This window comes from Larimichthys crocea, chromosome VII, assembly GCF_000972845.2.
Source record: "Larimichthys crocea isolate SSNF chromosome VII, L_crocea_2.0, whole genome shotgun sequence".
NCBI lineage: Eukaryota > Metazoa > Chordata > Actinopteri > Sciaenidae > Larimichthys > Larimichthys crocea.
In genome coordinates this window covers 15,145,956-15,290,134 of record NC_040017.1, presented here as the reverse complement: position 1 = coordinate 15,290,134, position 144,179 = coordinate 15,145,956, and the positions used below count along the sequence as shown (strand labels likewise).

Here is a 144,179-nt window from a genome sequence, read left to right as displayed (position 1 = left end):
ATGTGGATCAGCAAAGTTCTATCTATCTGAATAAATAACCGATCTGGAAAAGGATGATTATGCATATGGATGGCTCATCATGTGTTATTGATGCCGTCTCAGCTTTTTAATACCACTTATTACCACTTCTAGCATTTATTGTGATGGATAAAGTCATATTCTTAGTGTTTTTTTATGTTGCTCTCTTCACATGGAATATACTCGGCCAACTATATTTCAGATATATACATAGATAAATTTTAATAGGGACTGTCACATTATCTGCAGTCTAATATAAACACTGATTCAACACTTTAATCATTTCCAGAGTTAAGCATTAATTTATTTTTGGAAAAATAAATACAAGCCAAAGGTTGAAAAACAAAGCTTCGTCCACAATCTGCGCCATGTTGAAGACATGCCCAGATTCCTAAGACTTTTTTATTCAACTGGGATGAAAAATGTTGTTTCTGCTGGACAATAGAGGGGATTCTTTATTCATCTCCCAGGATGAGACTGTTAATTAAATCAAACCAGGAAAGCAGCCGGAAAGGACAGACCTCCTGATATGGACATCTTAATGTACTCTTTATTATCTATTAAAGTATAAAGTACTGGAAAATAAGTGTTAAATACGTAAATTCACCTGATAAAACTTCTACAAATATCTGGTTAGCAGAGATGCGAGCTGAGTGGAGAGAAAGAGAGAACTATCACTTTCAGGTCACATCTGAACTTTAGTTATATGTTGGACAGCGAAGTCAGAAATGTTTTCAAAACAGTAACAGGTGTGTGAATGTTTTGTTCTGTGACTCAAATAATCAAATCTAACATATAAAATCAATATTTAGCTACATTAAACTGGAAACAAACTTGGTCAGCTTGTGTTAAACTAGCTAAACAGCTAGCTAAGGTTGAATGTGACGTAAAACGTAATGTAACTAGGCTTCCTATGTTAGTTTTGCAAGCTTAGTAAAGTAACGGTAACTCAAACAGATAATAAAAGGGCTTTTACACTCAGTTGGATGCCTGTATTTCCAAGTTTTACAGTCATTTAAATGTTAATATGTCATTTCACAGTTAGCTAAATGTGGACAGAAGAAAGAAAGGAAGAAGGAGGGTTTCTTGTTTTCAAGGCCAACGTTTCAAGGTAACGTTAAACACTGCACCAGTCAGTTAACTAGCAACCAATACTATTCATAATGAGAAAATTACTTCTTGCCATAATCGACTTATTTTTTAACTGTGGCTATAGTGAACCCTTTTCCGGTACAGTTGTTACTGAGAGCTTCGTGTCCAGTGAAAATAAATGTAGATATTTTATATTTAACAATATGATTTTTTTGCATTTCAGAAGATTTTACATCACATAGTAGTGAATAGTCAACAGTGCTGCTGTAAAGTGCAGCTAATTTGAGTTTTTTTTTTCTCAGACTTTGATGTTCATAGCTAAAGATGAGGTAGTGGTCAAACATGACTTTCAAGGTATAATAAATAGTAGTTAGTGGATGTAACTCTAGTGTTGTGAATAGAAATGTGGCCCTCTAACAGCTTCGCTATTAGTCATTCCCCTTTGAGGCTCACCCTCGGCACCTGAGACAGATCTTTGTCCTATCAGGAAGTAGTAATCATGCAGTATAAAATCTCAGTGTGCTCAGTGTTATACCGTCTAATGGACTCTGCAATTGCTTACCACCAGAGGTGATGTACTCCCAGCTGGCGCAAAAACTTATCACAACCATCTGGACCCAACCTCCGACTGGTCAGATGGCCAGGTCTAAATCACCAAATGCTAGTGGCCTCACAACCATAACTATGCTCTCCCAGAAAGGAGATGGCATGATATAAAAAACGTCACCCTCACCCAGAAGGTACATCTACAGATGTAGCACTGAGCACCGAATAATAGGGAGCCTGAGCCTGGGAGTGTTTGCCATCGCTACCTGTAGGTAGAACAGATGGAGCAAGTAGGCCGAACAGGTAATGAGAAGCTTGACAGGACTACTAAGATGGACATTGGTGGGTGACAAGTGTTTCAAGTGCTGCTAATTGGGTATTGAATGCAAACATGTCTCAGATGTTATTAACCAATAGTGCAGTCTACAGAGCCCGTCTGGTGACACAGGTGGAAAAAAAAAATTCCATGGCCACAAATTAATAACGCGTGGGAACGAGATCCTATTCCGTGGCCACGACTTGTTTAATGTATGGGAACGAGAAGTTCAAGTTCCAGATTGATGGGATGGTGTCCAGTTTTGGAGCATACGTCAGTTGTGCAGTAAATGCAGGAGAAAGGGCTGGCTCAATTCGTGGCAGCGGCAGCTAGTAGTGGCACTTACCAGTTTCTGGGGCAGCTGCCGGTGTCTGAGGCAGTTACCACTGACCTGCCACGGCAACTGCTGCTGTTATAGGCATTTTTTTGTTGTTTTTATTTCATGAAACAGTCGACAGAGTTGTATTAGACCTGCTGGCAGTAGCATTTCCATTACGGGATTTCTGCATCATTTGCAAGGTTTTCTTATTTAATCCCTCAACCGCTGCCACTGTGTGGGGCAGCTGCCACTGACATGCCGCGGCAGCTGCCGGTGGCGGCCGTGCCATGCCGGTGTCTGAGGCAGTTACCACTGCCCTGCCACAACAGCTGCCACTGACATGCCGCTGTGTGGGGACCGGAGAAACACAAATCTGGCAACCATTCAAGTATTTATTCTTTGAATTAACAATGTGTTTCACACTTTATTTAGTTGCCTACCTCACCAACACACACACACACACACATACATATGCACAGCGGCATGTCAGTGGCAGCTGCCCCATACATAGTGGCAGCGGTTGAAAGATGAATTAAGAAAACCAAATTGCAAATTGATGCAGAAATCACTTGATGGAAATGCTACTGCCGGTGAGTGCCACTACTAGCTGCCACTGCCACAAATTGAGCCAGGCCTTGCTGGGAAATAATACTTTTATATTCAAGATTATAAACCTATAACTCAACTAGGATCGGGGCTGTACATTAAAACACTGTTGACCTGATCAGGCCAGTGGCTCAGTTATCCTTCACTTTAGATGATAATTGTAGGACATTATTGTATGAATGAAAATGTCTAACCGCAAGTAATTCTTTTTTCCCACACGTCACCAGACAGGCTCTATAGAAGTCTACATTTGCGCCCTGTCTGTCTTACAGAGAGTACGTTGCTGGTATATACCTGCTATTGGTCGACTATTTCAGTTGAAATTTCCTCCCCTTCCACTATCTTCCGTCCTGAGTTTAGCACCACCCAAGATGATTGTGACTGTTTTAAAAAAACATTAAACAAGCCAGCATTTTTTCCCCTTGTACCAAAATGATAATGGGTTCAGCCAGAGTATTTAGTGGTGGCCTGGAGAGCTTAACTCACTGTGAATTAAGAACAACACACATAAACAGACAAAAAAGGAGCAAATTTAAAAAAATATCATCAGCTTGACAACAGATGCACAGCATTTTTACTTCAAATGCGAAAATGACAATGGAATCGTTTCTTGTTGATTCTACGGTTTGTGACTCATGAAGTTTGAAGGATCAGCAACAGGTCGTCTGTCAACGTCGATGAACGGGATAGTTAAGTTTAATATCATTCATAAACACTAAATCTCCTGAGAAATTGTTCAAATGACTTCTACCGTTTGGCTCTGCACGTTCCATGCTGCAGATGAAAACAGATTTTTCTACCTTCATGACTTGCAAAGATCTGTATCTGTGTTTCTGTAGTGTGTTGTGTTGTCTGTAATTGCAGCCTGTTTTCTAAATGCTGTACATGTGTTGTCAAGATGATAAAGATGTTTGCATGTGTTTTATTAATTTGCAGTGCATTGAGCTCTCAGGGACGATGTAAATCAAAATGTGGAGTTCAGTCTGGGTATGCAAGACTACATCCTACACAATGTAGTTGTGATGTTGCATCAGATTACAGTCACATATAAAATTAAGTTAGAAACTTAAATTTTGATTCTGCAAATCTAAAGCAGGAAAAAATGGCAAGTCACAGACTATAAACAAGCACCAGAAACCTGAGAAGAGAAAATTTGGGCCATGGAAAGTTACTCTGACGTTACTCTTTTGACTGAGGAGAAGAAAAGATACAAATGGAACGTTTTGGTGTTATTCTAGATGACTATTTAGAAAATATGAGTCTTGATAGCTATCTTGTTTCATTTTTAGATAATGTAGTATAAAATTTCATGCCTTTAATCAGAAGCCTCAGCGATGGGTGCTTCAAACTTAAGATATATGGTTTGGAGTCATCAAAGGGAGAAGTATGTGGAAATTAATCAATGTTATGTGAATACAAAATGCTGTTAATCAGGTAAAGAGCACTATGGTTTAAGTAAAGTTGATTTTATGTGAGCACACAATACTGTTAATGAAGTAATGAGCAGCATGGTTTTAGTGAGACTTGATTTATCATGTTATAGAACTGATCAGAAGATCAGAATGAGAAATCAAGTAACGATTGTACCAGAAGTATGAATGATTGTAACACAAACTTCTTGTCATGTTATAAAATTTATAAAGTTTTTCTTTTTTAATACAGTAAAAGACATCTATGATATAATGGTGTAAGAAAATAGTAATAAAAGGTTGGCCTACTGTCGGCCAAGACATTTACTACTGTGAGTTTACTGATAAGAAGACACAGGCCCAGCTGCGCAAAGAGGTGTAAGATGGCTGAACAGGAAACACCATTAGACAAGACACCATTAGAGTGGAAAATCCCCAAGTTTGATAGGCATGACCAGACATGTCAAATTTACACCATATGTCATGGATGAATAAAAGTTGTAAGGTGGGAAGGACTTTGTTGTATAGCACTGAAGAGTATAAAAGGAGATCCTTTGGGACAGGAAAATAGTGTTTTCATGGATGGAAATGGGCTTTGTTTGTCTGTTAAGATTATAAAAGCTCTATCTGCTGTCAACTTTGATTAATCCTGCATGTTATTCTTTTTACCTGAAGAAATAATACTATTTGACCTAATTTGTATTTAATAATCTGACAAGTTGGATACAATCTTCTGATCAAGACAACTTTTGACTGAGATCCAACATCATGGCAAGCCTTGACCTTGGACGTTTCCAGGATGGAGTTATTCATGGGCGCGTTCTGGCACTCACAGGCCACCAAATTAAAAGGTAAGCCTTTTTCTAAAAATCTGCAAATTTGAGTGAGATGTCTAGATGATCCACCCAGGTAAGACCCCACCGAACTAATACCTCTCCGAAACCTAGATAAATATAGGAATTGCTAATAAGAACTAAAAAGTAACCAGTTGAGTGTTACATGAGGACAAATCAAGGTTGGAAGTAGAACTATTTTCCTGTCTGTCTGTTTTGTTGCTTTTTCTGTCTGTCTGTTTGACCATGGTGTGAAAGAATGAATGATTTAGAAAATATTTTGTTGCAAGTGTGCATAATTTGTTGGCTGATTGTCTGTCTGGGTTTTGCTTTTGGGCTTATTTGGCTGACCATACAAGCAGAGGGACAGATAGCCTAATCTCAGAGTCAGGTTAAGGGATAACTGTGAAAATTATAGTAGTGAATTTGTCTGTGGTCTGTGTCTCCTTAAGTATTTTAGTTTTTGTTTTGTTAAAGTGAAGAAAAGTTGACTAAGCCAGGCCAGCGCGTGCCAAGTTAGCAGTGTGTGTGTGTGTGTGTGTGTGTGCCTAGGAGGGTGCAGTGACGCCTGTCCTTGTGGGAGTGACGGTGGTTGTGTGTGTGTAGAAAAGTAGCAATTTCACTGAGGAGCAAAGACAGAGAAGAAAAATTGAGAAGGAAATAAGAGTGCAGACCAGAAGAGGGCATTTCATTTTTGGCCTTTGTGCTCTCATAGCCTTTTTGTTGTTCTTCAGTAGAGTAATTTGGAGATTAATTGAAGATATAACCCAAAAAGAAGAATATTAAAACGAAATAGAATGACATAAGGTGTATTGTTTATATATATAGTGCCATTTTTGAACTGGAACCTGGAAGACACACCAACCTGATGATAGGGAAAGTGTTTCAACTGCACAGCTTCAGAGGTGCATGCAGCAGTTCTGCCGGTAAAACAGCATCAGCCTCAAGCAGAATGAATGATGAAGCAGAGAAGGAAGAGGGGCTGAGGAGAGAGAAAAGAGACTATATGAAACTGCTGGAGAAATGAGGGACCAAGAGAGAGAGGATGAGAGGGTGTATCAATTACTGGAGGGTCAACACCAACGGGAAATGGAAAACTGAGAAAGGAGAAAGGATAACAACTCAAGCCGATGTCAGAACTGGGTAGAGAAACTCCCACGCCTGATAAGTGATCAGGCCATGGACCCACAGTATGCACGTAGAAGCTATCAAAGAAAGCTGGACGTACTGAAAATAGGGGTGGAACAGCTTGAAAAGATTGAGGAGGAAATGGCTGAACTCGGGGATAGCATGATAGGACTGTGGCAAGCGTCACAAAGAGAATCCACCCCGGATAGCGGACCGCAAAAACTGAAAATGCGGTTGGAAGGGACTATGGTGAGGAAAAAATGACAAGGGAAGAAACATGGCAAAAGTTGGGCAGCATTCTCGAGGAGTTAGAGCTACAAGAGAAGAGGAGGCAAAGAAAGCCGAACCCCCCACAAGGCATGAAACTCAGGAGTGGGAGGCTACTGGAAAGACGTAAACCTTCCCCTGATACAAAGAGATTACCAACCCAGAAAACAACAGGGAGAGACAATGTGAGTCAATGTGTCCTATAATAGTTAAAGTACGAGACCAACATTATGTACCATGGTCATTCTGCGACATGACTGGGCTAGCAAACAGATTGTCGGAGCTCACAGGGGGAGCTAACAAGTGGATTACTGCTTTGGAAGAAAACATAGCAGGAGTAAAACTGGCATTGGGAGACATCAAGGCTTCAATGGGTTTCAATGCTTGGCGTAATGCAGTCTGGGCCGAGCTGAGAAAGAAATACCCAGAGAAGATGGACCCTTCTAAACTAGAAGGGGGAGGAGAGGATGAGTGCCCAGCTAAGTTCCTCAATGCGTTCCAGAGAAAATGGAGAGAGGAAACAGGAGAAGCTTGGAATGGAAGTCCAGAAATGTCTGGATAATGTGGCTGAGTGGTTGGCCATTGTTATCTGAACATCTCATACATCATGTGGAAAGTGTCAGAAAAGCGAAACAAAGAGAAGAAGAAAACAAACGTCTGGCAAACAAGCTGGCCCAGCTACAGTTAAATGAGCTGCACACCAAGCAAAAGAAAGAAAAAGGCAAAACACAGGCCCCAGTGGTGACTACAGAACAAGTCCAGATGCAGCCAGCATCAGTCACGGCCCCACAGTACCCTGCTGCACCTTACCAAGCACAACCATCAGCTGCCACGACACCTCAGACCCAAGCAGGGCCTTAGCCAGCTCCACCAAAGCCGTGGTGGAGGTCCATACCGCCGAGGAGGGGGGCAGAGGACGTCCATTACAACAATATGGGCGTGCCTAGTCCAACCCCAATAATAAGATCCCACAGGGAGGAGACGGAGTGTGTTGGGGATGCTATCAACGAGGACATTGACACAGAGATTGCCCAACTAACCTACTGGGAAGATGGGAAGATACATCTCAAGCCCATTAAAAGCAAAAATTATGTGCACCCAAGATGGTCTATGGGTCAAATTCCCAGAACATACAACGCACAGAAGGTCCCTACAAAACACCCATTTTTCCAATACAAAAGCCACATTCAGAAGATTACAGATTGGTGCATGATCTAAGAGCAATAAACTCCATTGTTGACACTGAAAACCCTACATACTTTGCTCTCAAATATCGCACCAGACAAAAAGTGGTACACAATAATAGGTACCTGTACATCCAAAATCAAGATATCTCTTTGCTTTTACCTACAGAGGGCAACAGTATACGTATACAAGGCTACCACAGGGATACGTGGAGAGTCCTAGCTAATGATTTACAGCGTCTGTACGTTCAAAGTACTGTTATACAGTATGTGGATGATCTTTTGATATGCAGTCCCACCAAAGACCAGTGTGAGAAAGACAGTCTCAATATTGACAGCACTGGCAGAGGGGAGACACAACGTAAGTAAAAGTAAGTCACAGTTCTGCCAAGCTGAAGTAGAATATCTGGGCCAAAGACTAAGTGGGAATAAAAGAGCTATTGGTCCTTCCCAGGTTGAGGCCATAACAAAGGCCCCAAAATCCCAAACAGTCAGCCAGATGTTGACGTTCTTGGGTATGGAAGGTTACAGCCGACCTTGGATCTGTTATTATGGAATAAAAGCAGCCCCATTGCGTACATAAATCAAAACAGCAGGACAAAGTAATAGTTCAACATCAATACAATGGACAGAGGAAGCTGAAGGTGCTTTTGTAGCTTTAAAAGGCTACTTGCGTACTGCTCCAGCGCTGGGGAATCCAGACTACACTGAAATGTTTGATTTGTATGTCGCAGAAAAAGGAGGATTTGCGTGTGCAGTGTTAATGCAAGATACTCCAACAGGTAAACAACCGTTGCCGTACTATGGTACCAAAATGGATAACACTGAAATGGGATTGCCTCCCTGTTATCAGGGATTGGCAGCAGCAGCATTAGCGTATCAAAAAGTAACAGCAGTCACTATGGGTCATCCGGTGACCATACATACTGGTACGTTGACCAGCCCCAGGTTCATCCTAACTCAGGCCAGAAAGACAGGATATCAAGATAACACCTTTACAGAGGTCCAGGTGAAAGAAAACTCACCCAACCATGTTCTGCACAGTGCACAGAAATTAAAGCTTTAACAGCAGCATGTAAACTAGGAGAACACAAGTGTACAGATTGACAGTATGCTTATGCAGTATGTCATGTACATGGTAACATCTGGAAACAGAGAGGTTTTCTAAGGGCTGGTGGAACCCCAGTAACACATGGAGAAGCCATCTCAGCTCTGCCAGAAGCTATTCACCTTTCAAAGGCAGTAGCTATTATTAAATGTGCAGGTCACCAGAAAGTAGACTCACTTGTCACAAAAGGTAACAGTCTGGCAGGTGAAGCAGCTAAATGAGCAGCCGTGAGTGACTGTGTTGGTCCATTGTTGGTGGCTGAAGACTGTGAGCCCCTCACAGATATGGTCTCATTGATAGCCATGCAAGACAAGGCTGGTGCATTTGAACATGGCTAAAAAGGGGGGCCTTTAAAAACACCCAAGAAGGACTTCAGAAAGGACTGTGGAGAAGTAGTCATGGGCAATTTGTGTTGCCAGCAGTATTTTTAAAGATTGCAATTCCTGATGCACATTGTGCTGATTATTGTTCAAGGGAGGAGATTGTCAGACGGCTTCAGGCAGTATGGTGGTCGCTATTTTTGGCAGCCACAGTGGATAGAGTGTTGAGTGAATGCATTGTATCTGGGCAGTACAATGTTAGGAAGGCTTTTACAGCACCGTTAGCACATATTCCACCCTCAGATGGTCCATTTAGACATCTAATGATGGATCACATTGACATGACGGAACATGTGCGGGGTATAGATATATTTTTGTAGTGGTTGGTAGAGTTAGTAGATGGGTGGAAGCAGTTCCAACCAAAGGTCCTGATGCTAGATCAGCAGCAAAGTATTTGTGTAAAGAAGTGTTTCCAAGATTTGGGTTCCCTGATACCCTCAGTATAGATAAAAGCATTTATAGCAGAGATAATGAAGATAGCACTAAAAATGTTAGGAATTAAGCAGAAGTTTGGATGTGTGTATCATCCCCAGTCACAGGGAGCTGGGGAAAGAGCTAATGGTATGCTCAAAGCTAAGCTGGTGAAGATTAGGGCTGATGCACAGTATAAGCTCAATTGGGTAGATGCTTTGCCGTTTGCACTAATGTCCATGCACAAACACAAGCTAACAGAATAACGCATCTAACACCGCATGAAATGCTTACGGGGAGACTGATGCCGGTCCCATTACATTACATTACATTACACTGCATTTAGCAGACGCGTTTATCCAACGTGACTTACAGAGGAGGACATAAGCTGACAAAGGTGTAAAGGTCCCCTATCTTAGAGGCCTATATGAAGGGCCACCATTGGAACACCGTGAAAAAGAGTTGACTAAGTATTTGAATGGGATCAGCATGTGATGGTGACACCGCCCAGCAGGCCAGATGCCAGTCCCAGAGCACACAGGGAGAAGGCAACGCCTCCCCGCAGGGACAGAGACAATCTCAGCGATTAGAGATGGTCAGAGTCAGGATAGTGACAGCTTCCCAAGCAGTGGATCGCTGCCGTCGAGGAGGAGCCCAGAGAATAGCACAACAACAGGAGAAAAAGATGGAGCATCCTCTCCTGGGTCGTTTGACCCTGGAGAGGATGAACCAGCAGCTCCCACAGAGACAATTATGCCCGAACCAACTGCAGCCCCAACAGCAACACCCCCCTCAGGGGATGAAGTTGCACAACCAGATACAGACCCCAGACATCTTGACACAATGTGGCATTAAGATTGGCAAACCAAAACATGGCAGAGAAGCTCAGAATGAGAATAGAAATTGGTGAAACCTGACAATGAGTGTCGTACTCGTAGAAACCTGACAAAAAGAGGAAGAGGGGGAAGAAACATGTGGCAAACGAGCAATTGGGAGAAAAACATGTTTTATCAGTGTATCAATTGTAGAGTGGCCAGAGCGGAGTACTTGGAAGATGGTACTGGAAAGCGCTACTGGCACAGGTGTTCCCAAAATGATAAAATTTGGTGTCAAAGACTTTTCTAATAAAATCTGCAGTGCCTAAATTTCACACCTCCAGCACCACATCAAATTTCATTCAGCATTTCAGGCTACACAATTAAAAGTAATGTCACTAGCTATACCATTTTTTTATTTATTTTTTTTTAAAGTTTTTTTTTTTTTTGGCCTTTTTCAAACTTTATTTTTGACAGCGACAGCTGAAGAGCGACAGGAATGTGGGAGAGAGAGACTGGGAAATGAGATAACCTTAACCTTAACCTGACGTTAGCTAACGTGCCAATCTCCATAAGTCAAAAGTGACAAGAGCTTGCAGCATGAAGTTAGATATTATCTAAATAAACTATAAATAATTTATATTCGGTATTGTTTTGAGGAAAGTTTGTGAGGAGGCGGAGTGAGACTATCGTGCTAAACAATATTACCTATCATTCAAGTCAGTATAGTGTAGTGGCATGGTGCTAGCAAGGGTTCTATCTCTTTGGTAAAATCGTGAATTCTCCTCCCTCGCTTTCCCATAGCCCACAGTAAGTATAAATGAAAGATGGATGGAAGATATTAAAGAGTACATGCACTAATTGAGTGTACAATGTAGGGCTGGCCAATATGGAACAAAAGTCATATCTCAATATTTTTTAGCTGAATGGTGATACTCGATATATATCGATATTTTTTCCTTTGCCAGATAATTTCATACGTCTATTAATAATGGCCTGCCGGTAAATCGCGCTTCCACCACTCGTACTACAGATCCCACAATGCACTGCAATGACTGACACACAGGTCAAGACCTGTGCTCCACCTCTAACCCCGCTGCTTTGATTGTATATTGACACACTAATCAGTGGTCCAGTGTTGACAACTTAACAAATCTAGCAACTTATTCTGGAGTTATAGGAGACTCTGACGTGATGACATTAACAAGCAGCATTAGACTTGGACAGAGTGAGAGGAGAAATAAACGTGAACTGGTGGCTCAAGGGAAGAAATGTATACTCATTTTAAACTGTTATAAACTATGTCGATATAAATGATATGTTCTCATGCTATAACGCGTTTGAAAATATATATCGATATAGATTAAAATATCGATATCACCCAGCCCTAGTACAATGTACAGTCAATCAACATAGCCTACCGTTCCTAGTGGTTCTTGGAAGCTTATTGCAATTCTAGTTTTATGTTTGACAGTGACATTATTCATGCACTCATTTAGCCTAATGCAGTCTTATGGTTTTACTTTACCACATACTGTATATGTCTACAGAATAGTGAGGGCCTGTATGCTTCATGTGAAATTAGAGATGACAGCTTAGTAGAGAAGCATGGACAACATTTTCAAATGTTAACATCTTTAATTGATTTTGAATAAAAAATATTTTAATTCCAATGTTACCTATGTATTTAATGGAATACTATGCGATGAAAACATGAGCTAAAAGTCCTTTCTTTTGTCCTTCTCTCCTCTCTGTCTAGATTTGAACACCCGCACAAAAGAAACGTTTGACACCAGTCAGCCACAAATCTCACTGTTCCTCTTTACAGTTACAACCACCCACAGCAGAGAGCCATCACAAGTTCGATCCTCTCGGATATCATCGTTGACTGCAACCTCGTTGAACAGGCAGTCAGACTTGAGGACACTGAGAACAGTCAATGCATGCAGGCCCCGATAACATACCGGGACAGGTGCTCAAAGACTGTGTTGGCCAGCTGGCTCACGTCCTCACGGACCTATTCAACACCTCGCTGACCCATGCTGCTGTCCCATCCTGTTTCCGACTGCCACCATCATACCAGTGCCCAAAAAACCCACAATCTCATCCCTAAATGATTACCGCCCCGTCGCACTCACTCCCATCATGATGAAGCGCTTCGACAGGCTGGACCACATCATCTCCAAACCGCTCCAGTTTGCTTGCGGCTCCAACCGCTCCACAGAGGACGCCGTCTCCTCTACGCTGCACCTGAGCTTGGAACATCTGGAGGACAACACCCATGTGCAAATGCTGTTTCTGGACTTCAGCTTAGTATTGAAACAATCATCTCCCAGCACCTGGTGAGCAAACTGGCCCCCATTAGACTCACACTCCCCTGTGTAACTGGCTGCTGGATTTCCTCACAGACAGACCCCAGTCTGTGCGGGTTGGTAGAAACACTTCCAGCGTCATCTCCCCCAGGGCTGCATCCTAAGCCCACTGCTCTTCACCCTGATGACCCATGACTGCTGTGCCAGGTTCAGTACGAACCACATCATCTCTCTACAGAAAGGAGGGGAAACAACTGGTGGACTGGTGTGACACGAACAATCTAATCCTGAATGACAACAAAACAAAAGAGATTGTCGTTGACTTCAGGAAAAATCAGCCAAGTCACACACCCCTCCTCATCAATGATGCCGCAGTGGAGCTGGTCAGCAGCACCATATTCCTGCAGGTGCAGATCACAGACACTTTGTCCTGGTCCCTTCACACCTCTGCTCTCATGAAGAGAGCACAGCAGCACTTTCATTGTCGGATGAGAAAAGCAAACCTCCACCCTCCCATCCTCACCACTGTCTACAGAGGGATAATAGAGAGCATAGTGACCAGCTGCATCTCTGTCTGGTTTGGGCCTGCAACGCCTCAAACTGGAAATGTGTAGAGAGTTTGGTGAGGACAGCGGAGAGAATCATCAGGACTGCACAATGTTTCACAATTTTATTCTTTTTTATTCTTTAATTGTTTTGTTTTTATATATTTTTATATTTATTCTATTTTATATTTCATATACTTTTATATTTATACTGTTATTACCATGTCTCTTGTTTTTATTATCCTTTGCAACAAAATTTCACTCAAATGTACATTGGAAATGTGCAGTTGGAGTCTCTGAAGGAGGAATGGACATAGAAGTCATACTTGTTCAAGTTCGTTCTTTGATGCAACGTTTTTGCAACATAATTAAATATTTGTTGCAAATAAAAGTCCAGCACTTAAAGATGATTGTCATCCAGTTTATTATATTTCTATGACTTGACTTGTGACTTGCTTGACCTATGCTATCGACTCGTCTTGAAGCTAACTTGAAGGTTAAGACTTGAGACTTGCTTGAGATTTGCACGTGTGACTTACCCCCACCTCTGATGTAGACCACTATCCCTGGATGAAAGAATAACTCACCGTGGCGAGGGGTAGGGCAATGAAAAATTGATAAGCCAAGTGCAACAAGCAACGACAGAAGGAACAGATAAAGTAGTTGGGAATGGGATGGGAGAAAATGTGTGTCGGCTAAATCAGCTAAATGATGCCTGAGTGTTCAAACAAGCCATCTGTAATGACACCCACCTGTCACTTTAAGCAACTATGCTGTTTATTATGCATAATTTTAAGCCTTTAAGCCTCATTTGAATGGTTGTCTCTATAGAGACCAAAACAGTTTTTTGTACCAGGCTGTAAATATGTTTATATCTGCTGCGAGGTTGGGTTTAATATGAGGGCTTAAGGAGACTGACTAATTATTCTGTAGCCAGCCCCAAGAGGCCGCTCGAGAAACTGTAGTTTTTGGTACTTCTGCATTGGCTTTACTTCACAGCTACTGAGGCTGATGCTTGATTTTAACCGTAAGCTGTTTTTCTATTCATCATAACTTCAAAGTGATATTGTGTGGCCCTTCCTGCAGACAATAAGCAAAGGATTCAACTAATTAAGTGCAAATGTGAGTGTGACAGATATGCATAAGGCTTATTTTACACAGACGTATCCACAAGGCAGAAAACAAAATAATCATAAATATAATTAATAGTAACATTTAAATTTTTTTATCTTGACGTTTCATGTGATATGTTTGTCAGCTGGTGTTACGGTAAACCTTTAATTTGCGACTATCTGTGAGAAGTTAGGCGACATTTAACAGCCAAAATAAAAACATTGCTGTCTCTTGTAATCATCTTGAGATGTTCCTGTTCTGCAGTTATGGTCTTTCTTTTCTCAAATGCTGGATGGGTTTTGTAGCCTAGTTGCCAGATATTAGCAGGTGTTAGGATGCAGTTATGTAAACAGGGAAGAGTAATATGTGTAGAAGTGTAGTAGGAGTGTTATATTGGCAGAAGTAGACATTCCTACTGGACTGGACTGTCTGTCAGACAACTGCAGTATAAGATCAGATAAGAACTGTTAAGCTTATGTTACACATGGGTTCAAATAACAGCTAGAAATCAGACCTCATATCCATATTTCCTGGAAGCAGTAAGAAATTATAGTTTACCCCCGGTTTACCCTACACCCCTGGGTGCAGTGTGAAAGTGTGCTACCAAAAACTGTCAGACAAATATGTGTGCTACAGGTGCTTAAGGAGAGCCTGTTTAAAATATTTTGCTCACAGCATGTACAAAATTATATTGTATAATTGTTTTTAATAGTCGCAAAAGTACTGCACCAGCTGCTGTTAAAGTATATTTATTTTATTTGTTTAATCCAAGACAAAAAAAAAAAAAAGCTAAGGACTAAAAATGAGGTTAATGTCTGAATAATATCCCAGCTGTGATAGTTGAGTGATCTTCTGTGAATTCCATGCGTAATAGCATTGCATCAATATCTCTCCAGACCCCAGTTTTGTACCATATGTGGCCATGAATGACAATAACAGGTAGCTTAAAAAAAGAGAAACCTAAACTGCATCTACGACTGAACACCCAGTCAAGTACGGAGTATTACTAACATCGCGTGACAGAATATGCAGCTGTGCATCGCCTTAATGTATGAAATAAATTACCACGTTACTTAAAACTTGTCAGTATGTATTTAGCAGTAACTACAATACAAGTAACACTAGCCTTTGTTGGTGTAGATAGATGCCCTTTGGAGTTATAGCTGTAATAACCCGTAGACATCTGGTATGTGTGTGTGTCAGTGAAACTACATGTAATGCACATTGTTTATGTGCCGTTTTAGAGTAATAAGTGCAGCATTCTTTAGATAGTTTATAGTAGTGGGTCATGAAACATGTTGAGATGCCTAATGCCTAGTTCTTATTTCCTTATTATAAGTATCATCAACATTTATCAACATTTTATAAGAGACCGTGTTACCTTACACTCAGCCAAATGTTTGCAGTATTAGGTCACATGCAGTAGGCTGTTCAAAAGCATGGAGCCAGACAGCACATCTGAATTTTATTATCATGAAACACTGTTTCCATGAATGAAATTGAGATGTATAGGGATAGAGTGGCATGTTAACTTGTTTTTTTTTTTTAAAGAAAAACAAGGTAAATGTGTATCATAGCTGCTATAGGTAGAGCAAAATTTGATCCACACGATACAAACAACAAGGATTTTACAACTTGTTATTTCAACTATAGTTTTCAAAAACATATCAGAGATTAGTCTCAATTTAAGCAAGTGGTTAAGGGGTAATGATGAGGATACATTCATTGTAGACGATAACAACAGATGGTTTTACTTAAGGGGAAATCCTGTAGGGTTTATTTTTCTGTGGCTTTTGCTTGTTCGATAATATTCTCGTGGTGGTTAGTGTTTATTATGCAGATACACGCATCTCCAAACCGGCAGTGTTTGTTCCAGAAAGATTATGAGAAGCTCCTCCAAAAGAGATGATTCTGTCAATATTGTGGAAAGAAATTCTGACAGAACGTGGCAAACATTGCGTCCATATGAGAGTGATTTTCCTGCTTACGTTGAAAGTCAACAACAACGCCAGAAAGTAAAAATGCCCAAAAAGTAAATGAAGCATGTTTTCCTTTTCTTTTGGTGGACGCTAGATTGATATATATGTGTCAAATGACGGAGTCTGATTTTAAACAGGTGAGACAAACTTTCTTAATGAAATGCACTGATTTAGTTGGACTAAAGCTCGTGAGAAACAGAAAACACTGTCGGATGACTACATTGTTTGGAACTGCTTTAGTCTGTGCTTACATTTTACCTCATCGTTACCACAGAATAATCGATAAAATATGATGTGTATGACATGTCCAAGAGCCCATGTCCTGAGCAGAACATAAGGCCACAGATTACAGTCAGCCTGTATTAACAGCAGAGCTAAAACTATATCTTTGTGCTTCCAGCTGATTTTAATCTCTTTTATTAATATTGTATCATACCTTGAAGTAACCAATTGATAAAGAGTTATTTATCGTAGCATTTTCCTTTATTTTCTGGGGATTTCGAACAATAGTTCCATTTTAGTGTTTTATGGGAAAGCTGAAACATTGATGATGATATGCAGCATGTGTGAAATTGTTCCTCCTTTTGGCCTGCGCCATAAATCAACAAAGCTAATACTTGGAAAAGGTCAGTGAAGAGGGATTTAAGCCTTTATGGCTGAAGTTAGGGGAATGAACACTCCAGATCTTAGTCCTGGAAGCTGCATTGAATATGTAATATTTGTTTCCAAAATCAAAATTTGTTGGGGGGGGTGCTGCTAACCTTATACCAAAAGGTTAGCAGCACTGTTTTGTCTGTCCATATTCCCAAGGCATAATGAAAAGCCATGTTTTCATTTGCGGTAATCTACTGAAGTCACTGTGCAGCCATCAGACTGACACATTGACCCTGGGCTCTAAAATGTTGTGACTACGTATTTATATTCAACATTTAAAAAAAGTCTGTGACTCTAAGAAAAGCCATTTGATCCCTATTCTCCCAGAGACCAGATTAGATTGTAAATAACCGCCTAGCCCAAGTGGTCGGACAGAAACTCACACAGGCCAGGGAATGTACTGTATGTTAAGCCACTCTGTACTCACTTGAGCATTCATCAGCTCGTAGTCAACATCTCATAGGGTAAGCGTAGTGTCGCAGTGTACTCATGCTGTAATACTATCTGTCTGTAATCCTAGAGATGTCTTTCCAAAAGTGCAATCATGAGCACAGCGTTGCAGTCCGGTTTGTCAACACATAGCATTCTTTAGCGATATCGTTGCTGGTTGTTATTTAGCTGTGTACCGTGTATTAGATTCTGCCAACCCGGGCTTTGATGTCTCCAATGCAATTCCAACATCTGAAAGGCCAAACACTCAAACAGATGTAATCATCTGGTACATCGTGCCAACATGACCTTGAAATTAAGGAGGATCGATTCAGTCATTTATATTTAGATGCTACCCAGATGTGAATCATTTTATTGTTAACAGTGTCTCAGTATTCGCTCAAAAATTCAGTTTGACATGACGGTGTTTGTCTGTTTTGTCATGAACATGATTATTGTTTTTGTGTGGTGCGATGCCATTACGGTTAGATCAAATGTTGTTATTGGTACCAACATTTATTTTCATTACATCTAGTTTTGTCTAGCAGAACGCGCTGATCTTTACTCAGCTTGTGAATTTATTGTAAACATTTAGATTTTTTTTGTAATTTGTTTTATTTACAGTTTTAGATGTACTTAATCCACATTAGCTCCTTTTCATGGTTGAGATGTAGTCTAAGCACAGTCAAAATATAACGGATGGCATGTACTGTAGATGATTACTGTTTCATATTTTCTCGATTGCGTGATATTTGCAAGTTATTTGCTGCCAACTCAAAAAGCATCAAACTACAGGCACTTCACCTGACACCTTGTTTTCATTTTGTCTTTAGATTGTAGACGGTCTGTCAAAAACATAAAAAGGATGTCTACATCTCCAGTATGTAAACACATTTTACTTACTGGGATAGATAACAGTTTTCTCCTGAATAGCCCAAATACCTTTGTTGTACATTTGAGGGTTTTAAATTTATGGTAGGCTGCTGATAATCTGTGTAATTGAAAAGTCCACTTGGTATTTACAAAAGAGCAACATCTTCTCTAAGTCTTCCCACACAACTGAAGCAACAATTGCAGGCCAGCAGACTGTCAGGAGGATGATCAATTTATTTAGTAAAAAAGCAATTTGCACCTTCCCGCTCATGTATCACAGCAGAATAGTAGCTGATGAACTGCGTGACCCCTGTACACCTAATGTAGGATTATATTTTTCTTTTCTTCTTTTGTCTGGGGAAAATAAAAAACATGTCCACTTTAAGAAAAATGTGATACACCATTTATTGCAAAAACAAGTACAGATTTTCTACGGTCCCATTCTGCATTTGTGACAGTGACATATAACATGGGAAGTTTATTTGAGTGTGATGTCATATTTCTGGCTCTCTAGCTCATCTGCAGCCTTAACGTTATCCCAGGAAAACATGTTAGGTTCCCGGATTTGACAAAAGTGAACATGCATGTTTTGGGTGACCTCATTATTAATGTTACCGTTAGCACCTGAAATATTACAGAGCAGATTATATACACTGAATTACGCAACAGTTCTGCTGAAACAATCTTTTTCCGTGCTAGATATTATCCTCTAAGGCTGTTCACTAAATGCTGTGTAGTTACACTTCTATGGAAAAATATCAGTCCCCTAGGTTGCTTTAGGCTCTTCAGACATAAACCAGGTGATAATCTGTACTAGGATATAATGATAAAGTGTTTTTCCTTAAAACAAGTAAACAACCACGAACAAGTACAAAGGACTTATTTTTACTGTGCATAGTACGAAGTATGAATCTACTTTATTGGCAGAATATGGAGGTAATTCAATATTATTCTATATTCATATTTTCATCAGTGTATAATCACCTGAAAATAATAATTTTGCTTTTGTTACCTTAGAATTAGCTCCTCATATTGACACAGAGGTAGTGGGTCCTTTCCCATGTGGTCCACCATGTTGAACTTCCATGTTTCTAGAGCAGAACAAAATGCATAAACCAAACACTGACTCTAAAGGACCTTTCGTGTTTTTTTTGTGTGAGTATTGCAGCCACTCTGGTTTCTCCTTCATGCTTGGAAAAGAGGGTGGCTTCAGTTGGTTGCAATCTGCAACTTCACCACCAGATGCCACTAATACCACACACTAGACCTTTAAGATGACAGCCAAAATAAATCACGAAGTCATGACTGCATCTTGCACAGTTGTGATGCCATCCACGTACAGACAGGACATGAGCACCCTATCTGCCTCTAGTTCCTTCTACACTAGCTATCGTCAGGACCACATCTGGCATGATAACACACACAAGGTGAAAAGTAGTCATTGATACATGATGACTGTAGTCATTTCAAATCACGGTTGAGTGAGTACTTGGCTGAAACAAGCTTGTCATAGTAAAACGTGTAAACGGCCATACTCTTACATACAGTATAACAACATTGTGTTATTTTAACAATAATTAACAATTCTGGTTAGGCCAGCCTACTTTCAGTTTAAGATATACATAGCGATGTACTAATAATGTAGCCATTACTATATTGTCACATTAAAACTTAACGCTCATGTCAATAGTTATTAAACTATTTAAATAGTTGTAAAATATTTAATAACTAACGACTTCACTCTTTACTTTTTACTTTCCTCATTCATTCCAGCGTAGTGCAGCTTCAGTGGAATAGTTTATGTAGTTGTTTCATAGGATTGCATCGTGCATTGAGACACATGGTAAATGTTAAACTGTTCCTGCCGATAAGCACGTCTAATCCATAACTGTATTTATGTTTTATTTCCTGACATCCTATTAAACATTTCAAACACTAGACTGTGTTGTGAGCCTCTCACCTTGCCAGTATCTGGTGTCTGATGTTCTAATGGTGACTCAAGAGCTTAGGTATGAACAGAACCTGAGAGGTTTCCATTTGATGATGTAAAGGCAGAAAACAGGTGGCAAAAATTAGACCATAAGCTTTCCACTTGTAGTGTTATTTCCTACTTTTTTCACAGTGCTGACAGAGTGCCGACAGATCATCGTCCAAACCACCAGAGTTGGACATCTGATTGACAAAAGTTAACACACCATCCATTTTCTGTCAAATAGTGATTCTTTAATTGGGTAGACTGCAAAACCACACTGCAGTGAGGATTGAAAAGTGTTTTTAACCCATTATTAATATATCCAAATAAATTAAATGTATGCTTGAATACATGGTTGACCATACGCTGACAGCAGTGTAGTCAGGAAGAATGAAAAAAGTTTCACATTTGTTGTTTTGATATTTTAAAAGCTGCTCGATATTAACATGACTATGAAGTTAGGGTGCTCCCTCGTACCATAGACAGTATAAAACATGGACGGTTCAGAATGTGGGGCAATAGAAAATGTCTTGTTCTGTAGTGGCCGTTCAAGAAACTGCACTTTATAGCACTTCCACTTCACAGACACAGAGTTTGCTGCTTAACTCGTACCTTTAATTTGAGAATTAAAATCATCCATGTAGAGACTGTAACCCTGTTGATGCATATTCCCCTGATCTTAGGAGACAGAATATAATTACACAGTTAACATACACTTCATATTTAATATTTGGTTGACTTTGACTCATATCAGTAAACAGCAGTCATATTCACTTCTTAGTTGCTTTCTTACTCCTCACTGATCTTAAGCAAAGTTAAATTCCAGATTGTTTGTCCCCTCACATATGCCTCTGCAAACTAATGTTCTCAAGATGTTTACCAAATACCCCTCCTCTTCTTTAAATGTTGGTGTCAGATGTTTGGCAATATATGCTTTTATACTGAAAACTTCTCTTTAGGCTTACAGTCAACATGTGTCTGCATTAGTGGGATTTTACAGATTTTAAGGGTAAGCTACTCTGCCAGCATGGTGACTGACAGGAAGCACTTGCAGGCCAGCTAAATGCTTATCGCTTTATTGTTTTTACTGTAGCATTGCTTAATTCTATCGAGAGTGATTAACTAACTTCTAAACCTGAGGTCATGTGAAATTACTTTCAGCCTGTCACCCTGTGCTGCCTTTCTCATTTACAGTGAAGCCGAATGGTTATCATAAATGATGAATGTACAATATGTACATAGTATATATTCCTTATCTCACGACAAAACAAACAACAAAAGTCTCTTTCAATGGAGTCTGCATTGGTCTCAGGAACTTAATTAAATTGGATAATTCGGTATGGTAGCCTGTTTAAAATTTCAGCCATTTATTTGTTATAAGCCAAATTCAGTTAAAATGACAAGTCGCAGATCCACAGGAAGAAATGCTGGGCAGTGATTTTGTTTGTAGACAATTAGTCCTATTCAGACAGTAGTTTTATAGGATCCACAAGGGCTAACGTGCCTGCTTTATTGACAATGGATCAGTTTTACGCAATCAATTTGTACTTTGTGCACTTCATCCCTGTTTTGCATGACCTCAGACACAATTTACATTTTATTTTGGGTTGTAAACAAACAATGGCAACTTACTCCATTAATTCCTCTTTTCTTACCTCCCTAAAAATGTAACATAAAGTAAATGATCTCCCATTTTGACACATAACAGTAATACTTCTGTATTTGCCCTTTAATTTCATGTGTACTCTACAATCTAACAAATACTTGTGGTATTTAATTTATTTTTATTATTTATTTTGAGATAAATGGCTTCCTTGATTTGTTTTATAACAGCTGTGTTGGCTGGTGGAGATTCATCTTGGATCATAGATCAAAAAAACCCACACGACATCAAATGACTCGTTAACACACACACAGATACACACACACACACACACACAGATGCACACATGGCAGATAACTAATCTCAATTCAAAAAAACACATTACAGTCCAAATAATTTGGTTCGCCAAGACTGCGTTCCCTTTGAAATCATAAGTCTAGTCATTGCTAAGATAGCTTGACAATAAAAACAAAGTACATCACCTCTATGGCTGTCTCCAAGTTAGCAGTATGTCAGCACTGCCTTACATTCTTCGTCTGCTTATGTTTCCCTGAAAATCTTTTGGCAAATTTAAATCATCCACTATTATTTGTCTCCATGCTTTCTGGCTTATATATATAAACAGTACTTATATATAACGGTATTTGTATTTATTGCCTCTCGGTAGTTAATCTGAAAAGTTGGAAGTGGTCATAAGTAGACACATTTATTATTCTAGTTACACTTTGGCCATGTTCAGTGTGTAACTTGTGATGTCACAATGTCATATTATATTAAACAGAAAGGTTTAATATTATATTAGATTAGCATTATTGTTGGAGCCTGATGTACAGTACAGTTAAATGCAAACTGAACGTTTGCAGATTGGACGGCCATCTTATTATTCATATAAAATTGGCTGTTTCATTTGTTTTCTCTTGAGCTCTGAACTCCTATTAAATATTTAGAAAGAACATATTAAGGAGCCAATGTTTTGACTACAATGATTGGTTGATTTGAGGGTCTGGAGCCAAGTGTGCTATAGGCCAACATTGTATTTTTGTCACACTTTATACTGAGAGACAACAACTGTATAGTAGCTTTACTTGTTTCTGTAAATACTGATAATTTTGAAGTTTGTGTTGCTGCTTTTATAATTCATATTTTAAACTTTGTCTTGTTATTAACTCTGGAAATGTTGCCACAATACAGAAAAGGAAGATTGTAAATACTGTAGAATTTAACCATGGAAAATGTGTGTGTACCTGTATACTCTCCACAGTTTGATCCACAGCTAGCCCACCTGCTCAAATCTCATTAATTAAACTCATTAGCAGGTCTGTCAAGCAGTGTAGTGACAATATTATGTTATTCAGTGTTCCTTTTCTTTAAAATGAACATCTTGAAATCGTCTACATTTCCGTTTGTCTTATGTATTGATTCGTGTAAGTAAAATAATTAGAAATTCTCCCCATTAAGTGCATGAACTCTTTTTAGATTTATTTTTACCTCGAACAAGTGTAAAAATCTGCTTACTACTCTTACTTACCTACTGCTTATCTCTAAATTTGATAACTTGTTAATCATTAGTATTGTTCATTATTTTTGGTTGCAGTTTGTGCTACATTTGAATGGAAACGTCTTGTGTTAGTAGACTGCATATCAAAGACAAACACCACATCTACTTTTTGAGCGTAGATGAAGAAAACCTTATCACAGGACTGTTTGAAGGAACATATCCTGACTCATATACAGAGAACACAGAGGTATAATCTGTTAAATTAACCATGCACATAAAAATGCTTCAAGACTCTTGTTGGAAGTACAGGCACCCTATTTCAGCACCTTCCCATTTGGCAGATGTTATCGGGCCATTGTGTGTCTTGAAACGCTGTGCAGCTGGAAGGCAGCACTCTTTGCCTAAATTATATTTCATGGGAAATTGTGTTCAATGCTTATGTTTTTGGTGATTTCCCAAGGCTTATTAGATGTTTAAATTGAAACATTGTATGTTTTATTGATCCAAGCCTGTTCTATGGACTGTACAAATCACAGATGTACTGACAAAGGGAACTATTTGGAGAGGTATGTTTTCCTCGGAGTATTCCCTGTAATGCCCAAGGTTTCTGCTAGCATATCGTACTGCACCACAACAATGTGTCATGGGTAAAAATCTAGAAATATTTACATATGTCCATTGCGTCTTAGTCCAACGTGTCTTATGTCAGCGGTAATAGCAAAGGTATGACTTTGTGAAACTTATTTCATGTAACTGAGTAATCACAAATGTGGCCATAGTGGAGCTGTGACTCACGAGGTTGTCCACTAATCTGAAAATTTGTTAAGATTAGATAAGAATGGTGGTTTGATCTCCGGCTCCTCCAGTCTGCATGACAAAGTGTCCTTGGGCAAGATACTGAACCCCAAATTGCTCCTAAAGGCTGCGCCATCCGTCTGATGAGCAGTTGGCACCTTGCATGGCAGCCAATGGCAGCTATGCAAGGTGCCAAGATGTTAAGCATGATTTCAGGATGTGGAATGACCTCTTTTTCAATTATCCTTATGACTCATCGTGACTTCTTTCACCCACTCTGTATCCTAGATTATAACCGATCCAGTACCTTTGACCGGTTTAAGCATGTTTTAAGTGGATTGCTTTTTGGATCCCGGTGAATCATTGTAACTAGCATGATTTTATATGATACTGGCATTCGTAATGTTACTTTTAAATAACAAATGTGTTAACTTATTACATTTTTGTTGACCTTTTTGGAGCCATCTTTTCATTTTTTACTGCCCTGCAGGCACTCTAGGTAGCATATTGTCCCCCAGATAGATGAGTTGTTCCAACATCAAGTGTGCCACGTCTGCAAGAGGCCCCACACTGCTGCCATTTCACTGAATTGTGAGATTGCCTGTCTGATCTTGCTCATTGTGAGCAGTGAGCAGTCCAAACCAGCAGTGACTTTGTATTGTTCAGGGTGATGGCAGACATTGCAGTTGTTGGTCTTTGTGGCAGCAGTTACTGTCCACAGTGAGGGGTCCTTCTGTTTAGTCATGGTGTCTGTGAGGAAAGGAACTGACCTGTAAATACAGAAACACATATCGTAACTCTCGTATCGTGACTTTTTTGTGCTCCAAAATATACAATTCTGCTAAATGTTTAACTGAAACAAAGGTTGCTTTCTTCTTTGTCCACTCTCCATCATACACCGAATCACCAAAGTCATAAATAATGATTGAATAACTGATGGTGTTTACACCCTCTTTCCCTCTGTTGAGATTTCATCATTCTGACTATTTTCACTTGCTAAACTAAACCAAATGTTGGGATGCTAGTTTTGTGACAGTCATCCAGAGGACATGAATTTATTTCTATTTTTGTGACAGACGTACAAAACTCCAATTTTCTTTTTTGTGTTATATGTTGAAAAATAACACATCCACACGCCCTGGAGGACATAACACACATAAAAGAAATACTGTAGTAGTCTCACAGACGTAACCAGACGACTGTGAATCAGGAGCTCTCGGGAGCTGTCAAGTCTCATCAAACCTTTTTACGTCCATGCCAGCAGTTTGATCTAACAAAGGGTCTGTTAGGTATGCCATAGTTGCACCAAAAGAATTTTTGTGATATTTTCCTGGCAGGGTGTGTGGAAAATGTTTGTGCTGGACTCTCACTGCTTTCTTTCAGTAACGCAAGTTGTCCTGCCTATCAAAACTCCTGAGCAGACAGTCGTTCTACTCTGATGATTTATGAAGCAACGACACAAAATCTTGACAAATTAGTTGTCATCTTATTGTGTTATTTGTTTTTACCCAACTTTGACAGAATATGTTGTTCAGCTTTGATTTTACATAGATCTTACTTTGATATTGGTATTACGTCCCTGAGGTTCTAATGGCCGGCTGAAGTGTGCCGTACTTTGTGATTAATGAGTTTAAAATCTAGTCACCCTGTGGCAGACATGATGTAGAGTGACTTGGAATTTCCATTTATGTTTTTTATTTTCAGCCTTGCTCAGTATCCCACCACAAGTGAGTAATTAGCAGTTATTGCTTTTTATGACACATGCACATAGTATATCATGAAACTCAAGGAGCTGTTCATTTTTTTTTTCATCTATGGCATTTTAATTGATTTCTTATGATAATATTAGCAAAAAACCATGCAGTTTATGTTAGACAGCTTGTATTTTTCCTTTGCTATAAATACCGGCAGTTGAGCCAACAGACTGTTACAAGGGGTTTGAACTGATCATGCACCATGTGCAGTCATCTGTCAGCCAACAATCCTTCACTCTGTCTCAAGCTTCCACTGCCTCGTAGGGCTGAGCAGTCTTGACAGATCAAGCCGCAGAGGCTGAGGGCACTGATTAGAACAGACGAAAAGCAGCCGGACTGCACCGGTGATAACATCGTTAGTATTTGGAGAAAACATGGCAGGAGCAGCAAAGAAAGCCAGAAAAAATAAGTCAATGAGACTGACAGTGTAGGCAAAACGTAGACAATAATCCATGTTTAGAGTCTCTTCATGAACCTGTTCCCTGAAGGCCATGAGATGCCGTTGCAGTACTCACTTTTGCCTCATACACATAGGTTCATGGAGAATTTTCTGTGTTACATTAAGCAACCCAAGTTCAATAAAAGTTGGGATGCGGTTAACCATTTAGTGCAGAGGACATGTTGTCCATGATTTCCAAATACAATTTGAAATGTAGACTAATCAGACCACGACACTCTTTTCCACTTTCCATCAGTCCACTTCAAACTATGTTTACCGACAACAGTTTTCTGAAGTGGTCCTTGAATGTAGTATTATCTTTTATACGATGATGAGGGGTCGGGGAAGGTCATGTGCAGTCAATGTTGGCCTTCAATCCCTTGCCCCTTAGTTGGTAAGAGATTTGATGGACTGTAGATGGTGAAATCTCTAAATCCATTGCAATTGTGCATTGTGAAAAGTTGTCCTTAAACTGTTGGACTATTTACCCACAAAGTTTTTCACAAAGCAATGATCCTCACCTGCTTGCTTGTGACCAACTGAGCTGCTGTCTCAACTTTATTGTGTTGTGTTGCAGGCACCAAAGTTAAACTAAAGTTTATCAGCTTGAACATTAAATATCTTGCCATTGTAGAGTTTTGTCTGTCATTACCCATTCTGTGTTTGGTTTTCTTCGCTGGGTGAAATGGAGGAGTAAAATCTCAACATGGCTTGTAAAGTTGAATTCATTTTCAGGTGCTCTGGTTGAGTATATATATATATATATATAAATCTATATATATATATATATATCTATATATAATATATCATATATTATATATATATATGTGTGTGTGTATATAAATAGACAGAGTTCAAGTAGTATCACAAAAATCGGTGTCCATTGATTAATTTGTGATATAATCGTTACATTGTGAGAAACCCTCCGAGTCTCGTCATCTTTCAGCACATTACAAAATGAATTTCCTTTTTGGTTTGGATTGTTGATTTCTTCATAGTTAATTGTTTTCCTGAATAGTTATCCAGTTACATTCCTTTATTGCATGCAACAAGAGTGAATGTGAATTTTCTTTAAGGTTTATTTCACAACATGCCAGAGAAGATTTTATTTTATTCATAATATGCCTGTCAGACAGTATTTGTTGAGAGAAGCATTGCCAGGAAATGAGTCAGTTGTGTTCCACCAGTGACTCTGAGACAAGCTATTAAGTGATTTACTGACCCTCTGTTAGATATTAAGTTGACATAAAATCCCTATGTTCTTATTTCAAAATATGGAACTATTCAGAAACATGAATATCACGCAAGGTTCCCAGGGAAATATCACCTAAAGATGCACATTATTAACAAAGGTGAATGTTTTATTATCATCACAGGAAATATGTATAAACAGCAAGAGGCTCTTTTTAGTTTGAGCTGTGAGTGTTGATCAACACATTTTTCTAACTGATCAACAAATAGGCCTAACTAAGATGAAAACAGATGTTGCAGGGATGACATACATTCACAGACCCATAGAAATTATTAAAAACAGATTAGATGAGCATTGGTGGAAAAACTCAGACTTCATTAATTCCTCATTGTCTTGTTATTCACAGACATGTATTAGCATTAAAAAATACAGGTCAGGAAGATTATCTCTATCAAAAACTGCTGTTTTTCTTTTATTTTCCAGGATGTTTTTTGAGTCCAGATTCCTCCACATAGAACGACTTGCTGTGGGTGAATCACATACACAGCAGTCATATGTACATGTTTTGTAGTAAATTAGTAAAAGCACCAATAGATTAATCACCCAAACAGTAGTGACAGAGTGATAATTGGGTGACAAACTGTTGTGCAAATAAATATTTTTAACGGGGTTACTCCCTACACAATCTGTGATGAAGCTGTGCCATTGCATTAATAATATTTCATCACAGTGGCCCATCAGCAAATAAAACTTCCCTCCAAAATTTTCGGTCCCGTATATCAGCATAATTTACAGGGTCGTAAATTCTGATGACAACAATTACTGTTCAGGTAGGCGGGCATGTGCAGTCTGTCATGCAAATCTAAAAAGATGTGTTGTTTTAGACTCCCTGATTTTAATATGTGTCTTACTATGTGCCAGGCCATTCGAGGTCCGCCCTGTAATATTTCTTTAAAAAGTCCTTAATATTTCATCCTGCTCAAACTCAAAAACTACTGTACAGTAAGTAATGATTACTATACGTGCAGATCAACTGGCTTGTTCTTGCCACTAGCCAATGATTGTTTTTCACATTTAACTGTCATACATAACTTACTTAAGTTCAGTTTTAGCAGTAATTAATGAGGATTCATTCACTTACATTGAGCCCGTTGCTTCTGTTTTAAACCTTGAAATTTGAACGGCTACCTTCCTAACACTGACTCTTTACATGCTCACAACCTATGAGAATAGCCAGACACAAGCTGAAGCCCAGCAGTGCTCCAGGCCACCAGCATTTGTTAGATAAGAAGAAAAGAACGGGAGCAGCAACCTCTGCAGAGGTGCTGTACTGGTCTGCCTAAAGCCTTACAAGTACAGATAATTATGTTCAAGCCTTGTAGTTACTGATAATAGATCATTCAAAAGCTGGTGTCCATTAATATTGCATTCCTGCTGCCTTCTCAACTGGCTCCTGATTGGCTTGAGGTGATGTCAAACAGGACGGTTGCCAGTTGTCAAAAATCACAGACAGAAATAGCATCCAGCTGGAAAGAGACAGTGATGACAAGAATAATCACATCTTCACTGAAAACCCTCCATCTGCACTGCTGGATATGATTTTGGAAATGACTTAAGTTAGCGTGATGCTACTATAACACATTTAGCAGTGGTCCTGTTTAATGACACATCTTGTGCCTCATCTACCTTGCTGCCATGCTTATGCAGAGTTTTGTGTTTGGAACGACTCTGAAAAAACAAAGCTCTACAGACTACGTCTTTTGTAGCGCTTCACAGCGATGTTCTTTCAGATAAGTTACCTGCCAACATTCAAGGATGTAAGCCGCTCAGTAATCGCAAAGCAAAAGAGCGAAAGAGCGAAAGAGAACATCCAAATATGTTTTTACTTTTCAAATAAGACGATTTTTCTAAACTGATGCGGTAATCCGGATCTACTGGGCCTGCCACATGTTGAATCATACTCGTCTAGGGTAGCATAAAGTTTTTTTATTTCTTGTTAAAAACAGCTCAAACCAGAATTGAAAAATGTTCCTGATGCTGCCAAAAACTATTGTGAATTCACTCCGATTTTAGAGCTAAAACCTTGATTGATTGGGTACTATGAAGTTGTAGGCAGTTTTCTAAAACATGACTGTAAAAGCGAACACGTTCCCAGTAAAATAGTTGCAAGGGGCCACAAGATACAAGAGGCTTCTGCTGAGATTATGGTACTTTCCGAGACTTCTCCGGGAGTTTGGCCTTGATGTAATGAATTAGAGTAATGAAATAAGGGAGGCCATTTACACATTCTCTTTTGGCACAATGTGTTAAGTTGGAAAAACTACATTCTTAAAGCAGACAGCGAGAACGTTAGCTTTGGTGTCTAAAACATGCAGACAGATCTCCTAATTAATTTAAGACCAAAGATTAAACATACTTTTCATGTTGAATTTCTGTGAGATACAGAGAACATGTTTCTTCAGTCAGTCAGTAGCCCCTTATTTTAATTATGTAGTTTGTAAAGATCAGCTGTATAATAGTGTCACGGAGTCATTTCACTGAATAAAGAAAATCTTTGTGTGGCAATATTGTACTGATTTATTTTAAATCATAAACAGATTGTTTGTTGGTAACTGAAGTCAGGTCTTTAATTACTTGGCCAAGCGCCACACAAATGCACCTATAAAACAGTTGCGGGTGATAAACAATGTAATGTGTGCCACCTGTTAAGCAGCTTACGGTGGCCCTCATGAAACAATACAATAAACATTTTAGAATATGGAGAAGACGGCAACAACAGAGATCAGTTACTTCAGCAAACAAAAAGAAAAAGAAAAAACTGGCATATCCTGGGCATATCTTAGATCACATTTTCCTCTCGTCATTCCCTCCCAGGCGAGCACAGCTGCTGCAAAACAAGAGAACAAGAGGCACTTCAGGAGAACTGGAGTAACAGAGGATTTGGGGGGGGGGGGTTTCCCTTGTGTCTAAATTCTGACCAAGCTGGCAGTGCTTAGTTAATTAGCTTGCATACAGAACAATAATGCCAAACCCTTCCTGAGCATGTTCAGTGGACATATCACAGACATTACGCAGTGGTTTTGCCCCATTAAGCATCCATATTTTCATGCCAAGAACCACATCCAGGAATTAACAGGCCAGCTTAAAGCTATATGAATGTGTGACAACTGCAACAATGTGCCAAAGGGATTGTCAGGAAAAGGCCTCGAGTGTTAAACAGTGCATCTGTTACATGAGGAAATGTTCACTCTTAAGCCTTTTCTTTTACATCTAGTGAAACAAAACTGTCAAAACAGCCTGTGCCAGTAAGCACTGGCTGAACTGTGTACTTGGACAAGAAATTCATAAAAAGAAACAGTATTGTGCTGTAGTTGCACGACCATTTTAAATATGAGGTACCAAAGGTCAGGTTTCTTTCAACAAGATTGCTTGAGTCTGGTCTCCTTAAAGGTTGTGAAATCAATGGAAAATGTGACTTGAACACAAAAGATAGACCCTGGTGAAACATTTGTGATAGATTGATCTGACAATGGCTTTCATGTCTCATGCCCTGGGCTCTGCTCCAATCACACGTCAGGACGATTTCTAGCATAAAAATACTATAAAACTTCCATTTAAGGTTAGTTTTCCTTATTCAACCATGGCTGAAGTGTTTTTATAGCCGTGAATAAATAGATTTAGTTGCTTGTTTTAGCTGCCTAAAGCGAACTTTAACTTTTGTCCAAGATATTAGAGATGGCCCCCCGTCAATCGATCATGTTGTGTAACTATTAGGTGAACATGGTTTGCCTTAGCCCTAGTAGCCCTAGGGCTCTGGTAGACCGGTGTAGTGCAAGGAAGCACTGAGTGGGCCGAGTCCTCATCATAGATCCTCTTAAAAACTCTCTAGGCCTGCCAGTCCTCGTTGGATACACTCCCTTTTGAAAGCCAAGGGATTGTTTCTGATCCTAGATCAAATCTAGGACTGGCCAACAAACGCTTATGGGTCTGTGGCAACGTAAAGTGGCGTTTACATTACATCTTAAATACTGTAATGAAAAGGGAAATAAAACAGAGATCAAGCTTATCTAATTGGCCTATGGCTGCTCATCCGTTGAGTTGCTGCTTTGTGGAAGGTAATACACTGCTCTGTTGTTTTATCTTTCTTCCTTAAAGTCTGTGGAAAGTAAGAATAAATATGTGCAAGTTTGTCAGACCAAAGAAGAGTGTTATTAACCACCCAGGCAAATTTAAATGATTAAAAATAAAGTTTATGAAATTAGATGAGCAGTATTCTGAGCTCCAGGACTGTGGGCGTGTGTCCTCTGAATGTGCTGAAGCCATGGCCACTTGTGGGATCAGTCAAGCATCCATTTTGAAGATGAGTTCAGAAGATGACATGACTAACTTTAAAACACTCTGAGAGAGATCTCTGCTAGGGGTGCAGGGGTATGCTCAGGGTGGCCTTGGCATGTCATCGAGCCACCCTTTAGAATGGCCTGGCCTGAAAACTGATGAAAAACAGTTTTAACCTCTAACTCCACATTTCAGTAATATATATATATATCGTTCAAAGTCCTTTCAAATATCGGAATTGCCTTTACATGAACTTTAAAGAAAAAATATCACAACCTTCAATGCTCACTCCATTACTCCCTGAATATACACATAGTTGCACAGGACGGTTGCACTTAAATTGATAGACTTTGAAAACAAGGTGATTCAATTTTATTTATATATTCAGGAATTTGAGTGCTAGTGTTTGCTAATCTTAATCTGGCAATGTATACAGTGCAGGTGTACAGAGGAGAACCCCAGAGCGGAGACATGCACAGCCCCTCCATGCAGATTTAGTACGGTGTGGTTGTTGTTGCTTGGCCTTGTCTCACATCAGGTAAGCAACATGCAATATTTTAAGAGGTGGATAGGTGTGGAATGTTTGGCATTTCACGGCTGTTGAGTAACAGGCCAAAGAATGATTTACTCCTTCCATCTTTCAATAAGATTGAGGGATTCAGTGAGTGCAATTTTGCTAGAATAAAATGCTAGAATAAAACAAGCTCTTTCTTTAATAAAAGACACAGGGACGTTAATGCTTACAGATGAAGTTCAGGGAACAACAGGCTTTTAATGTGGTTTTGAATCTATTAAGTATTATGGATTGGTTCTGCTGAAACTGCTCTCTTATTATTTAGCTCTTCCCTCTTAATAAAATATACCCGAGGGAAGAGTGAAATAAAGATTTTATGAATGAATCTGTGTGCCACAGATTGTCAGGAAAAAAAAGCCTTGGTGGAAAACAGCAGATAATCTGTTCAATAAATTAGAGGCTTTATTGTACAACTCAGTGTTTTGGTCGTGTTTGGATTGCATACTAATTCAGACATTCTGCACACTAGCTGATACACAGCACACTCTTCTTGGACATGGTGTAAATTATGCACCGCATCTCCTGGGGAGATTTGGTAACGGGTCATAATTAACAACAGGGCTGCAGAATAAGTTTTAGGCTACATATTTCGCAATGCAAAGCTGTGCAAATTGGAAATATTACAGGACTGAAAGGCTGGAATAAAATTTGTGGCGCCTATGAGGATTATGGAGAATGATCAAAGCTGTTTCCTGACTTGACCATTATCCATGAAACTTTGATCCCTTTGTCAGGGTGCATCATCAGAATATAACTGTTAAAGCAGTAGCGTCTTCGGATCTTAAACTGGTTTGGAAATGTGATCAGATTCATACCAAGATTGTTGACCTGCGCTAAAGAACCAGTGTGTAGGATTTAGTGACATCTAGTGGCGTAGTCGTTGCCGATTTCAACCACCACACCTCATTCTCTCCTTCCTAGTGCAAAGGAGGAACCATGGTGGCCATGAAATGGTTGTGGTTATTCTTGTTTTGCTGTTTGTTTTTGTTCCCCAGGCTTTTCTGTTTCTCTCCCTGTGTGGCAGCGGGTGTGGCTGGCTGTGCAGGGCTCAACAATAAGGCACACCTGTATCTCATCAAGCAATCACTCCTGTTACAAAACCCAGGTCAAGACACCTCTCTGGGGCCAAATTATCCCATGCTTGGTAATGTTCTGCGCTAATGTGACTGAACAGTTTTACTCTAGTGTTTTCCAGTGTGTTTGGACTGCAAGCTTTGCAGTACCTTTTTTTTATTTTATTTCATGTAGTGACTGTGCTTGTCTATGTCTCTGCATTATGGGTCCAAAAACGTAACATGAAAAACAAAAATGACCCTATCTAGAGCCAGTGTTGAGTTAGTCCTTTCTGGGTTGCTGTAGGAACATGGTGGACTCAAAGTGTTTTTCTCAGGTTTATATGTCGTCACTGCCTTATTCTGTAAATAGAGTTCCCTACACACACTATGATAGTTCACTAGTATGGACCACACCATCAACAAGATACGTTCAAATGATTTATTGACAAAGTGTGGGCCTGTTGCTGCGGTGTGAGGAAGCGTTGGTTCGGTTTGGAGTCCTTGTTCCTGGAAGTTGCATTGATGGGCAAAGTGCAGTGGCAATAAACATGCTAGTAATAATGCAAAGATAATGACTTGGTTTAGTTAACTCAAATATGAAACCTCGTATTAGCTTTGACTAAAATTAAAATCAGGGGAGCATTTTTCTACTTAACAAGGACAGGAACACTAACTTTTTCCGATGCATTTTCTTTAATGTGTCGTTTAGGTAAACAGCTGCAGTTTTAGCTTAGTCATAAAGAGAGAAAGCTGAACTGCAGATAATACAACCTCATTAACATTAACCTTAACATTTTGTTTGACAAACATTGCTTTTGACCAGTGAAGGTTGCATTCAGGGCCTGTGGTTTTAAAGCGCCTAGGTGAAGTTTTCTCTACTTTCAGTTGGTGTTTTCTGGCGGCTGTTTGGATCATTACACAGGGGGAGTACCTTGAAGACAGCAATCTGGAAGAGTCATCGGATAAGTGATAGCATCAAAGAGCACTACATACAGTGTATGGCATTCAGTTTGGTCCAATATAAAAGAAGAGCTTTCATTGTCAGTTGCATTTTAGTGTCGTTTTAGTCAGTTTCTGCATCTGTGTTTTGTTAAGAAGTACCTCATGCAAAATCAATCATCTAACGGGTTGGGCTCTTTTGCTGAAAGCCCAAACTTTATTTTCAAAATTGAAACAATTTATAAGCCTACTGTGCACTTTATTAGGATGGGACTCGATATACTCTATGCAGGTACTCAATATTAAATGTTTTATAACTCTATTAAAGTTATGAGATTTTTAAAAAACTTAGTTTTTGATTATAATCATAAATAACAAAAAAAAAAAACTCTGTGTGCAGTATGTACTTATAACTGATACAGTGTTGATCTTCCTCTGTATCATTAAAGCACAATTACTCAAACTATAGTTCATTTACTGCTTATTAAGTGTACTCGGCACTACTCGATAAAACTTAAAAAATGCTTTTCAGTATTAGTTTGAGTATTTAAGCTCCACCAGAGATAAAGTTAACACCTCAGTGCAGTATGTACTTAACCTAGCTATTGTACATACCTATACAGATGAATCGTATACAAGTTGTTTTTTTTGCCCAAACAATATATCACCCTTATAACAGTCAGCTTTTGGAAAACAGTAGTTTAAATTTGTAACTTTAGAAGACGAAAAAAGACTTCCAACAAGTTGGTAGGTGATCAATTTGAGGCATGTGGAATTGTTGTTGAAGCTTGAAAATCTGTGTCAAATCTGCATTTAGATACTTACACGTGTACATTAAATGCCTGTGCTATTGTGGCCATACGCTACACTGTGGCATTGGTTGTTCTGGGGTTTTATCTGATGTGATCTCACTCTAGGTAAACATCCGACCTGGCATGCAACTTTTAGCAGCTGCACGGGGAATGTAATGACTTTTCAACAGAACATACACTGCTTACAGAGCAGACCTATGTTTTTATGTTTTTAGTCTTAGACAGTTTTATACTGTGAAATATTCATAACAGGAATGGAGGGGTTTAAAAATAGGCTAATAATAATAATAATAAATTAGCCAACCTAGGACATACATAGGAACTCAAGATCTAAAAAGTAAAAAAATCTCAGGTATTTTTGAAGTAGTACTATAAATTATTTTTGGACTATTTGTTGACTGTGGAATTTATAATCAGCTTTGGGCTGTTTTACTGTGTATCATTGATAATATTATATTTAAGCAAATCACATTAGAGGGAGTGATGTGCTGTGACCTTACCTTTAGCATGTTGCCGAATCACAGCTGTGCTGATATTCAGTGCAATGAGTATAAGACACTGTTGTTCTACGGGCACTATTTATTGGTTTACATTAATAAGTGACAGTAGATTATGATTTGTTTGTTTAACAATTTATTAGGCTCCTCAAATACAAACCACAGCTTTGATAGATGATAGCTTTGATCTATAAGTCTATGTGTTACCACAGTCTAGTCGATGTTCACATTTTTGAGACTTAGCCAAGTCTGAGCAGCAGTTCAAAGCCGATGTTGTTTGCCTCACAGTGCTGACTTTGTTTTTGCTCTTCTCCAGTTCATCTAATGTCGCATAAGCACACCTGGGGGTTTGCTCTGAAGTATCCAGACGTCTTTCCTTCCGTTCGTCCTTTTCTGCCAAGCATTCACAGTTCAAGTCAAATGTTATTTGTGGAAATAATTTCATCTTTGTGGTGCAAAGCTTGTTACAGTTCAATATTGTTAACGACGAATTAACGACTGTTAATTAAACAAATTTGTAGCACCTGTGAAATGTCGTGATACACATAGTCCCAGTGCTCTCTATCAGCACTCACGAAACGACTCTTGTCCAATGAAATCACTTGGTTGTAATTAATTGTTGCATATAAGTATATAATCTTTACTTCGGGCAGGATCACAGCATATGCAGGATATAAGTAAGTAAGCAGGGAAGTAAAATTAGTTGCCTAGTCCAATATATAATAAATAAAGCCTCTGACATGCATTCTCTTCTTTTCTCTACTTAAGAGTGCCTGAAGAACATGTTGCTAAGTGAAACAGATGCTCCTGCTCTTTCTTTCTTTCTTTCTTTCTTTCTTTCTTTCTTTCTTTCTTTCTCTCCAAACCTCCTGTGTGCTCTTTCATATGACTCCATCTTTCTGTTTTGTTGCTCTCAGTGTGTGCAGTTGGTTTTCATAAGTGAGTAACAGCTGACCCACTTTGTATAGCACAAACTGACAGTGGCTTTCTGCTCAAACGAAAGCATAAAAAGGTTACATACAAAGAGTCACTGATGTCCTTAAAGTTTAAAACTTTATTTGTTAGATTACCTCCCTGTCAATAAAAGATGCTCCCTACTGTTAAAGTTATAACATTAGTTTTATTATACGTTGTAAATACAATAATTATATGTTGTGTATATATTATCATGTGTTGTAAATACAATATATAATTGAATTATTTAAAAATTAAGGGAACATGGACTGTAGTCAGTGACATTAGAGACATGTTTATGTGTTTCGGGACTCATAAGTCACTCCTCTACTAATAAAGGTAGACCTCAATTGCAAAAAACATGTCAGACAGATGAATTTATTACATAATTATTTAATCACAGACGTTATTTAATGTCTCACGGGGCTTTCTTCATCATCATCAAGCAGACCTCCGGTTTATGTTGTTTTGTGGGATGGATGTTTTGAGCCAAGACAAAGTCCAGAGACCTTTTCCCTCCAACACTGACATTCAGTATCGGCCAGTTTTTTTTTTTACAGGCGTAGCTTGCCCTTTTGAACTGTTTCCACATCATCAATGTGTAATTGTTTTTTCACTGTTTACGAACTACACCCTCAAAGTATGTAAAAATATGCACCTGATTTTGTTGCAGCATGAGTTTCACAAAGCTCTTGTTTGTCCTTATCAATCAATCAACCAAGCATCTGTCAAGCATTTGTCTAACTTGTTTAATTGGCATTAAATTAAAAAAAAAACAATAAGAACTTTAAAAAAATGGTAAAATAGATTTGATATGACATGATTACCTTTTACATTTTTTCATATACCATAGAAGGAGGCAGTATTTTAGTTGCTTATTTTCTCTTTTCAAAACATTTTTTCTATTCTCCATATCTTATTCAAGGTTGATGGCCATCATTTGGGATGTTGATACTGGAATCTAGTTGCAGTGATTCAGTATGTTGTTATCTCATTAAGCCATTAAGCTGCATTAGTTATTTAGTTATTTTTGCTTGTCTTTTACTACGATGATTTATGGTAAAACATTATGGTGCAGTCCAGTTAAAATAATCTTAGATTAGTCTCTCTTCTTAGTTGTTTTCTTCCTTTGCGTCATGTTCGTTCTGCCTGCCTGCTGTGGTTGGTAGTTCCCTCTCACCTGTTCTCACCCCAGTTTACCACAACACCCGCTACCAATCATCATCATCTGACTAGTATAGAAAAAACGGCTCAACCACTGTGAACTTTAAAGTCTGTCTTTAGTGATTACCCTGTTACTAACCTTGATTGTCCTCTCTCTGAGGACATTTGCCTGCCATATCTGCCACATCAATGTGATTTTTCGTTGCCTGGCTCATGTTTGCATATTAAATCCTCAACCGCTCATTAAAACAAGAACTTTCTACAATAAAACAGCATAAATTTCAATAAAGCTTATTTAGGCAATACTTTAAATATTATAGTTAAATCAAATTACTTGCCACAATGTGAAAGGAACTGAAGATCCCGTTGTGAATACGGATTGCCATGTGCAGTTTCCATCTCATTGTTTTTATTTTGATGGTCCAGTAAATCTTGAACAATGCAATGGACAACCTCCTTCAGACTTTGTGCATACATGACAAAAAAAAATCTAGTTGTACTTTACCTGTGCTGACCCAGTAATTTAGAGTAGCAAGCCAATTTTTTGTCAGGAATTGAAATGAAACCAAAGATAGGATAAGACTTCGCTGTGCTGAATACTGGATTTACATTGGACAGAAAATGGGATGACAAGTTTCTCTGTTTGTGTTGGAAATGCAAGCAATAAGGTGCTTGCTTATTTCTCAGAATGTGCTGTGTTGGTGTGGCTTTTTTTTCCGGATCATTTCTTTTCCCTGTAGATCAAATATTGCAGCTTTAACTTGTTCTTTCGTAATGGCTGTCACATAGGAATTTTAATCAGACCGCTCCCCAGAACATGCAGTGAGATTTTGCTGTAGATGTTATACCTGTAAAAGAAATTATTCGGCATGAAGATCACATTGGTGCAGCTATTACATGCACATTCACGTTATGATCTTGTAAAACCTAACGACCTTTGTTCCTTTTGATTGTTTTGGCCAAGCATGTTTTTGGAAACCGTTGACCTGCTTTGACTTGGTGTGAGAATTTGCTGGCTTATCTTTGGATTGGTTCAACTTGTCTCAGTCTTGCCTTTGTGGGTGTTTATGAAAATACCGTTGATTTAATGTTCACACACTAAGAGTGCACACTAAGTAAGCTAAAGTACTTGGTACTTATCATACGTGGTGAACTCCCTTCTGTTGGCCCCTAGCGTTCCGCTATGGGGGACATAAGGAAGTTATAACAATGTTAAGGAAGTGTGTTAGTGTGTCTGTCGGAAATGAGTGTCACTATGCTTAATTGAGCCCTGAGAAATGGGGTTAAATTAACCACAGCTAAATATCACTTAGAGGTATAATGTACCTAACTTTGATCCCTAGAAGCAGGAAATTTCAGTTTTTGTTTGTTGTCCCTGTTGATGACTTCAGGGTTGGCTTTTTAAGTTGTGAAAAGCTGGTGAAATGCACAGGGAATGCAGATAATCTTGGCCTCACTTAATCGGTTTTCCCATGTTTCTCATGATCAACCACAACAGCATGTTTTTAACATCTCATTTATGTGTTTGCGGTATCCTAAGCATGTCTGTTATTGGACAACATGATGAAAAGCTGTTTCGTCACTATTTTATATAGCCCATGAATTCTGCTGCCTACACTTGCTCTCAATCTTTAGTGGCACATAGCTGGACTTTCCTGCCCCAAGGTCCCAAAGAAAGCCTGAGAAACTCTGATAAGCCGAAATTGAAACATTACACAAATATTTAAGGATCACTTTTCACTGTTAATAATGTCATTGCTTTACCCTGCCAGCACAACTTTTTTTAACAGAGGCAAATGTGAGAACTTTTGGGTGGTCTCTTATTTGGAATAGACTTGAGGTGGTGGAAATCATTGTGCAGAAACTGCCTGTAATGCAGTAATGACGATGACGATGTTTTTGTTTTGTTTTGTTTTTTCCATCAAAAGCTGTACATCACTGACTTTTAACTAATTTTCCAAGCTTCTTTTATTCTTAAACACTATTTGTGAATACATTGCACCTCATGGTTTTAAGATTACCACCTGTCAATACTAAGGTCCTCTGATGGGATTAAGTTGGAAACCGTTGGAGTTGTTGAGCAAATATTTGGCTTAATAATGTTATGTTATTATGTGAATGCACTACAACAAAGTGGGTTGATGCTTGATTAACCTGGGCTCTAATGCCTCATTGCAATCTAAATTGTGCCTAACACTCCTATGCATTGTGCATAGCCAAAACCTTTGCACATGGACCACCAAAAAGCTCACACAATGCTTTCATAGTGGGGTTCCACCCATACTGTTTCCTTCTGCTTCTCCGTGGTTGGGTCACTGTAGCAGCAGGTTTAGCAGGGTGTTTCAGATATCGCTATTCAAGCTCCTCCTGGGCGATCCTGAGGCGTTCCCAGTTGAGATGGGTTAAGTAGTTCCTCCAGTGGGTTCTGGGTCTGCCCCAGGGTCTGCTATCAGTTGAACGTGCACCTCCAGAAGAAGGCGCCAAGAACACATCCTAATTAGATGCCTGAACCACCTCAGCTTGCTCCGTTTAATGCCAAGAAGCATCAGCTTCACTCCACAATCCTTCTGGATGTCACCCTATCTCTAAGCCTAGATGTCCTCCAGAGAAAGCTCATTGTGGCCACTTTTACCGGCGAGCTCATTCTTTCTGTCACTACCCAAAGCTCATGACCATCAGTAAGGTTTGGAACGTAGATACACAGAGAAATCAAGACCTTTGCCCTCCAGCTCAGCTTGCTCTTTCCCACAACTGGTACTAAGGTCCACAATACAGCTGATGCTGTACCAACCTGCTGGTCCATTTTAAGATCACTTGTGAAAAAGACTCGAAATACTTGAACTCCTTTTGCCCTAAAAACTAATAATGGAAATATCTCAGTAGACTAGTCATATTTAAATGATTATCTTGTGAATTATTGATTTTCAGTCCCAATATTAAATTTCTGAGATAATGAATTCTTTCATCTTGAAAGACCTGACTAAGAAACAAAAAAGCTACACACAGACAAACTGAGTAATAATGATATAACAAAGCCTTCCTAATCTGTTCTTTATTTTACATTACATGTAGTAAACTCTTACCCCGGCTTCACATTATATGGGACTGAAACCCACGCGGTGCATTTAATGATCACTGCAAAGGCTGAAGGAGAATGGATACATAGAGACTTTGTTTTACTTGAGTGCATGCAAAGCTCTCTTAAAGTTGGAGTCTTGAAGATTTTAATGCCAAACGTGAGTCACCCCTCTGCCTGGTCTGGCCCTTACCAGAACTCATCAGTTTTCCCTGGGTGCCTGGGCTTGGATTTGATCTCCACTGGAACCCACTTTGTATACGGAGTAGTGTTAACTGCAGAGAAACCACATCTGGAGTGTGGTCTGTGTGTATCACACTTTGGAGGCAGGCCAGTCTACTTGTCCGTGTGGGTTGGTGACACCACAGGCTGTTAAAAGAATGATGTTTGTACTGCACCAGAGCACTTTTAATCTGCCAGTATATGATGGTTTTCACCCTAAAAAACAGTAGACATAGGCTACATGAATTCCTTCATATGCGGTCTGACCACTGCGACCACTGTTGATTTTTGGCATGTTCTGTGGTCGCTTAAAACAAATACAGTATGGACTGGCCTCAAACCAATCTGTACAGTGTCACATCAAAAGAATATCCAAGAATCCTTGGCATGCCAGGATGCATTTTACACTAGAACCACCCACGGCTGGCCAACTTAACTCTGTGATTATTGCATGATAACGATCTCAGAGCTGATTCAGTACAGCACCACACAGCAAGATGTAAACACTTACCCAGCGAACAAAGGTTCATTGTACCAATAGTAGTCCATGTGTATAGTGTTAAACAGTGTTTGCCCGCATGCTCCAAGAAATACACAAGAAAACAACACCATCTGTATTTAGAAACCAGCCTAACCTGAGACCATCATCAGCCAAATCACTTCATTGGATGTCACCAAAGAGGTCAAATATTTCTGCTCATGAAACACTAATTGTGCATGGCATTTAATATTGACACCTCCTCCTGTGCTTAATATTGAACAAAACCCTGCTGTATTTTCTGGTGTCACCATGGCTGATGTGTTCATTTGTGTCAGAATATATAAAGTAACTACAAAATATAAAACCAAACCAGTAATCCAGACTAAGAGCGCTGTATTGACAGCGCTCCTACTTCATTTCAGCAGATTCACCAAGTCAGTCTTGAATTAAGTTTTGGAGCAATGCTGTTGTCTGTGGGCAAGGTTATTGTAATACTATATTGGAATATTGTAACTGACTTGACTTGCAGGGCTAATCCTAAATTGGTTGCTGAACTGGGGAAACTCAGTCATTATGTTTAAGAGCAGAGAAGTAATTAGTTTGTCTGTTAGTAATTAAAGCCTCCAGTGACTTGGAATTTAATATACTTCTACCTCAGTGAGTTGATATGGTTTCTGGCGATGACCTCAAAAGTTGTCTTTGCAGACTTAATTTCCCTTCGACCAAAGCCAAAAGTACTTGGAAGGTTGAAGTGGATTGTATTGTGAAGCTCTGCCAAGTGTGCCTGCAGATGCAGAGCCATTAAAGCAATGGTCTTTCGTAATCCTCAGTTGTCTCCAAGGGAGAACTAAGGATGCCTGCATGTTGCGGCATGTTGGGCAATGTAATGTGACAAAGACACAAAGATGGTCCAAACTGTCATAGAAATTATGGTGCATTAAGCAAATTATCCTCTTGATTTCAATGGTGTCATACTTCTAATCAGTGCCGATAATTGAGTTGGGGCTGATGAAAGAAAGGTTTTTTTTTTTTTTTTTAAACATTCCTCTGATAGTTTCTAACCACACATTTGCATATCTGCTAAATTTATCTGTAAACAATAGATACAGTGAGATAAATTATGTTGCTGAACTAATGTGATAGTGTCCAAAGTAACACGAGTAAACTAAGAATGCGCTACACTTTGCTGAGCCGTCACAGCAGTGTAATTGTTATAAAAACCCACAGTTCATAGTATAATCAATAACAGTGATGTATGTTATGTGTGACCTTTCATCATTCTTCACCAAAGTCTATGTTTAATCTCAGCTATTTTGGCAAAAACACCGATCAACTCAGCCCAAAGGAAGAGTACCAGACATGAGCTAAAATAGACATTTAGACTTGCAAATAAATGGAGAAAAACATCAGTCTCATCCAGAATACACTTTTGCTTCCCAAACAGACTAGTCAGCTGGGGCTTTTGGTCTTAAATCAAACATGGAAAGAATAGTACCACGCAAGATACAGCATTAGGTCAGTGTCTTCTTGATGTTTGGATTGTAACTAATGATTTACTGTAATCATAAGCACTGAGAGCACTGAGAGTGCCTCAAATACAATAGTTTTTTTGGATTTATTCAGTTTGGTTTTGTCATCTATCTGGTGAGTTCACTGAGAAAACAGATGTTTCACTCACTGAAATAATAATTTCTGTATACATACATACATACATACATATAGCAGAGAAAATATAATATGTACAGTTTGTGTATATATATAATATATATATATAGAATCTATATTATATATCATCTATATATATATATATTCTCTCTCTATAATATATATATCTATATATCTACTCACCACCATTGCTCACAATTTCTCCAATGACACCAGATTTTTGTGCTCCTCCTTTGACCTCTGCTCTTTATTTGTGTCTCTATCTATCTTCTCTCTCTATCTCTATGTTTATCTCATTCATAGCATCTAATATCTCTCTCTCTCTATCTATATCTCTATATAACCATATATCAATATGCCAATAACCATATATCAATATGCTCCATGGATCCCAACAAATTCCCTGTAGTATATACAGCGCTTCACTTTTTCCACATTTTGTTATGTTACAGCCTTATTCCAAAATGTACATATTGTATTTTCTCTATGACTCATGAATTGCCAAGAAGATGCGTTGTCGTGAATACAAATTTGTTTTTTGAGTGAACAATGGAAGTTTATCTGAAGTTGGATGACTCTGCTTCATATTTCAAGTGAACTTTGCATTCAGTCTGAACAAACTTGAACAGCTGATATTGTTAGGACGCCTGACCGAACTTTAAGGGAATGAGCATGAGGGAATATGAACACTAATGGTGGATGTCACTACTATGAAGGATACTGTGTGCTTTGGAAAGCAGAATCCATTAGCATGCATGCAACAGCCCAGTCTGTCAGGTTTGTGTCTGATAGAGTAATGACTTTGGCTGCAGCTCTTGCCAATAAAAAGCACCTCTGCTCAACCTCTTCTTCTTGAAATCCCAAAAATGTGTCCCAGGGCTGAACAAAAAGATGGACAGTGACAGCCTTGTCAGCGGTGAGGTGTTTTGCAAGTAATGTCTAGATATGTTAAGCCAAAATGAATCTACATATAGGTGTCTGGAGAGGATGTGTCCTGTTAGTGATAGAAGTCAATCCAAATCTCATATTGGCACAAGATCTGTGAAGCAATTAATCAAGGCAGACGTTTTCAAAGTTGCAATAGAGTGATTTTATTTGTATTATACTGAGTCTTTAAACGTACATTTGAAAGTCGGGTCCTTCACTGGTCTGATGTTGTATATGACCACAGATGTACAGGAAGGAGAGGGATCCTGAGTCTGACCTCTCTGCTCTTGATGGCAGCCAGTGCCATCAGTGTGTGAGTGGGTTAGATATGAACAGTCAGAAGACTAGAAAGGTGCTACGGTACATAAGCACAGTCCACTTACCATTAAGATCTCTATTACAAGACTGACAATGACAATTATCCCACTGAATGGACCGAGAGACTGTGCAGGCTGATGTTTCTCAGCTTCTTTTCTCGCCGACAGTTTTCTCATTTCTTTACTATAACCCCCGTGACTGGCTTCCACACATGAACTGCCAGGCACAGTGCGCAGCTATTTCCAGCTTATTCATGCAGCCAGTGACTTTGTAATGTCTTGTTCTGATACTTTTGTGGACACATGCTGATAGTTGCTGTGTTCTTTTCCGTCTGCCTCAACATTTTCTGGATCACTTGCTTGCAAAAAAACACAAAAAAACAATGTTGCTGCTTGTGTTGAAAACCAACCAGCTGAAAATTTAGAGCCATAGAGAATAGGTAATTATCTGGGTATGTGGTATGCTCTTCCTCAGTGTCTCTCTTCACTCTTATAGATAAGTACACTCAGTATCCATGCAAATGCTTGGCAGACAGTTCAATTCCTTCTGGATGGGGGGGTGTCTTTTTTTTTTCTCTCTCTCTCTTTCTCTGTCTCTCTCTCTCCCTCTCTGTGTGTGTCTCTTTCCCTCTCTCTCTCTCTCTTTCCTCACTGGCAGCAGCGTCTGTACTGTTGGCAGGAGTCACCAGAATAAAAACAGCTACACCAGACATAGAGGAGGAAAAAAGCAAAGTGATCCATTGAGTCTTTGGCCTCTCTTAATTACGCCGACTCCCATATCTTTTCCTTTTTTTTCCCACCTTTTTCGCTGCTCTTTAATACTTCGGGCGTGTGGTAATTAGTTAGAAGAGAATAAAACCAGCTGATCGGGAGAGGGGTGGTGCATTTTGGAGCGAGATGGCTAACAGAAACATTCTGTTGCTCTTCTGTGGACTCTTCCTCTTAGCACTGATTCAGCCCTCTCTACAAGGAGGTAAGTGTGTACTACAGGTGAGCTTAGCCATGATCTTTGCTGCATCAATCACTGACTTAGAACAGGTGCATTTCTTTTTCTGTGTTTTCCTCTTTGTCCCTCAGACACCTAAAACTGAACTAGTCATTAAAAGTTTATCAGTTACAAAGTATTAGTAGTACTATTGTAATCAAAGCTTTTTGCATACAATATAAATCATATCTTCATCTGGTGCAGTGCTATTTTTTTGATAATATACAGTCAACCCCTATGACACAGTCATAAAAATTAAAGATTGTTTAGTCTGGCTTCACTCACTGTAACCCCGGATAACGGTGCTCCATCACTCTACTGGTGAAAACAGCACTATATTAAGTACAAAGGAAGTATCATGTTTACATTTCTGTTGCTGCTACAGTAAATTATAGAGAGCTTCACCAGATATGTGTCTCCTATAGCTTTAACCTGTTGCTGGGTTGAACAGTAAGACATAAACCTGCATCATAACTAATATAACTAATAATGTCACTCAGTCATGTCATTTGTGTTTATGTGTGTTTGTGTGCAATCTGAATTTCAATTCTAAACTAAGCAAACATCCATTTTTGTGGTCCTCTATATTAGTAAGTCATGGATATGTATTTAAATGTATTTCAGACAGTTAAATTCCATCCTACATGCATCTAATTATACATACTATATGTTTACATGGCTGCAGTCCCTATCCTATAACATGTCAGGGAAAGAAGGATCCAGCTGGTCTGTCTGTACACTTAGAAAACCACCACATAGTTTAAATCCCCCTCTAATGAACTCCCAGGTGGGCAGACAGTGTATGTCAGTGTCACCTTTACAGCTTTGACCAGTTCCTCTCTTGAAATTAGAGGATTGTTCTGCCAAAATCCATGAAGCAGCAAAATGCAGATTTGAGGGGTCTTGAAGTTACAGTCTATGTGAGTCAGGCTTAGAGAAAGAGAGGGGCTGTGAGCATGCCTTGGTCTGTGTTTTGGCTGTTGTTCAGCCCCCAACTGGAAAACATGTCTAGCATCTGGGGCTGGGTATGCTGGAGTCGAGTCAATTTTCGGTTGCATTTATTTGCTTTAAAGTCACAGCTGTTTATGTTCCTTATCTTACCGTGTCCAAGTATCTCTTCAGATGCATTATGTCCAGATTGTTAGATTCCTAAAAGAAATATTTTGTCCATATAAAGTCTCATTTTTCCTTGCTGTTTTGTTCTCCTCCTCTAATTTGATCACGCTGACAGTCTACCAAGTCTGTTTCTGTCAGATCATAGATTGTATCAAATTTATTCGCCCTTCTCGCCGTCATAACACATTCATCCTTACTTTTTTTGTGTGCCAGCCACATTTCAGGTGAGACTTTGAGATGCATTCAGGCAAAATATATGGCAGGCAAAGGAGCCAACAAATATCAATATTGGCTTAGCAGCATAACTTTGATCTCAAGTGGGTTTTCAGCCATTATATCAAACTCTTCTGCAGCGCTAAAACTAGTTCCATCTGTGTCTCTGTGCACTTGTGTAACTTGGAAAAAAACCCTCTCAGCATGGACTAAGGGTCAATTATCTGTGAGTAACAGGAACCTCATTAACACCCAATTCACTCATTTAATGCCTCTGCACACAAAACACCACTTTTCCTTGCAAAATTCACCCCTTGGATTACGATAGAGTGCAAGGCCTTTCTGAATGTTTTTCATTGACAAGTGTAAATGAGTTACAGCCCTCGAGGAAACATCTGGGAAATAGTTTGTTAATAAATATGCCCCGTCATGTTACCCTATGACCTTGTGTAGGTACTGCATTTTTGTAAGTTCTCCCTTGTACGATGGACAAGGCAGGCTTACTTGCATTGTACAAACAAACAACATCTGTCATATGGATACAGCAAGTTGGATGTTATTCTTATCAAAATAAATTTGTGTTGACGCAGCTTGGCCGTACTTTATTGCTACATTAAATAACCGAATTAAACCCACGTCTAGATAGTTGATTAAATTCCTTGAGTTGATTCCTCATCTTAGAGATATAATCAAGCCCTAATAAAATGAATCATTAGGTGCAAATCTGCTGCGAAACGATAACAACATTGATTTTTATGATTAACTTTGACATAAATCGAGTGTATCAAGTGTCCCATATCTCTGTTTCATACCTTGACATGTGTTGTATTCCTCCAGACAACCTCACTGGTGGATGGTTGCCAAAGTCATTAGTTTGGCTTTTATGACAGACACAGTTAATAGCACAATTCTGACGAGCAGAGGCCAGTGGGAGATGAAGAGGGAAAAATAGCTGCTCTGTTCCTTCACAGTTTCCAAAGAATTAAAGAGCTTGTGTGATGTTTTCTTTAATACTGCTGGAAGCCAGTTTGCCTCATTTGTCATTGCCCAGGTTCAGCCTTCAGACTTCAGAGGAATTTAATACATTAATCAATGACACTTGCCTGGCTGTAGGTGCAGTTAAATTAAATCAGTACAGATTGGATGGCATACCATAGCTATCACAAAACCCTCGTGATGAATTGCACTATCCGAGCATTGTTGATAGATACCCAAACTGATTCCCTAAGCAAGTAGTGCTTAATGCTTTATTGGTATGTGTGTGTTATAGACACTTGTCTGGCTTTAATCCTTCTTCTGGCCACAGAAGAAGAATCCTTAATGCCGCGAGAAGCCTACATCACAATAAATGGCATCAAGGATTTGCTTGCTCGCTGTTTCATTTATTCGGCTTCTTCGAAAGACCAGTGTTTAGCAGCATCTAGCAGTGAGATTGCTGATTGCAAACGACTGATTACCCCTCGCCTCAGCCTCCCCTTTCAAGAGTGTCGTGAAAGACACTCTCTAGAGCAAGGGTTTGGTTTGTCCGTTCGGTGCTACTGTAAAAACACTGCAGAGAACCACTCCCTCAGTAGATATAAAGGGCTCATTCTAAGCAATTCTCATTTTCGGGAGGATTAAACACTAATATATGTAACATACACACTTATGAATTTATTATTCCTTTTCTGCCATATTCAGCCAATAGATGCCTGTAAATCTTACGGTCTAGTCCTTTAATGCTGGACCCACAAAAACATTTTAAGTTGTTGATGTTGAGTGGTGAGTTGTGTTTGGTGTAATTTACAGTGTAGTGACCTCATTCAGTACTCATTTGGGAAGGAGCCTCTTGGTCAAAAGCACCGTCTGACTGAGGTTTGGTATTGTGAAAGAACTGTTATTCCATGTATTCATGTGTTACTTTGGCACAAGTCCCGGGAAAGTGTTGTGAGATTGGACAATTCTATCCATGATTTGCAGTTTTACATCAAAGCGTGTTGCCTGGCTGGAAAGTCACTCCCTGCATCAGTACTTTTTACCAGAGGCTGTTACTTTTTGGCCAATCGCTTTTCCTATCACCATTTTTACTGTTACTACTGGTAAGAGTGTTGTGGAGTATCAGAGCAGAGGTTTGGGGTGGATGGGTTGGTTTAATAGACGCATAGTTCAAAAACACTGCACTGCAAATGTGTAGGATACAACTCCTTAGCACTGTACATCATTTTTTACTATTAATAAACTCACCTTTGGACAGTTTAATACAATACAATCCCTTCACAAGAGCATGACCTGTACATATGTAGACACTGCGGGTGCACAGTTACTCTGAGGGTATCCAGATAGAAGTGAGTCTTTGCCTTACTGCTAGAAACACATATCAGTTAATAATTTGTTTAGCTCTTACTCTTTGGTTGTGGATAAATGTCAGTCCTAACGTCTCCCAGAGAGATGTTTGGTCTGCAATCAACCAGTGCCAAGTCTTCAACAAAGAAGCACATTAACTCAGATGATTCATCCCAGCCACTCTGCAAGCAGTCCTCACCAGACTGTTAGTTGCTGGGAGCAATCTCACTAGGCCAGCAATCTGAAATGGCTCCTGTCAGGAATATTTTCATCTTGACACGCTACTGCCTACTGATGTCCAATCTCTTCTAGTTTTACAAACAACATGACAACATGAGCACAACATTAGTATAAAAAAAAAACATTGTTTTAATAAAAAATCCATAACTGATGATGAACTGATGAGAAAGGATGGTAATAAAATTAAATTCTGATTAAACACATTACGTCAAAATAATCAAAATCCTCTGGCATGAAAACATTGCATGCTGTGTTGTATTAGTATGAGTTATTTTTTTTTTATGGGAGAAAACGTGGCACCTTGAAGGTCTTTAGCATCATTATGTTGGTGTAAACCAGACAAAACACCGTTTCTGTAATTGTTTTGTTAAGTTTTAGCAACAAAATTACTGGAGAACATGTCCACTTATTCCTATGTACACTTGTCTACAGGCCGGACTGGGCTGATCATGAAAATTTTATTCTCTTACACATAAATCAAAGATTTTATGCTTTCCTCCCTTTCAACTATGTAAACTGCGTTTGTGCTTGCCAACATAAAAGTAAAGTGGAAATGTCAATATCTTCTTCATAAATCTGATTGATGATTCCTCACTCAGTCATGTTCTTTCTCACTATTCAGATTCAATTCCAATGCAATGTCCTACTTGAAAGAGTAATATGAAACATATTTCCTGTATTAAATCTTAAAGTTACCATGCTATGTCATTAGATATTAAGGAAACAACTCTTCTCAACAATAATGGTACAGCCAGTATGTTCTTAAAATTTCCGTTTCGGCGCGGAACGTCTGTTTGTGTTTTGGCCTTTGTGATCACACCCACTACCCGTGTCGACACCCCGGATTTGCCAGATGTGAAACAAATTTGAGATTCTGTTGTGAGTGGATATCCTGACCCCCTAGTACATTGTGTAAAGTGATGAACACATTATGAAACCTTTTTGCTCAAATACGTTGTGAAGTGTGCTGAAACACACAAAAACAGAACTACCTCATTACTGTTGAAACAATCAGAAAATACCTTTTCATATCTGTGATTCACTGGCTTTCTTCCTTCAGCGCTCCCTCTCCTAAGTCATCCTCTCTGTCACTCAACCAGAGCTGTGTCTCTTTCCTTCTCCCTTCTCTCTCTCCATCCAAAGTAAACTTATTGGTGTCAATATTTTGCAGCATATAGACTGCAAGTCAGACGTAGAAGCTGGTGTATGAAATAAACCATGTTGCGCTCGTGAAGTGAGTCTGGGGAGAAGGGACAACTCTCTCTCTGTTTTGAATTTTGGCTGCATTACCTCACTAGCTGTCAGTGTTACATATTGCTCCTCCTTAATAGTTTGGCATTCCATACAACTCAATATATATTGAGACACAACACATTTTTTTTTTATTTATATTTAATTGATGTTTTACACAGAGGCACATGGCAATTAAAATTATATAAATTAAATTCACAGTAAATAATGAATGTAGCTCTTTATGCTGTTGCGCCTGTTTTATTGTAAGGTTTGTCCACAAGAATCAGTTTCTGGAGTTGGATCATGATGTGAACTGTTTTTCCACAAGCTTTTTGTAATTTTAACAAGGCTGATGGTTATCTAACTAGGTCTTATTCTTTCGTCATTTTCAGTTCTGAAATACTACTGCAGGGGAATACTTTAACAAGAGAGTTCACAGCTCACAAACCCCTTTTTAGTTTCAAAGGCATGTCTGTTCTTATCCTTGCAATGATTTCCTGTCAGCTTCCAGTGGGACGGCTTCACCCAAGACACCCAAGGGTGAGCAAATGAACAATGATAAGATTAGTATCATGTCATCTTAGTAGTTCAAATATTCGTTTATGTGACCCCTTAAACTCATGGTCTACTTCAGAGACGTGTTACTGAGGCAAGACTAGGCAAGTATAGAAAGGGAAAGTGGAATGCAGGAATAAGATTTTCTCATTTAAATTTTTATTTCTTTGATGTTCCCCACACTTTCCTCCTCCACCCTCCAACACACTATGGAAAATAGACAAGTGCAAGGGATAACTGATAGTAGGCCAGCTGTCACATGTCTGATAACGGGTGATGTAAGGATGCCAGGAACCACAGTGTTTGCTTCACTGCGCTGTTGCTCTGGGTTGCAGTATGAGAGCTTCCCATAAAGAGAAAAACCAAGCCTTCTCCTCTGGGACAGTGGTTTTGGATACTTTTGAAAACAAAAAACACTTAGTTAGTTTGCCAAAACATTTTTTTATTTTATCGAAAGTGATGCAAATTGTCAGGTGGTTGACTTACCAAACTATGTGCATCACAGAAATCTTGTCCTGGAGGTCTTTTGTAAAGGATGGGAATGTCGTAATTAACTTACGTCAAGTAGTACGTGTGTGTTCTGTATGTTTTATAATATTTTGCACACCTACCGTAAGTACCTAATTGTTTTCTTTTAGTCATTTCATTAGTTCATAAAAAGCAAATTATTAAACACTCACAGCGCAGGGTCATGGAAATGTCGCATTACTCACCAGCTTGTTGTAAATGAGGTAAAACTAAACTATTTCAAGTTGCAAAGAGCAATTGTAAAAACTGTCATTAACATGGGAGGTACTATGGAAAAACACGTCATTTGCTTTGGTTTTATTCAATAACAAAGCAAGTTCTGACTTACAATTTCCTAACTTCTCTTCTATTTAGTCAATATTTGTGGGTTCAATAACCCATAACCCCCATAAAGTAAAGTGTTTAAAGCCAGTATAAATTTTCCACATAGACTGTAATTTGTAGATAAATTCATGAAATCACTTGGATTTTTTTCCCAATTATTTTCAGGGATGCATTGGCAGCTTCAACGCTGAGGCAAAATATCAAATAAATTATCTTGCCAGCTAAACAGTTGATAAACATGTCACTTTCTAATTTCCAGGCCGACACTCAAAACATGACATGATGCAAAAGTAAACATACAAGCTTGCAGTCCTTTCCACCTGTTAGCATGTGTCTGGCGGCTACGTCATTGTATCGCAATTCAAAACAAGGTAATCCGAGAAAACAAAACACTCGCATACACATATGTTGTGTATGAAAATGATTTTGTCGAAGCCTTTGAGCTTTTAACACATTGTCCTCTTTGTGTTGTATAAAAATGAATCTGATTTATTTGACAATGATGTGAAAGTGTCTGAGTGGTGATTTTCTCTTCTAAATAAAAATGAATGCTCAAAAAAACTTTTTGCTGATTAACATACTTAGAATTTCAGCACTTTAGTATTTTCCTATGCCTGCATATAACTTATCAAACATAAAGTGCTGTGATATTAAGATTTTCCACACAGCTGCTCAGATTATAATGCATTGCATAAGGGAGGGTGCAGCTAAAAAATGATGGATATTCTCTCTATCACTCTGTCGCTATTTAAAAACCCCAGATGCTAAAAGACAAAAAAACAAACCTAAAATGCATTTAACATCAAAAAATGTTGAGTTCATCTCATTGGATGGGAAAAAAAAGTGAACTGATTATTTTAAAATGTTCACAAATCTATCATAACCCATGTTAATCCCACGTGGTGACAGACAGATATCTCACTGGGGACTGAGGGTTGCCAAATGGGCCCATCAATAATCCATGTGAGACGCATATGGACATTTTGACAAGGAAATAGTTCAAACAAAAGGTCCAAAACTTGTTCTGGATACACTCTTTGAGTAACATAAAACCTTTGCAGGAAGTGTCAGTATCTCATTCCGGACCATGAACTTTACATATCTGTTAGACCTATTTGCTGATGACTGGCTGTGTTACTAGCTTACTGACGTCCTGTGTCGACTGTGAGTCTTGCAGTTGGACCACATTCAAGTCCAAAGTGGACCGATGATAAATTCAAATCACTGTCAGGATTCCTGTGAGTGCATGTACATCATCACCCTCTAAGTGCACTGGGAGCCACTCAGGGCTGAAACCACAACAGTAAAAAAATGACTTTAATCACTTGCTAAACCCTGTAACAGGCTGTAATTTATGAATGCCTGCCTGTCTTCCCTTTTTCACATTGTCTGTCTTAACGAGTAAAAATGTTAATTTCTCTCACATTCCTCGCTTTTTAGTGGAATGACCTGGCTGAAGCTGAATGATGTAATTTTAGGTAATGGTTTCTATCATATCATTGTCTGGTTAACTAGATTTGTGCACGTAAGGTCGTATTTGACCTTATCTCTTAAGAGATGCGCTATTATTTCAGCGAGACTAGACGACCCATAAAAGTCACGTTGTGGTACATTTTCACATCTTTATCCAAGGACTTTTTATTCCCTGACATTAATCATATCACAGACACTCAGGGCAAACTCTTGACTCTAGTCAACTGTGAAATAAATCCTGCCTCGTCTAATCCCTGGTGCTCTACAAGTCATTCCTGTCCTTCACGCACATTCCCATGACCTGGCTGAGTTCATGAGGAACGTATGCCTCTGATGATGATGATGACGATAATTAGGACAATCACGATGAAATCTTCAGATTTTTTGAGGTAGGTTAGGTCACTTGGCAGAGGTCAGTGTGTGCCATATTTAGATGTGTGGTCTCAGTGAACCTAATGCACTCTGTAGACGTGGTACAGTAGCATGATGAGATTTTAAGAAAAAGGAAAACTGGAGCAGACACACTCCCTCTTGCCTCTCTTGCTATGCGGAGACAGGAAATCCTCCTTTTGATTGTGAAATGAAGGAGCAGAATTGAAAACAATCACTCCACTCAGTCATTTAGTGCCTGTACCTGCGATCTCTGCCATGGAGCTAATGGGCATGGGCATACTAAAAGAGACACACATACTGTAAAGGCACACACACACACACACACACACACACACACACATTGCTTGCACTGACTAAGCCTTTTGATAATCAAATGCAGAAGCCTGGGCATTATTGTTTATTCCTTGTTTTTATTTGAGCCTGCAGGATTTCAAGTCTTTAGCATTACAAGCCCAAACCTCAAGAAATCTGATCTGTTTTACCATCGTCCAGCCTCCAAATCATCCCAGTCAAGATGAGTTACAAGGCAAACTCGCTCTCCTCTGTCCATTTGTTCATTCATGAAGTCACTTTTTGATCAAAGACACAGCTGCCACCATAGCTGCTCCCATTTACGCAAGTTTTGGCAGATTCGGCTACGTCGCACATGACCATAGTCTGTGAACTCTTACTGGCAAACTGCTTTTTTGCTTGAGACAAGAATTTTTTCCCTTAAACAAAAACAGGCAAATGTTTTTTAGCCCCTTCTAATCAGATTGCAGAGAGCAGTTTTGGAGTAAGTAAATATGGTAATGTTGTTCTTGCTCACTTCAGTATAAACAACTCATTCACTCGACTTAGTTATATTACCACTTTCAGATGTTGTAACTTTGTACCCAAAATGAAGGAGGTCTTTCGTCTCTCTTGTTCATTTTCTCTCAGTCATCCCACACATCTTTGCTCTTAGTGTATAACATCTTCACAACCCAGCGGTTGATTCTTACTGTACGTTTTTTCAGATTTTTCCGCTCGATTCATTTCATTAGTGCTGACTGCTCATTTTCTTAACCTCAGCAGTACAATAGAAAGAATAACTCATGTTATTGTGGCACATTAAATATGTCACAGCTCGTTAGGGGAACGATCAAAGCCCTCTTCTTCAGTGCAATGGAGCAACATGCAGGGGTACCTACAGTAATAAACTGTGTAGATATTTTCTTTTTGACATTTTTCAGTGGAATGTGTCATGAATTTCCATTCAACTAGATCAGACAGTAATACCTTGTAATGTTCTTCCCCTAATGGCCGTACTCAGTGGACAGAACTCAAAGCACAGTGTTCACACAGTATTCGCTAATAAACACATGAACGCCTTTGACATGTGGTTTAAATTAATTGGCCTCACAACACATGTAAGAGCCATTAAACATAATCATTGTGGTCCTGCAGCCCCATTCTCTCCATTTCGTTGTGTTTTTAGTGATATAAACCAGGTTTTTCCCTCAAAAAATATAACTTTGTAATTTTGGCCTTAGCTCACCGGTCCCATTGGATTTAGCTGTTAGTTGTCCCAGAACAACTGCTGGATTTTTTTCATCCTCCCTTTCTTTTATTTCTGTTGCTGTTCCTTGCACACATGAGGCCACAATGTCTGGTATCCAGAACGACCATCTCAGGAGTTACTTTGGGCTGCGGCCAGAAATCAGGCGAGAAATGAGGCTAGGGGTTGTAGGTGGGGGTTGAGGGAGTCCACAGTGCTGCAGCCTCTTTCTGAAAGAAGGTCTCCAACTGCAATACCTCATCAGAGTGAAAACAATTGGAATTTTCTCCCAATCAAGCCTATAAAGTTTTTTCTTTTCTTTTTTTGCTTTCACTCTGGCTGGAGCTGCTGAGTTCACATTTCACTGTGCACCCCATCGCTGCTATGAGCTGATGCAGATGTGTATGCCAAGGACAGATTTCAGTGTTGCTGTCTGGGTTTATCTAATAAATTTGTTCATTCTTAGAAATGCTGTTACAAGCATTACTTTAAATACAAAAAACACAGATGGCTGAGAATTTGTTTGGTGATAAAGGACGACTTTTTGCTTTCTCTCTTGCGTGTTCCAGGTGTGTATGTACCAGCTGGTGTTGGGGTTGGACCAGGAGGCACTGGACCAGGAGCTGGATTCTTTCCAGGTAACAATGACTGTCTGGACAGTTTAAACAAACATAATCCAGAACCCAGCCACAACAAACAGTCTGTTTGTCTTAAGCAGCTGTATAACACTTAAGTTATACTACTGTAGACGAGAAACACCCGAAATTGAACTAAAGATATAAAGTGTGTGACGCCTGGCTGTGCCACCCATACACTCAGGGCAATCCAAACTCTTTACCTCTGTTGTTCCCCATTGGTGGAACGTGCTACCAGCTCCTACCAGGTCAGGGCTGTCCCTCTCTACCTTTAAAAAACTCCTTAAGACACAGCTCCTCTCCTAGCACTACTAACAACTCTAGATGATACATCTACCCCTGCTAGAACTTTCACAGTACTTATTGCTGCATTGATATGTCCTAGTCACACTGCACCTTGAGTGTTTCCATTTGTGTGAGTCAATTTGTACAAAAGTGTCAGCTAAATAACTAAATGTACAAAATGTGCAAACATTTAAATGTCAAAAGATAAACTGATTTTTTTTTTTTTAAAACATCAAATAAACATTCACAGTTGCCTTCATGGCTGAAATTCACAATTTTATGGTCATATGACATCAATACTTGGTCAAAAGTAGCTTGCTCACAGTCATTGAGTTTATTCAGTCGTTTGCAAAACTTTAAAACCTAAACTGCTCTTTGTCCTTCCCTCATGTAATACTGGATCACAATAACACCTGACATTAAGGCAAACTAACCTAAACAGCAATGAAGTGATAACTCTCTAGAATTGATTTTCATCACATGTATTGACTTAATCTCATCCCTAAATGAAAAGCATCATCAACATGATTCAACCCACACTACAGACTACCAAAAAAAACAGTTAATGTTCAAGTTTTTCATACTGTTGTGCACAAAGTTGCATATACACAGACATGCAAGAAGTAAATAGACACCTTCATTCAAATTCAAATCAAAGGTGTCTATTTACTTCTTGCATGTCTGTGTATGTGCAACTATTCTCGTAGGCCAGTTTGTGGTGACCTTTGTGGTTTTCGTTAATGTTGCATTTTCTCAACAAACATAAGCACTGGAGGGTGAGCCAGTATCCTAGAAGAGTTATCAAGTAAATATACACAAATACAAATATATTATTGCATACATATGTCCATGCAACACAATACTTCTTGTATGGATCTGTGCACCATCATGAACCTTAAATACATACATGTATAAAATGGCACAAGATACCACAACACACTGTCCTTGGAGAAAACAAAATGAAAGTCAGCTTGTGTAATGACGAATCCCTGAGCCAACAAACTGTCAGTTCATACATCACTACATATAGGAATACCATAACTTTATACTCTGTATGCTTGTTGTTTTACAAGGGTCAGCAGGAGGAGTCCCTGCGGGCTATAAACCAGCTAAAGCTGCAGGTGAGTAGAAGAGACGTTTTGATTTATGATTTTTCCCCATATATAAAATGCATTTTTAATGATTGCATCTGGTTTATCATGAAACATTGGATGCACTGCTGTTTCAGCAATGTGGATATAAGACACTAAAACTGTTTGTTTCTACCTATATATTATAAATATATATATATTTAAATATTTAGAAATCAGTCTTGAACACAGTTTTTAGAATCATCACCTACTTGCAGAGGTTCACATGTGAAATGTTTGCTTTTATTCATAATAACTTTTCCACATAAGTAATCTCTAAAGGGCATGAGGCACTGTTGCTTTCTCAGGGCTCTGATAGTCTTGTCCAAATGGCTATTACTTCAACCGTGCTTAATGCACAGCCACAGATATTCTATCTGGTGTTTGTCATTTCACACGCCCATAGCAGTCACACTCAGCTGTGCATACACAGTCCACTTTAGCAACCGTATGTAGCATCCTGGCATGGCTTCAACTCCCATTTGCTGAACAAGTTTGACCCGGTGCACCTTTGTTTTTTTAGCTCAGAGCACAAAAGCCATGAGTGGAGGAAGAGCTAATGTGATGAGACTTTTGAAGTGTTATATTCTTCCACTGTGAGTTGAAAGTTGTTAGTTGGACGTTTGCAAGTTGTATCTGTGAGCACTACGTGCAAACATATGTTGGCACGAAACAAATTGCTGTCCTAAAGACAAGTTCCCCTGTCAACACTCAGCCTAGGTCTGGTCAGATCTGGGAGAAACACATGGACTTCCTTGTCACACCACCACATACAAGAATAATTAAATCCTTGGGATATCAGTGTGTCAATAAACAATGTGTTCGTGGCCAACCACAATTGTTAAGTCAGTTTATTGGAAGACATTATGAGGTTTGAGGTTTGGATATTTGAAGCTTGTTAGACAATTCTCTATACACGCTCAGTGGTCAATAATTATGTGTATTGTGAGCCTAACAATGATCATGACATTGTCAACAGATGATAATGATGTATGTGTACAACCATCATGATGATAGCCCTGTGATGAACTGGCAACTTATCCAGGGTGTACCCCGTTTCTTGCCCCAATTCAGCTGGGATAGACTCCAGCAACCCTGATGAGGACAAGTGGTTACAGAAAATGGATGGATGGATGTATGGATGGATGTATGGATGGATGATGTTAACAATACCTGTCTACTGTATGTTTGACTCTGATGGTAGGAGCTTATGGCGGTGGAGGGCGTGGTGTTGTCCCAGGTGGTTTGGTGCCAGGAGGTGTAGGAGCTGGTAGCTTGGGCCTTGGAGGACTGGGAACTGGTAGGGAGACTTATTTCCAACATGTCAACATCATAAATTAAAAACAGTAAGAGTAAGGAGACAAATGTTTGACAAAAAATAAATATCTGTCTATTTATTTGTTTTCAAAGTTAAAATCTGCGTAAAATAAACATGTGAACAGGTCTTTTGAAATGGCATCTGGATGTTGACTTTATTAAATCATATTAAAACAAAATTAAAATGATCGTACAGTAAATTGTTATTGAAAATGTTTTGATACTACGAGGCAAAAGCACAGACTCACATATGTTATGTTTTGTTGCACCTGACAGGACAAGGTGGAAAACCCCCTAAACCAGGTAAGTTCAAACATTTATATTTATATATTTATACATATATATGCATTTAATATGTATCCAAAGTTTTAAAACTATTTCTAAAATGTAGTCACAAGCCTGTGTGCCTTCATAACAGCCATTATACAGTGTATATCTAAAAAGCAATGCTGAAATAGAGGCAGATTTTGTTCACAGAGAATTCCTCGATAGTACATTTACTGTTGAAGGAAATACAATGTACCGTACAAGGTGGATAAAGTAGCTTTATGTATAAACTTCCTTATGTTCACACACTAACAGAATAGGGAGACCTACACAGACGCAGGGCAGCGAGAAACAGTCCTTTGATTGGTTGTCGCCAAGTGTTTCTTATCACCCCGGGGTTGGTTTACACTGGCTTGGCAGCTGATTGGGGCATCCTGACTGGGTGGGACCATACAGCAGAGATTCCACTACTCCTACACCTCTGCTGTATTATAGGGAGTGATGATTGGCAGAGTGTGAACAGCCATCAACGGCTGCCAAACAATGGTGCCAAAGCCCTGATTAATGTTATTGTAATGCTGGACCCTTACAATATCTGGAAACCTCCGTGTTGAGAATTACCACGGTCCTTCTCTCAGATACAGAACAGTAAATATTTTCTTTTGCTGTATTACAGTCTGCGCTGCATTGGCGCTTTAGCAATGTTTAGCCGTCGTTTAATTCCTGTAAGCATTGCTGATACAATCTCAGCCTACCCCTCTGTGCTTAGAAAGATAAGGAACCAAGCAATCGTCTTATAGTCCTGATAACACATGGAGCAGGTTACAGAGGGGTCCCTCTGGAGTGCCTCAACCCCACCCTCCAACAAGAGTTACAGGAGAGCCATTTTGTGAAAATGACCTAATATCAAGTATTTGGTGGAAGTTGTTTTTGGCAGGGATCAGTAGAGCCCTTCTTGGGAAGTATGTCCCTGGCTTTTGTATGCACGAGTTCTCCTTCTCTCTCACCAGGCGTACATGGCAGGAATTACATTAGTGAGAAAACGGAAGGCAAACGATGTTAAAGCAGCTCCTTGTGTTTTTGAAATTAGGGCAATTCAGGTCTGGGTGCTCCCTCCCACACTCCATACTAATCTCTGTTGTATGGAAAAAAGAAAACCTCTAACACAGCTAGGGGTCAGCTAAGGTTTTGCACATTTTTTAAATAAAAGGATAGACTTAAATCCACAAAGGGGCTGTAATATGGTCTGCTTCATGGTAGTAATTGTGTTCAGTAATCTTTCCATCAGTGGTGACTTCTTCCATCGGAAGAATATCACCTCAAACTATCCAGATTTGGAGATGGCAACTTTCTACATACCTTACAAGTATGAAGTTTCCAGTACTGTACACCTCTAAAGTTCACCTGTGGGTAAGCCTCTCACAATCGCAGGTTTAATCCATCTGCATCGGTTAGTCAATGTTTGGCTTGTGCTGCAGAAAAGATGCCAAAACAAATTATATGCTACAGGCATATGAAAAATCGCTGACCTTTTTCATTAACCCTTAATGTATCACGCAGGATTCTGTTACTAAAGAGACACAAATGCAAACAACCAAAAACCACTCTTTGATGCACACCCACATACACATCAAGAGAGCTGCCGTTCATTCCTACGTTGGAGCCAAGCATTGACATTGCATTCCACAGATATGCACCTTGCCTGGCCAGTAATGGAGAACAGCAGCTGGCTATGTGAGTAGCGTGACTGCACTGAATTGCAGCGTAGCTCATGCAAGACCTTGTAAATGTTACACTAATTGTGAAGGCTGTCAGCATCCAGCTCTGACAATACACTGCAAGCTGGAAAGAGGAACTTTCTCTTTATGAACAGCTGTTGGACACCATCTCTTTTCCTGTTTTCCCTGAAGCAAAGGTGGATTCAATCCTCATGGTGTGATTGCCAAAACTTGGCTTTTGTAGGCTAGCTTCTTGTCACTTTCAGGCAGTGTGAAGGCAGTTAACAAGAAACATAGAGGTTACTGTTTTTGCTGTTGTTGTAGTTATATTCTACCATTACAATAGTCTGTTTTAGGTTGAAGAAAAAAAGGATGTGTCTGGACGGGATGTCTGCGGTACATGTCCATGCTTAGCTTGCCAAGTGACCCTTCAAATTGAAGACGATAGGAAGTCAGACAACATCCTGTCTGTCTCACCTTTTTCCCAACTGTCTGAAAACTGACAATGTCAAGGCCACACAACACAACATCAGGCCGAGAGAAATGAAAAATCACATGAGTAGTCAGAATTTTGTAAGCGATTTCATTCATTTCATTCTTTGCCTAGATTAGTAGATAGATGAAACACTACAGCCACCACTGTGTTTCTAATGAAAATCCTTATTATGAATGAGAATGACAGGTAGTCAGCGCTTTATTAGTGTCCAGGCACATAAAGTGTGTGGGAGGTGAGTGTGTGAAAGAAAGTAGTAATGACTAAAGGAAAGAAATTGAAGGCTGGGTTGCTGGCAGTGGGTCTTCTGGGGCTTCCTTTGATCAGCGGCTAGCACAGGCTGAGGAGTTCTTGTACTGGTTATGTTGTTGATCCAAAAGGAAACAGTTTTCAGCAAAAGACACAAAGACAAACAGTCCAACACCACATTTATTACAGAGCTGCATTAGTTTTAGTTGAACATATGAAATAAACGGGCAAGAGAGTGTATGAAATCGTCACTTCTTATCTATCTTACACAACCTCACCTTTATTTTGGCTCCTCATTGCCTCTGAATAAACATAGTAATGAGAAGTAATGGGGGAAATAGCTAAACTAATCCCAACAATTATGTTCAAGATAAAATCATTCTGGGAAAAACTGCAACACACGTATAATTTTATGTGATGGGTTAATGCAGCAACATGTCTTGAGTTGTTGCAAGGTGTTTTTCTTTTAGTTATTTTATGATTTCTGTGACAGCAGGCCAACCTGCAGATGAACAAGCCAAGTTGTAGCTTCTGTCTGCAGGAACCGCGTAGGTGGATTTGAGTTTTCACAGCCTGTGACCAACACTTGACCTGGTACTCACTTTAAAGCTCACATTACCGTATGATTGTTATTTCTCCACCCACCAAGTGTTTTGGATTATTTTGAATGTTATTTGCATATTTCTGTGATTTAAAACACACAAACCATCAACATACCTTATTCATTTAGTTCATCTTCAAACCCTCTGGTTCACATCATGACCATTAATCAAAGAAGCACAGTGTACACTTGACTGTCTCACGACAGGACGAGTGAGTAAAGGCAAATAAATGGAAAGATAGAATGAATGTAGGGAGGACAGCGACGAGACAGTGATGCGTCTACAACGGAAAGGGCGATAACTCTGACAAACGTATAGTATATATCACTCACAAACACGCACATTATATGCGCTTAACACATGTACACACACACATGCTTGGAGAACGTGCTAAAAGAAAGGAGACTGATCGATTGAGGTGAGGATGAAAGTGTTTAGCCAAAAGAAGATGAGTTTGGAGGAGGTTTAGTCTCCTGGAGCACATATGTTTCTCATTACTGGAGCTCAGACCTGTCCTCTGAGCTGTCAGAGACTGGAAGCATCTGCATGTGAATGTGTGCATGACCATGAGTGTAAATATGTTTATGGTCTTCATATGTGTGTAATTACAAGACACATAAATACTGAATCTGTATCCTGACCTTGGTTTGAGGACATACAGTATTTCAGACACCGGGAATTAAGCGCTGCTTATTCAGACACAAGAACTATGTGAAGGATGGCATTTTCCGATATTTTCACCCTCTTATTTTTCCTCCCCCTCTCCTCAGTTTGTTCTATACTCAGTCTCAGTATCAAGTTTTCAATATCTTGGAACTGAACTGAACTGCCCGCAGAGGAGACATAACACCCCCACACTCGACTCAGCCCACTGAATGTACACACACAGCCAACACAGCTTGTTTGTTCACATTGGAAATGACTATTGCTTCCCAAACTGTTTATCTTGGATGATGTCACCAGATGTTGTTAACGTTAACGTCTTCCATAATCACACAAATTCATCTCAAGAATTAAATGACAATGGTGAAAAGCAAGATAAGATAAGGGCTTCATTAGTTTTTATCAGTGTCTAATCAGTCACGCATGCCACACATTACAGTCTCTAACTGTGGTATTTTCCCCCACATTGAACTGACTCTGATACTCGCTATGACTCAATAACAGCTCTCCTTTCACCAGCCTGCTCTGTGTCATGATTGCACATTTTTTCTGTAGTGAGCACCAATGTATTTTTTACAGTGTAGGTATCCGGACGTTTTAGCCTGTGTAGCAATACCTCTAAATACAAGTAATGTACAAGTTGGTGAACAGATGTTCCTCTGTTAATGACACAATTTATCTCTTTCAGTTGTTCTTCTCTGTAAAGCATCCCATATGTTTGTCATGGTGAAATGCCTGAGATGGCCGCACATTGTTTACAGTCTTCATAATGACAGAGGAACTCGCCTTTGAGGCCAACTCAATGAATCTAATGTCAGTGTTTCAATATGCATGTTTTGAGCCGAGTTGACCTGTAGAGCACTAGTCTCTTTACTCAACCCTGAGTCGTCAGAAAAGTATTCAGTGGAATGGCAGTGAGATGCATATGTGGACCAGCTGGGAGAGGAAACACACTTGGCCAACTTTACATACCACAGGCTATGTTTGTTGACTGGTTTTCTCACCCTATGCATAATTTGCACAACTGACCTTCTTCAAACATAAACGTACTTATAAGAAATGAACCGAGTGCACATGTACTCTGTGCACTGCTGCAGACTCTGACACTCGCAGGGTGATACCGCCTTGTCTGCATGCTTGTACAGTACATGCTGTGAGTTCCAAGCTAAAATGAGCGATGGTATGAGCACTGGATTAGGGATACACATTAGACATATTCGGGGGCTCAGTATTGGCAGAGCAATTGTGACATTCCTTGAGAAGTGGATGAAAAAAGTAGGATAGCAGACAGTCTCTGCTTTCACAGAAACAGAGTTTGAAGAGAAAGAGAGAGAACTGTTTGTTGGACTTGAAAGCTTATAGCATAGCATGTTATACTCTGTACGACTTGTAGCGTAAACAATGACATCACAAACTCAGTGGGTGTGATGAAACGCAGTGCGTATATATTAGCACAGTTTGAATTAAGGGACATCAATAACTGTCTTTTTACAGATGTGTTTGAAATAATGTGTGCATGTGTTTGTGGAGGTGAGAGACTCACAAGTACTCAGGCTGGTGAGGTCAGACAGCCCCAGACGTCACTGGGCAGGCAGCCCAGTTGTGGTGATGCTTGTAATCCACATAACGTGTAATGGTGACTTTTACAGTTTGAAGTCATGTGTAAGAATCACTCAACGCCTTAGAGATGATGTGTGTGTTCTGATGCCCAAGTGCGTGGGTTAGTGGGGCCCTCCAAAGTTGCTTCATCGATGTAAGTGCTTACCACATAATGAAAAAGAGCACATTCTCATTTCTAGTATGATTAAAATGTCCCCTATAAAATAAAATATGACCACCCATATCAAGGATGACTAACTGCACTCACTCGTGGCAGTTTAGAGGGACAGTTTTATTACACTGATTTTGACCTGATGCAGCCCCCAGAATGAGGCAACCTTAGACCCTCTGTCTGTTTGTCTGTAGGAGCTATGGCAGTTACGCACTTGGGGTCATCTGGCAAAGAAGGGAGGCTGAGGCTTTGGGACCTCTCATTGATAGTGTCAATGACTCCATGGAAAAGGAAAGCGAAAACAATAAAAGGCTGGCCGCCAAAGTCGACTGGCTCACACCAGCTCGAGAGGGGAGAAAGTTTGTGTGTAGTGGTGTGACTGTGCGAATGCTTAATTAGTCCAACATGTCCACATGACTAGTCCTTCTTCTCACAGCTCGGTGCCCGTGACTGACAGCACAAAGAACCTGGAAGTGACAAGGAGCAGGGGAGGTCACAGGAAAAGGGAGGGGGGAGACAAAGCAAGGAGAGCTTCAGTGTGTCCACTTGTCTCACGCGATCTGGAATCACTATAGCACCTCGCATCATTTTGCTTTCATCCAGCTTGTCCTGCATCACATCTTAAGAATGCAATCTATCCACCAACTTGGAAGTGAAACAGTGTGATAATTTGATACTGATAAAAAAATCTGGTGTCACGACAATGAAGGACATAATGATGGGCTTAGCTCTCAAAGTAAAAATTTATATGGGACCTCAGCCGAAGGAACCAAATCTGCCCTGTCAATCACAGTAAAATACTGATTCTCTGGAGACCTCCTTTGAAGATGAAATTATTATTAAGATTTTCCATCACATTGCAGAAAACGGCAACATTCGCACTGCCATAGCACGCCTTCGTGCTCCTTGTAACCATCCTTTACGCTCTGTGTGTTTGTGGTTTGATGGTTTGTGATGGTTTGTACAGCAAATCCACATTTAAGCTGAACACAAGACCAGATCGTTTATCATTCCTCTGTGACCCTCACGTCATTGTTGCTCACTGAGAAAGCGTTCCATCTCAGATAATCGTATTAAAAAGACATGTGAGTTGAAATCTTGTCCTTCAGGAAACAAACATTTGTCCATAGACCATTTTCCTGATTGAATATGAGCTAAAACAAAGAATACGGTGAGAAACAAGTACCAAAAATTTCTTGGACATTCCTTAGCTCCAGCTCCGAGTCTGTTTTCTGTGCGTCTGCCGTCAGTTACGGTGGATCGTTGCCATGGAATTCTTTGCGCTCTTAAATTAAACCCTTCACCAGGCCCAGCTGGTTCACAAACTAGAGAGAAGGAGAGAGGGGGGAAGAAGAAGAAGAAAAAAAGAGGAGATGGAAAGGAGCGAGCAAATCCATCTTTCTCCTTCCACGTTTGGCTTCCTCTGGTTGCTGCTATTAACACCTCATGTCTGGTCAGCACAACCTCTTAGACACCTTTTAGAGAGGAAAGAGTGAGAGAAAAGAGAGAAAGGTGGAGATACAGGGAGAACAAGGGTAAGAGAAAGAGCCTGAGCACCGTAGACAATGTTTTGATTAATGTCTCTTGTATTCCTCTGGTTCTGAAACAGAAGATTACCTTACCTAACCCCAATGAAGTATGAGCAAGACATTTCAGTTTTGAGATTGAAACCAGATATTTCTGTTCACACTGGCTCATATCCATCACTTGTATTGGACCCGAGTTTGAGAACATGACTGGTGACTGAAAGAGCTAGCCACGCTGTCTGGCCAGTTTTATTCCAGTGTCAGTCTTAGGCACCAATGCGCATGACATGGTACGGCAGGAGGCAATAAATATGGCAGCCGTCACATTTTCATTCCACCAAAAACAAGGATCCTTCTTTGTCAGAAAAAGGCTAGACTTGCATTTACTTGTGTACCCTCACTGAGATCATTCTTTAACCAGCCACCACACATGAATCACCACTGTTGGACGATGTTAAGTTATTCACTGCCATACCATCCCAAATTTCACCTCAACAACCTGCTGGTGCACTTGTCCCTGCACAGCTGTGAAAGCCAGTGGTCTTTTCTGAATGGAAACTGGCTAGTAAACAATGTTTCTGTCACACACTTTTTTTTAGAAATCGAAATGGAGGAAACTATGATGCATTGCCGTCCTGCATCACTTACCTTCCAATTTCCTTGGCCTCCAGTCCTCCCTCCTGTGTAGTATTGGGTTTCTGTCCCTTCCATCTTGTATTCAGCATATTGACCTTTTGTAGGGTTTCTTTGTCCAAGGTCCAAAACCATTTGAGGTTTCAGGTGGTCTCTCAGGCCTTCCTATTATGTCTTGAGGGTCACTAAGAAAGTTAGCCACTACATTACTGTACAGAAATCCTTCAGCTTGTCAGCAATCAACTAAATACTGGGAGTAACACCAAAGAAAAGCGATGATTTGATATCGGATTCATGGTGCAAGCTTTCCATGTGTGTGGTTCATGACAACAAACAACATTGGTGTAGACGTCCAATAATGTGTGAGCTAAGACAGGTCTATTTGTGTGAGCTGACATGCTGTAATAATAGTAGTCCAACAAAAGCATACTTGTTTGAGCTGACACAATGGTGTAAATACGACTAAACAGAGTGTTTTTTGTACTAAAACTTCAGCTTACATCTCCCAAATATACAATCAGTGGACGGACGCCCAGTCGACAAAGGTCCAAGATTTGTTAGCATGTTCACTCACTCTGACCCTGAAAATACACATCCTCCAGGGTCGTATTTTTTACTTCAGAGCATTTTATTTTCTCAATGTCTAGTGATGTCAGAACTACATAAGATAAAGTTTCTTTCCTCTTTTTTTTTCCTTGTCTAAACCTCATGTCTGCCCAAGGCCTGCACTCATGTGTGTGCACTCATGTGTGTGTGTGTGTCACACACATTCAGGCCGACTTCTGCGTGTCTGCATCTTGTCTCCTCATCTTAAATCAGAGAGCTGAGCTCAACGTGGCAGGTGCTGGTCGACCCTGAGCACGACTGCCAGAACGAGCCAGGTTGGGTCATGCACATGTGAGCACAGGTGGGCCAGATGATGCAGGAATACTCTAAAAGTCTCCACACTACTCCCTGTCTTCACTCTCTCTTAATGTTTCTCCTCCAGTGACACGCATAACCTCTATGTTTCGCAGACTGCGCTGTATATTTCCAAGCCGCACACTGACACATACACAGACTGGCCAATGAAACATTCTCTGATCTGGAGACAAGACCAGACAGCACAGTTTAAAAGCAACATTTCAAGCCAGACAGTAATTTTAAAGGGTTTTAGGTATCAGCACTGTTCCATGTGTCTTGTAAGTGTATTGTTTTTTTGTCAGTTTCATATTAGTTCCTCAACATTTTATGGTATGTAGAGCTCAGTGATAAAAAAATAAGAATGATTCCTTGTGTCAACACAAGGGACATTCAACAAGAGAAAGCCCTAGATCAGCCTGATTTATATAAGAATTGATTACTGTTGATGTAACTTCGAGATGTGTCTGGAGATGCTTGAACAATCGAGGAGAATCGAGCTGAAAGTTTTGAAGGAGATGGATTATTGCAAGGGCGCTTAGCTTAGCGTCTGGGCTCGCATTTGCATGCTCAGTCTGTTTGCCAAGCCCTTGGCAAGACTAATGCCCACATTTGTTTTGACTAGGTCATGAAACTCCACACTTCCATCTTTCTTTCTGTCTCTTCCAGCACATTCCTCCTCCTCGTCAGTATCATTACCTGCACCCTGCAGATTGCTGGACTGCAATCTTTCACCCTCCAGTCTTGATCTGCACCCCCCGCTCGCTTGTTCAGCTTGTTTCCCATGCTTAGTTCCTCTCACCCCAGACGTTTTGGCTTACATTGATGAAAAAAAATTTCCTTGGTGGACTAGCTTGCTGGCAGCACTAAAATTTCTTCGTCTTGTTTAAAAAACAGTCATTAATCCAGCATGTTTGTCTCTGATTTGGGAGCTTGTTCAACTCACAGTTCAACTCTTTTAATGCAACTCTGCCCGATGTGTTGTGCAAACCTAGAAAATAGGTGTATCACTTTGGCAGATATATATCTACGTTTTAACAATCTCCACCTTTACTCATTTTCCACATTGTAAACTACCTTCTTTTATTTTAAATTTGGACATTTTTCACATGCCAAACTTATAGGAAGGTGGCAGTTCACAGCTTATTTGCTTTTCTAGTTCATACTCAAGCAATGGAAGCCTTCAGTCTAAGTAATATGAAATTTTAAGTCTTCGATGACACCTGTTTCAAGATTTGTGCCTCATATGAAACAGAATTTTGTTTGAAATTCTCCATGTGGCTGTATACTAGGCTCCACATTCCCATTTGGGATCCTAATTTTGAGAATCTTTTCAGTATCTTTCAATCTATGAACAGGTGGTGAGCTTTTTATCACATGTCCTTTCCCTCTTTCCACACTTTTTCCATTTCCCTATCTTCTTCTCATATATTTTGTTCTTGTCAGCAAGCAGAAACCCAAGCTGGGATATGACTTTATTCATGCATCAAGTCAAAGCCAAAAGCTTTTGCCGCCCATAGATTAGTTTGGGTCTTTTTTTTTTGTCTCAGAAAGAACAGACTGCTCCCTCCAGTGTTTAGAGTACAGCATAACCAGAAGGTCAACACTTTTTGATGTTTTGTCTATCATGTTTCTTCGTCACTGGTGGTCAACTCAAGCCCAAGGTGCAGTCCTTGGCTGTATGTGAGTGCTTTCAATCAAACTTAATGAAACACACATGACATTGTGTCATTGTGTGCTTAAAATATACAGTATGTTCAGGTCCTGTAAAATGCTTTGATGAAAGAGTGATTCAAGGGTAATTACTGCTGAATGAATCACTAGTAACCCATGTTTACTTTCTTTGACTCTCCTTGACCCCATCTACAGTTTGTGGTAACGTAATTCTCACTCTATTTCTTTCTCTCTACTACCTGTCTAGGTTATCATCCAGGTTATGGCAATCTAGGAGCCGGTGGTCTTGGAGCTGGTGTCTTGGGAGCTGGAGGAGGAGCAGGTGAGTACTTGTATAGTAGTAGGTTATAATATTATGTTCTCAATCTAATAGCACATTTTTATAAGATTCCCCACAAAAGGTCTATTGTCCACACTCACTCACCTTTGCCCCTTTTGTTTCATTCAGGGGGTTATGGTGGATATGGTGGAGGTACTGGGGGCTTTTATCCAGGAGTTGGACAGAAGGCTGCCAAAAGAGGTACAGCGGATGGTGGAAAATATCTGGATATAAATGTTTCCCATAAAGGGAGTGATGGCACCAGATAATTGAATGGTATACTGTATGTATAAACCCACAATGGCATCATTTCCCTCCCAAAGATGTCAAATGTTTGTCAGATAGTGGCCTCAATGAGTTGTGCGTCCAGAAATCAGACAGATGTTGACGTTTGTTTATTTCTCTCGTCTTAATAACTATGTGAGATTGACGTTTGCATCAATTGAAAGATTTTAATCCTGGCATCTTTTGTTTATGAAGGATTCGCCTTGACACACAACAAGTGAAGACATTACAGGCAGTCAAGTTTTCCGCCATTTTTAAACAAGCATTCCTTCAAAAACTGAATCAAAAACTGGCTAAGTGAGTGATGGAAACTAGGGATCATCAGACATGATGATGGAATATTGCTTGTTGGAACAAGGCATTGATCTTGTTCTCCTTGCTTGTTTTGAGTTATTTGTTTTGATGGCTACAGTGATTTTTATGTGGCTTTCCACTCTCAGTTTCAACTCTTCATTAAAAATGCCACAAATTCCAGGTACCCACATTTAGTTCTTGTATCTGCTTTTTGGCCTGTGGGAAAAGATCGACGTAGAGGTGGAATGATGATGAAGTGCCATTTAGAAAGATTATCTATCCGTAGGTTAAATGATCTTTTGTGTGGTTTATTGCAAAGTCCAGCGCTTAAAAGTACAAAGTTGAAGCGTGAGTCAGAAAAGGTATCATGCAATTTAAATAGCAACTTTCACCCAGGCTGTGGTGGTCAGCCGCCCTTCGTTCTGGTTTAGGAGGTAATCATGAGTATAAATATTCAGCTTGGTTCATGCTTGGTTTAAGCACTGTCCCACACACAGTAATTCTCATAAGGTTCATTGAGGTCATATTCTCTAAAGGTCTTATTTTTTCTGATGAAATTTTGGTTGTCTTGACCACAGGTGCAGGAGGCCCTGTGCTACCACATGGAGGTAAGCTGATTTTTGGCGTGATGGCAGTCTATTGTACAAACTTGACTTTTGCTGAATACTGATACAAAGCTTTTTAGACTTCTGATAGAACTGCATGCTTGCATGGTATGAGAAAGCCAAAATGAATGTTTCGCATTAATCGTAACACAGCATGAAAAACACTGTTTGGCAAACACATGCATTTTTATCACGTACCTGCAAGCCTTGGATAGTTTGAACTTCAGCAGAGCCCAACATGACCTTAACGTCTGTGCTGTGTATGTGCACATGTTTTGCTTTAAATTAGCCAGGCTGATTAAGCATGTACTCTGGAGGGCCCAATCATAGCCAGAGTTCCACTATGGCAAAGGGCCTACTCTTAAGTATTGGTTGGCAATGACAAAACTTTAGTCATTAGAATCAGTCTGTACTGTTTTCACGACACTTAAAATAACAATTAATTCCTCTGAAAGAGCACAGATAAAACAAAACATCCCCTTGCCAAACCTCTCCTCACCAAATCTCCCAGGCTGCATACTTACAAGCAGTGTGCAATGTCTGTCCTGCAAAGTATGGTGAGTTTAAGATTGAATAAAAAAAAAAAAAAAAAAAAAAAAACTTTAAACAAATAAACCAATGTGCTTTATCCTGCTGCCAAGCTCCCTTACAAGTGAACTTGACAGCTCATTTCCTGCACAAAGGGATAGCCAAAGAAATGAGGCATTTGATGAGGCAAGGCAAATGCCATGCATGCTGCCTGTCCTGATTAGATTAAAAGTCAGCCATGTTGCTTTTGATCATGGGGTGATGACAGACTAGTAGGGCCAGATTAGCTGCTCTCAATACTAATGGTTCAGGTTAAAGACCTGGCTCCCTGCTGAAGAGGTCAAGTCTGGCAGGAGCAACATCTGCTCATGACTCCTTTTCAGGATCACAGAGCCCTCTAGTGGCCATGTGATACATGCCATACGACTCATGTAACTCCAGCAAACAAACTCCAGTTTATACGAATCTGAGGATAACCTCTAACCTGTCATTGTGTGTTTATATTTCATATTTATATCTGTGCACCTGATATTCAAACAGGGACTGGAGGAACTGTGCTTGGGGCAGGAGGAGTTCCTGGAGGCACAGGTCCTGGAGCTGCAGTGCCCGCTGGAGGCAAGACACACTCCCACAACACATCCATGATTGATTTTTTAATTTTATTTTGCTCGGTTTATGTTTGTCACACTGTGATTTCTGCCTCCCAGTGACTTGCAGCATTGTTAACCATTCCTCTTAAAAACTGACTTTAATATTTCAGAACAAGTACGACAATTCAGACCACAAATTGCCTCTTTACAGTGTAATTGATCCTCAGACGAAGAGCCAATTTGGGCTCCAAACTTCTCTAAGTGTAATAAAGTAAAACTTTTAAAGAGAGCAGTGTTTTGAGTTTTTGGGAGGAAAGAATCACAGCTACAGTTGTTTGGACTCAGCACTTGGACGAGAAAGATGTGCTTATGTTTTTCACACTGTATATTTGTCATACTGTGGTGCATGAGCCAAGTAACATTTCATCTTTGTTTTTTTCAGTACCTGTTATTCCTCAGACGGGTCTTCCAGGAGGGGGTGGTGTTGGTGCGGGAAAGAAAGCTGCCAAAGTGCCAGGTTTTGTAGACTCAACAATAAACTCACACGGCTGAAAGCAGACAGCATGCAGTTCACTAGGCAGCAGAGCCACATCAAATCCATTTTCCATTGCATGCATCTGTTATGGCTAGTTTAGTTTTTTGAGAAATGTGCTAATTACTGGCAAAATTATGATTTATAAACTTTGGGCCTACAGTTGGCTGTTCATGTGACATTGTAAGACTTGTTTTTTTTTATCAGCTTCAGTAACATCTGTATGCTCAGATTAAATAAACTTTATTTATATTACACTTTAGAGCACAGTAGAGTTGATCCATCTACAATACAAGTAGAAATATATGTAATATCTATGTACAGTATGTATACACTAACCTGCTTATTGTTATATGTCACTTTGAATGTCAGGTTATTATCTTCTCTGTGCTAGTCCTCTTCAAAAGAGGATTTCACTGATATCAGTGAATAATGAATGAATGAATAAGCTAACAGGAACTGCCCTGCTTTGTTGTATCTTTTTTGGCTCTTTCTGTGTTAATATAAAGATTAACGGGCAATTTACTTGCTGCTGTTTGTGCATGACAGCTCCCATGTTTCTGAAAGTGTAGTAATATCCTCTCTTTTGCTGTGGCAGGTGTGGGTGTGCCTGGACTTTACCAAGGTGGACTGGTGCCAGGAAAAGGTACTACTGTATGACACTATTGACAAGTGTTTCACAATGTGAATGGTCAGTGCTGTGCAGGGATTCAGTGTGGTTTGTTTTTGGTTGCTTATGGCTCCTTCAGGGTTTAATGGACGTGGAGTTCTGCCTGGGGTGGCCACTGGCACTGACCTGAATCCTAAATCAAGTAAGGTTTAGTTGTTTTACTCATCTGTGTTGGTTAGTTTTCTTTCATCATCACTGAACGTTGTATTTTTGAATACTATTTTTACTGCCTTTATTTTAAAGCTAAAGACATAAAAGTAAGTTAAATAATAAGTTAAAAGTATTCATTTGATTGCAACTTCGCTGATAGGTGTCACTATATCCTACACACTGGACCTTTAAAATGTGCTTATTTTATCTGTTATTTTATTATAATTTTCTCATGCAGTTGCAGGCGGAGGCCAAGGAAACCAAGGACCAGGTAACTTTATTTATGATTATTGCTGTATTACAAACAAATTTATGTGTAATGTTTGTCAGCGTATTTGGTATTAGCTGATCAGAATTTAAATTTGTTTTTCTTGTCACAGGAGGCCGTGGGTATAATGGACAAATGCAGCCAGGAGTTTTCCATGGATACCCCCTTAAATCACCCAAAGTGCAAGGTGTGACCCTCAGCTGCTGTGTTATTCAGATGTTACATTCTTCTACTGATATATGATGTGTCCATGGGTACCACTCTAATGTTTTCTGTGGTGGGTTTACTGATGTCTGTCTTTGGGCAGAGAAAGGCTTTCTGATGACCACAAAAAACAGAACATTGCTTCCATTGCCTTCTGCTCGTAGAGGGTCCCACAGCAGTATTAGTGTGCTCTTGCCCCACAGTGGATAAGACAACTACAACCACTGCTGCAAAACTTTGCTGCAATACAGTAAACTTGGCAACAGCCCCATACAGTATCTATCAGGGATTCTTTTTATCCTTGTCCTCGCATAACCACAGCTGTGAGAATGGTGATTCTGCCTTAAACATACGGTTATAGGTTATTTTATGGTATTTTTTTTGCCAATATTTGATGGTTAAGAGGAGGCAATGATTGAAAAAATGGAAAGAGAGGGTGAATAGTTAGATATTTGACCACAGTCTTTAGCCATATCCAGTCCAGCGGGTTACATGTTTTACTGTAAATGTTGCTTTGATTATTCTTGTATTTACACAACAAGAATTTGGTATACATTTGTATTTGAGAATTGCTTGGAAACATTGCTGGATCAGTTATTTTTGAGTAAGCGCTATATGATAGAGGTAAAGCAGACTGGAAGCAAATTAAAAATCCTGCTCCATTGTCCTCTACAGTCTTATCTACGTTCTAAGCCAACATTGATTGTGAAGTGAACAAATTAATAAATAACCTTCTGGATCTATCGGGTGCTACAAATCAAACATATGAAACAACATGGCTTCACAACAACACAGAAAAGCATCTTTCTGCTGTAACAATGAACTGCTTGGCTTAAATCTTAACTTTCAAGTGAACCCACTATGCTGTGTAAAGGGAGACGGGCAAAATAAGAATTTCATTGCTGTATAAACCATATGTTTTTACTTTCAAATGACTATAAATCTTGAAACTTGAATCTTCAGTTGTGGACAGCTGTTTTCATGTATTTTAATACAGACACAGATATGTTATTTCAGTTCTTTATGATCATGTATGCACATGCAAAATCATTCTGCCTTATAATCTTCTCAAGGGCTTTCTTTCCTCCTCAGGTGCTTATGGTGCAAAAACTGGAGGTGGAGGAAAACTACCATATGGTATAAAAACTTATTTATTAATGTTTTACATGTTTGCAAATATCTAGTGTAACTGTGACATCAGTAGACATCCAGAGTTAATGATGTGTCATATTACAATGTTTCAGGTTATGGTGGTTTTGGTACTGGTGGTGCTGGACTTCCAGGAGGACAAGCTGGACCTGGGTCCAAGCCTGGTTATCCTGTTGGAACTGGTATGTGTGTTTTTGCAGGTCTACTCTTATTTGATATTAAACAATGACTGATATGTTTTTGTCTTTCTGCAGGAGTTGGGCCTGGAGGCATCTCAGCTGCTCAGGCTAAAGCTGCCAAATATGGTAACCTACCACATTTAGTACCAAAACAATGCTTTCCTATGAAGATAAACACGATACAAGTTCTGTAACATCGATACAGAACATAATTGTATCTTACTAAATCACTAAAGCAGGTTACGGTGGTGCTGGTGGAGTCGGAGGTGCTGTTGGAGGCGTTGGAGGTGTTGGTGGCGTTGGTGGCGTTGGTGGTGTTGGAGGCGTTGGTGGTGTTGGAGGCGTTGGTGGCACTGGTGGATTTTATCCAGGGCAGGTTCCAGGAGGTATGATATCTAGCACAAAAACATAAAAATATTAAAGGTTGATAGCCATGCAGCTTTGTTGCTTCTTTCCACACCAGAAAGCAGAATTGCTCAATGATGAAATTAAATTAACTTATTTAATATTTCTACTATGGGCAGTTAAAAAGGGAATACAAGGCCCAGCCATACATTGTCAGGTTTTATCTGTTAATAAATTAGTACTCTCATCCAAATATATCATTCATTGAGCCTCACTAGCATGGCTTTAAAATAAAACAATTGCTCCCTCTCTTTATTCTATGTGTTTTCCCAATGTACTTTAGTTGTAAAAATGTGATCATATGCTTCTCTGTCTTGTATATTTTGCAGGAGGATATGGAGCTGCGGCCAAGGCTGCTAAATATGGTAAGGACTTTATTGTTTTGTGTATCATGGAAGAAGATTTAATATCATATTTTCACAGCTCTTTTATTTACCTATTGAACTCATCCTGTTGAAAAGTTCCAGTATTACCTTAAATAAGAACCTTTTAAATTATATCCACCTGTTTGTTCTGCATGAATACCAGGAGTACCAGGAGGAGTACCAGGAGGAGTACCAGGAGGGGTACCAGGAGGAGTACCAGGAGGGGTACCAGGAGGAGTACCAGGAGGGGTACCAGGAGGGGCACCAATTGGAGGAGTTCCAGGATTTGGTGGATACTCACCAGCAGCTGCAGCTGCAGCTAAAGCTGCTAAATATGGTGGTGTGTAAATGACATTATTATATTATTTTTTGACTTAACATTATATCACACTATGAGCTCTAAGATTTGTACTTATGTCTTCACAAGTACAATATACTTACTCCTCATGGATTAATCCTGTTTTAATATATATAGGATATGGAGCACTTGGAGGCACAGGTGGACAGTTAGGGACAGGAGGATATGGAGGACTGGGTGGCACAGGAGGACAAGTGGGACCAGGAGGATATGGAGGACTGGGAGGAGGTGGAGGTGGAGGATATTCTGCTGCTGCCAAAGCTGCTAAATATGGTATATTTTATTTTTTGTCAACTTCTGCTGGATCTCACTGATTAATTAACGTATGGAAGAATGTACGTACTTGCAATTATTTTTAATGCTTAACTATGTATTGTAGATCGGTAACTTGCTTCCAGACAACAAATCATATCAATTAATGTTAAGCCATATTTGTATAAAGCAGTAACATCACTTTTCTATCATGCCACACTAACAGCAGCATGTTGTTACACAGCATCCTAGACTATTAACTATTCTGTAAAGTCTGTTTCTTATCTAACTCACAAACATGAACATGTGTCATGCACCTTACCTTTCTGAACAAACAACCAAACAAACATTCACTGGGAAAAGGTTCAAATATCAGCTGGTCAGCTGACACAGTCTGACCATGACTTGTACTGTATGCTACCGTGCAATTTGTTTACTTGTGCCCTGTTGTACTGAACACACTCCGCCAACTGCTGTCAATCAAATACACACACAGGCCCACACACTCCGCCAACTGCTGTCAATCAAATACACACACAGGCCCCACTACTGAGATGAAAAAGTTTTGTTGATAGTTGCTTTGTTAAACCTGTTTTCCACAGGAGTTGGAGGAACAGGAGCAGGAGGACTGGGAGGAACGGGACTAGGAGGAGCAGGAGGACTGGGAGGAACAGGACTAGGAGGAGCAGGAGGACTGGGTGGCACAGGAGGAGGATACCCTTCTGCTGCTGCTGCTGCCAAAGCTGCTAAATATGGTATATTTTATTTTAGTCAACTTCTGCTGGATCTCACTGATTAATTAATGTATGGAAGAATGGAAATACTTGCAATTATTTTTAATGCTTAACTATGTATTGTAGATCGGTAACTTGCTTCCAGACAGCCAATCATGTCAATTAATGTTAAGCCATATTTGTATAAAGCAGTAACATTACTGACAGCAGCATGTTGTTACACAGCATCCTAGACTATTAACTATTCTGTAAAGTCTGTTTCTTATATAACTCACAAACATGAACATGTGTCACGCACCTTACCTTTCTGAACAAACAACCAAACAAACATTCACTGGGAAAAGGGTCAAATATCAGCTGGTCAGCTGACACAGTCTGACCATGACTTGTATGCTACCGTGCAATTTGTTTACAACTGCTGTCAATCAAATACACACACAGGCCCCGCCACTGAGATGAAAAAGTTTTGTTGATAGTTGCTTTGTTAAACCTGTTTTCCACAGGAGTTGGAGGAACAGGAGCAGGAGGACTGGGAGGAACAGGACTAGGAGGAGCAGGAGGACTAGGAGGAACAGGATTAGGAGGAGCAGGAGGACTGGGAGGAGCAGGAGGAGGATACCCTTCTGCTGCTGCTGCTGCCAAAGCTGCTAAATATGGTAATTGTACTAATTGCTGTTATCAAATCACAGAACTTGTTATGTGGTTTCTATTGGTAGTTTTTACAACTTTGACATTGCCACCTTTAAAATGCTTGGACACTGTCCAGTCTTGATAACCAGCCCCGTGGTACCTACCATTACAGCTTAAATAGAGCCTACGTGATAACGCTTCCAGATCCTAATCCAGTGAAATAAGGGTGATTTGCATACGTCTTCTTTTAGCCATTCATGTCTGCACATGGAAGAGAAGAGCATAAATAACTTTTTTATTGTTGTTATGAATTCTTTAAACTTAATTGCCAGGAAACTCACTCCAAATGTTGCATATTAAACCGCACCACCGGCATCTTTACGTGGATGTAAATTTCTCTTCTGCAGGAGTAGCAGGAATAGGAGGAGCAGGAGTACTGGGAGGAGCAGGAGGACTGGGTGGAGCAGGAGGACTGGGTGGCACAGGAGGAGGATACCCTGCTGCTGCTGCTGCTGCTGCCGCTGCTGCCAAAGCTGCTAAATATGGTAATTAAACTGCAGATTACTATCAAACCTCAGAACTTGTTATGTGCCTCCTGTTGGTGGATCTGGATCCTTAGCAGCAGTGCACTGTGATGTGAGAGGTAAAAAAAAAACACACACCAAAGGCCAGGTGGTAGACCATAAAAGAAACCTGCTGTGTCTGAATCACAAGCAATAGTCTGGCTGTTGTATGTTTTGTTTTTTACAACTTTGACATTGCTACCTTTATAGTCTCAAACCGGGCCCCTAGCCATTACAGCTTAAATAACACTTCCAGATGCTAAGCCAGTGAAATAGAGGTGATGTTGCATATGTCTGCTTTTGTAGAAGAAGAGAGAAGGTCACTTTCAGCTGCAGAGTTGTTTATAGTTACAATATATAAATTAATATTTAAGAGCATCAAACACTCTGGGGTTCTTGTTGGTAGAATCTGAAACCACAAGCAGTAGTCTTGAACAATACCACCAGCTTAAGTTGATTTAAATTTGTTTTCTACAGGAGCAGGAGGACTGGGAGGCACAGGACTGGGAGGAACAGGACTGGGAGGAACAGGACTGGGAGGCACAGGACTGGGAGGAACAGGGCTGGGAGGAACAGGACTGGGAGGAACAGGGCTGGGAGGAACAGGAGGATACTCTGCTGCTGCTAAAGCTGCTAAATATGGTAAAGTCGAGGGGAAAAATACAGACCAAAATCATTGTATTTGTGTTGTAGGTGAGTTTGCATGATTCATTTGTGCATTAAAGGTCCAGGTGGTGCAGGAGTAGTTCCAGGTGGGACAGGCGGAGGAGGAGTTCCTGGAAGAGCCCCGTTTTTACCGGGATATGGATGTAAGAATGCCCCACAGAGTTTTTGATCTACGGGAGCAATATAAAATTTTCTTACTCTGGCGAAAGATCACTTTTCAATCTAACCTCTTCTGGGCATGTTGTGTTGCAGCTTTGGCAGCTGGTGGTAAACCTCCTAAATATGGTAAGAGTACAATATTTACTATTCAACATAGTGTAATGGCTATCTGTCATAATGTGCAGCCAGTTGTAATTTATCTTATGCAGTGCTAAATAAGACATTCTGGCAACAATACTTCCCTCATAACAGTGTAAGAGATATTCGTTCTTTATTCACTCCTCAACAGGAGTCCCCGGTGCAGGCCTAGGAGGAGGTGGTGTGCCAGCAGGAGCAGGTCTAGGAGGAGGTGGAGTGCCATTAGGAGCAGGTCCAGGAGGAGCTGGCGTGCCAGCAGGAACAGGCCTAGGAGGAGGTAGAGTGCCAGGGGGACCAGGACAGATACTTCCTGGAGATGTTTTCTTTAAGCAGTTTTAAGTTATTTTGGTTATCATCTGAATCATGCGTTAATGAGATGAAGATCCTAATATAATAGAGACTGTTATGTTAAGAAAAGTTAAAAGGTTTAGCAGCACTGGTTTGCATGCATGTGTAAATGTAGCATTTCAGTAAATGGTAAATGGCCTGTACTTATTTTAAAACCTTTCTAGTCTTCCGACCACTCAAAGCGCTTTTACACTACATGTCTCATTCACCCATTCACACACACATTCATACACTAATGGCATTAGCTGCCATGCAAGGTGCCAAGGGCTTATCAGTTTTAGGAGCCAACAATTCATACACATTCGCACACTGATCTGTTTTCTTACTTTATCTTATCTTGCTTGTTATTAGATTTCATTAATTAGTGTACTACCAATTTAAGCATATTATACAATTTATTTTATTTTACCAGGTGTACTGGGAGGGACAAGAACAACTGGAGGAGTTGTACCTGGGGCTGAAGGTACGGCATGTGTATGAAAAGATAGTAGAAGTAATGATATTGTGCCATTGTGTTTGTGACTATTATTTACATACAAACTAAGAAGGTCAGTAAGTGTCACAAAACACATATTGATCAGGGTATGTTTTGTGCAGGATACCCAGGCGGTGTGAAACCACCAAAATATGGTAAGGAGAACTTTTAAACTATTATAGTGATGTCAATAGACAATTTCCATTCACCAAAAATAAGGTAGCCCAGTCATAATCCCCCCTAGCCATTTCTTCCTGATGTTCCTGGGGGATCCCAAATCATTCCCCAGTCAGATGGTATATGTAGTCCCTCCAGCGTATTCCTTCCCCATGATCTTCTCTGATTCGGATGTGCTCAAAGCACAATATATGTGCCTAGAGATGTCCGGGAGGTATTCTTATCAAAAGTCTGAACCATCTCAGATTCCTTCAGTACAAAGAAGCAGGAGTTCAAGCTCCAGACCTTATCTGGTGAATCCTGCCATCCTGTAAAGGACACTCATGGAACTGCAATCTCATTCTTTTGGTCAATGCTCAAAGCAGCTGACCATAGGTGAGAAAACATAATCAGTAATACCGCAACATCATCATCTGACATCATCCCTGCTGCTTCATAGCCGCAAAACATCCCAGTGTGCACTGGAGATCATGCAAAAGAGTGAGTTGCAGTCCTGGGCCTCCATACTCTGTACGAGACACAAAGCACAAATCTGACATCCCAATGCCCACTGAGATTTCATAAATACAGAGAATGTGGGCAAAGTTCTCTCTATGGAAAACACAAGGGCCCAGTGGCTTATGTTATTGGCCTTGTTACCCTTTACTCATGCAGTATGGCCACAAGACACAGTAATATGCCAACCTCCAACCTTAGTCCACAAAGCACATGTAGACAGGGCGGGCAAACTCCCATGGCCCCTCAGAGACTATTGCAAGGATAAATAGCTTGTCCACTGAGATTCCAGGCCCTTTCCGAGAGGTGAACCCAACAGTCTAGTTTGTACCCAACTTAGTGTGTCTCTACTGCCAGTTTTTCAAACCCCCAACTTGCACCTGACCCTTACATACAAGGTGGCAGTGCCAGTACAAGCTGAATCTGACACCCATGAGTGTAGGCTTGGTGATCAGGCACTTAGCCCTACCCTGTGTTAAGATAGCGATTCTAAGCCATTGTTAGCATTTTAGTAAGAGATAAAGTTTTGCAAAAACTGTTTGTATTGTAATGTAGCAGTTTATTTGCTGACCTTGTGTCTTTCACATTAGGCGTAACTGGAGAAGGACTCGTTGTGCCAGGAGCTACTCCAATTACGGGTGTCAGTGGTGTCCCAGATGGTTCTGCTGTTGTGCTACCAGGTGGTACAGGTGTTCCTGTAAAACAAGGTAAAGCTTCAAATATGGTTTATTATTTTTTTTTAGATTTTCTTAGGCTTGCTTTGTGCTTTGTGAACGATCTTTTTATTGCATTTACAGCAAAGGATTCAGGTCTTGGTGGAACTCCTCAACCAGGTACAGTGAAATGCAAATATTCTGCATTTCCTTGGATATTTACTGTACACGCATTTACAAAGAAATGTTTTTGCAGTAACTATGTACATCCTATGGAAGAAAGAGGGAGAAGTGCCATTTTCACTCATATTTGACAAGTGCAACAGTGCTGGGCCATCATCCATCCCCTTCCACATTTCCTTTACCCATTTCCTGCACACAGAGCTCACATGTTGTTATAGTGTGTATTGCTAATGCTACCAGCTATTGACCCCCTCTAGCTTACAGCCTCCCAGCTGTGGCAGTAACAAGGTTAATCTCACAGCTTCTGCCTTTTCTAGTCTCTCTCACATCACGCCTGTTTAAAGTACAATGGATGAAACTGGAACCTGTTGTCTTTTGGCAGGGCCAACGCCTATTGCCAAAATTGGCAAGGCCCCCGAGGTCCCACAATCCAGTAAGACTTGCTGTTTGCATGAAACCTCTGACCATGAAGTGAAATTTGTGGTATTTATTGTATATCAATATGTAGTTGAGATGTAATGCTACTCTGGTTGTAAATAGTAGTAGCAGTAGTATGGGACAGACCACACAGTATTTGTGAATATGACTAAAGAAACACTTAAGAATCTTTTGTTTATTTAAACAAGTATTTTAGAGGTCTACACTGATATTTTAGGCAGCATCCTGACTATGCTTCATAAGGGTCCAGTGTGTGACATTTAGGATCAATTGGCAGAAATGGAATTTAATATTCATAAGTGTGTTTTCATTAGTGTATAATTATAGGCTGAAATATGTGCCACCAGAAACTGAATTTGAATCATTTATATTTTAATTTGTATTGTTCAATTTGAATCATTGCATTGAAAAACTGAATCTGAATTGTAATTTGAAATTGAATTTATTAGTTTGGAACTGAACATTCAGTTCTCATAATTCAAATTCAGTTCTCAAAAATCAATTTCAATTTTCTGTGACAAACATCTGGATAGTTGAGGCAGAGCAATCAAGCACAGATACACAGGCCAATCGGCCAATCAGCATCTACTGTATGTGTCTGTGTGTGTGTGTGTGTGTGTGTGTGTGTGTGTGTGTTAGTGGGTCTTCTTTCATGGAGTCTCCCATGTTGAACCCACTGACAGTATAAAAAATGGACAGCGTATACGTGATGTGATCCCTAGGTTGCTAAGGAGCCGTTTTGAAGCTCAAAATCTGTGGCTCTGGCCCCCACCATGCTGCCTCTTTCACGGCTAATCTAAAAATCAGCAAAGACGTGGATCATTGGTGGATTGGCAGGTCTAATGCTGACTAAATTAAACTAACTAAACAAGCCATCTGTAACAGCCCCCATCTGTCAATCAAAAGGGCCACACTGTTAACTATGCATAACTTTAAGCCTTAATTTAATTTGAACAGGTGAGTTAAAACATGTTTTACCCTCAGTACAGTTTTCATGAACAGGGAAATTAGCTATAGAGTCTGAAACTGTTTTTTGTACCAGGCTGTAAACATGTTTATTTCTGCTATGAAGACATTTAAACATGGGGACTTATGGAGAATGACTTGTTCTGCCTCAAGTGGATGATCGAGGAACTACAGTTTTTGGCACTTCCGCATCGGTTTCACAGCCCTGGAGGTTGCCACTTGGTTGAACCACCATGTTTCTGCAGTAGCCTAATACCAAAAGACAAACCAAACACTAGATAGAAAGGGAGCTAGAGAGTTTAGCAGCCACTGTAGTTTCTCTGACATACTTGGAAAGGAACAGTGAGGCAGGTGAGCTATTTAGTTGGTTGCAAGCTGCAACTTCCCCACTAGATGTCACTAAATCCTACACACTGGACCTTTAATATTTGAAGATTTAAATCTTAAAAGCACAATCTCTTATTCAAATGTAAACAAAGGTGCAGCACCACCTTTGGACATGATACAATATGTCAATATATTTTACTATACTATACATTTATTTTCACATTAATGACAGTTGTTCATCTTCTCAAATACTGCTTGGATATATAGAGTTTGATCATTTTACCATGTAGTATTCTGCGTCATTTTGAGGCTGTTAAAGGCTTCATGTAGTGCTGATAGAGGAGGTGATATAGCCTGTCTGGCCATTCCCTCATCATTATGTGAGGTTGTCTCTTTTTCTTAACAGTACTTGTCATGTGCACTCCTTTCCTTTTTACTAACAGCTCCCTGTGCTTGACGAATAACATTCATGCTGTAGTTTATTTATAATAGAAACAATACAGAAGGTACTGATAGATTTATGTTGGAATGTGACCTTCCCACATTTGATGATTTCAGTATGAATGCCTGCATCAGTCATTTTTTTTCCTTTGTGTTACAGTTTAGGCTCTACAGCGGGAGATTTTTGTGTCCTTTCTAGGGTTTAAATTTCAGAAAACCATTGCCTTGAAAGTCTCTAAATGATATAATGTGACACTTATATAGTTATGTACTGCATGTATATGAACTGTGAAGCGCCTGCTATAGAATACTACCTCTCAGTAGATTGTTGTTTCATTTGTTTCTGTCTTGACACGATTTTCTCCTCATGTTAAATCTTTGTTTCATATAATTTTGAAAGGAGTCTTGTCATGTCTTGTTGTTTTTGTTGTTGTTTGTTTTTCCCATAAAATTAGGTTCCTTTTTTATAGTTTCATCATTAACAGCAGCTGAATATTTCATTACTGTCAATGTATCTAAACAGAAAATTCAACATTTTAAAGAACAGTCTGTCTAATTGTGCTTTTTCATTCTTTTTCTGCAACTCGCACTCTTGCGCTGGATGCTTGAAAACAGGCGGTGAGTTCAATATTATCATATATATTTGAATTTACTTAATTCATTTCTGTTGTATCTTTCAACATGTTTTAATGTATCTTTATTTCTGACTGATTTGACAGTTTCTGGTGGAATCGTTCAGCCTAGTGGTAAGTTGTACAGTACATATGTTTTTAATCAATTATAATGGAGGTGTACTTACCGTAGACAGCTTCACTTGATTATGCTTTTCTTTCTTTTACAGCTGACACAGGTGTTGGTAAGTATGTCCAAATTATTTCATATTTATATATATATACAAACTATTATTATATATTTTTTTATATTTGTATGTCACAAGAGGAGCAGGTGTTGTAGCACCCTCTGGTGGTAAAAGCAGTTTTCTTTTTCTTTTGTGCATGTATCTCTTTATAGGATTTGAACCAGATGTAGTGTTTTGTACTTTGTAACCTTTATTATTTTCTCTGTGAAATTGCTCTCTTTTTGTCAGTTAACATATTTTGTGCTCGATGTTGGCTGATTGTCACCTCGGTCTGTGTTTTAATTGGCAGGCCTGTGTCAGCCCTGCATTGTAAACAATCTCTGTTTGTATGTGTGGTCAGTAAAAGTGCTCTCAGCACTGTTCATCAAAATGAGCTGTCCTCACTCACTGTAGACACAAAGTGTCAGCAGTGCAAAACAAGACAAGTGATAGATGCTACACTTACGAAGAGATCCTTCACTGATGTGAAAAATATTAAACCATTATATCAAATGGTCATATGAAACAAATCTATAGCTATATGTTAAAAAGCAGTTTAACAATAGCAATCAAAGTCTCATATATGTCATACACTCACTAGGTCTGGATTCTTATGCCGTTAAATGTTTTACTTTTGACTCTGTCGTTTTTATGGATTAGTTATCACATTTTGAAAGTTTATGATCATATAGTTAATTTATGAGTCTCCTCTCTTAGTTGCAACCTGGAGGTTGGCCAATATTTATACTACAGTTGATGTACAGTAAAAGATACATGTTGTTTTCTTATTGAAACTTAATGAAATGTGATCCATCCATCAGACCACACGGTGGAGACAAACAGCAACAGCTATCATTATTTGTCTCTGCTACAGTCTGTGATTGTAATAAAACACTGCTGTTTGTAGGTGTTGGTGTTGGAACAGGTGGCAAAGCACCTAAACCATTCTTACCAGGTAAATACGACTGATATTTACCTTGTGAATGAAACAAAACCTTGTTTATGCTCTTAAATCTTGTAATGTATACAGTAATGTATAAAATGTGCAACATAACCTCCTTATCTCCACTTCTCTTGCTCGTTGTGGCCAACATGCATTAAGTATTCATTAAGTTGATCCTGGTCATTGCCACACAATCGACATTAAATCAATTATAGAGAAAGGTACTGCATGACTGATTGTTTGTGACCCTGAAGCAGAAACAGAGCATGGTTATATGACTGTTAAAAAATGCAAAATTACATCTAGGTTCATATAATTTGTACATATATATATATTTATATCAGAGTTTATAAATTATATAAATATATATTATAATGTATTGAGTGATACAAGACTGAATAGCTAAGTGCTAACTTCAGCATTGAAAGAGCTCTCATCACAGTACATAAACACACACAGCATCTCAGCTCTGTCGAGCCAGTCAAAACATCCTAATTATGTTATCGATACATTTTTTTATGATTTAGTGTTGTAGGTAATGCTTTCACACACTGGCCTGTATTCATCTTACCATGCACATTTTGTTTAGACAGGTAATGACTTGACTTGAATCGATAAAAGCAGCAGTTAATATATAGAGAAAAGCTGCATCAGGCCTTTCTCTACACGATTATACCTCCAACAGTCATCAGTTTTGTGTATTTGCAGGTTTGCAGTTTTTAGTACTATTCTGCACTATTTTATCTGTGATGGACACGAGAGCACTGTGTTTTTCTTGAATTTAATTTAGTCCAATTCAATTAGTCAAGAATCAAGATAAATCTTGTTGTACCTGAGAGGGAGATTTGGTTGGCTGCAGGAAGATCAATATGAGACAAAACAAATCAAGACGCATTGAATATTAATGTTAAACACACACAGTGTGTAGGGAAATTAACACTATCAAGTAACACAACTATCATTTTCAAGATGGATTTGATAAAACCTACATTTAAAGGCAGAGGTACTGCATTTATTAAATGTGGCGTTTATAAAATTCCCAATGTAATAATGTATAATTATGATAACAGCAGATAGTAAAATCTATATTACATCCCCCTTTAAAGCAGAACCAGACAAAAGATTTATTGATTTTTGTACATAATTTTGTGATTCATCTCAGTTTTCCAAGTAATAAGATATCTAATGATCAAAGAGACAATTCGCTGGACTGGTTGTTTAAGAAGTAAATGAAACTAATCTAATAGTACGATGTAGCTGAAGAGGATGAAGCCAGCATGGACCAGTGTAGAGATATTTATATTCTTCAGTATAACAGAGAATCTTCTGACTTCACACCTCTTTTACTCCAAAGGTACCGGAACAGGTGTTGGTCCAGGCACAGGTGGCTATCCCTATGGTGGAACCTATGGCGGCAAGTTATATATATATATATATTTTTTTTTTCTATTTAAAGTTTTTTAATTAAAATTGCAGTGGCAATTATTTCTAACCTTTCTGCACTTTAGGTACTTATGGTGTTGGTCCCAGCACTGGAGTTGGACCTGGAGTTGGGCCTGGAGTACGACCTGGAGTTGGACCTGGAGTTGGACCTGGAGTTGGACCTGGAGTTGGACCTGGAGCTGGAACGCTGCCTGGAGCAAAGCCTTTGAAACCTCCAGGTACAGTATGTGTTTGTGTGCATGTATTTCTGCTTTAAATGAGCTAAACTTATCCAAAGGTTGATGTCTTATTTCATATGTATGTTTTGGGGTATTTGTATTTACCTTTTTGCATATTATAAAGCCTCATACATTGATGTGTTATGCTTTTGTGTTGCAGTGGTTGGAACAGGTGGAGGTGGAGTAGGAATCCCGCTGGCAGCAGGAAGTTATCAAGGTCAGAACCCATCTACATATCATTTAACATGTAAAAAAAAAAAATCTTATTTGGGAGTCCTATCACAGACAGTAGATATCAGATTTGGGGGAAACACGAAGTATGAAAAGCATGAATACTCCTTATTTCCCTTTTCAAGATAAACATTTTATTTATAGCTGAATAATAGTTGAATTATTGTCATTTCTTGGATGAGCCAACTCCCCCCGATACAAACTGTAGAAGTTAAGGCGACCTATTAGACAATAATGCTACCTTTTTCTGTCATCATCGATTCAGGGGGATACAGGCCATATCATCATGGTTATTTTCAGGGTATGTATGAAAGGAGAGGAGGCTGACAACACTAATACACAATGTTCCCCCAGCTTTAAAAAAACGAAACAACAAAACGTTCTGCCCAGTGCTCGCAGTGACAGTTGGTCGGGAGATGCCATCACATTGCACTTCCTGTGCAGGAAACTGGCCGACATTCGGATAAGTGCCCTTGTGGGGCATAGTGTCAGGAATGAGGCGGCTGCTGGCTGGAAACAAATAGAAATCAACGGATGTCTTAGTTTAGGCAGTATTCACAGTCCTGAGTGGGACGTCTATACAGCAACCACATATAAACCAGTCTACTGTCTTTTGTGACAGGTGCGTTGGCATACCCGGGTGCTGGTGGACTGGGAGGTGTTGGTGGCGGTGGTGGTGGAGCTAAACCACCCAAACCAGGTAGGGTAACAGGCCTGTTACTCTTGGTACATGTAGACGTAATGTATACGCGTTGTGAACTATGTGACAAGCCTCTTTAGCCACTGAAGTTTATCTTGTAGGGAGAAACTCATTAAACAAATGCTCATAAGATCCTCCAAGCTCCAATGCAAGGCAGTTATCCCTGCACTGTTACCGTTAGGAGTTTGTAAATGGAGCAAGTCAACAGCTCAACATTTCCCGATGGAGACTGATTAACGTTAGTAATACTGTTTACATCATGATCAAAGTGTGACGGTTTGAAGATAACACAAGCCCACAGAGAGTCGTGCCCTGAAATAGCAAAAACTCTGCCAGAGGAAGTCTGGATGAGGTTGTTACTGTGACCTCAGCTAAACCGCAGAGGGGAGAAATGACTGTTATGACTTGATTATTATGATGACTTTACATTTGAACAGGCTATGGCAATCTTGGAGGTGGTGGAGGATATCAGCCAGGTGAGGGGCAATGTTTGATCAGTATTTTCTCCTCCCTGTCTCCTCCTGCATCTCTTTATGAATGAATCAAATAACACATTAGTGGGTTAATATGAGACTGGTTGCATTTATCCTTCTCCCACTGGCCACAGAAATATTTGTCTGCACGTGAAATGTTTCCACAGATGGTTTAATAACTTTCCTCGTTTGCCAGTACAGTTTTTCCAACATGGGGGTTTGCCAAACGGAGAATAATTACTGGCTTTTAAAAAAATAGGCCAAGTTGTTATTTTCACTGTCTGTACTGAATGCTGCAGGCTGTTTATTCACAAATATTTATTTAATTATTTATTCAGTGATGGCATTTTTCTGTCAATGGATTTGTTGAGTCTCCACGGTAACAGCTTTTTAATTTTACAGGTGTCGTTCCTGGTCATGGAGGAGGTTACCCCCAACAGCTCTACCCAGGTACTATCAGTGTACAAAGCAGATGTTTGAACGTTCACTTGTTGATGAGGATTTTCTCAGATTTCGTCTGCTGTGAGTCTGTGACAGATGGATACAGAGTACAGTAAACATTATATTTGGGCGGTAAAAAGGATTCTGTATAGTGAGCTTTGAGGAGCACCGGCCGTGTCATAAATCAGTGGAAAGGACCGAAGAGATGAGACAATAGAGTAAGAAGAAAAGAAGACAAGTAGTTAGATTGTTTAGGAGAACAGTTAAAAAATCGCTGTGGTTTGAAGATAATTTTATCATTTTGATTTAGTTTTATTTGATTCAATTCAGATTAATGATGATTTGTTTCACAAGTTATAATCCATTAAAATGTCATTTCTGAAGGCTTTTGCAAGTCTTTTCATTCATAGTTTGTCATCATTGTTTTTTCTCCTACTGGAAGCCAAACATGAGCCCAAATAAGCTAGCTGGCAACCAAACTGCCTCCACGTAGGAAAGGATTTAGAGACCAGACAGTTCTTTAACTTTTCATCCTTGTTTCTGGATCAGGAGGCGGATTAAGGCACAGCTGCCAGCAGTCAGGTAACACAGCTGGATAAATGAAAGTACAGGAAAACTGATCCATTGCTTCTCTCCTTTTAGAGCTGAGAGCATAAAGAAAGGGAGAGGAGAGCTGTGCAGAATGATTTCATCCAATTTATTAAGATCCAAATAATTCGTCCTTTACAAAAAATATTTGTTTAAAGCTCATTAGACCTGCATGTTTGACCTTGTCCCCCTTCTCTCCTTTACTTTATGCCAAAACTCAATGTAACTCCAGCTTCTGCATACTTCCACTATGTGGGTTTCTATGTAATCTCCCATGAATCAACATGTTTTTTTCCATGTCGCTTGTTGACATACAGAAGAGGGATTGTAGCCTCAATGCTGTACATCTCACATTAAACTTGAAAAGTTCTGATTTTTAATAATAGTAAATTTGCTCATGAATACACATAAAATTCTGATTACAGAATTTGATTACAAAATGCAATCGATGGCTTTTCAATTTTAACAAAATTATTTTATTTCTAATTTCTCACACTAAACTTAACATGCATGGGAGGCTGACTTTGCATGAATGATGACGACCTGCATTTTTCTCCTCTGAGCACACAATTACAGAGAGATTAATTGGATTATGACAGGCAGCGGAACAAATTACAATGATATTGATGTTTAATGCAATCTCTCTCTCATTTTCAAAATACATCTGAAGACAATTAGGCTGTGTCAGAGCTCCCTTCATTCAAATTTAATCAGCTTAAATGGGCAAAACCACAAGAGCTTTGCTCTGTCCCAAGCTTTAACTAAGATTACTTTTCAGTGTCTTTCAAATGCAAAGTACAAACAGGAAAACATTACTGTGCGTGCAAGTCTGGTTACTTAAATACAAGCAAGCATCTCTAGATCAGTCAGCTCAGCACCAGATCTAAGTGCCTCCCATGTGATCTACTCTAATGTCAACAGGTTTTCTTTACCACATCCCGGCCAGGACACATATATCAACTAATGTGATCATCTTAGCATTAGTGCTAATGGCACCTTCCCGTCTCTCATTTGTCTTTGTCTTTAATGTTTGTCTAGGTGGATATGTACCGGCCCCACTGACTCCTCAACAAGGTAACAAACCTCCTCACATCTCTCTGTGCACCTAAAACTTTTAATAAATTCATACAAGTGAACCTCGACCCGTTTTCATTTTTCTCTCTTTGCTCGTTGGCAGACTGATGGTAACATGTCAGATTATTTGGATGAGATTGGAAAAGGGTGTGGGTTTGGTACTGTGTGTGCTTATCAGTGCAGATGGCTCTGCACAACCCATGTGAATGCATGATAATCTGCATTTTCCTGAACATCTGAGATTACTGCTTGCAGGATTATTTCAAGGAGAGGAGAGTGTCTGGTTTCTTAGATAACATTTTACTGATTTGAACTCTCATGGTGGCTGAGTTAATAATAGCGTTTGAGGTGGTTGAGTATGAGCAAAGGCCCGATTTGAAGGGCAATAACATAATAATATAAATGTACATACAGTTCCAGTCTGTGTTGCACCAGCCGTTTTTTACGCTGGAAACTGTGGAAGTAATCATTGTAATTTCAGATGTCACAGGGATATGAAATCTCTCCATGAACAACAAGGACTGGTGTTACTGGCTCATAAGATTCTCAACTGAGCCAGTGAAACAGTCTGGCTTATAAATATCAGTGGTACAAATTACGACCCGTAGTGTCACAACTCAACTTCACAGCTGAGGACTGCCCTTGATCTAAGATCTCATTCACACCACAAATCAAGATACCGTATTTCTCTCAAAGACCAAAGAGCAATGAGATTGCCAAACATTTGACAACATAATGTCAACTCAAGGTCTAGTGCAACCTTTTTTTGTGAAGCTTTTCAAACTCTCATCTGCTGGCAAAGACTGTGAGATGTGACTGAAAAGCTGCGGAAAAAGGTAGTGGTAAATGTACAAATGTGAAATCATGTTAGAGAGCTGTACTACCTAAAATTTTAGTAGTTACTGTGCACTAAGTCACCCACAAGGTAACTTACATTTTAATATGGGGGCTTATGGAGATCAACATGTTCTGTAGCCAGCCACTAGTGGCTGTTCAAGGAAGTGCAGATAAACAAGTAGGAAAGCCACAGATGCCAATCCGAGGGGAGGGGTTATGCTAAGTATGGCTTTAGTGTGTCATCGAGCCATGATTTACAACCGCTCAAACAATCCTGAACTCTAAAGTTAAAATTGTAATGACAAACTACTTACACCAAGGTTAAAATTCCAGATATACAGTGTATACACATTTTAATGAGGCCGTACAAGCAGAAGAGCATTTTTGGTTAAAGCGAATAGTTCTCATTAGCTGTTCCTGTTGTTATTTTGCAGCCAAAGCAGCCAAGTACGGTGCATTGCAGGGTTTCCTTGGTGGAGGAGGAGGAGGAGGAGGTGTCTACAGAGGTAAAAGATTACACACATTAGTGTATTTAGCTACTCCAGAACCGTGCTAAAGCTAAGACTAAACTGTGACTCTCCTGGTGTTTGTTTCAGGTGGTGTTGCAGCAGGATGCCAGGGCAAATTCTGTGGGAGAAGGAAGTAGAGGATCGCTTGAGATCCAGAGTGACCTCAAGAAACCATGGTGCTACTGCATGATCTAGAATGTACATTTTATATGCAAAAAAAACCCCATTAGAAATTGTGTAAAGATGTTTTTTTTTTTTTTACTTGACTTCAACGTCTGTTTTTATACAAACCCACCGACCCAGAATTTTGTACACGTTCTAATGTGACGTGTGCTATTGATACTGCCTTCAATCATTAACGTGGTCAAGTTAATCAGCTTTAACTCCCCGTACTGCACCAGCCTACTTACAATAAGAGTGTGTTTGTGTCACCATGCGTTGTTCCTGTGCATGAATGTGTGTGTGTGTGTGCATTTTGTGGGTATGTGTGCATATGGTTGTACTGTTGTGCGAAAGACTGTCTGAACCATTGGCTGCCAATGTGACCTATGAATGATTTCCCTTTCGGTTTTAATCCTAGAGCAAGGTGAGCTGTCCTTAGTGTTAGAGCCCACGCTGTCTCACCTCACTGTGGAGTGCTCGTCACCTCTCTGACATGACACAAGGGCTGGGTTGGTCCAAAAACCGATGAAATCTGACCAATCTCAGCATCGTTTCTGGTTCCCTGTTTCCTCTGCTGCTATTTTTAGGCCTGCTGGGTATATAGCAGCGGGAATTGGGGCTCCGGCCAACCCATCTGCTCTCAGTAACTTTGCTGATTCTAGTTGCTATGCAGTTCAGTTTTCTCAGCATTTTTAGTGTTGCCAAACTTGTGATGTATGAAGAGCATTTTGTGCTCTGAGGGACGGTATGCTGAAGACAATCAAAAAGTGTTTGATTCATTACATGATTTTTTTTTTATTTTAAACACCGGAAAGCAGTGTTGCCTTTTAGTTCCACATAGATTAAAATGTATTTCAGATACTACTCTGGCATGTACATTATGTATGTATGAATGTTTGATCATGTGTCACTGTCCTTAAGTTTGGGATAGAGCGCTTTAGTCTGCTTCGAATGTTTAGTCTCATTGCAGCAGTTATTTACATTTATGTACCTATTTGATTATTCAAGATTTATTTTTTTTGCACCATGCTTCGACTCATAGCTTTATTGTTATCAGGAATGTGTGAACATAAAACCAGAACAATCCTTAACTTCTGCATTTATTCACTGTTTAGAATAGTAATACAGAATAAGACTTTGTTTAATGGGTGTGGTTATGAGGCATAAGCTCCCATTGTTCTTCATTTACTTGAGCTGCTTTTAAAAAAAGGCTTACTGACCAAAGGTTCATGAGCGCTGTTGCCAAGTTGACCCCATCTCTTTCTGTAATTCTGTACTGTATTTTGTACTAATTTGATGTTAGCTGGCTACAGTTCCTTCACTCTCTGCTGTGTAAGAACTGTCTTTGAGCCTCGCTGGGTCAGACCTTGTCTTATGTGCCGTGGGATACTCTTCATCTTTATTTAAAACTGTTTTTATAAGGAGGAACAGTGTGTTTTTTTTTTGCACTTTTTATATTTCCACGACACACATGTGACTTGTTCCCGGATATCCCGGCATTTGCTTCATTAAATAACAAAATAAAATGTGTTAAAAGATCCTGTGTCTTCTCCTTTGTTTTCTTTTAAGTGCATTCCACAGCAGCAGCAGCAGCAGCTTCTCCTATGAGTTGATCAAAACCACCTGGTCCAGGGTGTCCTGGTAGATCAGTTTGCTATGAACCACATACCACAAAGCTATAATATCTCAGGTTCAAGTCCTGCCTGCTTGGCTCTTTTGTTGCATTTCAGTTCTGCTAGATCTTTACAGTCTTTTCCACTGGGCAAAATTAATCAGATGTAGTATATTTTAAAATCTAAAAATGTGTGATTTGGCAGAACTCTTCACTGTAATGTCAACAAACACAGATTAAGGGCAGAGATTTCGCCTCAGTGGTGACTATAAACCCCGTTCTTGTTTTGCCAGCTGGAAATAATGAACTCATGTTGTTGTTTCTCTGAAGATCTCTTGGGATAACCGCTGACCCATGACCTGCATCCTTACGCTGTTGTTCCATCACCATAACCATAACCCACTTCAGAAATACCACAGTGTCACTATGAAACTACAGTATAACGCTTTAATAAGTTTAATAATAACTCAAATCCTTTTGGCTTTGTCACGAATATTTCCACATACCAAAGGAAATGTTCGTCATGTCCTAATAATATCTTAAAAAGTTACAACCAGAGAGTAACTTGGCACCAAATATTTGAAAACAGACAAAGTTTTGGGACTATTGTGCCGTGACTGCGTCTAAATTAGATTAATTATTGATTTAAAGAACTCTCCACTTTTAGCAAAGTAAATGTCTATTCACCTTTAATGTTTTATATTTGTTTTATTGTGTGTTTGCCTTAACAATCTCACACTTTAGCAGGTTCAGCTGACCTGGCTTACACTTCACTCTAACACTTCTACTGCTTTCATCGTTACTCTTTTTACATTTCAACTAACATTTCAACTGCTTTCAGCTCCAACACTTGAACATTTCCACTGCTTTATATACTTACTTTTTACCATATGGACTGCTTTCTTCTCTGTTCACTTCACATTTTAATTCAAAGAAATTGATTTCAATGTTTTGCTGTCAATAAATACACTCAGTGACAGTGACAACTGCTTTCACTATCTGATATGTCAGTGTAATTGTTTTAAATGGTTTCATTCCCTCCTCCTGTTTCCTTATCAGGTCGATTGTACAATAAATTATGATACCGTTATTTTGTATGTTTTTACTGCACCGGCTTCCTCCTGACCCCTCCTCCCTGCCTCTGGAGAAACGCATTAATTAACTGGGGAGTGTTCCTGGTTGGCCGGTCCGTGTCTTCCTCTCCCCGGCCCGGCAGCTTCATTGGTCAGCTGCTCTCTTGAATGAAGCGCCGCAGAAACGTGCAGGCAGGAGGAGGAAGAAGCTGTGTGGGCCGCCGCAGGGAGCGACCAACGCACAGCAACACGACCGCCGGGCGGGCTGCGGTGGTGGTCGCACACCGGTTATCTGTCGACCGTAGGCGGCTGGCTCTCTCCCGGAGCTCAGTGTCGGAGAGTGAATGAGGTTGATGCTGCTCTGCTGCACCTGGAAGGACGAACGCATGGGAGAGGAGGAAGGTAAGGAGCTGCTGCTGCTGGGTGTAAAGAGCCGCTGGCTGCATGCGGCGGCCGGGGCGGGAGATGCAGAGACAGCAGCGCGTCCTCTGCTGCTCCAAACATAGAGGATGCTTCACCCAAACTCGCTGCAAACATGAAGCTTTGCACTGTTTGTTTTTCCGCACTTTTGGGTTTTTCGTTTTATTGACATAGTCATACACACCCAGCAATAGCACTGATGTATCTGCAGGGAGCGTCAGGCTGTATTGTGCTGAAGCCATGTTGATGCACCCGTCATGTTTGGATGCAGTGCTCACCCTCAGGCCATGCACAGGGTTCATCTGCAAGCACTATCCAAACATATTCTGCTTACAAACGGGTTGTTACATCAATAGGATGTTAATTAATTGCTGTATAATTACACCATTTTATAAAGTGATACTTCAGTGAATATAAGTATTTTACCCCAAATATACTCCCAACTTTCCTCATGTATTTCCCTATGTGTGTGTGTGTGTGTGTGTGAAATAATAATAATAATGTAAATAATAATGTCAGTCAGGAGTCAATAACATCCTTTTACCTCTTTATGACACTTTCCAAGATAAATATTCAGGATTTGGAAGATGATGGGATAAGGAATCATATTAGATTTTATATATATTTCTGTCAAATTTTTTTTTTCATTCTTTCGGACATAAAATCAATGAAAACATGCTAAATTTCAACAGCTTTCACTTGGTGGCAGTTCAACTGCATTTACCACCAGATATTTCATTGTAATTTGTGTCTGTTTCAAAAGGAAAGGCAACATTATTTTGTGGGTACTAAACCTGCCATGGCGTTTACTGCACTGGCTTCCTCCCCACCCAAGCATTTTCTGTTTAAACTAGTGAGAAATTATGTATGTCGACATTATTTTGCCTGGAACAACTGCTCTGGAACAAGCTGCTGATGTGTATCACTTTGAATATCTGCTGATTTTTTTTGCATTCAGAGATGCTGATCCTGCAGCTGATCTGTAGCAGTGTACTGTAGTTGTCAGTCAGGTTCACTGAACTTCACAATAGACCTTTCATGCAGTGACTCACTTTGCATTATTGTGAGTTTAGCTCATCTGCGGCAGAAACTGCTGCAGGTTTCTGTGTGAAATGAGTTGGGAGGGGCGGCACGCCCTGTCGTATACCTGCACAGGTTATACAGTATGTCTTTGTATGCCTTCACCTCTCTGGGACTTTTACAGACAGCAGAGTTCAAGAGGACACAATTATCAGGGAGGGAAATGCTCCATAATGAAGAGGCAAGGTGAAGAATATCGATTAATAGGAGGAGAGGAAAGGCATCAGCACAAAGATCCAGTCTACGAGCCGATATGATCAATAAAACTACTACAGCAGGGCAGTTCACTCAGACGTTACAGTAATGAGCCGACCACACAAAACCTCTGCCAACACGGCTTTCAAATCTAAGGATGGGCGAACAAGCCAAGCTGAAACGGGACTTTCTCTTGTACTGATACCAGTAAAAATATCCAGATGTTGTGTTGCAGGAGACAAAGGTGTCTTTGAACTCAGCTATGAATTCAGCATTTTACTTGTTTACAGCTGTTTTGCATTTAAGCAACGGCATCCAGGTGCATGTTGCTCTAAATGTGATAAATACAACATATGATCAATGGTTTTTGGGTGTGTTTTACTTTTCAGCTGCAGAAACATGGTCTGGTAACGAAATAACTATCCAAATCAAGTCCCATGCTGTGAAATCATATCTACTTCTAGGTGACACTTGATGTTACTGCGCTGCAGGTTCAGGATTTCAGGCAGTTATTTAACTTTTTGAGACTCAGGAGTGATGCTAATAAAACGGTAATAGCACAGGAGATATATTCATGTTTAGCTTTTTCTTCCTCTCAGAGACAAAGGAACTGCTCATGTCAGACATTTGCAAACAGAAAACATCAACTGGCCAGCGTGTATATATATATATGTGTTGTTATTTTGCATCTCAGCGCATCAATGTGTCACCGCCTCCTGCTCAGGATGTGAAGAGCGTGTGTTCAATTCTCAGGAAAATGAGATCCAGATTTACATCAGCGGAAAACACACACAGACACACTGATGCTCTGTCTTTAATGCATCACAGGATTTGTTACAACCCTACGAAATTGCTTTTTTTTTTCCTCAGTCATAATTATCATAATTAACATTTGTCTTATTAGAGAATGGGAGGTTCAGCTTGTGGAAACAGTTATTATTAGTTTGTTCACAAGTCAAAGGAGAAGCTTAACTATTTCCATAAGAGTAAAAATGTTTTACATCAGTTATTATAATGTTTGTGTTGTTGCCACTTCTGAGCATATAAAGCTTTAAAGAAAAGTATGTCGTGTGTGTGTTAAATGTTCAGGTGTTGCAGCCTGTTATGGTCATCCTCTATCAGCTCCACACAGGATTCTTCCCCTTTGACCAAACTTAGATTAGCTGCCTCCAATGACACCAAAAGCTCTTTAAAAACCTTTCGGTCAGTGTTTCACAGCATATGTACTGAATATAATCAGCTCCACCAGTATAATAGACGTTAAAACACCGTAGACTGACCCAATTCAGCAGACGGTTCACGCAGAAAGAAAGTTTCCTCCTAATAGGTTTATTATTTATTGTTGACTGTTGTTGAATCATGAAGAACCACCGCGACATGAGTAGAAAAGGGGTCGTTCTGATCTGTACCTCTCTTTCTTATAGTTCCCATTTGGAGTCACGATTGCAGAGTTTATGAACGATTAATTTTACCTCCACTTAGTGTCTCTACATCACATCTTAGCTCGTAACTAATCATAGATGAATATTTGTTACCTGAGCGTAATGTAACTTTGGAGAAGGATGACACTTAAGAAAAATATTACAATATCTCATGAATCTTCATTCAAGTTCTTGTAGTATTTATGGTATTAAATATTTCTAAATGAATTTATTTAATAAAAATGTACCACTCAAGGAAGCTCATGCAACCCCTACGTTTGAGAAAAGATAATAAGACAGATCCTACGTCTGAGTTTTCTACACTCTTTGGTTCCTGAATATTTATTTATTGCCAAAAATGATGTAGTTCAATTAGGTGGAGGGCACAAGTTAACTATTATATCCTGTTTTGACTTTGATTTTCTTAGCCAAATAAGACAAAACCTCATTCAGTTGATGAAGTAAAGTGCAATAGCAGGACTGCCGGGACACTGCCATTATCAGACTACAATAAAATATTTACATATTATTCTTAAAACTGGAGGCTATATGTTCTTTTAGTTCGATACATTTTATGATTTGATCTCAAACACTGAAGACTTTTCATCAGATAGCGTGATTTGCATTGATGGAAATATAAGGACAGATACAACATGCAAACACACATCGCTCAGTTATTACATCTGTACATCTTTTATGCATAACCAGCTATAAAATGGTGGTTATCTGTGCTTCCATTGATCTCATGTGTTCCTGTTTCAGCTGGAGGAAGTGTGCCCGTCTGTGCGGGATGCAAACAGAGGATTTACGATGAGCAGTACCTCCAGGCCCTCAACACTGACTGGCACACTGTCTGCTTCAGGTACGTTCAACACAAACACACCACATGTTAATATGAACTTCATGGGTTCACGTGTCTTTAAAGGGCAGCGATGGATGAGTGTGGAGCCCTGTTTGTTGAACTTCATCCCCCATCTCTTCTTTCTTTTTCACTTCTTTGTCACTTTTGTGCTTAGCGGTCCAATAAAAAGCATAAAATGACCCTAAAATACTGCTAATAAAGAATAAAGTTTGTACCTGCTGACCTGTCTGAGAATCAAGGTGTTATATTAATGCATATATTCACACCTTCTACCTTGTTTGAACTGTCTGTCAATCAACCTTTCACTGTGCTGGTAATATGAGTGGATGCTCCGGTACCTTCTTTTATTTTTGTGAGAAAATCAACTTTAATTGGTTCTTTTCTTCTTTCTCTCATGAGCCTCGTGATCCAATTTTTGTTGAAATTGTTTGGATATTGTTAACAGCTTTATTAGCTCTGAGCTCACAAAGGGTTTTATACATTGGATTCAGTTCAGATGTGGACTGTTTTTGGCCTACGTGCTCCTTGAACATGTGCACAAGTCAAAACCAGTGACATCACTCTGGTTTGGTTTGTAATCATGGTGCATCATTGCTGTGACTCACCTTTAGCACCTGTAAACATTACAACACCAGCTAGCCCTCAGGCTGAGGAAACTAGCACATGTGCAGGCACCACAGACGCTAGAGACGAAGCAGAAACGTCACAGTGGTGTTGACTAGTCTTGACTGGTTCACACTGAACCTTTTTCTCTTCTTTAGTATTTTACTGTCCTCCACAGCCACAGAAACAGAAGCTCATTAAGACATTGTTATTGAGAATATATGACTTAAACTAAAAGTTAAAAGGTGTTTTATTTCTCCTAATCAATCAATGTGAATGGTAGTTCGAGCTCCAGCATTTAGACCTGTAGCTGTCGTGATGAAAATTTCCACAGCGGTTGATGTGTCCAAATGTTTTGTTTGGGAGAAGAATAGGCTGGTTTGTGTTTCAGTCTCAGGCAGGTTTCTCTCTATGTGAGGCGCTACGTGATTAAGTCTGTAGAAGATGCGATACATATTTGACGTGTTCAAACTGAAGCATAAAACTGCAGCACACTGTGAGTTTGAGCAGTGAGAGAGTTAGTATGGAGTACAATCCTGTTTGATGACTGATCTTAAGTACGAAAGTAACCAAAGATCAATTCTAGGAGCTTGTAAAAACATAAATTAGATTTATTATTATTTAATTTGCTATTATACAAGCACTGCTGTGAATTTGAGCTTCACCTAGTGGCTGTTCGTTTGTTTTGGTCAGAGCGCCAGAAGTTTTTTCTCAGTCGTCAAAGAATTGTAGATAATTAAAACACTTTAAGGGCTTCTCATCATTGACGATGAGTAAACAGTAGATATTGATTATGCTACAGAGCAGGTTATATAAACCCATCATGACGATTTGGCTTTAAACATTTGCCTCGCTCTTTATGCTACATGTTGACCTGAAAAGACTTTAAAAGAAAGTTCAGGCATCACTAAATCTTCAGATCAATACTCACCTCAGGTCATATAACACGGTACGTCCGAGCACATGAATAAAAAAGAGACTCACAGATGGTCGAGACGTACTAATGGCCATCGATTCCTTCAGCACACTAAACCGCAATTTGAGACTTCCGACAACAGCTTCTGTCAAGCAGGAGCGCTGCGTTTTTATGAGATTTTAGATTCTTTGATACTATTTGGAAGTACAATGAATCAATAACTGCTTTTATGGTGGAATTCCCCTTTATTACATGGAAACAAATATTTGTTATTGTATTACATGGCGCTCCAATTATAGACACCACAGTTTTGTTTGTTCATTTGTTTGTTTGTATTTCGATGCATTTTCTCTTATCATCATGCTAACCATGCTTTCGTTGGTTTGTTTGTATTTCGATGCATTTTCTCTTATCATCAATAAAGAGCACAGTTTAGACCTGCTCTGAAGAGTGATATGAAAAGATTTGGTGCTATATAAATAAAATTAAATCAACAAAATTAAATTAGAACCTTTCAGTCTTGTTGTTTTAAGATGCTGCCATGACACTGCAGTAAAAACATTACCCAGCTTTATGACAAGGATGTTTTGTGCATTAATAATAAGAAGCTGTTGTTGTTGTTGTTGATGCTGAATGCTTTGTTCCTGATGATGTTATGTAATATCTCCCCTCTTACATCTTTCCTTGAGCTAACCTTGTTTCTGACAGGCAGGAGATAAAAACAACCTCTTGTCCTTGTGAAAACAGAAAACGCTGTGCTGTCAGTAATATCTCACAACATCAGTGGTTGCTGAGATACCTATCTAAGTTTTCCACCGATTGAATCACGATGGACAGTTTGAAATAAGGGATGAAAATCGATGGAGCAGAAGCAGAGATCATCTTTTTTTTAATTTACACGTTCTTTGTCAAAACCTTGCGCCTACATCACCCATAATGCAACTGTACCACTGTCAGTTTGGTTGGAGATTTAGGTGTGTTATGCTAGCAGCGACTAATGTAGCCTGGAGCAGAGATGAGGAGCAGCTACACTTCATTTCTTTCTTACTCCGTTTACATTTTCAGAATTGTGCAGTCCTCAGATCCAACCGACTCAAGAGACATCACCTCGAGGCGTCTTATCAGATTTTTTTTTCCCTTCACACACGCAGTCGTATTTTCCATCGTCGAGAACAGGCCGTGATGCATCGTCACTCCTTCTTTCACTTTGTTAATCTGAGCTGGTCGGCAGATTGGCTCTCGCCGCGTGGAAACTCACCGCTCAGTGTGTCATTAATGATTTCCCCCGGCCGGATGTCTGAATGGGAAATCTGAGGAGGGTATCTGGGCAAAGAGCAGAGTCCACAATGGTCTTGTGGTGTGTGTGTGTGTGATGAGAGACTACAGATAGGGAGTTACATCTAGCTGCCTCAGTGTGGATTGCACGTAGGTCTCAATAGTTTGTGTCAGCCTTTCTCTCTGTTTTGGGAGAACTCATTTCACACCTTTTAGTTTCTGCATTTATTCACTTTAACTGAAATTAAAAGCATTACTTTGCATCTCATTTTAGCTGGGCCATCATTAGGTGTGATGTCTGCACTGTCGATGTGTAGCTGATTCAAACCTGGATGTCGTGCCAGCTCCTTCACACTTTTTTTTAGGTGTCAGATATCAGACTGCAGTTTTAAGCCCTTCTGCCCACCATGTAGTGACACAACACACACCAGCACTGTTGAATTAATAAGAGTGAAGCCATGTGGGCAATTTAAGCTGTGTGGTTTGCCACACAGTGTTGCGTCCTCCTAGAAATCATCCCGATGACAGGGACAGGGAATATGACCCAGATCCAAAAATCCTGAGGGAAAGCAGGATTGTCATAGAAAAGGACGATTTAAGATGGGTTCACCAGTTAGACAAGACCTTTGTGGAAAATTGACTTGTGGGAATAAATCCAAAACTGCAGGGTCTGATGCTCCGATAGAGCATTATTCCAGTGAAAAGGAAGTAGAGATGATGAGAAGAGAGGGGGGAATGCAAATTTAAAGTGCCCAGAGTGTTATTTGAAGACTGCAGGAAATCCCACGAGTGCAGAAAAAAAAAACATCTCCTCAGAAAATAGCAGCAGTTTACTGTACATGTTTAGGCCTTCATGGGAAAATGAATTTTTGTTCTCACCAAGACTTGTTTTTGTCCCAAAGCTCAGCTAAACACACTGTGAAACACCAAAACACTACACAGGCTGTGTTCTCTTTATTAGGAACGAAGCCGTTTATAGACTACGAGTGCTGAAAGGACCATGTTGGCTTTTGTTGACCTGATGCCTCGCATGTTTTTCTTCAAGCTCTAGTGAGATACTCTCAGCTTTCTCTTTAGAGTTTTTGGGTTAGTCTCTCTTCAGCTTCACACAAACATAACCCAGTTTTGACAACATTTGATGTGCACATTCAAGAGGTGCAGGAATAGCTTTCCTGGGAAAAAAGTCTCTGTCTCACTAAAAGTATATTTTTTATAATAAACAGAAGAAGAATGGAGCAGTATATAGATGGTATCAAAATATACCACAGTGCTTTACTAACTACCTTCTCCTCTCTACATTGAAACAACATCGCACACATCGGAGCATCACCACAGATGTTGCCAAGGAAAAGCACCAGAAATTATATTTTATCTTTATTTTATATTAGTATGGTCCTTGGTTTTATTTTTTATGATAACTCTGATGATCTCGGACAAGAAACAGTCAGACAAACATTATAGTTTACAGACAGAATTTGTGCACACTTAAATGTTAAATAAACTGTATTTATGTAGACCACTCGAGGTGGTTTTACACTACACATCACATTCACGGACATGCAAAGTGCCAACAGAAAGTAACTAATCACATTCACACACCGATGGTACAGCCTTCGGGAGCAATTTGGGGTTCAGTATCTTTCCCAAGAACACTTTGACATCCAGACTCGAGGAGTCAGGTATCGATCTTCTGATGAGTGGACGACCCACTCTACCTCCTTAGTTGACAGTTTCCCTTGCAATGAGATATTTTACCAAGATTTTGGATAACTGTTGAGTGCAATGAAATAATAAGACAAGTTTGGTTCTAATGAAGTTTAAAGAGTAGCGATATAATGTGAAGTAGCGATATAAAATATAATAACATAAAAACAAATTATCGTAGAGGCCACCAGTCAGTGTGTCTGGGCTTCCAGTGTAGCTTCCTCTGCAGTCCAATTAGGAACTTGATAAGTGAGAAAGAGACATTTCTGCTAACCTTGTTAAACAGAACTTAAAAAAAAAAGCTAATAAAAGGCTAAATTGCTGTCAGATGATAACTAATGGGTTCTGAGTTTGCATTTTAACCAAAGTGTTAGACGTCTTTTACTCTCCATGCAGACAGAACGCTTCAATCTGAGCCCTTTGACTACAGATTAGTCTCTTTAGAGGTTTCACAGTATGATATGAAATGGCATTAGACAATACTTATCATCAGCTGTTACAATGAAAACAGAAGCTTCCTTTGGCTGACCAAGCTTTACCACGGTATATCACATATACTTGCTTCTCTTTCACATTACACGGTGTTTCGTTATTGTTACTTCCTTATGCATCCATTGTTTTCTGAAAAGGTCACGAGGACTCAGTCTAAAGACTCTCGAGATGCTTCCCAGTCTGACTTTTATTGCCTTCGCTGTAGATTTCAGAGGATTAAGTTAAAGTATCTCTTGACGTTTGGGAAAAGACATGACACCAGATGAGAAGGTGTTTCGGCCTCAACCTCTTGTTGCCTCTTGGGAAGAATAAAGAGGATTTGTAGTCTTATTAGTGTCCTCTGTGATCCTTCATGCTTTTTATTCATTGTATTTTATGAACTTCATTAGAATATAAACATTATTTAAATTAAACGTAGTCAGCGGGTTTGTTTATTGCATAATTCATTTCTTTAATTTCATTTCCACATTATTGTGGTGACATTAATAATTAAACATCTTTAGAAAATCATCATTTTATCAATATATATTTGTTTTTGTTTTTTACTCCAGCTCTGAACACTTGAATCATGCTGCAGTCTCTCTGCAGTACAGCGCAGCACTGTCCTGCTCCAGTAAAACTATTTCTGCTTAACACTCACAACCCAGACATTCATCTCGAAGGACTACAAAGGCTTGTGCTTTGATAGCAATTCAGCCAACAACCTCTTGCAGTGTTTCGATGACGTTAAGAATATGCTCTCTGATTGCCATTTTCTGATATTGGTGATGTGCTCACATGTTTTGGAGTCATATCGACAAACACACAGCTGTTGTAGGAAGTAAACTACGTAGGAAAGGTTGGACTCTCTCAAGGACGAAGCCTGAAACTGACTTCAAGTGCTGCAGGACACATTTCTGTTCCTCTACACCCTGACTCACGTCTGCAGGACCAACGTTACTGCCACTTATCATGAGAAAAAAAATGCTTCTGATAACACAATGTTTGAAAACGGAGATTGAGCACGAACAAAAGACGTTGAAGGTCATTTGTTAGCGAAATCTCATCTGCACCACATCTTGCCTTCCAGCTTCCTGATACAGTGAAGTTTGGCTCAGAAACAGACGACAAAAAGAGCTGCAGTGACTCATCTGTTTCTACCTGCAGATTAACTCTGCCTGGTGACAGAAGCTGCAGGACACAATTTGATGATTCACGGTGTGTTTACTGAGTCAGTAAACAAATGTGTAACCCTCGACACTGATCTCTTACAGTGTTGATGGCTCAGTAATGAGTTATTATGGATGCTAATTACCAGAGAGGTGTTATAAATAATCACAACAAAGATTTAGCTTTATTTGTTTATCAAAACTCCTTTGAGTTTCAGTGATGTTTAGTCAATTAATGAACTATATCGATAACTGATTAATCATAAATCATTTTAGTTATTTTTTAAGCAGTAATGCCGTAATAACACTCCAGCTTCATGTGAAGATTTTATTCTTTTCTTTGTCATATATGATAGTAAACCACAACATATTTGTGGTTTGGACTATTGGTTGAATAAAACTACTACTAAGAAGTGACGTCCTATACGCCGCTGTGAAGTTCAGAGTGTGGTGGCTCTGGCTGACACCATGTTAGCAGTCTGCCATCAGTAGGCCGAATGATGCCTGGGTTCGTGTAATGGTACCCACCTCTCAGTCAAAGCAGCCATAATGTTAATTATGCATAACTTTAAGCCGTAATATAATGTGAACGGGGGAGTCGTGGCGCTGAGAGAAAACAAAGCCAGCTGACTGCTGTTATTTCTGTAGAGTACATATATGAGCTATATTATTCTATAGAGATTGTTGCTATGGTGACATCCATTTGGGAATCTACCTCCACCGACAAATTCAACAGGGAAAAGATGGTGTGAAGGAAATTTGCAATGTGTTTATTTGTTAGTTAGTCATTTCAGTGTTGAATTTTAACTAATTAATCAACTCATCTATTAACAGGCAACGCATAGGATGGGCTGGTGACACTTTCTGAACATTAGTTAACATTTCTGCACTGTAAATTCTGTTTAATTTATTTACTGACATTTATGCAGATACCAATATAAACTGTATATATTAGTGATAAGCTAAAATCTGCTCATATACTGTGTTGGCGTTGGTCAGTGAAGCTCTACTGTGTGTGTCTGGGTCAAGATGTCTGAGGTTATCTGGATAAATCTGAGCAGTTTGTTGATGACGCTGATAGTGAAGTGAAGTGTAGACAATCTGGTTTAGCCGGCTTGTCTTATTTCTGCATAATGAGAGGTATCCGTGCAAGGTTCAAAACTAAACACCTCTGGGCTCCTGTGAGGGGGTTGATAATTCAAATGAGCTGAGAGAAGAGAGACAGGCTTTAATAGATGATGGATAATAGGAAAATTTGATTTGTGCTACCAAATGTATTGAGCAGTGCAGGAAAGGAGCAGTTCACATTACAAGAGCCGGGTCTACGAGGAGTGACAAATATAGGAATATAGGATATTTTCTGGAGGGGAAACCAATAATTTTACCAACGTATATCAATCTAGACCTCAGAAAGTGCAGACTTCAGCCATGGCATGGTCTTCTATGATATGCAAATCTGTAATCCCGCTGACAGACAAACAAACAAATACCACCAACTAACACAGTCTGGTAACCTTTTATTCTGTTATTCTGTTGTTAGTTAGACTTTTATCTTTATTTGAGCAAAATTACTAAGAAGACATCTGCTATACAACTAGCCTGTCATCTTGGCAGTTAGCAGTAACCAGAAGCAAACACTGAAGACACAATTCAGACATGATATCTAAGAAATGTGGTCCAAGAGTAAGCCCAAGGTATCAGGATGTAACAAACCGCTAAACTTTAAGAAGGGAAGTGAAAGGCTGAGTTCTAAGGCTCTCCTCTGGCCTGTGGTCCTTTGCCGCTTTCCTCTCTATCTTTGACTGTCTTGTCGAATGCCTACTAAAATAAATCAATAAAAATAAACATCTCAAATTTCCATTTAATTTAGTTAATGCAACAGTAGAGATGAGTGGGATACATGGGGGACATAAACCTTCAAAGAGTGTGTTTATGTGTGAATTATTTAAAATACGTAGATTTCCAATTACAAAAGAATTACATAACTTTGATAGAACTTTTTTATTTAGGGATTTGCCCCCTCAGACTCCCCTGGGATCTGTGACCAGGGGTGGGGCAGAAGACAGGAAATAGTTGATGCAGAAGCATGACCCCTCCATGCAGCTGCACTAAGAGAGGAAGTAGAGGAAGGGAGAGACAGCACAGACAGACAGAGAGAGAGAGAGAGTGAGACAGTCATTGATGGTTGTGACAGCGAAGCTGGTGGATCTGTACGAGTTAATCAGAGCTGCTGACATGAGTCTGTCCTCTGACTGTCAAAACAAGGCCGTCTCTCCCATGGGTGACATGTCAGCAAAGAACCAACGCAACAAGAAGCAACACAGAAAGTAAGTTGTACAGTGAAACTGAACTTTAATTTGTAATGCAACAATCTCAACGCAAGGGCAAAAGCCAGGGCTTTTAAATGTGTGACATGGTCTTCCATAATAGATGCAGTTTGTTTAGTTCTCACAGAGTCATAGAAGCTTTCCATTGTTCTGAGCACTTTTTGTTATTTAACTTTACTGTCAGTCTGTGGAATATGCAACTAACGATTACATTTTCTTGATTCACTGAATAATCGTTTTGGCAGTCCAAAAGCCAAGAATATTAAATTTGCTGATGTACATGACCTGTTGTATTCATGTGTTACGATGTGATCTACTCTCTAATATGTAAACAAGTAGCAAATTGTCACATTAGAGAACTTTGAACCATCGGGTGTTTTTGGTGTTTTTGCTTAAAAAATGACTGAAACAATTAATCGATCATCAAAAGAGTTGCCAGTTCTTGATTAGAACTTTTGAACTGAACTGAAGTTTTAGGACTTTTCTTGCTCTTAACTGAAGATTATTTTCATTATTGATTAATCTGTCAGTTTCTCTCGTTGACTAGAACGAGGTTTTGTTTGTTTATTAGGTTTTGTTTAGCTCTTAACCACAGTCTGAACACTGATGATCTGCTCTGTTTTTGTGTGATTGGTCAGGTGGATCAGCTGACTGACACTTCCTCCCATGTTTTCAGACAGAAGCTCTCTTAAACTGACAGAAATAAATAGCACAATAACTTCACCATTCATTGTCTTCATTCAAATATACAGTATGTAGTAATATACAGAGTGTGAATTGTGTCACACTGTAACTTTAGATAATTTCTGTCTCTCTCACTTCCCCAATGAAAAACGACACATCAGTCACACTTCTGTCTCTGGGAATCCACAAACTCGCGTCTGTCAGTGACTTCCCTCTTTTTTTCATAGCAGGACAATGAACCAAGCCCTGCCCCTGCCCATTATGATTGAATGTTTCTGTGCTGCTAATATTAGCCAAGGTATACTTGCTTACATCATTGTCTCCACAAGTCCAAATAGTGAAGCATGACTGTTCACTTGTTTTATCTCAGACGGGAAGCAGATACGTTTTTATCCAGCACCACCAGGCTGTCAAAGAGGAAACTAATTTTTTTCTCATCTCATTGGATGTTTACTTTGCTATCTAATATACATACTTTTATTTATTTGTATTGTTAAAGAATTTTCTCTCCTTAGGTTACACAAGGTCACGTGTGGGCCTTGAGGTCCTCGGCAGTATTAATTAATTGTTTGGCTTTGGTTAAGAACAGTAGGTGCCAGTCTATCTCAACACTGTGGTGTCCAAGGTCGAAGAGACCTATTGCTGACTTCCTAGACATAATAGATAGCTGGCCGTTGACCTTCCAGTCTGCGTAAACAGACATCTATGTCTCTAGAAACACCTCCATGGGTAAAGACATTCTCTTTGACTAATTCTGGGCGTGTAGTATTTGTGGTGTTATCTTTGGGTTTAAAGTCTATCCAGAATGAGTTAGGCAGAATGTGAGACCGACTCAGGCACTTCTGATGTACTTTGAGAGTGTCTCTAATTATCCTTGGCCAAGCATCAATAAATAATACATCATTAGACATCAGAGGCTCCTGAACACTTTCTTCCTTCCTGACCTCACCATTGACCTTTGACTTCAGCAATTTCTCCACAACATGTATGGGACAGGCTATACATACTTAGATTTATGTCAGGAAGTAGTAGTAGTCCGTTTAGCTTTAGAGCAATGAGGAGGTGATACTGGGACAGGCTAGTGTTAAGTGCTGTTGTGGTTTGAAACATACAGAACCCTGTTTTATCATATCCCTATGATATCTATTATCAATTGTTCACATGGTGATACATTTTGACATTTTTTTCCCCACCTTTTGGTCCTACAGATGTTCAGTTGTTTATTTGAGCTTGAATAAAATATTCAAGCTCTAGCATTTAGTCTGATACTGTCAGGTATTGCAAAAAGAAAATATGAATATTTATTGAGAATGCAACATGTATCATGTTCAGATATTCTGACACTGGTTTGTTATTCACATGTTTTTAATCACTGAGCATTGAGCTAACTACAGACAGAGTTGATGCACTTCTTATAAAATGGCGCAAAATACATGAAGAGCTACATTTGTAATATAGCCTGGGGTTACTGTTTTTATGATCTGAAAGTAAAAAAGGACTTTCCACAACCTCTCTGAATACTTTCTTTTCCCCAAATAGCCTGACAAACATAAAATTGTACTTCAGTACAGTTAGGTACTAATATGATATTTCAGCAGGATTTAAAACGTAATTTGACACTACATGTGTTGTGAATATGTGAATTGAGTGAGTAAAGAGTAAACTTAAGGAGCTCTACAGAGCTCTGAATAAAGCTGTTGTGTCACCTCCAGTCCATTATATAAACTTTGATATATTTTAAATATTTTATCTTAAATTCTGTTTAAGCTGACTTTTTATTAAATGCTTCCAGTGACAGTTTGCTCCGTGTCTGCACCAAGATACTGTAACGTCACAGGGTTCAAACCTGCTGATAACATTTGTAGAGAGGAGAAAGGATTCGTCCTGTGTGTCGGTGCGTTTTGATTAATCACCTGCTCACAAGGTCCAACCTTTGGCTCTCACTACATTATTTTAATCTTACTTTGAAAATTCAATTTATCGTGTGTGGAGCAGACAGACTCAGGACTTAAACCCTGCATGTGATTAACGAAAGGAAGATTAACGCCCTCGTTTTCTCTCTATTTTTTGAGTCCTGTCACTTTTATATTTGACCTTGGTAGTTTAATAAGAAGTATGGAGTCAGCATTCACTTAAAACTTTAAAGTATTGCTTTAAACACTTGCTATACTGTATCAAAAAAGAAATGCATTATTTTACTGGATTATTAAATAACCAAAGTATTGATCATGACCACTAACTTTTCATAATTAGATGTCTGTTTGATGAGAATGACTATAATTTCGATATAAATGATGAATTGATTGCAGCCAACATTGCAGTTAGTACACCAAGGATCATGTGACATTCAAGCTGCACAAACTTAAGGCCCACTTACTATTTTTTCTGGAGCTTCTGGCTTCACTTCACAGCCATGAGGTCGCTGCTCGGGGCTGATACGCGATGCATGCTGGTTTCATTTCGTCTGTACAGACGTGAAGGCTTAATGTCAGACAGATGAAGACTGAAACACCTCGAAACTTTGTTTTCACGAAACAGTGAGCTGAAAAAACTTGTTCATGGCTAAATTTCCAGTTTATTATTTTTTATTTGACGTTCTTTGACCTAATCACTTACATGGGACTGAGATCCTGCTTCCTCAACTGACACACTGGTGGCACTTTTTCGCCCATTATCAGGTTCACTTCCTGCATTAGTATGCTCTGTTTGTGTTAGAGAAACAGACCACACTCTAAACTATTTAGTAAAAGAGTCCTGATAATGAATAAGAGCTTTGCTGTCTCTCTTTAAATCCTGCTGAACAACACTCATCATGGTTCCCAGAGTTTGCTGAAACCTTTTATCACTTCCCCGCAGTAGAACAAGTGAGAAGTGCCCTGGGCTGACTGTCTGACTGGGAGGCTTAACAGCCACAAAAGAAACTGCTGCCGTGCACATCATTCACTCACAGTCTGCCAGGGCTCCTGTTTACCAGCTGAATAGACCACCGGCTCACAAATAAAGAGATTGTTTCCCACAGTCTGAAACATTTGTTTAGCAATGCAGCGCAGAGCCAAAGCTAAAGAAGGCACAATTATAGCTACTGTTTAAAATGCACCACCCGCTTTCCTTTACTTTACTGTAGCAGAGTATTGGAGGGGGTTAAAGCCAGTGTAAATGCTGCTGAGCTCGTGTTTGTCAAGGTGAAAGGGAACGGCGTTTGAAGCCACCTAATAGAAGAAGAGAGACTGTGGGGGTTCGCATGAGGTGATGAGGTAATGCCTCTGTTTCTATGTGAGGGGGTGACATCATTGCTATGGCATTCTGCGTTGCCATGGTGAAGGAGGAGGGAGGGTAAGATAGGGGGAACAAAAAGGGGGCGCATGGGGATTGGGATGAATGTGCCCTTGAACGTGTGTGTGTGTTAATGTGTGCGTGTTGAATGAATTAAACTGATTCAGCTGAATCAATCACATCCAAAGGTGGATTTATTTGTTAGTGCGTTGTCCCGTCTCACAGGTCCGTTCATCCCCGACTGTCTGTCTGTGGGAAATCCTTTAGTTTTCTGGAAAATATCAGCAGTGGAAATCTTGGCTCTGGACCAGGAATCTCCATCTATTTATGTCTCCTGTGAGGGGGAAGAGAGGGGTCTCCCCCAGACATGTCTGCCATTTCCTCAGCTTGACTTTCCCTCGTGTGTGCATGTGTGTGTGCATTTGTGTGTGAGGTTGTATTTTCCCTTTGTCTGTGAGGATTTTAGCTTATCCTGCAAGTACAATAACAACAGCTGAGCACATCTTCATGCAGCAGACACATTTGTTTCAGACTCTTGACGTTTATTGTCTAATTTTTCTGGTTTTACTTCAGGCCTTGGCGGATCAGTGTATTGGCTTATTGATACTCTAAAGCGTTTTTGCTGTCTTTGCACAGAGACAGGAGAGGAGCGAGGCCTGTGCGTGACGCAGATGATGGAAGACTGAATAATTGATGAGGAGACACATGTGCATGTGTGTGTGTGTGTTTGAGAGGTGTGGCTCCTCGTAAATCTTTCAGCTTTGCATCCGTCGGTTCGTAACGAAGCTGCTCACACCTCCACCAGAACACACACACACACACACACACACACTGTTTCCTTTTGGCTGCTCGCGCTTCCTGTAGCAGTGTCAACCCACGCGTCATTTAATGACCTGTGGCTACATCTGTACACACACACCCACACACACACAACATAAAATGCTGACTGGATGGTCAGCGAGGTTTGTGTGGGCGTCTGATTAGATTCTGGTGTGGTTCAAGGATACATCTTAAAAGGAGGCACAGAGATCAGTGAACAAATCAGACACAAGAGCTGCATGTTTGCACATTGTAGCTTCACATATTGCTTTGTTTAATCTCTTACTTGATCGACAGGAAAATAATGAGTAGCTAATTATGATAATTCATTGCTTCAGTTGTTTTATCAACCAAAAATAGTGAAAAAATACAAAATATTTTTAATGTCTACACCAAAATGTGATTAATTGATACATTTATGCATGTATATCATGTAAAATGAATATATTTAGGTTAAGATGTCAGGATTGATTTAACATACATCTTAAGACGCAGTTGTGATGCACATTTTGTCAATATATTTTGACATTACATATTGAACCGCAAGATTATTCTACGCTAAAAATAATGGTGAGTTGCAGCCCTAGCTCAGATGTGTACTGTAGCATAGATACATGGAGTAGAAAATAAAGACTGTCCATCATCTTCGTACCATTTTAGCTGAGCAGCTGCAGATCTATATTTGAGACATAGCTGATGTTAAATCACAACGCTCTGAATGTCAAATCAGCTGAAATAATGGAAATATTTAACCCTGATTAATAATTAATTGTCTATTCACATGTCTGCCATTTCCCTGTATGTGTTTCTGTATGATATTAACCTCATTCATTTTGACTGGCAGTGAACTGTCTGCGACTAACATTTCTAATTAATTTATAAATAATTAATATATATATATATATATTTTTTTTTTTTTATCGTCTGCCAAATTTCTTTTCTATTTTCTATCTATCTAAAGTCCACGGTGTTGTCTTTAGATGTCTTGTTTTGTCTGACCAACAGTATAAAACCCACAGATATTTGATTATAATTGATGCTCAAAATAGTCAATTTTCTGATGATGATTCACTTGTTTTCATACATCATACACTATAGTATATCATTACTTTATGTATCTACTGTATGCTGAGTGGTTACATACAGTATGTTAATGCAGATGAGACTCTTATTCTTCAGGCACCTGTGAGTCATCATTTCTCATTCAATATATTTACATTTTCATCCTCTTCAGCGCTTCAATCCCTCAGGAAATCTAAATCCATTCGTGCATTCGGACCTGATGTTTTTCTCATTCAACTTCAGCTCATTCATATCAGCCGGGGACAAATTAATCTTGTTAGGTATTGACCTGGGTCAGACTGTCAGCATGATAAATAAGAAGCGCAGTCATTCAAAAACATATTACATCATGAAACTGTCCAATGAGATAATCTCAGTGGGAATAATAAATATGAAAAATAGCAGACTACTAAAAAGCAACACATGGATAATTCATCTGGTGCACCATCATTTAAAATGATTTAAATCCTATAAACACAGTGATTTTTACTTCTCTGATATTTATATTTGAATATTTTTTTATGTAAAAGTACCCAATAATTTACAGGAAGAATTTCAAATATGATCAGAGAAATGTCAGATAAAGATATGTGTCAATGCAGTGCACAAACATTCATTGGCCACAAACATTTTGATCCAGCCTGAAATATCTCCACAAATAATGGGGGGAGAGGGGATTGTTAAAAAATCTTTTACAGACATTCATGATCCCCAGAGGATGAATTGTAATCACTTTGACATTTCAGCTTACCCCATCGTCTAGTCAGGAATGTTTTTTGTCTAATTCTTTGGTTTATGTTGTGGCTAGGATACCTAGAATTCAGGGAGACGGTAGACAGCTTATTGGGCATCATTTTACTGGACTGTAACATTTGGTGAGGCAGGCAGAGAATAAAGGCAACAGTAGATGGTGATCCCGTCCAGAATGTTTTAACTGTTTGAAATCCTCCCTGACTGAAATACCAGATATTACGTAGCTCCCTCACAGAATGATGAAGATGGACATGGGAGATCTGGACAACAAGAAGCTAATATTCAATTGGAAATGAAAATTACCTATGCGACCTCACCATAGCAACATATCGTTGCCCTGCTATACCATTGGACTGTTTGTTTTTCCTGTGCTGACCAGGAGCTGTTGTCTGTCTGCTGTTTAACATCTGCCTGACTCTATGTGAATGGGCATTTCTTCTCTCCTAAATTGTTATTTTTTTCAGATTTATAGTATCTCCCAGCCCCGAGGTTAGTAACCTCTGACTTTTTAGAGGAAATATTTTATCTAAGAGTATGTAAGAGAGTATGCAGACTACAGACACGGAGTGAGTAACTGTAACAGTACTCTGCTGGTGTCAAATGTTAGTGAACACAAACAGAGGAAGGTGAAAGGCCAGCGAAAGGCTTTTGACCTCGAAAGGGAATTTATTGCTCTCCCAGACACTTTTAGATAATGCCATCAGGGATTAGAGCAGAAGAAGGCGACAGTTCCAGATTTACTAACTCCTCATTCTCATCTCCTCTGCCATTGGTTGTTTCCTGACCCTTGGGGGAATCCAGCTGCGTTTCATGGTGTCTGAAATCTGCTCTGCTCCTGCTCACTTGTTCATTGGAGTTATTTATGCCTGAGCGTCCTGTGTAGCCTTTATTTTGCTTTCCTACGTCCTCTGCCGCTGTCTTAAATCAATCACACATCCACGTTATTTTAGTCTTTATTGTCCTTTTGTCTGACATTTTCACATACTCTCTCAAATTAATGTTTTTCTCTGACCTTGAACATCATTATTGATTGCTTTTCTAAAGGGCATTTTTAGTTTGCCTGTATTTTTTCTTCCACACTGAGGTGAGAGACACTGCTAAGCTTTTCATCCGGCTCGATTTTCTGATTTTCGTGGTATCATAGTAGAATGGGCAAAGACTCTATCTGAGTCTTTCACACTGATAATCCTCTTACTCATCCATGTCGATGCACACGCAAACTCTGACACAAAAACGCCCTAAATGTGAGCACACATTAACTGGAAAAAGTCATTTATTATAATGGTGGTGGTGTTTTTTTTGTTGAGTCTTGAGTTGTAACCGAGCATTACTGCCTGTCTCCTACACCTCCAAGATAACATTCTTGTCCTGAGGACAGAAATTTGGCTTCTCCATCTGGGAGTTACTAATGTATTCAGTCATATTTAATACTCTGCTGCTACTCTCAGCTCTGCTCTGAGAGATTTTACTATGAAGGAGCTGAACCTTAGAGCATTGAGATCGCCCCTGTGTGTACCCTCCCCAGGTATGACTTTACCCCAGCAGTGGGTTTGCAGGATGTGTGTGTGCACACAGTGAAAAGCAGTTACTGGGCGGCAGAGAGCCAAGACAGCTGAGTAGGTCCTGGCTCGGCACTGCGGACGTCTTCTGAAAGCCTTGACCCACTTCCAGGTCTCCTCCTCCTCCTTCCCCCTGCTCACCCAAACATGCTGCATACTGAAGCAGCTCTGCTACAATCTGCTGAGCTGCAGTGGAGCTTTGCATGGATATGCAGGGGAAGATTGGGTGTGTCTGTCTGTCTAATAAATAAATTGCATGTGTCTGTATGTGCTGCAAGGTTATACAGTATGTGTGTGCATCTGCAGGCTTACAGTAGGTGCAAGACCTCCTAGGGCAAAGTCACAGAGAGTTGCTGCTTCTGCTGAATATATTAATGAGTCTTTCACTAGATGTTAGTCTACCAACCAGCAAAGTGTTGAAGAGGAAAGGAAGGGGGAGACATTTGGGTCAGATTTAAGCCCTTGCAGAACAACTCTGCTGTGCTCAATCCAAGAATTTCTTTGTCATTTCACATGAAAAGTAAACAGTTAATTGTTAAATGTTTAAAGTAATGCTTAGTTTTAACATTTTATGGCCTCAGGAACATATGCAATATATTCGGGGGAAGCAACATACAGTATATCAACAAAGATTGTACACAATATACAATAAATCTCATATGGTTTCTTCAGCAAACCATACCAACAAGAGATAGACAAGACAACCCGGGAATTTATACATAAACATGTAGATATCATAACAGAGCACCATAATTAATTAATTATTTTGAATCTGATCTTAATGTAAATGGCAGGAAATTGAGCTGAGACAAGGGGCAAACTGAATTATTCTATTCTAGCATTTAAAGCTATGCACGCTGTACAATTTTTTCAGAGCAAACGGGCCTGGATTTAAGCTGCCCTGAGCAGGGACCAGGCCAGACGGCTGGCTGATGAGGGGGAAGCTCCACTGGGAAGGACTGGAGACACTCACTTAGTCATGGCTGTTAGACACAGAGATTTATACAGATTACAAACAAGCACATACAAGCCTGCAAGCACTCACATGCGAGTGCTTTAACTCACATGCACAGAAATGCTTTTGCTATAAGCAAAGGGATTAACACACATTTTGAAATGTGATTACTTAGCCGCATCAACATATACATGAAGACATAATGTTTACAGACAAAGATAGATAGAAATTTTCTAATCAACAGGAAGTATAATCTGTTTTATTCTGGTGTGTCTCTCCACCTGGTGTGAGTCACTTGATATTGTAAACATCCTCTTCCCTCTTCCTTATAGTCTATCATCACTCTCCGGGAAATAACCTTTACTCAACCTTTATTTTGAATATCAAACCAGTATGCGCTGTGTGGTTATTTACATTTTAAGTGAGCTAAAAGTGTGTATTTGTCTCCACATGCTCTTTATCACCATGTTATCGCTCTCTGTCTGTCTCCAACTCCTCGTCATCCGCCCTTCACTCTGTCAGCATCTGATGTCTATCAGGATGACATCACTCTGGACTTTTAGATCAGCTTGTTATTGAACTCTAGTGACAGATGGACAGACCAGACAGAGCTCTACAGATGAAGGTTTGATGACACTCAGCGTCAGGCTGTAGACATTCAGCCAGATCACCATTTAAAAGGATGGAGGAGAGGAAAAACACATTTATTCATTCATTAAATCATTTATTCATTCATAAAAAGTGATAAGCACTTTTTGTGTAGGGAAATATAAACTACTACTATGCAGCTGTTGTTGCCATGGGCAATTGTTGCCATGGGCGTTTCCCGTGGCAACGGTTGACTGGCGTTTGAGAGCCGGCGTTGTTTGGAGAAGCGCGTCAACTGGCGTGGTGCGCTAAAGTTAGCTACGTTAAATCTCTTTATATTACTTACGAAAGTTGATACAAGATACGTGTTCGGCGAATTAGGACGGCTGTCCCTTTATTACGATCAACAGTAGTGCTCATTATCTTTGTATTCAACTCTGAATGTGAAGCTGACAAGCTGGGCTAACGGTAGCGCTTATATCCCCTAGCGTTACCGGTGTTTCGGATTAACGAGCGACCCTGTTAACTGGCGGCCGAATGCTTCCGTGGTTGTCGTAGTTACGACAACTGTTGAAACGGGAATAAACGTATTCTCTTGTCAGGTAGTTTATTTTTTTGACATTGCAAAGTTAATGAAAAAAAAAACAACTAATTAAACTAACTAATTAAACTAAAGAGATACTAAGAGGCATGGACAACTACGTAACCTGTTGTCACTACGACAACCACACGGTCACCAGTTAACATGGTCCCTTGTTTAACCGTAACAGCGGCATTAGCTCATTTTTATATCGACACCTACGGACTCATCGACAGCTCCTGTAGCTACACGCCGTGTTTTCTTGGTCCCCATGTTATTTAAAGGAGGCTGACTAGTAAGCTCACTTTTATGGGTTCAGTTGCAGTGAAAGAAAATGACCAAACTGTCAGCAACAGGTATGCTAGCCTCATAATATTAACACTACAAATGTCAAATCAACACCCAAACAAACATCAAGGACCTATTTCCTAAAGAAATGTAGCTTCAGAGAGTGATTGCCGTGGTTGTCTGAGTGAATCTGCACATTGTTGTAGTTGTCTGCAGTCACATTGTTTTGTCTTTGTTTGCCATTACTGTGTTTTCCAAAGGCCCAGTCATAGTTGTTTGCGTTTTGGTGTGATCTCATTTATCTGTGCCACCTCAGTTTGGCTGGTGAGTGAGTGATAGATCCACAAAGGGATGTGTTATCATCATGAACACTATAATTTGGAGCCCTGCAGGGTGTCATTAGGAGGGTTAAAGTACTGTGTACAGGGTGCAGTACAACATAATGTTCTGTCAGCACAATAACAACTTCAGTCGATGTGCACTTTTTAAAGGTCTTGGAGGTCTGATGATGTTGGGCATGATGTGTTCTGTGTTTTCTGCTTACATAGATGTAGAAATATGTTAGTATTAGCCCTGAAAATAATGTATGTATGTGTCACTTATGTTCAATGCAATAAGATGATTTTATCTTAAAATGCCCATTTAAATACCCACACATCTCTTTCCATCTCGTCCTGTGTCAGGTGTTGTGAGTGCAGCGCCTCTCTGTCCCACTGGTATTATGAAAAAGATGGACGTCTCTTCTGCAAGAAGGACTACTGGGCCAAATTCGGGGAGCTGTGCCACGGCTGCAACGACCCGATCACCACCGGCCTCATCATGGTAAGAGGATCCATCTGCTGACTCTCATTTCTCATCACCTCCTTGGTTCTTTGTTTGCTGATAAACCTCGAGTTACAGCTTGGAACTGTAGGCAGCATGCAAACACACACCTGAGTCCATACATTTACAGCCTCTCCCTGGTTGGTGTGTGTGTGTGTGGTACAAACATAGCACGTAGGATCAGTGCCAGACCTGTAACTGACCTTGATGCCTTTGGCTGCTTTGTCAGATTGTTTTACAGACCACCAGTGAAAGTTGGAGCTGTTGTTGTAACACAGGAGAGCAGAGAGGTTCATGTGCTGAATTGATGTGGTCACTGCACCGGAAAGCAGATAAACAATAGACTGAGCCTCTGCTGCTGCATTATAGAAAAGACAAGATAGAAGAGAGTTGTGTCTATTTGTTGATTGGTGATCGAATCACGCACATTCAAAGCTTGAAGAAACTGATAAATATTGTATGTCGGTGTAACAAAATATGTTGTCTTTATATATCGGTTAGCGGACATTTCTTGCCCAAGGTGCAGTATTTGTATATTTTCATTTTTAAGGGCTCTCCTGTACTGAGGTGGTTGAAGTTATGCAGCTGAGGCTGTGTTAATGCTGATTAGGCAGGGCAGAGAAATTTTAATGCTCTTTTCAGCACAAAAATAGGTTGCCTGCTTAGACTACCATTTAGTACAATTACAAGGCCATTTTCAGGGCAGACACATGTACACAAACCTCTCCAGAGTCACACACAACACACCTACAGTCCACGTTGAGCCTCTTTCTGTTGTCTTGCCTTGTCTTATCAATATAGTTGTGGATCAACAGAAAGTTAATCGGCAAGGGTCTTGATAATCAATTAAACATTTGTCATTTTTCTTTTTTGTGTTTCAGCTTTGAGGATTTTGTCTTTGCTTTGTCTGTGTGTTAATAAACAGATAATCTTCATTAGATGTTTAAAGACATCAGCTCAGCTTTTTATGTTTTTCAGACATTTTAAAGATGAAATCACCCAGTGAATCAGTTAATCCAAAGAATAATCAGCACATGAATACATAATGGAAAGAAGCCTACGTTGCAGCCCTTCTTCCACATGTATTTTGATGTTCAGAGTCACGTATCTGGTGTTTTGCAAGTCTATAAGTTTGTTTAAAAAGTGACAAAGCAGCTGGACTCTGCTGCAGACTTTCCATACTATTTTACTACTTACCAAAGGAAGCTTTTTGCATAAGCCGGTGTGTGTATTTAGAAATGTGGTCGGTGTGTACACTTTATCAGTGTTCAACAACAGCAGGATTTATAAAGTACATACTCCGCTTTGCTCATTCGTCACTCGTAAACTTGGTGCAGCAGAGTTGGTTTTGGTTAATCCTTGTTGTGTGAGTTCGTTCAGTGAGTCAAAATTAGAATTATCAGCTGTGGCAGCAGACGCCATGAAAACCATGTCAGCTGTGTGTGGAAATATGCAAGGCTCATATCCTGGAAAAAACTACCGCCTGTCTACTTAGCATGACGCTTACATGACAGAGAAATTATCCACGGAAAACACCAACTCATCATTTGCATATCAGAAGGTGTCATATCAGCTGACAGTAAAATATTGAACTTATCACAGTTTGTTGAATTCGTAAAATTTTACACACATTTAGCGTACATGTTGAGATTTCAATCTAGACAAAATATTTCAAAATGTGATAGCCGCAATATGTTTAATGACCAACTGAGGCGATATTGATGAAATCATTAAATCACTGACTGTTGGTGGTCAGGGGTTGGAAGTGATAGAAGAAGCTGGTTAGAATATAAAGCTGAATACGTTCATTGCACATAAAGTATCCTCTCTGACACATTTGCCTCCAGGCCAGATACAGCAGCCAGCAGCTTCTGGCAGGTCATGTGTCATGGCCATGATGCACAGAAATCATTCATGGCCCCACAATGGTGTATGTGTGTGTGTTATCATTCACATGGCCTCTAGACAGCTTGCCCTTTGCAGTGCAATCTCAGTAATGAAACATTTAGGAGACTCTAAAGTGAATTAGGTGGAGACATCGCTGCACCACCTCCCCTCTTCTTTCTCCTTCAGTGTTTTACAGCTCCTCTTACAGTCCAAAGACACTGAGTGACTCTCTCTACAGTTACACTTAAGTAAATTTGACTTCAGTCAGCCAATCAGGCTTTAGTTGCCAAGATGGCCAGAGCAATTGTATCACCATATAGACATGCAGACCAAAGTCAGGTCCCTGCGTCTGTGCCACACCCAGGAAGAAGCGAAAGTGTGTTTGTTCCTGTCCTGCACAGTCACTAGTTTGTGCAGATTAGCAGGTCAACGCGATCCTATTTTTAAAATTCACTGATGCTGCTACACCTGAGAAAGCTGCTGTCACTGTCAGTGAAAACATATCGAGCTCCGTGATGCAGCAATGAGTCAGAGTCTGCAGACAGAAAGATTGAAGTGATGGTCAGCCAGACAGAAACAACAAATGAGTAAGGACAGTAAGAATGAGCCGCGTTTGCATTTCATCACTCGTACCACAGTGATGACCACCATACAGTCTGAGCCTTGAGTGGGGATACTCTTATCATGACTTGATTGTTTGTCATTTTGTTTGATAGTTAATGAGCAGGCCGTGAGACAAGTGGTTAGTTTTTGGTGTGGTTACCAGAGCCAGATTTCTCAATTTTGAAAGAAAAAAATAGGACGAGAATCTAACAATCGCATCAGTTTCATGCAGGATTTTAACTTGTGTCAAGCTCTCTTTGTTCTTCAAATCGCTAAACCATAGAGGTTGAAGATCAGTCTGAGCACTTCTGTTGTTGTTTCCAAGCTCAAGAATGAGCAATCTCGGGACCTCATATGCTGAGATTAAATCATGAGCTCTTGGTTGCTTGTCGGTGAACATCTTTGAAAGTGTGATTGTACGTCTTTTACATAGTTTTGTCACAAACCACAGCTGCCCTGTGGATTTTCTTAATCAAATATGATGTCTGAAACTAGTTTGTTTATATATTTATATCATATTGAGGGCACTGCCTGAGTGTTTGTGCAGTGTGACCATGTCGGTGTGTGCGTGTCTAGGTGCAAACAGGTGTGTGTCTGCAGCTTCTGCTCCTGTCAGCACCGTCAGCACCGTCAGCCTTGAGTAAACTAGTAATAATTCAGCCAGAGGATGGTACTCAGTTATTTACTGCCCTTACTGATTAATGTGCAGAATACTGAGTTAACTGATGTAATTGAATTTTCTCTCCCGTCTTTCTCTTCATCCATCCATCACACATCTTACTGACAGATGAATGTGCAGTAATCCCGGCTGTCTCCACATTCAGTTTAGAGCCAGTCAGCCTTTCTGCAAACGTCTCAGGGCTAAGCGCCAGCAGTTGGGAGCGGGGCCAGACATCGACCTGTGCCTGTTAGATGACCAGAGCTTGGGAGAAGCTTCTGGTTTCACAGTTTCTCACTCTCATTAAGTTATCTTTGCCACAACGCTCTGGGAACATCGGTTTAATGTTGACCAACCATGGCTTTGGGTCAAACCTTCTTTAATTTGAAGATTGAGTGATGTTGACGTTCACTGTGCCAGATTTTAAAACCAGGAAATGTAGATGGGTCAACAGCCTATTAGATACCTTTTTTGTCATTGTTTTACTTTATTAATCATTTCCCATTTGAAAATCAAATGTATGCATCATTGCATGGTGTACCTTTTGTCTGTCAACTGCTGTATACAACATCTTTTTAACAGCGTTTCACATCATCTGTAGCTAGAATAGTTGAAGTGTCATACAAGGGGTACAATTTGATAGCAGATATCACACTAGTATTAATTTTGTTGTGATTTATCTCCATCTACGATGGCCAGCATGCTTTGTATTAACTGTTTATGAGTCTTTGAATTCTTTAAGATCCAGGATACACGGAGAGAAGCTGCTGTAGATCTCTCTTTATTCCTGCAGAGCAGCACCAGGGTAATATGGCTCTGGACATAAGTTAAGATAACATGAGATACAATCAGTCTGCAGTCTTCTCCTGTAATCCCTCTGGAAAGTTGGTCTGGAAAGTTTGGTGTTTATCAATGTGGTGCCCACTGAATATTATAATCCTTAATTACCACAACACAGTTGTTGCAAATTAAACACATTGTCTTTAAGCACATTTGCAATTTGGAGTTGCCAGTAACGTTAAAATAAACAAGTACTTGTCAGTCCAGGCACGTTTTGACAGGCAGAGACATGTTTTCAGTTTTCTGTCAAGTACTTCCCTACTTGTCACTGTGCAAAAGCAACTTTTAACAAGGAGGTGATGAAGGGAGATGTCTCACTCGTTTGCTACTTCATCCACTAGTAGCATAGTAGTTGATGATGGCCTTGAAGATTCAAAGAGTATTATCTCTGAGTTGAAACCATTCAAGGCCTTGGCTCATCAGCTGAGGCAGTCACGGTAAGATAAGGTTGTTTCCGTGGACTGAAAATGATGAATCAGTCTCATACACTCTTTCCACGTCAGTGTAGTGAGGCTGTTTAGGCCTTTGTGGCACCAAACCTCTGTTTTTTAGTCCATCAAGTCCCATAATGGTTTTGACATTTCCAATCATGGATTTGCAGTTTTATTTATTTTCATCATGTTCGTGTTTACAGAAAATCTCTGTAGCTTGGGGACTTTCTGTGTTCCCTTTTTCTCTGTCTTAGTTTCTGAGATTGCAAGAAGTACCAGATGAAATCCAAGAAGTTTCCCCGAAATCACAGCTTAAGACTCTCTGGGGGGGATTTGGCATCATATTTACTCTTAGGAAATGCAAATCACATGTTTTGAACGTTAGATCATGTGTTGTACTCTTCCCTCATTCCATTTCTATTCCAACTATTGTTTTCTGTTTTGTTTTCTGTGATATTTTTGGATCTTTTCTATATACATGGTTAAACAATAAGATATTTTCTTACAAACAATAAATGGAAAGCAAAACATGGAAAGAATGAGTAAAACATGGATATCATTGGGAGGGTATCGTCATAAGTAACAAACTTGACCTAGGAGTGTTTTGTTGTGGTGAATTATGATGTTTCTCATTTTACTTGTGTTTCCAGTAACTCAACTTCAGGTACTTTTTATAATTGAACTGCTTCAAAGATGAAACCAGAGCCAAACTGTGAGAGACAGCAGACTTGGGTTCAGTACCCTCTTTTTGTAATTGTCTTCTTCTTTTGAGTGGTTTTGTCTTACGTTTGAGATATTTTGTGTAGGCCACCGAATGATTGGAAAGTCCCACATCGACAGTGTACTTTATCAACTCCCACTGGTGTGAAGTCGCTTTGTGGTTGAGTAGGAATCCAGCAGTTGTTTCTGTAAATGCCTGATGATTATTTTGCCTCTAAGTGAAGACAGACACATGTGTAATAAGTGTTGAGAAATAGGCGCTGTTGTTGCTCAGTTTGTGACATTGTTTTATTAGCAACAGGATCAGCTGTTGGTGATCTCATCAGTGACGTTGAACACAGTGTTCAAACTAGTCTGAACACAGCTTGTTGAATAATATTTTGGATAAGCAAGGTCAGCCTCACATACAGAGGGGTGTCCTAATGCAGCTGCTGGGGTCACTTTGGCTGGATGTCTCCTTGCTGTGATGGAGGCCTGAACTTCAGACTTTTTAAAAAAATTTTATCCTTTGCTTTTTTTATACTGAGCTGTGAAATCGACACCAACATCACGACATTTATAGATAGCCTGACCAGTGAGATGTTTTTCGCCACTTGTTTAGCATTTCCTCTTTCCAGACAGGAAACACTGACGAAAGCAGCAGCCTCTGTGGGCTGAAATCCCCCCCACCCCAGTGGCACGACTGTGGGCTGCTCGGTTTCACTTCTAAGCTGATTTGACTACACACAATCACACTTTATTGAACAAGAAGTAAAAATGTTTAGGCCAAAAATAAAAAAATTATGGGATGATGTTAAAGCGGCTATGATAAATGTTTTTGTATATGTATCACATGACTACTTTGTATTTAAGGTTGGTTTTTTTGGTATACTTGAAGATTCAAAGAGTATTATCTCTGAGTTGGAACCATTCAAGGGCTTGGCTCATGAATGGTTCGACTCACTCTCTTAGCTCGTTTTGAAATCTACATTTTGGCTGAAGCAGACAGACAATGTTAGCAACTGGCTGGTGAACACAGTGAAGCATTTAGCAGCTAAAAAGACAGATTTTTTTTTGGTGGAGACCGAAAACAGAGCTAAACAGAGAATAAACATTGGACAATATTCATCAGGTGTTATAAATATATGACATATGAATGTACATAAAAATGTTCATGTCAGTGTTGTGTTCACAGTTCCCAAAGTAATACATGAGAAAAGAGTCACCAAAGTTATGCCAGACTATGAAACCCTGAATCTAATGATTTTTTAATTGCTTATAAATCGTTGTTGTTTGTCATTTCTTCAGATTCTTGGCCAAATGTAAACGTTCACTGGTTATTTTTAACAACATCAACTGTACATTGGAGATAGGAGACAAATTATCAGCTGCCTAGAGACAGACACCGACAGAAATGTATTTTCAGACTTTCTATTTTTCAACGTTGTTTTTCACTGTTATACAGAGAGAAAGTCTTCAGGTTGACTGTCAGAAAAAGTCACATTGGAGCATATTCTTCTATTTCTGATGCAAGACAACTTGCCATATTCTTCACCTTTACATGACCTCTGCAGTAAGTGACATGTCAACATCTGACAGATAAGTTTAAAAGTTCATGATGGTGTAATTCTTTTGGGGGAATTCAACAATATTGAAAAGTAATACGTAGCTTGTGTTAAAGCTGAAAGCTGTTTTCATCATGTTTATCAAAAGCTGAATAACACAGTTACCACCAGTAACTGAGCTTGTATCTTCTGCCTGTTGACCTTAATGTTGCCAGCAGGGTTGTGGGTTTCTCTGGAGCTGTTCCTCTACCAGCCAACTCTGCTTTAACATAAGGACCAACATGCAGTGAAGAGAGGGCATCTGATCGTCTATTAATATCTGCCCACTCAGATGGTCTTCTGGCACCGGCTTGTAAGCGAGGGGGAGGGATCAACACTTGGCATGCAGGACATTTTAGGGACAAAGTGAGATGTAGAGAGAGGACGGTGGAAGAAAGAGTGACGCAGCGGCAAAGATAAACCCGGAATGAAAGATTATACAAGAGGGGAGACAAGTCAGCTGAATGCTATTAATAAAGATCACACAAGTATCATATGTCTTCATATATATTCAGTTTTATGTGATTGTGACAAAGACATTACAGTTATTCTACATTTGACTGGGGACTGTGTCTTTGTTGAAAATTAACATTTCTGGCATTTTCATTTGGTGAAATCCTGATTATTGAGGCACAAGTCTACAAAATGTCAAACAAGGACTCGTTAGTTGTTAGTAGTAGTTTCAAACAAAGTTAAGGTGGGAAATAACTTCAGTTTATGATCATAATTGTTGTATCTAACATCACCAAGAGACATTTTCCAATATATTATGACATTTTCATTGACCTAATGATTAATTAGGCTATTGCAAAAAATAATTTCCAGACTAATCCATACTGAAGATGATCATTTTTCTGACATAGTGATCACAGAAGCATAATGAAAAGACACATGCAGTATACGAAGTTAGGTTTTTGCTTTAGTTCACAGTGCTGTAATATTTTACCATCTTTGCGTTAAACACTGCTTTTATGCCTTTGTCTTACTTTAACTTAACAAAATGAATGAAATTCAACACAAACAAATTAGCTAATGAAGAACGTCACTCCCCCCACATATTTTCACATAAATCAAGCCAGTCACTGTCACTCTGCTGGTTTTCACTGGTTTCGAAATGTGATTGTAGGAATGGAGGCAGCATGAGAGAAGAGGAGAAGTGAGGAATTTACTGAAGACACCAGGAGATGGGGGTGGATGTGTGTGTGTGCGTGTGTGTGTGTGTGCGTGTGTGTGGTTGAAGCAGCCGAGTAGCGCGTGTGCAAGAGGGGGGCGGGACCAAACAGGAAACGATGAGGTCATAGCAACAGTGAGCGAGAGGGGGAAAGCAGGGTGGGAGGGGTGAGAGCCGGGAGGAGTGACATTGATTCAGAGATGAGCTCAGCTGCAAAGGCGTGGGCTCCTCCCTCCCTCTCCCTGTAGCTCCGACTCTCCGGCCGGTTTGGACGCTGCCAGTGTTTTGTTGTGACAGCGGGGGATTCGCCTGCCTCAGTAGAATGAACTAGAAAAGCGAGGGGAGACGCCAGCTCTCGCTGACATGGTGGGAGACTTGTTTTTCTGGAGCTTTTGCTGTCTCAGGCTGTGGAAAAGAGATAAGAAGGTGAGGCTGCTCGGGGTTACTGGCTGTCTTAACGGGTGATGCACAGTCGAACATGAGCCGGCAAGGAGGCAGGGAGGCAGACAGTCTCAAGTGGCTGGTTGCCGGTTGCCGGTTGCAGAGACTCCTTTTATCTTAAAATTTAAAAACTGAAACTAAAGCATGATACTTTATGCTGCTGTGTTTTGTGTGTCATTTTAAACTGGGGCAGTGTAATGCCTTGTAATTACACATCTGCTCCAGTTTTTTTTCTCTTCATATCATAAAAAACTGATGAGCCATGGCACGCTTGCAATTTTGAGAGCTATTCTTCTTCGGACAAAAGTGGGATTCAAAGTGTGTGAGCGCATGTGTGTGCACATTTAGAGATTGTGAACAGTTTAATAACTGTTTAATTATTTTTTTCACCACATACATGCAGGACACATTGTGGTTTTGAGACTTACATAGAGGACGGAAGAAGCTGAATACATTAACAGAGGCCTGTGTATGCTGTGATACTGTACTGTTTGTAGCTGAAGGGGGGTTTCCATTGAGAGGACATCAATGTGGACTACTGTCTTCTCTCTCAGGCTGTAATTGTATTTCCCTCAATGATGTCTACTGGGGAAATCATCATCATGTCTCACTTTGACTTTATTTCTACTCTAACAGTCTTTGCAGCAGTGTGAAACATCTTGATCATATTTTGTGTTTCGATCAGTCATTTGGCACTTCAGGAATTCCCTTTGACACATTTTTTGAGACCTGACTCAGTCATAGCTCTCTCTGCTGGGAGTATCACGTATCATTGCATGTGTTATTAATGCTATTCTTGAGATCCATTAGTCACATGCTTGTGTGTGTGTGTGTGTGTGTTGAGTTGAGCCAATGAAGGAGGCTTTGGGGTAAAGTTCACTACATCAAACATGAGTTTAAGCAGAGCCAGATCTCCCATAATTTAGTGAGGCCGTTCAGAAGCACCTCCAGCAGTGTTGTTATGAGGTCATTGTTCTACATTTAGCCCGAGCTGAGTGAAGTCAGAGTGTCCAACTGGTGTTTATGTGGGGCTGATGAGGTCCTCCTGCATGTAAACACTCACACATGTACTGCAGACTTAAAATCACACCTGATATATATTGTTCCATATCACTTCCAGCCTCTGTGTGTTCAGCAAGACCCTAAACTGTAAGAGTTTTAAGAATTTTGGTTTACAAAATTGTGAAAACAGTCCAAAGCCCAAAGATATGTAGTTTACTGTCATACAGGGGGAATAAACTATAAAAATATTCACATCTGAGAGGTTTGACGCAGCAATTTTTGTGCTTAAAAATAAGAGAAAGGTTGTAAAAATGTTTAAAAACTCAATATCTTGAATTTCCACATGCAACATTTCCCATTTTCGGCAGTTTCCATTTTCCATGTTACTTCTATGATAATGATAATGAGATTGAGATGTGTTACTAAATATAATCAACAAGGATGAAAGGATGTGAGGAAAATGTCATGGGAGCATTGTCGGAACAAGGAAGGAAGGAAGGGTATTTATTTTAAAATGATTTTCCTCGTTATTTTTAATCATGTTTGTCATCCCCTTTTCTAAACATTTAACATTTTGTGCAACCTAATTACTGATTCCAGATAAGTGGTTACTCCGACTTCAGAAAAGTCAACATGGGTGACTGATGGCCTGAAGGAGTTGTCAAGAATCCCTGACTTACTACCAACATGTTTCTTAAACTGTTTAGTCTCGCCGAGAGCATTAGACCGTCATAAATTCCTCTAAATGCCTGAAAAGAGTGTGTTCACATTCCACATCCACCTTAAGGTCACGCATGTAAATCATTGAAAACAAATAACGCTTGAGGACCCAGGCGCCCCAAGCCAACAGTCTCTGTGGCTGACCTGTGGTTTTTTTTTCTGTGTGTCCAGCAGAGACGGGTCAAGTTGGTCCTCGTCTGCTTGACTGTGTTTGCATTGAGCCAAATAATAATTAGGAATATTAGGCATTATTTGTCTGAAGCAATTAGTCACAGACTTTTTCTGTGCAGTTTCTCCTTTATTTCAGCACCACTGTACTGCACCAGAGGCACCGCCAGCTCAGCGTCTAATGATACATCATACTCCAGTGTTTGAGGAGTGACCACCATCAGTGTCACAAATAAAAGGCTAGGGCAGCTTCCTAACCTGGTAGTTGTAAACCTCCAAGGAGTTACAAGATGCTTGCTGGAATAGGAAATAAAAAAAAACAAGAGGCTGACGTGTTTATTATGTTCATATTTTTTTTATATTATTTTATTCTTGTAAAATAATGTTAGTTTTACAGTTTTATCTCTTCTGCCAGCTCTTCATAAGTTCAAACATTGACTAATTATAACATGTTTACTAAATGCAGATTTACTTTGCACTAAATGATACAGTTCTTATGTAGAGATTAGTTGTTAATATCAGCACCCAGTAGCTAACCTAACCCATGGCCCATTTAGAGAGAAGAGTAAAAGACATAAAATGAAATGTTGAATGACCGAGCCGGACACTTTATCAATACAAAAAATAACCCAACAAAGCACTATACCAATATCGTTACTCTAAATGACCAAATAATGTGAGCTAGGTTCACATACTTGCATTTACAAAGGAATGACAGTTAAGTTTAATATTGTTTGGAGCCTAAAACTGTGATATTTCTCGGATATTGTACAACCTTGTGGTGCTGCAGTGCCTTTCCGTTTATGTAGCTGTTTCATTTTGACGGTGCTACAGATGTTTCCTATTATTAGACTCTTAAGTAGGTAAGATATTTCTATCAGGAAACACAGGGCACAGTACAGATAACTGGATTTGGCTGTAGATCCGTGCAGCCTCCTGGGTGAGAGGGGAAACGCCTTCACGGATCTACAACCAAGTCCAGCAGCCCCTGTTTGACCTGGACCTTTACTTTAGTCAAGGTAACTTTGTGCCCATCACACACGTCAACTGGACATTGTACTGCAACTTACCAACCTTTCACCTTCCCCCCCCAGGGAGACATGTGCACACAGTTTGGTTTGTTGACACTAGAAGAGGCCGGGAGACATGTGCACACAGTTTGGTTTGTTGACACTAGAAGAGGCCACGGGTCTCCGTGACCAGCCTCACACACAGACACACAAATAATGAAATAAATCCTCAGGGGCTTGAAGACGCATGTTCACAGCTTGTGTGCTGAGTGAGGATAAAAACCAAGTGGCGGGTTAATACATGTGATGTTTGCTGGTCAAGCAGTTACGTGGTTTGATATCTACATTTTGGAAACGTGGAAGGAAGCGTGTCCTAAATGTGAGGACAGCAGCTGTCGCCTGTCTGATGTGGGTTTTAAAGAGGGTGTGGGTGTGTGCATATGGATGTGACCGTGTGTCTGTGTGCATGGCAAGCAAATGGCATCCACAGTGTCGGGTTGTGTAGAGCCACACACCCTTTTCATCTCCGTCCAGCTGTCCTCTCTTCCTGTGTTCCCAATTTGTCGGGCACCAAGGTGACACATAAAGAGAGACACAAACAAATCTGAAAAATCATGATACATTCATTGTATTTTTAAAAAAAGCTCACATTAAGCTTACTGCCTCATCTCTCTTCCATACTTTACATAATGGTGATTTTAAATGGTAATTGTTCATGGCTTCTTTTTATGAGGCTGCTTGGAGGACAAATAAAAGAAAAACTCAGCTGGTCAATAAGCCCTACGGCTGCCTTGTTCCTTTATCCATTACAAAGCCATTACATCTGTCCGTGTGTCTCTCTGCTGTGGTGTTTCAACAGCATGACCATTAAACAACGGCAATGTACGGCAAAAAGGAGGAACATACTTTATCTGCAAACGGATTATTTTGTGTCTTTTATTTGTTTCGGGGTCAATTTATATTTAATATTCATTGTTCTCACTCTAAATGGGAAATTAGAGGGTAAAAAAACAATTCTTGACAAAATACAGAAGTCTGGATGTTATCTTATTCCTTGTATCAAAGCCAAGTGGTGGCATGTTTTCCTGGTATTTAGCTGGAAGGATATGCTCAGATTAATTACTTAAAAAGCAATTAATTAATAAGCTTGTACAGTGTCTTCCTCCCTGCAGCCGGAGGGGCCCTCAGCATGTGTTTATCTGTTTGTGTGCGCTTGCGGTTTCACTGCTGCTCTCTGAGGAGGGTGGGGCAGCAGACATATGGCTATACGCAATGATTTTATTGATTCTTTGATCTTCACATTTTCTTCCTTTTTTTCTCCAGTTTCACTTGTTTGGTTTCAGTTTTATTGACCAATTAGAAGAAGCATTTCACTCTTTGGGTGATGTCAGAATTGTAGCTGCAACTATAAGCTCCTATGTTGCACTTAGGTGATGCTGGTTTGATATTTAGTGTGATATTTATGGAGTATCTGAATTATGTACTGTAATTTGAGCCCTTTTAAAGATACACTTATACTTACTTATATACTTAATTTAAATATCAGTTTTGTCTTAAAAAATAGAACAAAATTCTTCAATTTCTGTGTTTTCCTTTGCATTTAATTGATTGCTCTTTGTTCAGCACTCGTCCGTGCAATGCCCCTCCTCGCTCCCTGTATACTGAATTAGCATTGCAGATCATTGCAGTTGAGAAGTGCTGTCTGTCCGCTCCCTCCAAAAAGAATTTCTGCCACTCAAAGCACAAAATGAAACCACAAGCACATCCCCAGGGGAGCAAACAGCTCTGGGTGGACCCGACCTTCCAACACTTAACATCGTGAGCTTGCGTTTAATCACAGAAGTCATTAGGTATTTGAGTGGGCGGGTCATTTGCATCGATGGGCGCCAAATTACCTGAAGGAGTTAAAAGGGGTCGATATTGATATGCGTGGAGGTGTAGGACACTTAATCGATTTCTCAGTCACAACAAGGAAGGACAAACTGATTTAATGAGCAACAGTAAAAGTGGGAAGGTTGCTAATACATGGAGATACACACACAGTTGATCAATTTTTTTGTGATTTATTTATAATTTTAACAGTGTTTGGTTTCCTGCTGTCGGTCTGAAGAACACCCAGAGCTGAACAACCTCCAGAGGCAACATCATCCTCAGATCTGGCAGTGTGATTAATCTGCTCATTGCCTGCTGTTTTTCTGCCCATAACTCAATTCCCTCTCCTGTTTGAAAAACTGCCCTAAGCTCCGGAGGGAGATCTGGCAGCACCAAATTCAATCTCCCAGCTCTCCGTGAGCAGACCTCGCCCTACTTCTCGGACCAGTTATTAAAGCCTCATGTAGCCTGTTGCTCCAGTAACATCAAAAACTCTGTTCTGCCCTGGGGTGTTTTAACGAGAGATCAGAGAACAATCCCTCTTTGACATCCTTGTACATCAAAGTTTTAACAGCACAGAGAAGGCAGGCTGTCCTTTTTAACGTTGTCTTTGCTTTTTGTCTCTGACAGGTCGCAGGGGAACAGAAATATCATCCAGAATGCTTCACCTGTCTGAACTGCAGGACATTCATCGGTGATGGAGACACGTACGCTCTGGTGGAGAGGTCCAAACTCTACTGGTGAGCCACGAGTCTGTCGAAATCAAATCAGACTGAGGGACGTGAGATGTTTCTAATTGGGCTACTTGTTTTAACACTGGAAAATCAAAGCTTGTGGTATTCTTTATTCTTTATTTGGATTTTTTTATAGTTTTCCTAATTCCCTCTTCTGGAGCAAGCTAATCCACTTGAAATCCCTTTGAAGTATCACCAAAGCCACAAAAGCCACAAAAAAAAACATACAAGAAGCAAAAGCTGCAGTTGATTGACAAAATGTTAAATTCATGCAGCTTATTTTGAGCTTCAAAGGACTTGTTGATGACATTATGACCAACTGTGATGACAACTGACGGTGGAAAGTCACAGCAGCCACCGTTTTATGATGTTTGAGCTCATTATTTCAAGTTTGGTGTTTTGTTTTGGGGTTTTTTGGGTATTTTGCAGCCAAATAAACACCAAAAGCGACTCAAACTAGTTATTTTAAGCTGCAGAAGAACATTTGTATTAAGATATTAACAGCTCTAACAGTCTCAGTTGTAACGGCTCTCTCACAGGTCTGTTTCACGTTCAGGTTGTCCTCGACTTGTGTTCCTCCGAGGTTGTGTTAATGTGACTGTCATAAGCCCGAGAGTTCGATGCGAAACAAGCTGCGTTACACAGGGATACATACAAACAGAGCAGCCTTTGTCTTCTTCTCTGAAAGTGGAAGTGGATGATGACAGTGTGATTGTCTCGGATCATCACATTTATTGAGAGATTTAGCAGATTGAGTTGACGCGGGCAGGAAAAGTGACGATTACATTTCTCGTCTGATAGACGTGAAGCAAAAAGGAGAGTGAAGCATGCAGTGTGTTGAGTAATCATTCAAATACTACTAAAATACTGCTGTGGTAGTTTCATAGCTATTTCATGACTCCTCTGTAGATTCCCAGCATTCTTCATGTTTTGTCTCATTCGTTTTGCCAAACATGAAACAGATTTTGACTCATCAGAGGTCACGAACAATGACAGCACAGTGTTTTTCCAATCCCGTTTAAAGCAACATCTCGTCAACAACATGTGATGCTGTAAAAACTGTTGCAATGAGAACTTGACGTTCCTCTCATGATTGCATGGACAGTTATCAAGCCAGAAAACCACATTTTCACATTTTTTACAGTTTTTTTTTTAACTTCTCTCTTTCTTTCCATCCTCCCCTCATCATTTTCTTCTCTTCCTCTCCATCTCCAGCGGTCACTGTTACTACCAGACCATCGTCACCCCGGTGTCCCTGCCGGACTCTCCATGCTCACGGATCCCTCACACCGTCACACTCGTGTCCATCCCTGCCTCCGCCGAGGGCAGCAACGGACGCAGAGGGCGAGGTTTCTCTGTGTCCATCGACCAGCCGCTCAGCCCCACCAACGGCTACAGCCCTGAACATGGACACACTGTCAGAGTCTCCCAGTGAGTCCATCTGTCCATGTTTTGTGTGTTTGCATCATTGTGTGAAGAGGAGAGGCTCCACCAGCCCTCAGTGTGGTAGAGGACAAAAGATGAAGAAGAGCAGTGTAAAAATGGAGGACAGGGTGATAGATGAGATTCATTTAAAATGTATAATAGAGTGGAAGGAAAAGGAAATGAGCCACTGTTATTCAAATGAGCTGAGACTTTATCACATCTCATGTCTGTGTGCAGAAAGGTTTGATTAAAGCGTTTCTTCTGCTTACTGTTCTTCTTTATTCAGGGTGGACGCAGACTGCATCAGTCCAGATGTGAAAAACTCCATTCATGTTGGAGATAGGATCCTTGAGATCAACGGGACGCCCATTCACAATGTCCCTCTGGATGAGGTATTCACCTGCAAATAATAAAATGTATATCACGATGTATTGAACTGTCCTGTGGCTAAGGAGAGAAAAAGAACAACATTTATCTATCACTACCAGTACTGACCACCTTTTTACAGTTGAATTGGAGATTATGGACACGAGTCGCCGCAGAGCTATTAGTTTGTGGTTTATTTGTTCATTTATTCATCCCTCTGTGTAACCTTTAACTTCAACTTTTAGCTAATGTGATGTAAATGTTGATTATTTCGTCTTTGCAGCACTGTAAAGCGCTTTAACAGAGCTATAGCTATAACAGTGGTCTCCGCTGTTCTAATTGTGGACTGACTGATCCATCTGGGTTCCCTCTTCCTCTCCCAGATCGACCTGCTGATCCAGGAGACGAGCCGGCTGCTGCAGCTCACCATCGAACACGACCCTCACAGTCTGGGGCAGGAGGGAGGCTCTTCAGAGGCTGAAGAGCAAGTGGACGGACCCCTGTCTTCCCCTCTGTCAGAGGGCCCCAGCCCCATTCTGCCCATCACCCAGCCCCCGAACCCTGACATCAGCTGCCTGAGATCCCGCATCATCACGTAAGAAAGTCTCAGAAGTGATGACGCTTATTTAAAACAGTTTACAACTTTTACGGATTTTAGGAATTCACCCCAGAAATGACGTGAAAACTGGAATGGTTTTACACAAATTATTTCAGAAACGTTTGTTTAGGTTCAGTTGTAAATCAGGTTAGCAACAAGATGAGTTTCTTTCTGCTCTTCTTTTAGCAAATATATGTGTGTATATCTCTATAATATATATTTCTTATTGCATCAGCAAACATGAAGTACTGTTCTCCTCTCACCATTACTGTATCTTCTTCATCTCTCCTTTGTCCTTCCTTTCTCTTCCTGTCACCCCTCCCGTCTCCACTCTCACCCTCCAGGCGAAGCTACAGCATTGACAAGTCGCCAGGCTCCAGCAATGCAGCGTCCCCCATCTCCCAGAGGAAGGACATTAATCGATCAGAGTCGCTCCGTGTTGTGTCCAATCGGACGCACCGCATCTTCCGCCCATCTGACCTCATTCACGGAGAAGTGCTGGGGAAGGGCTGCTTTGGACAGGCCATCAAGGTCAGACACTGTTAGCATACTTTCATACCAGCCTGTACATGTGCAGCATGCGTCAACAGTTAGAGAGCAAATGTGGTTGTCCTTACATTGTCCAGAAGATGGCAGCATTTAGATGAGTTAGAGACAGGAGGTTAACTCTGTGTTGTTATAACACACTGGAGTTTTCAGATTTCGTGTTTCTGACATACATAAAAAAAAGAAAAAAAACACGCTTTTATGTTTAATGTAAACTTTGTCTGTCTTGTCATAGGTGACCCACAGGGAGACGGGAGAGGTGATGGTGATGAAGGAGTTGATTCGCTTTGATGACGAGACACAAAGAACATTCCTGAAAGAGGTGAGTGGAGCTGGACAGATGTTACACCATGAAGGAGTGTGAGATTTACTCAGCCAGTGATTTGTCCTAAACAGAAATCTGGAAATCAATAAGTGTTGACCTCAGATCGTAAAGTAATCAGCATGTTTGAAAACAAACATCATTTTAGTAAGACTGTCCAAGTATGTGAAACACATTTATTACAGGTTTGTGCTGAGAAAGACTTGTAGTTAAAATTAGCAGCTCCTGTGTGTGGATGTAGGGCATAACTGAATAAAAAAGAGGCTTAAAGTTCTCTCACCTGAATAAATGAAAGTAAAAGACGTGAAATTGCCTCTGAAATAGAACAGTCATTTCTCCCAGAAATGATGGACGAGCAGAACTTATTTTAACTCCCACATAACGCTTCATCTCTCTCCTGTCCTTCCATTAATTTCATACGCAGAAGGCTAAGCTTCTGTAAGACTTTTGGAGTTATTGCTGCCCTCCTGATGTTCCTGTTTGATGTTCAGTATCGTAGACTCACTCATCCAACCTTCTAATTGGGATATTTAAGTTCAGGAAAATTGTTCCCGTCTGGTTGAATGTATACACAGTGTGTGTGTGTGTGTGGGGGTGTTAGATATATGACTGAGTTACAATAACAGAGGGTCTTTGCTTTGTAATTGGTGCAGCTGACGACAGAGTAGAAAGAGAGTCTATAAAACAAACCCCTAACCACAATGAAGCATGATATAACTCCCTCTTGGCTGTTTGTTCGTAGGTGGCCTAAGTCTCACATTACTGAGCCTCTTGTGATCTCGTTTGGTACTTCACAGCCTCCTGGGTGAAGATTAGAAATGAGTGCACCAAACATTTCAGACAAACGCATCATGGGACTTTGAAGGGTAATATTTCAGGCTAATGTGTGTGTAATAGTGGCTCGCAGCTTCCTCCTCCTCTTTCACAGCTCAAGCTTCAGGGAGGGAAATGTTTTATGAGGTGTCATCCTGCAGTATTCCTGTGAACACTTGTTCTAGGGACCTTTGCCCCCCTGGCCCCTTCAGGGAAAAAAACTGCTGCACTTAAGCTGCCACTATACTTCAACAAAACTCCTGATGTTTATGCTCAACTGAGTATCTTTAAACATGTGTTAAAAGAATAGTTTGACTTATTAAACTAAGCTTGTTGGCTTTCTTGGAGGGTTTTGTCGAGCTTCTTGTCTAATGAGTGCATTTTCCAAAATGTTGAACTCTTCCTTTACTTGATTTTACTCAGACAGACTGTCAATTTGAGTTTTACAATTACAAGAACGTCTCATAGACTGATGACAATGAACACATCACAGTATGTACGACTGAAGTCCACGAGGGCTCAGTCCAAAGGGTGGTCATTTGGATTCAGCCAGAGTTACATTTAGCATTTCTATGGATATGGTTCCCAAGTATAGTGAGAATAATGACATCATACCACCTTGATCATCAACCTTGGTTAACCTTTCTAATCCTGTGTGCAAAAGAGATCCTTGAGCAGCATTCAGGAGTGTGTAAAAATGTGTGACGTTGTTTCATCAGGTGAAGGTCATGCGTTGCCTGGATCACCCCAACGTGCTCAAGTTCATTGGCGTCCTCTATAAGGACAAGAGACTCAACTTCATCGCAGAGTATATAAAGGGAGGCACCTTGAGGGAAATCATCAAGAAAATGGTGAGAGGATTCAGTGTTTGTATTTGTAGTTTGATGATGTTCTGTTTGAGGTAGAAGTTCATCGGCATCAACTACAGACAATGACCTTTGAATTGTGGTTTTTGCTCACAGGACAGCAACTATCCCTGGAACCAGCGGGTCAGTTTTGCCAATGACATAGCTGCTGGCATGGTGAGTTCAAAGACAGAGTGTATGTTACTGTAGTAGCATCTTCAAAAATTGTAAATCTGTGTGAGGCAGTGAAGTGTTTTGATAGGTGCAGCTGTTAGGGAAGGCGCTGTGTTTTGATTTATCTCCATCTAGTGGTCGTGCACATGAGCTACAACACTTCTGCTAATAATACGCACAATCTTTTCCATCCCCCGTGAATTCCTGCTGGATTAGACCACTGTTTTCCCTTGATAGTAACACAATGATGAATGTCACGCATGACTGGGTTATTGTATTTACAACTCCAGCTACTTGAGATGAAACAAAGCAGGATTGTTCCTCTTGGCATGGGTTTAAAATCTCCTTTTTTCTGTTTATTTTATATTCTGTCCTCTCCTATCTGTCATTCAGACATATCTGCATTCCATGAACATCATCCACCGGGACCTGAACTCACACAACTGTCTAGTCCGAGAGGTAAGAACTTGTGTATTCCTGTCCACTTGTGTGTGGACATACCTGTGCGTACACAGTATGTTTTCTTTGAGGATTTTAACACAGTACACCTGTCATCTGCTGGGGCACTTCAGGTACAAAAACAAAGGAGAGCTTTGTTAGCAGTAGCTGTAACAGACTAAGCCTTCTTAAAACACGCTGCGCACAAGTAACTTGCACCGGAAAACTTTCAGTTTACTCAAACAGAGGCAGCATTGTGCGTGTATCACATGAAAACAAAAGGTTTGCATTGTAGAGCCCAAAGTGTCACACTAAGAGAAATGAGAAGCTTGGAGCTACATTTTTAACATTTTATGAATGTTCCATCATCTCTGTGCAGAACAACACAGTGGTAGTTGCAGATTTCGGGCTGTCACGGCTCATGGTGGACGACAAGCACGAGGAGAAGTTGTCACAGGGTAAACTGCCCGGCCTGAAGAAGCCCGACCGCAGGAAGAGGTACACCGTGGTGGGAAACCCCTACTGGATGGCTCCTGAGATGATCCACGGTATGATCTATCAGGATTTATTGATCTAAACCCATTCACGCTTTCCTGATATACCTAAAGAAAACAGTCACTACACAGCTGTCGAATATATGTGCTAATCCTAAATGTTCTCTTCTGTTTCCAGGGAAGAGCTACGATGAGAGAGTAGACATCTTCTCCTTTGGTATCATGCTCTGCGAGGTGAGTTTCACTTCTAATTAAAATCCAAACATGTTTCAGATAAGAGATATAGCTTAAGATGATGCTTACCTCGTAACTTTAACATTAAATCTTTTAAATCCTCTGGACTGAGATGATTAAGCAGTTTTAATCTTGTTTGAATTTGGTCAGATTTTACCACCTAAAAAGATTTTTTACAATCTTTTCTCAGCGCAGGTTCAGCTACAAGATTATGATTTTCATTTGTGCACAACTGCTCTTCAGTCCATTTCACTTCTTGGTCCAGCTTCAACATAATAAACCTTATATTTTGACAGGCTTTCTGCAGAATACTGGAAATTCAGTGATCTGTCAAAATGTAAAACTGTTTCCAGTATTTGTAAAACATCCATTTCATTTCATGAGAGGAAAGGTCTTGCTTCTCCACAGAGCTAAAAGATGTGTGTTGAATGCATACCCAGCCTCAAAGTGTGGTAAGCTTTTGGGCCTGGCTACACAGCATCCACATAATTCGGGCTTAACAGTTTAGTTCAGTCACTCAGAATACGACTTCCCCACATGGACACCATTAGCCAAAGAATAGCGCGGTGATTAGAGAGAGCAGAAAATCAAAGTTGTCTTCATGTGGCTACAGGCAGGCAGACGGGCTGTAGTTGTGGTTCATTGGGAACGATCAGCTTCGGTTTGGAGGGTTTACTGGTTTTCATCAGCTCGGCACAGGAGGATTCCCTTTGCTCTGACAGCTCTATCTTTAACCTACTCCTTCTTTCTCTTTTTGTTTTTCTTGCTCCCCCTTCAGATAATTGGCAGGGTGAACGCAGACCCAGACTACCTCCCCAGGGCAATGGACTTTGGACTGAATGTGTCTGGCTTCCTAGAGCATTTCTGTCCCCCAGATTGCCCCCCTGCCTTCTTCCCCATGGCTGCTATGTGCTGTGACCTTGATGCAGACAAACGGTCAGACATCTACCATAGACTCATATAAATATCAATCTAAATAAATCAAAAATTATATTAAATGGAGATCCTCTCCTGCTTTCTTAATCTTTAGGCCTGCTTTCTCCAAACTGGAGGAGTGGCTGGAGAACCTGAAGATGCACTTGGACATTGGTCTACCCCTGGTGTCTGAACTGGACCAGCTGCACAAGGCCTTCTGGGCGAACCACAGCATCATGCGCCCTGAAAACGGCTTGCACACTCACCCCGAACAGCCGGAGTAGGGGCCGAACACGACTGGATGAGGAGTGGGAAATTAGAGATAACCCCACAGGGGCAGCGATGATTTGCCTCAGGGCGGATCAGTGGCTGGAGGAGTCACTGTAAATACTCCTTGTTTAAAGCTGCGTGTGAAGGCTGGCTCAGTCTTAACGAGTAGACTCAGGGGGAATAAATGTGGATCTGAAAAGCCACCTGTGCGAGCTGCACACACACATTCACACATTCACACATTAAAATCAAGAGACATCACCTACGATAGCTTGATTCTGCTGCACTCAAAGCTAAAGTGGAACATGTCATATGCAATTAGACCTTTCAAATCATGACTCGACTTTTGAATCGTGTAGATTTAACATTAGTGCTCATTCCATTCAAGAAAACCTACTGTAGTGTGTATATTCACGTGGATAAACTAGTCCAAAAAAAACAAGGCATGAGGCAAACGTTCAGCCTCCTCACTTTGGGCCTCTACAGAGTACATTGTGCAGTATGTGTTTGCAGGTGTTTCTGTGTGAGTTTGGTTTGATTTTTACTTTTTGGTTTTGGATATCAAAACTGACCTTATGGTAGGTGCAAAGGAGAGGGGCCCGTCAGAGGCTTAGATCACCATGCTGTCCACTTGTACAAGTCGAACCTTTCCAGCTTTAAATAGCTCGCTGAAGAGTGCATGACTGTAAATAATGCTGTCAGGTCATATCCTGGTTCATCGTGTCCCTCTGAACCTCTATTTGGTTCTAAACTACTAGACCCACATGTGTCTGTGACGCCGCCCCTCTCCCTCGTTTAGTGTAGCACTGACTTATTAACACTGAGGTACACATCTTTTGCATACATTTTGGTACGTTCTCTCACGATTTTAAGAGCTGTCACGTATCCCATTCATAATGATGTGGCATCTCATACAGTCAAACACATACCAGTGTACATAGATCGCGACAGTGTAAATGTTTTAAATATTGAAAATGTACAGACATATTTTATATACGTACGCTACATTGCCATATTTTTATTGGCCGACCAGTTGAAATTAAGGAAAGTAAAGTTTGCAGTTAATAGGGCACAGCCGAAAGCTTTATTGTTTTTTTTGTTTTTTTTCTACATTGTCACTCCTGTGGCAAGTTTTGGCTTTTAACATTCGAGATCACCACAAAATATCTCCAAACTTCAGTTTGAGCTCAGTAAATGTCACATTCTGTCATTTCCCTACACCCAAAAACATTTGATTGGTCATCTTGGAGTTTTCGTGCACCTGCAGAGGTGTACTGGAGTTAATTATAATTCTAGATTATCTAATCACATCAAAGTTGCTGAACTAAATCTGCATGTTATCAAAATGAAATGTGATTTGAGAATTTTGAGGGCAATCAATCTGTTCATTATTCACTCTCGGCTCATGTACTGTACACTAGTTCAGGTGTGGGAATAACATCACCAGGTACTGCCTCATCATGTCAGCTATCCTACCACATATCTGTCTCTCCTCCGGTGGATGACCCACTGTTTGTTTACATGTAAATGCAAGCTGTAAATATCACTGTATGTACGCGTCTGCCCTTACATCTGTCTGTGTGCATTGCATAAATATGCTCGCTCCTCAGAAATAATCTCTTCCACTGTCAAAGTCTCTCTTGCACCTTCTATAACATGCATTTCTATCTCTTGACTTGTTTTTTTATTTTTTATTTCCTGCTGGGTTTTTCTTTTTTCTTTTTTTCACGAGCTGCATGATGAACTAGCTTGGATCTGTTCAGCTTCTAAATCGAGCTGTTTTTGTCTCTAAACGATGTGATTTTTTAAAAAATAAGAAAACAAAGAATGAAAGACAAAAAAAGTCAACAGAGAAAGCTTAAAGGCTAAAAAGGAAAACACAGCATCTGTTGTTTTTTTTGTTTGTTTTTTTAAATATATATAACCACTGAAATCTTTTTGTATAGATTTGAGTACTTTGATTTGCACTATATTACCAAACGGCTGGTTAAAGCCATGTTTGTTAATTTCCTCTTGGGCTAACTTGTGATAAGGAAATAAATTATGTCGGTTCAGGTCGATATATGAATGCAAGACACTGATAGAGCCTTTCAACTGTAAAAATGGGAGCTGGGAAATTCATCCTCTTGATAGCAAACGTGAGGATTAGTAAAGTTTATGATTATTGGACATTTTTTAAATAAGTTTTGGCAGGAACTTGTTATATTATTGTATGTAAAGTCATATGTCTATATACTAAACAATGACAATATTTAAACTTTAAAGCCTTTGGAAGAAGTCTCCAAAATTTTGAATACCATCATATCTTTTTTCTGGTCTTTGCCACCATGAGGATGTGTGTCCCAGCTCTGCCTGCTGCCTACAGACTGGTCCTTTGTGAATGATGTCCTGTGTTGTTTCTGACTGCTTGGTTTCATATGTGATGCCCACAGAGGCTGCAACCACTGCTGGTCCTTCTGATAATAGAGCACTTAAACTGGCCTGTCTCACCTCTCACCTCCTCATCACACTCTTTTTGGCTCAGGGCCGTACTTTTCTGGAAGCTTACTTCACAATTCAGTTAATTCAGCAGCTTAATAGGAAATCAAAGATTCAGACTCAAAGAGCATGTAACCTTCTGTCACTGTATATGCGAATAACTCAAAATGCGCTTCTGTAAAACAAGCCCCTCCTGGTTGATGTGTTCGTCCGTGGGCATGTACTGTACATGAGTGGCTTTGCCATGTTTCTGTCTCCATTCCTGTCTGAGCCATGTCGAGCATGTTAGGTGTGTCTGTGAGGACGTGTTGATGATCAATGAGAATGTCGCCGCAGCACTTCTTTGCAAAGGATCGTTACCTCTGAACAATGCTGTGCCTTTGTTGTAAGCTAGCCTTGCCAACGACTCGAAAACGTGAACTGATTTCCTTTTTTATGTATCATAAGTGGAAGCCTGATTCAAGTGGATTGAATATCATTGCTGATACTATGTTGTATGAGATTTCATTTTGTTCTGTATTATATTTATATTTTCCAGATTCTCCATTGTCAGTTTTGATATTTTAAGATTCTATTTCTTTTCTTTTTCTTTTTGGTCTTATTTAATTTTTTTACACAAGCTGTGAAAACGATTCTGCACTTTAATCCTGAACATGAACATTTAGACTCTGTGGAGGCGACTGTTTTTTTGTTTTTTTGTTTCCCCCCCTTTTTGTCACAGCTAAAAATAAAACTGTTGCTTCTAAAACAAGTGTTTGATGTCACTGCTCGTCTCTTGCATCTCATTTTCACTCTTATCGTTAACGATGCAGCTCACACGGTAGTATGCCAACTCCAATTATATGTGCAAAATCCGCTTCACTTCTTGGATTCACACAAACAGAGCTCTGCATTGTGTGAGATCCACTAAAGTTGTAGAAAATAGTGCTTCCAAAGGTGAATTCATTAGAAACGTGTTAACAAATTGACCACCAGGTGCCACTGTTCTCTCTCTGCTGTTCATTTCTGTGGTGAAACGAGAATCTCAAAAAGTGTCATCAAAACAATTGAATACAGCTGCTCATCTCCCAACCTCGCAGACAGTATATACACTATTGTCACTCGTTATGCTACTGATAGATACAGCATCAAACCAGCGGTGGATGTAGAAATGCAACAGATTTTAAGTAAAAGAACAGTTTAACAAGTATGACAAGTATAAAGGTACTCATAATACTGTCCCCTGGTAGAATTATTATATTATGATGTTACTGAGGCATTACTGTGTAAACAGATTTTTTAAAGATTGTATGTGGTTGAGGTGAGGTATTTTTTGTTGTGCATCACAACTTCAGAAACATGTTTGAAGACAAGACACTGGGGAAAGTTACCTGTCACAGCAGCTCACAGAACACAAAGAAATAAAACAGAAACTCTTAATATGTAGTTGAAATAGAAAGAATAAAATAAAAAGGTACAAAGGTATTTGTCAAGTATACGGATATGCATGTTGGTTCATTTCACAGAAACAACAGTAAACAAGCAAACAGTAAATT

The 144,179-nt window shown here is 39.8% G+C and overlaps 2 protein-coding genes and 1 long non-coding RNA gene across 16 annotated transcripts; 2 read left to right on the top strand and 1 right to left on the bottom strand.

Moving 5' to 3' along the window:
* Window positions 1-45,249: 45,249 nt before the first annotated feature.
* elna (elastin a) lies at window positions 45,250-93,913 on the top strand. 11 transcript variants are annotated; one of them, XM_019276364.2, is made up of 46 exons: window positions 45,250-45,581; window positions 56,079-56,147; window positions 57,503-57,550; window positions 58,764-58,859; window positions 59,153-59,179; window positions 69,620-69,694; window positions 69,821-69,892; window positions 70,849-70,878; window positions 71,944-72,018; window positions 72,436-72,510; window positions 73,124-73,171; window positions 73,275-73,337; window positions 73,584-73,616; window positions 73,726-73,800; window positions 74,910-74,954; window positions 75,062-75,148; window positions 75,221-75,271; window positions 75,385-75,531; window positions 75,880-75,915; window positions 76,079-76,255; window positions 76,391-76,486; window positions 77,215-77,280; window positions 78,297-78,434; window positions 78,930-79,094; window positions 79,178-79,261; window positions 79,371-79,403; window positions 79,567-79,692; window positions 80,176-80,226; window positions 80,361-80,393; window positions 81,501-81,617; window positions 81,708-81,743; window positions 82,129-82,179; window positions 84,534-84,536; window positions 84,638-84,664; window positions 84,760-84,774; window positions 85,664-85,711; window positions 87,054-87,113; window positions 87,208-87,360; window positions 87,521-87,577; window positions 87,857-87,892; window positions 88,214-88,291; window positions 88,729-88,767; window positions 89,167-89,214; window positions 90,832-90,867; window positions 92,139-92,210; window positions 92,301-93,913. In XM_019276364.2, exons 1-46 carry the CDS (start codon window positions 45,506-45,508, stop codon window positions 92,348-92,350), a joined length of 3,123 nt encoding a protein of 1,040 aa, XP_019131909.2. In that variant the 5' UTR covers window positions 45,250-45,505; the 3' UTR covers window positions 92,351-93,913. The 11 variants fall into 11 exon arrangements, with proteins under 11 accessions (XP_019131909.2, XP_019131911.2, XP_019131916.2 ...); XM_019276366.2 differs by having other exon boundaries at window positions 75,382-75,531; window positions 76,103-76,255; XM_019276371.2 differs by having other exon boundaries at window positions 75,382-75,531; window positions 79,567-79,593.
* A 1,301-nt stretch (window positions 93,914-95,214) lies between these two features.
* Window positions 95,215-143,395, top strand: limk1a (LIM domain kinase 1a). Of its 4 annotated transcripts, XM_010752898.3 has the most exons (16): window positions 95,215-95,462; window positions 98,939-99,038; window positions 118,748-118,886; window positions 132,623-132,732; window positions 133,942-134,157; window positions 134,438-134,543; window positions 134,901-135,112; window positions 135,460-135,646; window positions 135,897-135,983; window positions 137,516-137,647; window positions 137,759-137,818; window positions 138,209-138,274; window positions 138,633-138,801; window positions 138,926-138,981; window positions 139,760-139,917; window positions 140,012-143,395. In XM_010752898.3, exons 1-16 carry the CDS (start codon window positions 95,405-95,407, stop codon window positions 140,178-140,180), a joined length of 2,025 nt encoding a protein of 674 aa, XP_010751200.2. In that variant the 5' UTR covers window positions 95,215-95,404; the 3' UTR covers window positions 140,181-143,395. The 4 variants fall into 4 exon arrangements, with proteins under 4 accessions (XP_010751200.2, XP_019131926.1, XP_019131927.1 ...); XM_019276381.2 differs by lacking the exons at window positions 95,215-95,462; window positions 98,939-99,038 and adding an exon at window positions 107,324-107,503; XM_019276382.2 differs by lacking the exons at window positions 95,215-95,462; window positions 98,939-99,038 and adding an exon at window positions 117,833-118,132.
* On the bottom strand, window positions 134,108-135,488 carry LOC113746100 (uncharacterized). The gene is made up of 3 exons (XR_003462601.1): window positions 135,379-135,488; window positions 134,421-134,551; window positions 134,108-134,223 (listed from the first exon to the last, which is right to left on the bottom strand). It is a non-coding gene; the product is annotated as an uncharacterized LOC113746100 (long non-coding RNA).
* Window positions 143,396-144,179: the final 784 nt, after the last annotated feature.

Excerpts from the sequence above, each read along its gene's own strand:
- elna (XM_019276363.2), top strand. The coding sequence starts at position 45,506 with ATGGCTAACAGAAACATTCTGTTGCTCTTCTGTGGACTCTTCCTCTTA. Across the intron at positions 69,695-69,820 it reads GGGAGCTGGAGGAGGAGCAG|GGGGTTATGGTGGATATGGT; the intron begins GTGAGTACTTGT and ends TGTTTCATTCAG. Across the intron at positions 89,215-90,831 it reads CCCCCAACAGCTCTACCCAG|GTGGATATGTACCGGCCCCA; the intron begins GTACTATCAGTG and ends ATGTTTGTCTAG.
- limk1a (XM_010752898.3), top strand. The coding sequence starts at position 95,405 with ATGAGGTTGATGCTGCTCTGCTGCACCTGGAAGGACGAACGCATGGGA. Across the intron at positions 134,158-134,437 it reads CACACTGTCAGAGTCTCCCA|GGTGGACGCAGACTGCATCA; the intron begins GTGAGTCCATCT and ends TTCTTTATTCAG. Across the intron at positions 135,113-135,459 it reads CTGAGATCCCGCATCATCAC|GCGAAGCTACAGCATTGACA; the intron begins GTAAGAAAGTCT and ends CTCACCCTCCAG.